The sequence below is a fragment of the Taudactylus pleione genome, unplaced genomic scaffold (genome assembly GCF_031769625.1).
Source record: "Taudactylus pleione unplaced genomic scaffold, aTauple2 ptg000041l, whole genome shotgun sequence".
In the NCBI taxonomy this organism is placed as follows: domain Eukaryota; kingdom Metazoa; phylum Chordata; class Amphibia; order Anura; family Myobatrachidae; genus Taudactylus; species Taudactylus pleione.
This window is the reverse complement of record NW_028284443.1, coordinates 50,745,772-50,889,950: the sequence shown is the minus strand read 5'-3', so window position 1 is coordinate 50,889,950 and position 144,179 is coordinate 50,745,772. Positions and strand designations below refer to the sequence as shown.

At 41.5% G+C, this 144,179-nt stretch overlaps 2 protein-coding genes across 2 annotated transcripts in view; both read right to left on the bottom strand.

Annotated features, from left to right (window-relative positions):
- LOC148538166 (cytokine receptor-like factor 2) overlaps positions 1 to 37,724 on the bottom strand; it is a 37,782-nt gene extending 58 nt beyond the window's left edge. Inside the window, exons 1-6 of the mRNA XM_088456858.1 lie at positions 37,649 to 37,724; positions 29,460 to 29,602; positions 24,961 to 25,150; positions 24,736 to 24,883; positions 2,220 to 2,304; positions 1 to 191 (exon numbers count right to left, since the gene is read on the bottom strand). The exon at positions 1 to 191 is cut by the window's left edge and continues 58 nt beyond it. Of these exons, the coding sequence (XP_088312984.1) occupies positions 1 to 191; positions 2,220 to 2,304; positions 24,736 to 24,883; positions 24,961 to 25,150; positions 29,460 to 29,602; positions 37,649 to 37,721 (830 nt within the window). The 5' untranslated portion in view covers positions 37,722 to 37,724. The remainder of the gene's footprint in view (positions 192 to 2,219; positions 2,305 to 24,735; positions 24,884 to 24,960; positions 25,151 to 29,459; positions 29,603 to 37,648) is intronic.
- A 41,766-nt stretch (positions 37,725 to 79,490) lies between these two features.
- On the bottom strand, positions 79,491 to 143,552 carry GRK1 (G protein-coupled receptor kinase 1). The gene is made up of 7 exons (XM_088456849.1): positions 142,817 to 143,552; positions 116,556 to 116,683; positions 114,270 to 114,427; positions 111,646 to 111,729; positions 90,741 to 90,865; positions 84,705 to 84,906; positions 79,491 to 79,768 (listed from the first exon to the last, which is right to left on the bottom strand). Exons 1-7 carry the CDS (start codon positions 143,516 to 143,518, stop codon positions 79,491 to 79,493), a joined length of 1,677 nt encoding a protein of 558 aa, XP_088312975.1. The 5' UTR covers positions 143,519 to 143,552.
- Between the last annotated feature and the right edge of the window lie 627 nt (positions 143,553 to 144,179).

Sequence of the window (144,179 nt, the reverse complement as noted above, 5' to 3'; positions counted from 1 at the left end):
TCAGAAACATTCTCCACAACCGGTGCAGATGCAGTGACATTTTCCGCTTCTTCTGCAATAGCTTGTTGGATATCTGGTATCAATGACTCATTGTCTTTCATATATATCGACATTTGTTCCTCATGTTGCTCATCCATGGTCCAGTCTACCTCTTCCTGCTGTATTTCATCTCCTGACGTCTTTATCCATTCCTAAATAAAAATATATTTAAAAATGCACATGTAGCAAAACATAGAATAAACATATAAAGCTAATGTAAATGATGTAAGCCAGTGTGAACTATACTTCCTAATAAATTATTAGATTCCAACTATAGTACTACTACTGTACATATACTGTATAGAGCTTACATTTCCATGCCAGACTAATGAGCATCCTTAATTTATACAGTTTTATTCTTTATAGGTTTGGTAGTGGCTGCTAAACTATGTATAAGAAGCAACCATACATTTACTCCTATATATTTTATTAAGCGCTATAAAAGCATGCAGTACCCTTTGGTGATTTTCATAGATAATTAACTAACCTCACTGAAATTATTAAGGTCAAGAATATAGAACCTACAGCAGAGGTGCACAATCTCCAGGGGAGCACAGGTGTAGCAGAGGCATTGTAGTTTCTGCATGATTTTAGTATCCCCTCAATTTAACATATGCCAAATGCATGATTTAGTTAGATGGTCTTTCAATGTGCATCACTCCTAGATTAAGTCTTAACACCTCTCATTTTTGTTCATACCGTTTGGAGATGTGAGCAGTGATCAGGGATGATAGCCCTATTCCAGAGGAGCTGCTATACATAGGACTATTTTATTGAATTGAAGGCAGCACTCATTGCGGTAAAATGATGTGCAACTCACACTCCCATATATTTCATAACAATTCCATCCAGAGCTGGATTAAGGCTTCGGGAGGCCAGGGGCACTTAAGACTGGGGGCCCAAAAAATTGCAACATTTGAGACACTGGGATCTGGTCCTCATGCGCAAGACTAGGGCACGCACACAAAGAGGTGGCATGGCCACACATCATGCCCCCATTTCATATCAATGCACATTGCTTCCTCAGCTGCTGGCTGCCCTCCCTACCTTTGCTCCAGCCTATGGGTGGGACAGTTTCTGAAAAACAGGGCTGTCCCTCCAAAATCATGATAGTTTAGGGGGTATGCATACATACATACATTTTTCAGGGCATCACCACTTAATTCACAAAGATATTTTTTATCACTTTTCTAATTGTTTGTTTATTATTCATGTCATTTTAATTCTTTCACATTTCATTAACACTTATTGATTTATCCTTACACATCTATCCTTTACACTTCACTATCACCTTTTTTCCCCTTTTCGTGTGATGCCCTGGGGATGGTCCTTGGCTGGAATTTTTTGGGGTACCTTGCTTCTCGGACATGAACCCCTTAATGTTAGGGACGCCAGTATAGAGGAGCCTTGACAATGGCCTGGCGCTTATTCATATATTTGCAAATGTATTTAACTAATACTTCAATCTCTATTATCATGTAGGATTTAAGTATTTTTTGTTGATTTTGCTACAGTGTGCTGGAGGGCAAATCCCTTTTTTCTATGTTCAGTGTAAACCCCACCCTTTACAAGCACCTGTGCTATGTCATTAAGCTGATATGAGCAACCACCATACTTTTTGTATATATACATAGTCATACACATACATACTGTCAAATACTTATACACAAATGTATATACAGTCACACACATATACACATATATACAGTCACACGCATATGAGGCTCAATTCAATTTGGTGTGAAGGGGGTGAAATGCCGTTGCACCAGCATAGAAAATCCAACAACTGGTGCCAGTAACCCAACATCGTTGTAATGCTACTTAAGGCATTCTAAATGTGTGGGCATTATAACATACTGATAAAGTGGCATGTTTAAAATTAGAATGCCCGCATGGTGAAAATGCTATAAGTAGCATTACAACCATGTCAGGATACTGGCACCGGCTTTCTTGTGTTGACATAGTAACTGTCGACATACTACCTGTAGACATCCCGTTAAAAGATTAATGCTAAAATGGAAGCTTACTTGAACAACAACATATCTTATAAATAATGACATTACACTTTATAACTAAATGTATTAAGTGTATTGGCTAATAGGTCATGTATGCTCCAATGCACTTACATATGCTACACATATTGTAGTTACTTTCTTGACTTAAATATCAATAAATGTTACCTGAAAGTAGCCACTGTGACTGTCAAATAGTTCAGAAAATACATTCTTTGGGTCAGGTATTGCTGGAAATATACATTTCTTCACTCTGTTAACAGAACACTCACATCAATAAATATATAAAAAGGACAGTTTGGAACAGACATTAGTTGTTATCTATCCCAGACACGCTAACCATCTTTTACAGGACGCTGGTTTTTCAGACTTCCTGCCTGTGTGGTGCATTAAGTACAGCTTTCTCTGAAATCACTGTAGAGAAATATAATAACGCACCATATAAGAAAAAACTGGAAAGAATATACTATACAAATTGTATATACTTATAGTAAACCTCTAAATTAGTAAGTTAACCAAATACATTCCAAGTCACTAGCTAGTGATGAATTTCTTAGGGATGGCTGGCATTAGGAATATTGGGGGGAGAGAGGAGAGAGAGAGAGATTGCTCGTTAAACCAACCAGCTTCTAGCTATCATTTGTCTAACACAATCTATGAAATAACAGTTATAAGTTGATTGGTTGCTATGGGTAACTTCTCCACTTTATCCCTCACAAATGTTTAAACCAGGGCCGGCTCCAGGGGTCTGAGCACAATGTGCCAGCCCGGTACGTAGCGCCCAGCACACAACCAAATTTGGGGACATGGCCTCATTACCATAGGCCATGCCCCCTAGGTGACGTTACTTGGGGGCGTGCCCACATGGCATGCCTCCAAATAACATCAGGCTGGGGGTAAAGCCCAGCCAACCGTCACTGGCTGGGCTTCCCCCAGCCCTCACCAGTCAGTGAATGGGTGCATCCATTCACACACTCCAGGAGTCCGACACCGCTGCACAGCTGCAGTGGTGGGTGTCCCCAACCTCCCGATTTGACCACCCGCTGAAATCGGGATGTTGGGGAGGGGTGCGCCCTCTATGGGTGGTGCCCCTGTGCGATCGCACTGGTTGAACACCCTTAGAGCAGGCCCTGGTTTAAACCAACCAGCTTCTAGCTATCATTTGTCTAACACAATCTATGAAATAACAGTTATAAGTTGATTGGTTGCTATGGGTAACTTCTCCACTTTATCCCTCACAAATGTTTGTTACATTTCAGCCCAAAGGCACTTCTCAACCCTACTGCCTCTAAATGCCCACACATTTAATTCACTATGGCGGAATCTTATATAATTTTACTGTATACACAACAGTGCTGTTATATGGTTTAAATGCTTACGTTAGACTAGAAGGGTCAGGTTTATGAAAAAATAACATTAATACATTAAAATATAGTAAATCAGGAAATAAGGAAATATAGGACATGGGGGAGTATAGCGGGTATGATAATTCACAGTGAAACATACAGTATAAATAGGGCTATGCAAATTGTAGGTGACAACAGAAGATAATGTTTTAGATTAGTGTTATCATACATAAGATTCATCCATAAAATACTATATATCATGATTCAAATAACTTCCACAACAGTTTCTAGTAGTAGCTGATTAACTGCACTGCACCACTGCTCACCTTCTGTAACACAGCTCTGTCTTCTGTATTCTGCATAAATCCAGCATGCCCAACCATACAGACAATAGTATATTGTCACCACCGATAGGAGTCTGCTCAGCATATAGTGGCTAGTGAATGCTGAACATGTCATAGCTTTCTATCCTCCTTTGAGACTTAACATGACCCCACACAATGAGATACTGTATAACTAATATTCAACAATTTGTGTGATATTGCAGTGTATGGCCCCAAACCAATGGCAAACAATACCCATGGCCGTAACTAGGGTAGTGCGAACAGTGCATAGCACAGGGCACCACAGGGCAGAAGGCGCTGTTTGGGACTGTCAATTTTCCTGTTTATTATCATTCTCACTTGGAGCTTTCTCTTATTTTATCCCAAGCATCTCCTGGCTGCCCCAGGAGTACCCCTGTCACTTCCCTGGCTCTTCCCCATGGCCCTTTATCAGGTGCACTATCTTATGTCCCAATTTAAAAAATGGGTGGAGGGCACCAATGCTCTCTCTTGCACAGGGCACCAAAAAGTCTACTTACGGGTCTGACAATACCAATAGGATCATTAACAAGCAGAGTGGAAATGTGGTCAGGAAATAACTACTATCAGCCTGTCTGTGCAGTCATCTCCAACTCTTTATTAAAATTTTTGCAATGCACTGTTTTTGTTTAGTTTTTGGGGATGTTTTTGCATTTGATAGTAAGAACAAATCCTACTATTAAGGAAGGACCCAATTAAGATCACATATGTCAAGCTAGTTAATAGCAATACGTCTTTATTTTGTACCACTCTGCAATGTAGGAGAGATGGGACTATGTATAGAAAATCCGAGTTGTAATCTTAACCTCCAAAGTTTTTATAATACAGTGTGTATTCTATTGGTTCAACTACTAGGACTAGGTTTGCCAAAATAAATCAATGTGTTTTAATAACAGTTTTACAAAGGAAGATATAATTAGATACAGATACATTACTTTGCTATATAAAAATGTATCTTAAAATATGAAAATTAAAAGTATTTAGATGACAAAGAGGGTAAGGAAGGAGAAACATGTTTATAGTTTCTCAAATGAATCTGTTTGGTCTTTCCTTTTTAATTTCTTGAGTTTTTTTAAATAATATTTTATAGATGTTTTATTTCAATTACACACACTCCAATAACTGCACACGCTTATCAGCTCTGTAGTAATTTGTATTACTGACCATACTGTCACATTATCACTTGCTTTTACCCATCATGAGATGTTTCTTGTGTGACACCTTGGTAATGAGACACCATTTTATAGGCTAAACTGGTGTAGTTGGGACTAAACCAGTTTATATTAATTTGCACTGACAAAAGGCAGGATTGCTTTCCAATTACTGATAGATTTCAGCTGGTGTCTTGGCTTTCCATGCCTTTGTGCACCTTCCTTTTTTCATGTGTTCAATATTTTTTCCCTGTGTCATTTCACATTATTACACATAACTTAATTTATGGACATCTATGGTTTGATTTTGTTGCCTGTGTGGATTACATGGGTTGTTGTTGAAATTTTGTGAAAATTTCATCACAGTAGCCCCATTACAAATATATTTACTGAGAAAAATGTTGATGTGTATATATATATATATATATATATATATATATATATAGAAATGTAAAACAGCGGCACTCACGGGGCTGGATAAAAAAGACTCAGGTACACAAGTGGTGTATGTGATTCGAATCACATACACCACTTGTGTACCTGAGTTTTTTTTATCCAGCCCCGTGAATGCCGCTGTTTTGCATTTCTACACATCAGGTCTCCCCTACCTCGGATGGCACCTGGGCAAGTATTTTTTGGTTATTGTGGAGTACCAGCTCCGGTGACTTTATATATATATATATATATATATATATATATAATATTAGCTGATGGGTCCGGTTTCACTCAGGTAGACCTTAGATATTTACTATTTCCATTTCCTTAGTCCCATTTTAACTTAATTTATATGACTGTGGTGGTATCCATTTTAAATAAATTGAGTTTTTTAAACTTTCAAATGTTATAAGACACATGTAATGTCTTTTTAAACCACATTGGTGGTTCTCTCCTCAGGTGCTAGGATCACCAGGCTGCTGGGTGAGCTCAAGCAGTGTTCCCTCAAGTCAATCTCACCATAAGTACCTGTCATTTGTTTACAAATTTTAGAACCAGTAAGTTTAGTGTGTGTGAATAACATGGTATGTGTTCAAATTCACCCAGTTGTAATGCTAGTATGTTACTTGTAATATTGGAAAAGACAAATCCCAAGGAGAGGCTTAGAGGGGTAAGCTATTTTGCTTTCACATCCCTGAGTTTTTCCAGCAGACTGATACTAGTATGCCTCTTAGTGATGCAGGTAAGAGTAGCCTGCCTGTGAATGAGCTGCTATTGTGTGCTAGATTCTGCAGCTGCTAAAGGTGATAAAGCCGCCCAGTTGGCTCTCATAGTCGGGATAAGGACAATATCCCAGCAAAGGGGATACCGGCACTTAGAATCCTGGTGCCGGCATCCCGAAGGTAAGTAGTGGGGTGAGGGGAGGGTTAGGGTTAGGCACTGGGGGGGAGGGTAAGGTTTAGGGTGCAAGGAGGGGGAGGTTAGGTTTTGGCACTAAGGCACCGGGTTAGAGGTAGAGATAGGAGAAGGGTTAGGATACCTACATGCAGGTGTTGGTATCCTAACACTGTCTGGATGCCAGTATTGGTATTTTGACCGCCAGGATCCCGAGCGCCGGCATCCCGTACCCAACCCGTCACAGTCATGTAATCTTTAGTTTGACTAGTACTGTTTGTCCACATATCTATAGTTAACTGAATAGTCAGTACAATGGCATTTCAGTGCATGAAACAGCAGTAGCAGGACCACTACTGTGTGTGGTTTATGGTATGTTGGCAATTTTACATTTTTCACCAGTATATTTTCCTTTCATAGGGCCCGATTCAAGTTGGGAATAGAGTAAGATTAAGATATAGTAAATAATTGTGCACCATGGTAAAACCATTCTGTACTGCATGTGCAGAGAGAGTTAGATTTGGGAGGGGTCTGCCCAAACTGAAATCTAAATCCCAAATCTGAATCAATCCCATAGTTAGAGGTAATGTTTTTTTTACAATTTTGAAATACTGTTTAGATTTGAAGGGCCCTTTACGCCTTTCCCCTTGACCTCCTTTAGTAGGTGATAAAGAAATACAGTACTATGACTGGCAGCAGCTGCAGCACTAGTATTGGGTTGCTCCTGCTCTTCTATCGACTGATCGATGTTTGGCTCTATTTTTTTACACCAGAACAGGAGTGAAGCTACTGTTGGCAAAGTTAATGGCCACCACACCAAGTGAACGTACAATGAGATAGGGACAGGAAGGATTGTTACCTGTACCATGCAGTTTTATTAATAGATTGGAGATTATTTTTGACAGCAAAAAAATATATTTTTTTTTCACTTGTGATTTTTACTACAGCTGATGGGGACACGAAAACACCCACCAAGTACAGTAATATATGCTGCCACTAAAAAACACACTATGCAGATTTTTAAATTTGTTTATAAAAGACTGGCACTTTGTTTTACAAACTATTACCAGAACCTAGTTTTTTTGTACACACCAGGAACAAAAAAGGTCTCCTTTTGTAATAATTGTTTTAGGGTGCAGATGATGGGGATAACACCGCACACAGTAGCTGTCACTAAAAACACAAAGTGCAAAGTTTTTAAAAAAGGAGCAGAAAAGGTCTCCTTTCCAATAATTGCTGCTGTTGGTATTTTGACCGCCGGGATCCCGAGCATCGGCATCCCATTCCCAACCCGTCTAAGTGCTGTAATGTTTAGTTTGACTAGTATTGCTTAGCCACATATCTGTAGTTAACTGAATAGTCAGTACAATGGCATTTCAGGGTATGAAACAGCAGTAGCTGGACCACTACTGTGTGTGGTTTATGGTATGTTGGCAATTTTATGTTTTTCACCAGTATATTTTCCCTTCATAGGGCCTGATTCTGAATTGGAAATAGCGAAAGAGTTATGGTGCAAATCCACTAAACGATTTTAGCCCTGTCCAACCTCTAAACGATTTTCCCTTGAATTTTCCCTTGAAATTTGATCTTTCACTCTGAACGATTTGCAAACGATTTGCAAACGATCTAAGGATAAACGATGTTGTTTCAAACTGTGATTGACAGCTTTCAGCTATAGTGGGCAGATAATATTTTAGAGGGGTGGGCGTGGCTATACTGAGGGAATAAATAGCTGGCGGCCATTTTACTCATTGCATTTATGCTCTGTGGCTGGTTTAGTTTGGTTTATACCTGCTGAACGCTGTTGCATTGCTCATTTGCTGTGGTTTGTTTTTGGCTTGTTCTTAAACAAACTGTACTTATTTCTCTTCCTCATGGATCCTTCTTATCGCTATCGTGTGATGACAGCATATGCTGGAGTCGTGCTTTTAGCTGATAGGGAGAGGTCTGAGAGACGGAGAAGGGTGCACTCATGCTGGACCAGGGAGTGGTTGCTGCAGAGGGATACTCTGACGCACATGCCACTGCTGATGGGACTTCGTGAGAACAACCCAGATGACTTCCGAAACTATCTGAGGATGGATGACGTCACCTTCCGGGAGTTATTGAGTTTGGTGACGCCCTATATCGAGAGGCAGGATACGAGGATGCGAAGGGCCATAACCCCTGAGGAGAGGCTGATTGCTACCCTGCGGTTCCTGGCGACTGGCAGATCCCTGGCTGACTTAAAGTTTGGCACCCTCATCTCTGCGCAAACTTTAGGTCGCATCATTCCGGAGACCTGTCGAGCCATATTTATGGTTTTGAAGGCTGAGTATTTTAAGGTAATCACATATTATACTGTTCATTTATTAAGTGATCCAGGAACCCATTACCCCCCTCTCCCCTCAGAAATGTTTGTATGTGCAGGACTCCTAGTATACACTTGCAGGTCCCCGCAGTCTGCCCTAATCTGTCACACATCATGTGCTGCCTCTCTACTATATGCTGCAGGACCCCACTACCGACCCCCCTGAGATGTGTATGTGCAGGACCCCACTATCCCCCCCCTGAGATGTGTATGTGCAGGACCCCACTATCCCCCCCCTTGAGATGTGTATGGGCAGGACCCCACTATCCCCCCCCCTGAGATGTGTATGTGCAGGACTCAAGAGTAATTTTATTTGCTATAACACACTTCATATACCCTGTATATGTATGAAGCCCAAAACCAGTATCAGCGCACGTTATGTGTGCTGATACTGCTTCTCCCCGATGTATGATCAGGGGGTCTGGACGGTAAATGATAGGGGCGCTGTGTGCCTCTGTCATTATTGGTGCTGCTATCTACAAGATAGCAGTGCTGAGCATAAGGGCTATATATGAACGGCCATACCGCATGACCATTCGTCTGGCTGTAGCTGGCGTTATGGACAGCTACAGCCTGGCGCTAGCCTATACCCACAACAGGGACAGCGCTGTCCCTTCTGGGGCTGCTGCCGGCTCTAGGGCTGCACGTGGGGATCTCGCGATACTGGCGAGAGCCGGCCGGGACAGAGACACAGTGCATCAGCACTAGGTTGATGCGCTGTGCTCTCCAGTGGTTAGTGCCGGAGGGGGGATTTAACGCTCCCCCTTTCCGTCCGATGAGATGTTCTTATGTCTCATTGGTAGTGCTTCTTGCTTCGCCTCGGAAAAGAGGCGAAGCATGAAGCGGTATAGGGGCACGTTAAGTGCCACTACCATACAACTACCCCAAAGTGTTTAAATATCTTTTTGCATTTTTTTATTTTTTTTATTTATATTCTTTTGTTTTAGTTTCCATCTACCGTGGAGGAATGGAAAACAATAGCTCAGCAATTTGAGGATAAGTGGAACTTTCCAAATTGCGGTGGGGCAATTGATGGGAAGCATGTGCGCATTGTCCCACCAGCTAATAGTGGATCGCTCTACTATAATTATAAAGGTTATTTTAGCCTTGTGTTGATGGCCATTGTCAACGCCAACTACGAATTTATTTTTATAGATGTGGGTAAAATTGGCCGTGCATCAGATGGTGGATCATTTAAGGACACTGAATTTTACCATCGTATGATCTCTGGAGCCCTCAATTTACCGCCTGTTTCACATTGCAAGCATCAATTGAACTTTGTGTTCGTAGCTGATGCGGCCTTTGCCTTACAGGAGAATGTAATGAAACCCTATCCCCAAAGGGGTTTAACCAAAGAGCGGCGTATCTTTAATTATCACCTTTCAAAGGCTAGGCATACTGTGGAAAATTCGTTTGGCATCATGTGCAGCAGGTTTAGAATTTTCTATACACCAATTAATCTGGATATTACAAAAATTGAATGGGTAGTAATGGCCTGCTGTGCTCTACACAACTTGTTACGGCGTAAAGCAACATCGCAAACACACTTACCTACCTCTGTTTTGGAGCGGCCCGAACAAACGGTGAACAATGAATTCTTGCCATCAGTATCCCAATCCAGAGTCCCTCAGGTTGCGTCAGGGCGTGCAAAAGCAATAAGGGAGGAATATCTCCATTTCTTCAATGGTGTGGGTGCCGTGGAATGGCAAGATAATTACATCTAATTGTTTATTTTACCCATACTTAATATTTTGAAAATGACAATAAAAGTTTTTACAAACACTGACTTTTTGGATACTTATTTGAATTAAATTTACTAAAATGTCATTAGATTATGTACCAAAATGTTCTTAATTTAAAGTTGCTTATGCTTTTAGATAAATTCATTTGTAATTATTCTGGGTTTTTTTGGAAAATATTATAAAGTGGGTTTTTTTTTAAGTGTTTCTGTTTTTTAAAGTGTTTTTTTTTTTAAGATTTTTTTTGGTTTTTGAACAACATCTGGATATAATATGGGTATAAAGCAATGATTAGGTGGGAAAATTGTGGGCATGATTCAGATACGGTCGCTCCGATTTATTTATTTTTTTAAATGGAGTGGCCTCCTGGCCGCTAGCATAGCTGTGGGTGACCACCCACAACTATTGCGAGCGGCCAGGATGATGGTCGCCATGGTCAAGACCATGGCGACCATCCGGCTTACAACAAGACCCTTGTGGTAGGGTCTCGGCCATCGCAAGCCCCAGAGATTTTTCGGCATTAGTAGAGCCGGAAGTTCACAAGTGATGTCAGTGGGGCCGCCCCCAGGCGGCAAGCGTTCCGGCAGGAACGCTTCCGTTTGGGCTTCCACTCCCCGGGCCCGCCCACCAAAGGGGGCGTGCTGTCACTCAACATCGACAGCACGACCCCTTTGGTGTGAGACCCGGAGCGATGGATTGCCCGTCGCTAGCCGGGTCTCGTGCATGTGCACAATGGAGCCAGCTCCGTCGTGCGCATGCCCAGTGGTCAACCATCGACACGGTTGCAAGCACTCAGTGCTTGCGACCGGGTCAGAATCAGGCCCTGAATTCACAAATTATTCAGGTTCAGTATACATAGGATGAATGGTACACATATTCAATTCACATACATTGGTTAATGAAAATCACACCCACAACCAAACATTTATTCTACATGAATGCACCATCAAGAAAGAAAAACACAAGCCAGAGTATTGAAGTTTAACATTTTTATAAATATCAAAATAAAAATTGACCGGATTCATTGAATATTACCAGGCCAATGAGTGCCTCCTCAGTAGGGACTACTCCAAAAATGAGAAGCTTCAGGCACTGAAATAAGTGTAATATACAGTCGGGAGCTAAACAGTGATGTCAACATAAGCAGGGTGAAGAACAAGAAATAGGGTTCAAAAACAGTGTCCATGGGAGCACAAGAAGTATGCAGAAATCAAAACGTTCGGAAAACAGGTGCAAATGAAGTACATTTGCCAAAGTTAAGGCACTATGTACATGCTCAAACTCAGCCTTGACAAAGAACCAAAGAAAAAGAAGTGTCAAATTTTTGAATCACTAAAAAAAAACGAACATTAAAAAATAACTAATAATTAAAATACACTTCATCATCGGCCTCCAGCGTGGCATGTGCACTCATCCATGATGAGCGCACTTCACTGCTGGATGTGGTGGGAATGGGAACTGGTGTCTGTGGGGCGCCCGACGAATGATAGGTGAAGGGATGTGACGGAGGAGGAATTGGCTGTAGTTGGGACACGAGTCTATGAGGTGGGATAGGGAAATTATCAGAAGACAATGGGGTGGGCTGCGCCATCATATATGACCCTACGTTACTATGCTCGTCCAATTTCCCTTCGTGAGCTAGTAACATAGCGTTATATATAGGGGTGTGCACCGGCCACTTTTCGTGTTTTGTGTTTTGGTTTTGGATCTGGATCTTTCTTCGTGTTTTGGATCTGGATTGGTTTTGCCAAAACCACCCTTCCGTGTTTTGGGTTCTGGGTTTTGTGTTTTGGATCTGTATTTTTTTTTAAAAAAGCATAAAAACAGCTAAAATCACAGAATTTGTTGGTTTCTCTGCTCCTATGCTATTATTAACCTCAATAACCTTAATTTCCACTCATTTCCAGTCTATTCTGAACACCTCACACCTCACAATAGTGTTTTCATGTCCAAAAGGTTGCACCGAGGTAGCTGGATGACTATGCTAAGCGACACGAGTGGGCGGCACAAACACGTGACCCATCTAGGAGTGACACTGCAGTGGCAGACAGGATGGCAGTTAGAAAAACTAGGCCCCAAACTGTACATAATGCAAAGAAAAAAAAGAAGTGCAAGATGGAATTGTCCTTGGGCCCTCCCACCCACCCTTATGTTGTATAAACAGGACATGCACACTTTAACAAATCAATCATTTCAGCACCAGGGTCTGCCACACAACTGTGGCTGAAATGATTGGTTCGTTTGGGCCCCCACAAAACAAGCTGGCAATTAATGTGTCCCTGCACAAACTGGCTCTACGGAGGCAAGATGTCATCCTCATCCTCCTCATCCACCGATTCCTCACCCTCTTCAGTGTGTACATCCTCATCCTCACAAAGTATTAACTCGTCCCCACTTGAATCCACCACCACAGGTCCCTCTGTACCTTCTGGAGGCTGGTCTCCCTGGAAGAGCTGATAATTCATTTTGATGAACATCATCTTCTCCACATTCTGTGGAAGCAACCTCCTACGCCTTTCGCTGACAAGGTTCCCGGCTGCACTAAACACTCTTTCGGAGTACACACTGGAGGGGGGGCAACTCAGGTAAAATAGAGCCAGCTTGTACAGGGGCCTCCAAATTGCCTCTTTTTCCTGCCAGTACAGGTATGGACTGTCTGACATGCCTACTTGGATGCTGTCACCGATGTAATCCTCCACCATTCTGTCAATGGTGACAGTATCATATGCAGTGACAGTAGACATGTCAGAAATTGTTGCCAGGTCCTTCAGTCCGGACCAGATGTCCAAACTTGGTCCTGCCTGCCCTGCATCACCGCCAGCGGGTTGCTTAGGATACCTAAGTTTTTTCCTGGCAGCCCCAGTTGCGGGAGAAAATGAAGAAGGAGCCGTTGACGTGTCACGTTCCGCTTCAGCTGACAGTGTGTTCACCAGCAGGTCTTTGCACCTCTGCAGGCTTGTGTCGGCCGGAAAGAGAGACACCACATAGGCTTTAAACCTAGGATCAAGCACGGTGGCCAAAATGTAGTGGTCTGATTTCAACAGATTGACCACCCTGGAATCCTGGCAAAGCGAATGAAGGGCTTCATCCACAAGTCCCACATGCCGAGCGGAATCGCTCCGTCTTAGCTCCTCCTTCACTTTCTCCAGCTGCTTCTGCAAAAGCCTGATGAGGGGAATGACCTGACTCAAGCTGGCTGTGTCTGAACTGACTTCACGTGTGGCAAGTTCGAAGGGCTAGAGAACCTTGCACAACACGGAAATCATTCTCCACTGCGCTTGAGTCAGGTGCATACCCCCTCCTTTGCCTATGTCATAGGTGGATGTATAGGCTTGTATGGCCTTTTGCTGCTCCTCCATCCTCTGAAGCATATAGAGGGTTGAGTTCCACCGCGTCACAACCTCTTGCTTCAGGTGATGGCGGGGCAGGTTCAAGAGTGTTTGCTGGCGCTCCAGTCTTCGGCACGCAGTCGCTGAATGGCGAAAGTGGCCAGAAATTTTTCGGGCCACCCAAAGCGTCTCCTGCACGCCCCTGTCGCTTTTCAGAAAATTCTGCACCACCAAGTTTATTGTGTGAGCAAAACATGGGACGTGCTGGAATTTGCCCAGATGTAATGCCCGCACAATATTGGTGGCGTTGTCAGATATCACAAATCCCCAGGAGAGTCTAAGTGGGGTAAGCCACTGGGCGATGATTTCCCTCAGTTTCTCTAAGAGGTTGTCGGCGGTGTGCCTCTTACTGAAACCGGTGATACACAGCGTAGCCTGCCTTGTAACGAGCTGGCGTTTCTGAGATGCTGCTACTGGTGACGCTGCTGCTGTTGCTGCGTAAGGTGATACATCTACCCAGTGGGCTGTCACAGTCATATAGTCCTTAGTCTGCCCTGTTCCACTTGTCCACATGTCCGTGGTTAAGTGGACATTGTGTACAACGGCATTTTTCAGGACACTGAGGACACTTTTTCTGACGTTTCTGTACAGTCTCGGTATCGCCTGCCTAGTGAAGTGGAATCTAGACGGGATTTGGAACCGGGGACACACTACCTCCATCAATTGTCTAAATCCCACTGCACTAATGGCGGATACCGGACGCACGTCTAACACCAACATAGCAGTCAAGGCCTCAGTTATACGTTTTGCTTCAGGATGACTGCTGTCGTACTTCATCCTCCTCGCTAAGGACTGTTGGAGGGTCAATTGTTTAGTAAAAGTAGTGGTGTTCCTACTTCCTCTCTGGGATGATGAACGACTCCCAGCAGCAGCAACAGCAGCAGCGGCAGCAGTAGGCGTAGCAATGCAGGATCCTCCAGAGGAATCCCGGATAGGAGAGTCAGTCATGCCAGTGACATGGCCTGCAGGACTACTTCCGATCCTGACTAAGGAGGAAATTGACGAGGAGGGAGTTGACGGTGTGGTTTGCAGGCGCTTGGATACAACAGGACAACGGGATTTAGGTGTCCCTGGACTGCTTACGGTCTTAGCCAAAGTTTCTGAACTTGACAGTAACTTTTTGTGAATGCGCTGCAGGTGCCGTATAAGGGAGGATGTTCCTAGGTGGTTGACGTCCCTACCCCTACTTATTTCACCTTTACATATGGTACATATGGCAAGACAGTTGTTGTCCGGATTTGGATAGAAATATTGCCAGACCAAAGAGGTGGAATGTTTGGTCTTCTGCCCAGGCATGACCGTGATGGGCTTTTTCATCCCACGGACAACAACTGTCTCCCCCGGAGCCTGATTTAAACAAACCACATCACCATCAGAATCCTCCTCGCCAACTTCCTCCTCAGCGCCAGCTACACCAGTATCCTCATCCTGTTGTACTTCAACAGTGACATCTTCAATTTGCATATCAGCAAGTGGACTGTGGGTGCTCCTTTCAGCACTTGCAGGGGGCGTGCAAATGGTGGAAAGAGCCACCTCTTCCCGTCCAGTGCTGGGAAGGTCAGGCATCGCAACCACCACCACACTTGGACTCTCCTTGGGGATTTGTGATATCTTCTTAGAAAGCACAGTTCTTCGCTGTGCTTTTGCCAGCTTAACTCTTTTGATTTTTTTAGTGGGAGGAGGGCTTCCATCGTCATGTGAAGCTGAACCACTAGTCATGAACATACTAGGGATCGACCTTAGCCGTTCCTTGCCACTCCGTGTCGTAAATGGCATATTGGCAAGTTTACGTTTCTCTTCAGCTGATTTAAATGTCTTTTTCAAGGTCATTTTCCTGAACTTTGCCATTTGGGATTGTATGTGCCCTCTACTATGACATTGGGCATCGGCCTTGGCAGACGACGTTGATGGCATGTTATCGTCTATGTCATGACTAGTGGCAGCAGCTTCAGCACTAGGAGGAAGTGGTTCTTGATCTTTCTCTATTTTATTTTTATCGGAGAAAGTTTGGTCCTCCATTTATGTTATATCGATTTGATATATACGTGCGGCTAAACACAGAAAATAATTTTTTTTTTGGTTTGGACTGGAGTGTACTTTGTGGGTTACAGCACCCTTTAACGGTCAAGCCAGCCGGCCCTTTACTTATGACACAGGCGCACTCTTGGCACTACTTTGTTGATGCACGTGCGGCTACTGCGCACACAATTCACCAACACAGAAAATAATTTTTTTTTGGTTTGGACTGGAGTGTACTTTCGGGGGTTACAGCACCCTTTAACGGTCAAGCCAGCCGGCCCTTTACTTATGACACAGGCGCACGCTTGGCACTACTTTGTTGATGCACGTGCGGCTACTGCGCACACAATTCACAAACACAGAAAATAATTTTTTTTTTGGTTTGGACTGGAGTGTACTTTGGGGGTTACAGCACCCTTTAACGGTCAAGCCAGCCGGCCCTTTACTTATGACACAGGCGCACGCTTGGCACTACTTTGTTGATGCACGTGCGGCTACTGCGCACACAATTCACAAACACAGAAAATAATTTTTTTTTGGTTTGGACTGGAGTGTACTTTCGGGGGTTACAGCACCCTTTAACGGTCAAGCCAGCTGGCCCTTTACTTATGACACAGGCGCACGCTTGGCACTACTTTGTTGATGCACGCGCGGCTACTGCGCACACAATTCACAAACACAGAAAATAATTTTTGTTTGGTTTGGACTGGAGTGTACTTTCGGGGGTTACAGCACCCTTTAACGGTCAAGCCAGCCGGCCCTTTACTTATGACACAGGCGCACGCTTGGCACTACTTTGTTGATGCACGTGCGGCTACTGCGCACACAATTCACAAACACAGAAAATAATTTTTTTTTTGGTTTGGACTGGAGTGTACTTTCGGGGGTTACAGCACCCTTAACGGTCAAGCCAGCCGGCCCTTTACTTATGACACAGGTGCACGCTTGGCACTACTTTGTTGATGCACGTGCGGCTACTGCGCACACAATTCACAAACACAGAAAATAATTTTTTTTTTGGTTTGGACTGGAGTGTACTTTCGGGGGTTACAGCACCCTTAACAGTCAAGCCAGCCGGCCCTTTACTTATGACACAGGCGCACGCTTGGCACTACTTTGTTGATGCACGTGCGGCTACTGCGCACACAATTCACAAACACAGAAAATAATTTTTTTTTTGGTTTGGACTGGAGTGTACTTTCGGGGGTTACAGCACCCTTAACGGTCAAGCCAGCCGGCCCTTTACTTATGACACAGGCGCACGCTTGGCACTACTTTGTTGATGCACGTGCGGCTACTGCGCACACAATTCACAAACACAGAAAATAATTTTTTTTTGGTTTGGACTGGAGTGTACTTTCGGGGGTTACAGCACCCTTTAACGGTCAAGCCAGCCGGCCCTTTACTTATGACACAGGCGCACGCTTGGCACTACTTTGTTGATGCACGTGCGGCTACTGCGCACACAATTCACAAACACAGAAAATATATTATTTTTTTAGCACTTGGGGGGAGCACCCCTGATGGACAGAGCACCCCCTGGACAACACTACAGCACTCCTTTAGGACTGGGACACTGCACAGGACTTTGGAGTGGACACAGCCCCTATGGAGAACTGACTGCACAACACAGTCCAGCCAGCCCCTATGGACTTTGAAGTAGTGGACACAGCCCCTATTAACAACAGCAGCACAGCACAACACAGCCAGCCCCTATGGACTTTGAAGTAGTGGACAACAGCAGCACTACACTACACTACACTACACAGCCCTAACTCCCACCCTCCCTCTTCACTGTCCACAGCCGAGTGAGAAAATGGCGCCGACGCGGGTACCTTATATAGGATCCAAAACCCGCGAGACTCGGAAGGCGGGATGATGACGTTTTGCCTCGATTTCAGATCCGAGTCAGGCGGGAAAAGTTGAGCCTGACTCGGATCGGACTCGGATCGGGGGGGCTCGGGGGGGTTCGGATTTCAGAAATCCGAACCCGCTCACCCCTAGTGTAAACGATGTGCAAATGATCTACAAGCGATATAGAAGCGATCAAGTGAAATTGACCTGCATGTTCACTCGATGGAGGAGACGATCACACGATCAGCGGGAGCGCGCATCGTGCATCATTAGAAACTATTTCTGCACGATTTGCAAACGATATATAAACGATTTTTAAACGATTGAACGATAACGATATCGTTATCGTTCAATCGCCTGCTAAAATCGTCTAGTGGATGCCCCCCATAAGATATAGCAAATAATTGTGCACCATGGTAAAACCATGCTGCACTGCAGGTGGGGCAGATGTAAAATGTGCAGAGAGATTTAGAAATTTTGAGGGGTGTGCCCAAACTGAAATCTAAATTGCAGTATAAAAATAAAGCTGTCCAGCATTTGCGTGCTTCATGCAAAAGCAGCCAGTATTTACCCCACATACAATAAATGTATGTATTTGCTCCCTTTGCATTGCAACATGGTTTGTCAAAGTACACAGTTACTTTCTTTATCTTACTGTAGTCCCAAATATGAATCAATCCCATAGTTAGAGGTAATGTTTTTTTTACAATTTTGAAATACTGTTTCGATTTGAAGTGCCCTTTATGCCATTCCCCTTGACCTCCTTTAGTAGGTGTTAAAGAAATACAGTACTATGACTGGCAGCAGCACTAGTACTGGGTTGCTCCTGCTCTTCTATCAACTGATCCATGACCGGCTCTATTTTTTTTACACCAGAACAGGAGTGAAGCTAATGTTGGCAAACTTAACAGCCACCACACCAATTGAACTTACAATGAGATAGGGACAGAAAGGATTTTACATGCAGTTTTTTTTAATAGACTGGAGATTATTTTTGACAACAGCAAAAAAATATATTTTTTTCAATTGTGATTTTTACTGCTGCTGATGGGGACACAAAAACACCCACCAAGTACAGTAATATATGCTGCCACTAAAAAACACAATATGCAGATTTTTAAATTTGTTTATAAAAGACTGGCATTTTGTTTTCCAAACCAGGAACAGAAACTATTTTTTTTTTACACACCAGGAACAAAAAAGGTCTCCTTTTGTAATAATTGTGTTAGGGTGCAGATGATGGGGATAACACCGCACAACAGTAGCTGCCACTAAAAAACACAATATGCAAAGTTTAAAAAAAGTAGCAGAAAAGGTCTCCTTTCCAATAATTGTTTTTTGGGGTGCAGTTGATGGGTATGTTACCACACACAGAACAGTAATATATGCTGTGTCTCAACACACACTTCTTGACAAATACATTTTCAATTGAATTATAAAAAACTACAGATTCTTTTATATTAAAACAAGAGGAAGAAAAATATTTTTTTCAAATGATTTTTTTTTATATAACAAGAAAAGAGGTATTCTGTTCTTTGTGGTGCAACTCAGACATAGCACAGTAGTTTTTAGACAAATAATCTTGAAATCATCATTGTCTCTGCTCTTATACACAAATGACAAACAAGTTCACCATTTAGCAAACAAACAATAGCCTATTTCAGCACCACACACCCAGTAGCCTTTGCATTTGCAATGTGTGCCTGACAAATACACATACAGTACACAGTGGCAAAGATTCCTGCAGACATCCTTCCCGCCCACTCCATTTACCTATTACTACAACTCTGTCTGCCCTATTGGCAGCCTGATGGCATCCTAATGGAGTTTTTTAAAAACACAGCCCATAGTCCCACACCCTCTCCCTCCACTCTCCTATGTGAAATGGCACCTGATCACAAGGGAGGGATTCTTACATGCAATCCAAAACATGCGAGATCCAACATTTCTGGGAAAATTACATTTTGCCTTATTTTGAGTTCCCAGCTAGCGGGAAGACCCTAGCTGGGACTCAGATTCCCTCGGAACCCTTCAGTACAGGTGTGTTCGGTTTTCTCAAAAGCTGAACCGCATATCTCTAATATATATATATATATATATATATATATATATATATATATTAGGGGTGTGCACCGGCCACTTTTCGTGTTTTGTGTTTTGGTTTTGGATCTGGATCTTTCTTCGTGTTTTGGATCTGGATTGGTTTTGCCAAAACCACCCTTCCGTGTTTTGGGTTCTGGGTTTTGTGTTTTGGATCTGTATTTTTTTTTTAAAAAGCATAAAAACAGCTAAAATCACAGAATTTGTTGGTTTCTCTGCTCCTATGCTATTATTAACCTCAATAACCTTAATTTCCACTCATTTCCAGTCTATTCTGAACACCTCACACCTCACAATAGTGTTTTCATGTCCAAAAGGTTGCACCGAGGTAGCTGGATGACTATGCTAAGCGACACGAGTGGGCGGCACAAACACGTGACCCATCTAGGAGTGACACTGCAGTGGCAGACAGGATGGCAGTTAGAAAAACTAGGCCCCAAACTGTACATAATGCAAAGAAAAAAAAGAAGTGCAAGATGGAATTGTCCTTGGGCCCTCCCACCCACCCTTATGTTGTATAAACAGGACATGCACACTTTAACAAATCAATCATTTCAGCACCAGGGTCTGCCACACAACTGTGGCTGAAATGATTGGTTCGTTTGGGCCCCCACAAAACAAGCTGGCAATTAATGTGTCCCTGCACAAACTGGCTCTACGGAGGCAAGATGTCATCCTCATCCTCCTCATCCACCGATTCCTCACCCTCTTCAGTGTGTACATCCTCATCCTCACAAAGTATTAACTCGTCCCCACTTGAATCCACCACCACAGGTCCCTCTGTACCTTCTGGAGGCTGGTCTCCCTGGAAGAGCTGATAATTCATTTTGATGAACATCATCTTCTCCACATTCTGTGGAAGCAACCTCCTACGCCTTTCGCTGACAAGGTTCCCGGCTGCACTAAACACTCTTTCGGAGTACACACTGGAGGGGGGGCAACTCAGGTAAAATAGAGCCAGCTTGTACAGGGGCCTCCAAATTGCCTCTTTTTCCTGCCAGTACAGGTATGGACTGTCTGACATGCCTACTTGGATGCTGTCACCGATGTAATCCTCCACCATTCTGTCAATGGTGACAGTATCATATGCAGTGACAGTAGACATGTCAGAAATTGTTGCCAGGTCCTTCAGTCCGGACCAGATGTCCAAACTTGGTCCTGCCTGCCCTGCATCACCGCCAGCGGGTTGCTTAGGATACCTAAGTTTTTTCCTGGCAGCCCCAGTTGCGGGAGAAAATGAAGAAGGAGCCGTTGACGTGTCACGTTCCGCTTCAGCTGACAGTGTGTTCACCAGCAGGTCTTTGCACCTCTGCAGGCTTGTGTCGGCCGGAAAGAGAGACACCACATAGGCTTTAAACCTAGGATCAAGCACGGTGGCCAAAATGTAGTGGTCTGATTTCAACAGATTGACCACCCTGGAATCCTGGCAAAGCGAATGAAGGGCTTCATCCACAAGTCCCACATGCCGAGCGGAATCGCTCCGTCTTAGCTCCTCCTTCACTTTCTCCAGCTGCTTCTGCAAAAGCCTGATGAGGGGAATGACCTGACTCAAGCTGGCTGTGTCTGAACTGACTTCACGTGTGGCAAGTTCGAAGGGCAGGAGAACCTTGCACAACACGGAAATCATTCTCCACTGCGCTTGAGTCAGGTGCATACCCCCTCCTTTGCCTATGTCATAGGTGGATGTATAGGCTTGTATGGCCTTTTGCTGCTCCTCCATCCTCTGAAGCATATAGAGGGTTGAGTTCCACCGCGTCACAACCTCTTGCTTCAGGTGATGGCGGGGCAGGTTCAAGAGTGTTTGCTGGCGCTCCAGTCTTCGGCACGCAGTCGCTGAATGGCGAAAGTGGCCAGAAATTTTTCGGGCCACCCAAAGCGTCTCCTGCACGCCCCTGTCGCTTTTCAGAAAATTCTGCACCACCAAGTTTATTGTGTGAGCAAAACATGGGACGTGCTGGAATTTGCCCAGATGTAATGCCCGCACAATATTGGTGGCGTTGTCAGATATCACAAATCCCCAGGAGAGTCTAAGTGGGGTAAGCCACTGGGCGATGATTTCCCTCAGTTTCTCTAAGAGGTTGTCGGCGGTGTGCCTCTTACTGAAACCAGTGATACACAGCGTAGCCTGCCTTGTAACGAGCTGGCGTTTCTGAGATGCTGCTACTGGTGACGCTGCTGCTGTTGCTGCGTAAGGTGATACATCTACCCAGTGGGCTGTCACAGTCATATAGTCCTTAGTCTGCCCTGTTCCACTTGTCCACATGTCCGTGGTTAAGTGGACATTGTGTACAACGGCATTTTTCAGGACACTGAGGACACTTTTTCTGACGTTTCTGTACAGTCTCGGTATCGCCTGCCTAGTGAAGTGGAATCTAGACGGGATTTGGAACCGGGGACACACTACCTCCATCAATTGTCTAAATCCCACTGCACTAATGGCGGATACCGGACGCACGTCTAACACCAACATAGCAGTCAAGGCCTCCGTTATACGTTTTGCTTCAGGATGACTGCTGTCGTACTTCATCCTCCTCGCTAAGGACTGTTGGAGGGTCAATTGTTTAGTAAAAGTAGTGGTGTTCCTACTTCCTCTCTGGGATGATGAACGACTCCCAGCAGCAGCAACAGCAGCAGCGGCAGCAGTAGGCGTAGCAATGCAGGATCCTCCAGAGGAATCCCGGATAGGAGAGTCAGTCATGCCAGTGACATGGCTTGCAGGACTACTTCCGATCCTGACTAAGGAGGAAATTGACGAGGAGGGAGTTGACGGTGTGGTTTGCAGGCGCTTGGATACAACAGGACAACGGGATTTAGGTGTCCCTGGACTGCTTACGGTCTTAGCCAAAGTTTCTGAACTTGACAGTAACTTTTTATGAACGCGCTGCAGGTGCCGTATAAGGGAGGATGTTCCTAGGTGGTTGACGTCCCTACCCCTACTTATTTCACCTTTACATATGGTACATATGGCAAGACAGTTGTTGTCCGGATTTGGATAGAAATATTGCCAGACCAAAGAGGTGGAATGTTTGGTCTTCTGCCCAGGCATGACCGTGATGGGCTTTTTCATCCCACGGACAACAACTGTCTCCCCCGGAGCCTGATTTAAACAAACCACATCACCATCAGAATCCTCCTCGCCAACTTCCTCCTCAGCGCCAGCTACACCAGTATCCTCATCCTGTTGTACTTCAACAGTGACATCTTCAATTTGCATATCAGCAAGTGGACTGTGGGTGCTCCTTTCAGCACTTGCAGGGGGCGTGCAAATGGTGGAAAGAGCCACCTCTTCCCGTCCAGTGCTGGGAAGGTCAGGCATCGCAACCACCACCACACTTGGACTCTCCTTGGGGATTTGTGATATCTTCTTAGAAAGCACAGTTCTTCGCTGTGCTTTTGCCAGCTTAACTCTTTTGATTTTTTTAGTGGGAGGAGGGCTTCCATCGTCATGTGAAGCTGAACCACTAGTCATGAACATACTAGGGATCGACCTTAGCCGTTCCTTGCCACTCCGTGTCGTAAATGGCATATTGGCAAGTTTACGTTTCTCTTCAGCTGATTTAAATGTCTTTTTCAAGGTCATTTTCCTGAACTTTGCCATTTGGGATTGTATGTGCCCTCTACTATGACATTGGGCATCGGCCTTGGCAGACGACGTTGATGGCATGTTATCGTCTATGTCATGACTAGTGGCAGCAGCTTCAGCACTAGGAGGAAGTGGTTCTTGATCTTTCTCTATTTTATTTTTATCGGAGAAAGTTTGGTCCTCCATTTATGTTATATCGATTTGATATATACGTGCGGCTAAACACAGAAAATAATTTTTTTTTTGGTTTGGACTGGAGTGTACTTTCGGGGGTTACAGCACCCTTAACGGTCAAGCCAGCCGGCCCTTTACTTATGACACAGGCGCACGCTTGGCACTACTTTGTTGATGCACGTGCGGCTACTGCGCACACAATTCACAAACACAGAAAATCATTTTTTTTTTGGTTTGGACTGGAGTGTACTTTCGGGGGTTACAGCACCCTTAACGGTCAAGCCAGCCGGCCCTTTACTTATGACACAGGCGCACGCTTGGCACTACTTTGTTGATGCACGTGCGGCTACTGCGCACACAATTCACAAACACAGAAAATATATTATTTTTTTAGCACTTGGGGGGAGCACCCCTGATGGACAGAGCACCCCCTGGACAACACTACAGCACTCCTTTAGGACTGGGACACTGCACAGGACTTTGGAGTGGACACAGCCCCTATGGAGAACTGACTGCACAACACAGTCCAGCCAGCCCCTATGGACTTTGAAGTAGTGGACACAGCCCCTATTAACAACAGCAGCACAGCACAACACAGCCAGCCCCTATGGACTTTGAAGTAGTGGACAACAGCAGCACTACACTACACTACACTACACTACACAGCCCTAACTCCCACCCTCCCTCTTCACTGTCCACAGCCGAGTGAGAAAATGGCGCCGACGCGGGTACCTTATATAGGATCCAAAACCCGCGAGACTCGGAAGGCGGGATGATGACGTTTTGCCTCGATTTCAGATCCGAGTCAGGCGGGAAAAGTCGAGCCTGACTCGGATCAGACTCGGATCGGGGGGGCTTGGGGGGGTTTGGATTTCAGAAATCCGAACCCGCTCACCCCTAATATATATATATATATATATATATATATATATATATATACACAGTCCAAGGTGCGGCACTCTTGTTATAAATAATTCATACACATCAGGTCATCAGGATGTAACGTTTCGGTTTATCACCGTCTTCAGAATATGAAAAAGACGGTGATAAACCGAAACATTACATCCTGATGACCTGATGTGTATGAATTATTTATAACAAGAGTGCCGCACCTTGGACTGTGTATTTGATTTTTATGTGATGGCACCTTGTGGAGTATAACTATCTTTGAATGGAGTGCCGGACCTCCCATATATATATATATATATATATTTTTTTTTTTTTATCTTAATGTTAGATAGATACAGTATTAGATAGATAGATAGATAGATGATAGATATTCACTCACCTTTCCATAGCACATCCAAGTGATAATGTAATAATGAGGACCAAACAAGAAATTGTTGAAAATATAATGATGAAAAAGGGTCTTAGTAGAAATGAATCTCTCTCATCACCCATTGGGGTTAGCTTGGTTTCATCTTCAGCACACGAATCTAGCAATGAACAGTCATATATAGTGTAATATAGACAAGAAGAACAACATTAATAATAAATATGAAATGGATCCTACCTAAAACACTGCCATTCTTTGTGAAGATAGTTTGACTCCATTCACTTTCCTTGGTAGAATATGTACAAACATCTTTGATTTGATATTTTAGCTGTATTTGGATGCATTTTTCTGGATCCAGATTTATGTTATAAAAATAACAATGCATCAATGCCTCCGATGTGTAGCAATCTGTATTTGTCGTAGGTTTCTAACAACCAAATACAAGAAGAAAATGCAAAATCAAGAAGCAGTAGTGTACAAGTCTCACAATAGCTAATGTGCACACGGCATCATCACTGAGACATTTTGAGGGTGTATTCAGAAATTAGATTATTGTTACCTGTTAGAAAAATAGGGCTGCTTCTGATATGGGGCCTGATTCAGACTTGGGAATAGAGTGAGATATCTCTCCCAACTGTGAACCTGAACAAACCATGTTGCAATGCAACGGGTGTAAATACATAATTTTTTTTTATATGTGGGTAAATACTGGCTGCTTTTGCATGTAGCCCACAAATACTGCACAGCTTTATTATTACTCTACAATTTAGATGTCAGTTTGGAAACACTCCTCCCAAATCTAAATCTCTCTGCACATTTTAAATCTGCCCCACCTGCAGTGCAGCATGGTTTCACCAAGATGATCAGTTGAGAGAGATATCTCACTTTATTCCCAAGTTTGAATCAAGCCCATGGTCTGATCTCAGTGCACAGATGGAAATGGTGCACAGCGCATGCACAGATTCCAATGTATGCATTTTTGCTTATGTCCATCCTATTCTAAGTCATATGGAACTGGGTGGCACCTGTTCTTCCATAATATTGGGCGTTTCGGGGGTTGCAACAATGGAGGCACACGGTACCACTCTGAATTGTGATAATGCCATGGGAGTGTCATGGTAATGTTGTGGGGTGTCTAAAGCTCCGTACAATTCCTAGTAGTGTGTATGGTGAATGGAAACCTGTTTCTGATGCATCTGTTGCACCTAGCATGGTGCTGGTGCAAGTGCACATATTAATGTTGATGTTTGTGGCAGCTGGTATAATATATGGTCAATGGGTTGCACAGGTTTCTGCATGCATGTGCACAAACACCCGCATTAGCAATAGTAAGTAAATCAGGCTTCCGTGACTACCCGCAGCTACAGCAACTTTACATGCGACTCAGAATCTGATCTGCCCCTATATCTTCATACTTTTCAGGACTTATTTCCATTATATTCGTCCTACATAGCAAGACATATGCATCTCCGGGTCAAAGTTCTGCCCAGTGTACACCAACAGGAGGTCCGTCCAGGACCTCAACTCTCTAGTATGACTTTTGGGATCCAATGTTACCACTCTGTGAAGTTTTCATCCAAATCCATCCAGTGGAAGGCTCAGAACAGGTTCTTTGGGTCAAAGTTCTGCCCAGCATACACCAACGGGAGGTCTGACCAGGACCTCAACCCCCTTGTATGTCTTCTGGGATCCAATGTTACCACTCTGAAGTTTTAGTCCAAATTATGTGATGTTGTCCAAATCCATCCAGTGGAAGGCCCAGAACAGGCTTCCCGGGTCAAAGTTCTGCCCAGCGTACACCAACGGGAGGTCTGCCCATGACCCTAATCCACCTAAATCTTGCCAGGATCCAAGTGGACCACCTCGCATTGGTTTCACCCAAATCGGTGCAGAGGTGTCCGAATGCATAACCAGAAAGACAGACAAACAAATAAATAAACAAAACAGACCAATAAATTTCATATATAAGATTTTACAAAAAGCATTACAAAATCTCTGGACACTGTACGTTTTGCCCTTATTTACCAGCATTTCATATTAGAATTGTCCTTCAAAAACAAGTGCGCATGGAAGTATTTCTTACCCCAATTTTAATACATTGAATTGATATGAAATTAGGTATTCATGTATGTGTCTAAATAGAACAGGTGCGCTAATTAGTTGAGTGCAAACTTTCATAAATCCACAGCTGCTGACTCTAAAAAAGAGGGATTCCTGCCTATGTCCCCTAAAAAACAATGTAGAGAAAAAAGTAAATAAAGTCTGCTCTGGGATTTATACTAAATATAAGAAACAGTACCAATGTGCTAATAGAAACAAATTATTATTGTGATACTATATATAAACAATTGACTGCAGTCAACAAATTGCTAATACATACATAAAATATGTGCATTTGAAAATTGGAACAATCTAGCAATATATTCCTTGTGCAAAGTGTCAATCCACCTATAAAGGAGACAATAAAGGCAGTCTCATACCAGTTATTAATATGGCTGTAGATAGCCAGTCTCACATTACTGGCCGACAAATCCTAACCATGGGATATAATATACCTCTAAACAGAGGATCCGTAAGTGCAGGTATGTAGTGTCCCATCCAAAGGGGAGAGCCAGTTTGTAAACAACTCTCACCTTAACCGTTGTCACTCGCTGGAGCCGGAAAGTCACGGCGAGTGAGAGAGCCCCCTTATCTTCTGCTGTTCCACACTTACCGCTGCCAGAGCCGCAAGTCACGGCAATGGAATGTATTGTGTGGCTGCTCGATTGTTCACTCGCCGCAGATCACTGCAAACATCAGCGAGGATCTTTAGCAGACATGCGGGAACAGTCTCCAAGATTGAAGGTAGTACCAGGTGTTTAAGCAGTCAAACTGGGAATCTTGACGCGTTTCTCCCCTCTTCCAGGGGTTTTATCAAAAGGAAGTATTCTTGAATGTGTAATGTGTAATTGAACTTTCTTAGTATAAGATTATATTGTATGCAGACCCGTATTATAACCCATATGTGGTTCCCTCTGTGTAACAAACTTGAGCTTAATTTGTTTAAATGTGATCAATTTATTAAAGGTCTTGTCAATGAAGTGCCAATATCTTTAACCCCTTCAGAAAAATGTGATTGCCCTATATAGCTATATTCTTTTATATTCTTTCTTTTAAGTTGTTTTCATTGGGGATAACTTTTCAAAGCCATTACAAACACAAAAGTTAATATAACATGATTATAACACATATAACTTACATAATTCAATAAAAATGGCTGAATATAAAAGTTAAGTGTCCACTCTGCCCTTTAAAGTTCCGATTTAGAAAAGACTCCACTTTATATAAGGTAAGTATCCTATTCAACAGGGAACCAACCACACATCAGCAAGCTCATTAGCTGGTATACATGCTCAACCTCCCCACCGTAAAGTCACCTCACCGCAGTATAGATCACAGTCCTCAGCTTTGGACCCAGAGCGCTGGCAGCGGGAGGGTGCAAACCTGGTTGAACTACACTCCCCGTGAGCAGTCAAAGGCATCCACTTGATGAAATATTGGAGCAGCATCGAGGGGAGCAACATGTCATCAGCCGGTTTTAGGGGAGGGAGATATAGCTTGATGTAGAAATATGCCGTAGTATGGTGTTAGATCCACAATGGACAAATAAATCCTGAGTCAATCTCCGGAGTCTCAGCAGTAATGGACACACCTGCAAAGGTTCCTTAACGCGTTTCTCCATTGTAAACATATAATGGTTTCAGCAGAAGGTGAGGTGACTTTATTATATATTAAATTAACTCATTACAATTGTAGTGCTCCCTTCTGTGTTTCTATTTGTTTGCTAACTAATGAGTGTCTCCAGGACTCATATTGGGAGCTGCCATATTGATCACAATTACTTTCAAATAATTTTTTTTTATATATATATATTTTTCTTAATACTAAATGTCTTATTGCACCTGATATAGATATCTTCATTATATCTGTCTGTTTATCATTGCTGAAGAAGCCTACCATATTGGGGTTCATATCCTTTTTAATTTGACAGTACATTAATAAAAGGAGATTAAATAGAAAATGAATGCACTTTTCTGTGACTCATATTTACATTTTAATTAGTGTAACAGCACAAATATATTGCTAACTTTGAGACTTCTAACGATTTATATGAACGTATTTCATGTGTAGTATCTAAAAATAATGTTCACTAACAGAAATATATACGTACTTTCCTACTGTACCTTTCTCCCAGGAGATGGGAGATGGAAGGGAAGATAAGAAAAGAGTAGGAGTTGGAGTTGATGACATGATTTGTGTAATGAAGGGTAATCCTATCAGCAAGCCTCACCCAGCTCAGTGACTTTAAAACAAAGTCCAACAAACAAAAGTCCACATTGCAGTAGGCAAGATATATCTAGTGAGGGATTAATCAAACCTTCTACAGAGGACAAGTGGAGATGTTGCCCATCAGGGGCATTTTATGAAAGAAGGGGGCCCATGTGCAATCTCTGTGCAGTCCTTTACCCCTCTTGTACTGGAGCACATGCATGTCTTGGGAAAAATTGTAAACACTGATTCCAGCAGTTCAAAGACTACTGTAGTTGCAGCTGTGATGGAAAACTATTCATTAATGCTTCATGAATGCATTCCCTACAATGACAATGATATATTTTATCCTATTAAGTCGTCGGGCAACCCATGTTACTCTTACCATGTTGTGCAACCCATCAATAGCAATAAACACCAGTACTGACCTGCCATTCCATGGCATTGCTGCTCTTCAACTGTAGAACCATCTGAAAGCAAAAATCTGAAATGTGTTTCGTATACTGTGCTTTTGTAGCTTGAACTGTTATTTCATCACTTTGCCATGTCAAAGTCACATTCTCTGGTGGACCTGCATAGATGTTGTAATCATTTTGCAGTTAGTATTTTCAATTAAAGTATTAACATATTAGCAGAGTTATCTTAATGTTCACATGAATAAAATCTTCCCCAGACTTCAGCAAACTAAATTATATTTTTTACTGACATAAAATAATTCTGTAAATTTTCTTGGATAGTCACCTTGATACAGCTACTGGGTAGTCATTAGCTTCCTGAAGAATATAGGGGTCTATTTACTAAGCTGTGTCAGGAGATAAAGTGAACGGTGATAAGGTACCTGCCAATCAGCTCCTAACTGCCATTTTTCAAACACAGCCTGACATGGCATTTAGGAGCTGATTGGCTGGTACATTATCATCATTCACTTTATCTCCTAACACAGCTTAGTAAATAGACTCCATAGTCACATATCTATAGTCAATATATGGCAGATGGCAAACTGTGGTTTATCCCTACTCCAAAGGACTAAGGAAATTCCTTTATAAAGTTTTAGACATTATTAGCTATACATGACAGATGTATAGAATCCCTAGCAGCATATACATTTCCTGCAATTCTTTTTACTCAGCTCTGGAAATATACCTGACTGTGGCAAATTAGATAGAGTATAGTGTGTATTGCTACATTTATAGCACACAATATAATTCTTCTCAAAGAAGACTGACAATAAATGACTGTAAGGGAATGGAGAAATAAAGAAATAATGGTGCTATGTGAACGATCTACTACTTATTTCTACAAAATAAAGGGCTCACTTGTTTTGTTTTGTTGTATGAGAGATTTGTAAATGTAATATGCTTAGGCTAAAAAAAATCATGAAGATCTGTAATACTAGTGGACAGCATTAATTTAGTCTCTTCCAAGTCATGGTAAACCCAGCTCTCACTGGCTAGCTGCAGCCTAAAACATGGAACATCGAGAACTTTCAAAAAGATAATTGTGTATAACTCTCTCTCTATCTCTTTACCCCTATTATGCTCTCATACTTACCTGATTCTTGGCAGCCGGTACTCGTCTTCTACTGTAGGTCTGTCCCATCTCCCTTGCAGTGGGAGCCATTGGGGCACACACATATGCTTCCACTGCACATGCAGTGAGGATTATTATTGTATAAGATATATATAAATTTCCACATATAGGAATAGCTCATAAAATATATTGCTAAGTTCCTCAGTTGTGAAAGGATAATACCCATAAATACTGTAATGTTCTTAATTACAGTTTAATAAATATTCATTTATTGTCATATAACCTAACTTGTTTCATTTCTTTTTCTTTTTTGCACTACCTCTGCAGCTTGGGGCCTGGGAGGGATGGCAACTGATGCTACATGGCTATACTATACCCTAAAGGAAAAGAAGTTTGCAGATTATAAATTCCTGTTCTTTAAGGGTATTGCCCCAAGCAACAGCTGCTGGGTAGAGAAAGACATGTGTGAAGGTTGCACTAGCGAATTGATTTTCAAATTCAGAGGGTCTCCAATACAAATGAACAAATGTACTTAACACTCTGAAGGACATCAAGTGGGAAACAGCTATTGGCAGGTAGCAAACAATGTTACCTCACTGTGCACCATAATCAACCTCCAACAGAGTATTGACAGTGTAAGGTACTTCCTAGAACATGACAAAGAGTTAGACAATGCATACATTTCCTTCATATTACAAGGAATAGAATTTATCCTCTCACCAACTACGTGTGGTTTGAAGACCAATTCTACTGTATGTGCAACGCTGGGGAACAGCTATGGGAACTAAGTTTACCTTGAGTTATGCAAATCTCTTCATGAGTTATTGGGAAGACCAGAACATTTGGACTAACTGCGAACTTGGGGCAAATTTAGTTCTCTGGAGAAGATATATAGATGACATATTGTTTATCTGACAAGGGCATGAAACATCATTATGATTTTCTGATTCATATCAACAACAATGATAGGAATCTACAGTTCACTACCAAATATAGTAAAGATTAGGTACAATAAGGTACAATTCCTAGACCTAGACATTTTTATCAAAGATTCCAAGATACAGACCAAAACCCAATACAATCAAGTTGATGTAAATAGCTATATTTTGGCAGATACTGTAGCAATCAACATCCAAGTTGCATCAGAAGTATCCCAAAAGGACAATTTACAAGACTACAGAGAAATTGCACAAATATGGAGGATTACGTTAACCAAGGGACTAGTCTCAAACAAAAATTCAAAGACAAGAAATATGACATGGAAATAGTGAAGAAGGCATATAGAACAACCAAAGAAAGACAGAGAGAGATGTTACTAAACTATTCAAACAAATAACCCACAGAAGGGGGGACAAGGCATATCTTATCACTAACTATATAGGGGCATCACAAGATAAAAAACATCTTGTAGAAACACTGGCACATTCTACATATGGATAGCAAGATAAATGTGATATTACCATATAAACCAGACTTAATCTTCTGTAAGGCACCGGATCTAAAAAAAAAACTGGTCCGTAACCATCTGAAGTCATAAAATAAAATCAAACAGAACACTTAGAAGGACAAGATGTAGTCAAGGGATGGTGCAATAATTACAGCAAGTTAGGGAACAAAAGCACAAAGCCAACAAACATAATAAAGTCAAAACAAACACACAAGTAATACAAAATCAGGGAAATACTCATCTGAGACAGTGACAATGCTATATATTTACTAGAATGCCCTTGTAGGCTGCAATACGTGGGCCACACAAGAAGAAATTTCAAAATAAGGTAAGGCGAACACCTTAGAAACATAATTAAAGAATACAAAAAATACAGTGTATCTTAACAATTCAGGACAAATCACATCTGAAACCAGATGGGCTCAAAATCGTCGCAATAGAAAAGATTAGGTACAACTGGAGGGGTGGGGACCAAGTAAAAAAGATTTATCGGGCTGAGAACAGGTGGATATACGAGTTACAGACACTACACCCGGTAGGCTTAAATATAGACCATTAACATCCAGGAACCAAACAGATTTCATAAGATTTTAGGTCCAACTCCAGAGATTTGAACGTGTGCTAAGAAAGAACAATGAGACTCTAAATTCCTCACAGCGACTTTACATCAGTAATCCCTGTACAGTTTAGTGTGATACAGTAAAGAAGAGCAAGTAAAGAAAGACAACATATTCATGGACAGGAGATAGATAATGTATATGAAACCCACACTGTATACTAAAACATTGACTAATGTAACATATTTTGAGGTTAAGAGAGATGTATCAAAGATAAGATTTACTTATAACTATCAATGTGCCACGAGTCACCATGCGCAAATTCTGCACATATCTCTCATTAAAAATAAAGAAAATATTATATAGTGACAAGGGATTAGGGTTTGGAGCAATCATGCAATATTACATTGATATTGGCATATATGACCTGTTAAATGATTACATAGATCCATACAAACTCACATAATTTCATAAACATTAAACAATATTTCAAAGCTGCACACATCCCAACAAACTGTCTATATTATTAATGCATAACACAAAGAATGAGATACAACTACCTGCAAGAATATATGGAACAAATGAATTGCCAATACTGTTGAAAAGCAGGTTAAACCACAAGAAAATGGCCGCAACCACAAGGGAAGACTTGAATACAACATTAGAGGTCCAAACCCCATCGAAAAAGTAGGAGCAGCAGTAACAAACGTGGTCAGCATCTAAACTGCATGATGTAGCAGTGTGGGCATCCCAATAGACACATGGGTACAAATGTAATAGGGTGACATTTTAAAAAACTCTGACACTTTTTAAAGTTGCCCAATGTAATGTTTTTACACCCCAAAAACTCTCACAATTTAAACTCTCATCTAGATGTTTTCCCATTTTGAAGATAAAACTCGACCAATGTGAGAGTTTACTGCTAAACTCTCACATTTTCTAAACTCTCACTTTGCCAACACATCTACCAATTTGTTTGTCCCCAAAAGCACATACAGTAATTTTAATGTGAACAAAAATAGTTGGAAGGGTCTGTTATCCCAAATGTTTAAGGCCTGTTGGTATACAGAGACTGATGTATCAGTGAAAATAGTGGAGAAGTGGACCAGTGTAGAAGTTATCCATAGCAACCAATCAGCTTTGAGGTAACATTTATCAATTACATACTAAAAAATGATAGGTAGAAGCTGATTGGTTGCTATGGGCAATTTCTCCACTGGTCCACTTCTCCACCCTTTTTCCTCAGTGATGATCATATGCCTTTAGTTAATGCTGCCATACTTATGACCTTCATTTAAAATAATTATAAAAGCATTCCTCAAAATTTAGAATTGTTCTTTGTGAAATGGGAGAGGACACAAAACTAGTCACTACATTCTGCTTTGTATTTCTCTAACAGTATCATCCATTGTACAGAATTAAGAAGCATCAAAAGTGGGTATGTCTCTTCCCATAACAAAAATCTAAAATGTATTTGGCATGTCTCTTCCCATTCTAAAAACCTAAATGTGGGTATGTCTCTTCCCATACCAAAAATCTAAAGATGGGTATGTCTCTTCCCATACCAAAAATCTAAAGATGGGTATGTCTCTTCCCATACCAAAAATCTAAAGATGGGTATGTCTCTTCCCATACCAAAAATCTAAAGATGGGTATGTCTCTTCCCATACCAAAAATATAAAGATGGATATGTCTCTTCCCATACCAAAAATATAAAGATGGATATGTCTCTTCCCATACCAAAAATATAAAGATGGGTATGTCTCTTCCCATACCAAAAATATAAAGATGGGTATGTCTCTTCCCGTACCAAAAATCTAGAATACCCCTCACAAATAGTGAGGGGTATTTTTACCATTGTCTCCTAAAAGAGTTAGTTTTTTTTTCTACTTATAGCAAAGGTCTATTTGAAAATATTGTGAAAAATCACTAAAAAAATTATATTTGAATTTAACATTGATTTAGTTACAAAATGATTATCAACTACTACAGATAAAAAAGCCCTACATTTCACATATTTCATTATATATTCTAAGTATCCCTTTGACATATTAGACTTCCACTACTTTGTCCACTCTCACACGTCTAGACATCAACCTACGCAACTACAGTCTATCCTACTTTGCTTGCTACAATATATTCTATTCCATTTTCAACTCTAAAGCTTGGTACACACTGCCGGCACTTGCCAGCATCAGCAAGTGCCGGCATCGGCAGAGCGACAGTAGGGGCCATACTGCATTCGGCAGCATGGTCTCCTCTGACAATAATGCCCATCGGACCTGCATGCAGGTCCGAAGGGCGATGTCGCTGATGATGTGCAGGAGAGCGCATCATCAGCGATATATAGCTGGTACACACTGGCTGATGTGCCCGAAATGTTGTCCGATTTGATGGATTGTCTAGTGTGTACCCAGCATAACAATCAGAGCCGGATTAAGGGGGGCGACAGGGGCGGTTGTCCCTGGGCCCCCACACACACAGGGCCCCCACACAGGGTCGGTGTGACCCTGCCGAGAACAGGTGCCGGCCGCACCTGTTCCCGGGAGGAGGGCGCTCTGCAGCTGCGGCCATTCTACTGCATGCAGCAGCACAGTCAGTGCTGCTGCATCAGCTTGGGGCAGGGCGGTAGTGTGGATGGCACATAAGTGCTGTCCGCACTACACAGCAAAAACACACAGCCGCAGGTGCCGGCAGCTGTGTGTTTGTTTTAGCAGCCGATGAGAGTCACACAGACTCTCATCGGCTGCTGCTCCCACTGCCGGAGCCTCCATCTTCCGGCTCCCGTAGTGGCTGATGGGAGAGACGCCATGACGTCTCTCCCATCATGCAGAGCGGGCCGGCCCAGGAGGACGCCGGACGGAGGAGCAGACGACAGAGCGGGGATTAAGGTAAGTGGAAGTTGTTGTTTTTTTGTGTGTGTCGGGGGAGGGCGAGGAGGGGGGTACTACTACAAGGGGCACTGCTGGAGGGGTACTACTACTAGGGACACTGCAGGGGGTACTACAAGGGGCGTACTACTACTACTATGGGCACTGCAGGGGGTACTTCAAGGGGCACTGCTGGGGGGGATTACTGGGGGGACTACTAGGGGGACACAGCATAGAGGGGGACCACTACTGGGGGACACAGCATAGAGGGGTATTACTACTAAGGGTACTCCTGGGGGGACTACTGTTGAGGGGGGACTGCTATTGGAGGCACTGCTGGGGCAGACTGCTACTGGGGGCATGGCTGTGCTGGGCTCGACTCTGTGTGACTTGAAGGGCCCCCCCACAACTTAGTTGCCCTGGGGCCCCCACAAGCCTTAATCCGGCCCTGATAACAATTATCAATCCATTTTCCAGCTCCATGAATCTCCCATCTTTTCTTACTACATTGTGTTTACTATTAGTATGTCACGTGTATTCATTGTCTGTTTTATAAATATCTCTCTTCCCATTTTATTTAATTGGACGCATAGAATAACACAACAGCACAGTATTCTATCAGAGCAGCAGAATTGGGCAAACAATATTCAAAGCATATTTCACACTTTTTACACATGCAAAATGTCTAGAAACTGGATAAATGCTACATAGGTATGACTTTTTGAATGGGTCAAGAGCATTGTTCATTAGGCCATTAAGGGCCGGATTCAATTAGAAGTGATAAATCGATAAATTTTTGCCAGGGAATTTATCGCAGTTTTTGCTGGTTTTGGTGCGATATTTTCGCCTATTCCAGCAATGCGCACTCCTGTTTTTCGCCAGCTACTATCGCAAAACAGATGAAAACACATAAGTGCAATAATTTTTCATGGTGAAACCTGCAAAAATGTCTCCATATTTTAATAAATCATTCTGTACCCCAAAAAAACTGACATGAAATCAATATAGAAGTGTATTAATGGCCAGAATAAAATAATTTTGGGTTCTTAAATTGTGTCAGTTAGCTATTTTATGTGTATTTGCATAACTGTTGAAAAATGATAAAAAGCAATATTTTTTTGAGCAAATAAATGCTGGACTAAATTGGGGGTGTATTAGAATGGGTGCAAGTATATTTTTGTGTCTATAAAGTGCACTTTTAATTGTTTTTTTAAATACACCTGCTACAACCACCTGCAATGTTTAAAACACCTGTCCCATCCATACAGCCCCCCAAAATACCAGGCCCACTACTTTAAACAAATTTTCCACTAGTTTTATTTTTTCCGACCCAAAATTGACATGTAATTTTTGACCAAATTGAGCTAATTTAAAAAAACTTTTTGGCTAATTTATTATTAGGGGGGTGTCTAAAGGGTTCTGAAACAAATCCCTAAATTTTTGCCAAAACTATGGATTTTGCATTTTTTTCACCTGCTCTGAGATGGTGAAAACTTATCGCCGGTCTCTGTCTATGCAATTATTGCACATGTGATAATTGAATTGTGCGATTTCTAAATTATCATGAAAGTGATCATTTATCTCGAAAACAGGGCTTATCGCGTCTAATCAGGAGTGTATCTATAATGGGTGCAGGGTGTGCAGGGCACACGGGCCCCCGGGTCCAGGGGGACCCACAACGCACACCCTGCAACCATAGTCAATTACACTTACCTCTCCCACGATTCCCAAAGTGCTGCGGAGCAGCGCCGGACCGGCGCTGTAGAGCAGCAATCTCTCACTGGAAAAATGGCGGCGGCCATTTTCCCAGTGATCTGCGCATGTGCAGAAAATATGTCCCCGGGAAAGTAGGCGCGGGCGCCATTTTCCCGGAATCCGGCGCATGCGCTATAGTTTCTGGCATGAAGCCAGAATCTACAACGTTCCCTGCCGCTGAGCCACTATCAGAGAGGAGGGGGCCCAAACGGAGGCTGTACACAAGCCCCCTCTTCTCTTAAAACACCCAAGGTCTAATTGAATCCGACTCTTAATTATATTTGCCGTCAATGCAAAATATTGCCCTTCCTCCACTCTATATCACTTTAACTTGATCACATAATCTTATCAGATGAAAATATATTTTTAAAAAAGTTAAACAAGTCGATAAATGTAAGATAAAGTGCCCATTACTGTGTATATGTCACTATTGTCACATTAAAAAAAGTTTAACTTACCTTTAAATGCATTGCTTTTAATCTGCCCAACTACATTCAGAAGAGTTAATAATAAAAGAAACATAATCGACATAAATCTGTGCTTTCACAAACTGTGATGTGTCAGAAGCACGGTTGTGAAGATGCTGCGGCTCACACAATGTCATAAGGAAAATTATTTTCACTGATAAATCAAAGTTTTTGAGGAAATGACAACAGGAAGGAACTAAAAGACAATGCAAAGGTTAAAAAAAAATGGCAATCTGATTGATGTCTCAAGCCAAAAAGTTTTCTGATTTCTCACGCTGCAGAATTAAATGCATCACCTTTCAATTTCCTTAAATGGTAGCACCAATCTTTATGTATTATTCAATATTTTTCATAGATAAGATTTTCAAGTAGAATACAGTTCTTAAATCGTACCACTCGCTGTACTCCTATGCTATCACCATCTCAGGATGACAATAGCATTTATGGTGACATGGAAAAATGCTTTAATATTGTATTAAATTTGTAACTTATCTATTTTTACCATTTTTTATTTATGATTTTTTAAATATTTATATTTTTCATGTTTAACAAATTTTCACCTTGAAACCTGAGACTGGGCTTCCAGATGCTGTTCTCCTATGTGAAATGGACATTTTTTTACAATATGCGCGCTGACTGGCAAGCACTGCACTCTGCTGCTGGCCATTATACAGGGGAATTGGGCATCTATTAGCTACTACAGTGATAATTTTTTGATAAATAACAATTCATAGTGGTATAAAAGTACCCTAAATCCCTTGCATGGGGTATATTCTGTAGTGCTAACTTTGTTTGATAACAAGGAGTCTGCTGCACACATACCCTACCCTGTGACTAGAATATTGAAATAGATTCATGTTTTAGATTTTTTTTCTTTAAAAATCAATGATTTCCTGCTGATTTTATCCAAGATGATTTGGCTTTCTGTATGGATCTCATGCTATATCCTCTTTTTTAAATCTGGAGGATAATTTAATGATTTTTTTCTTTATAGATTTGTTGGTCTAAGCAGTTCCTTATCAAACAGAGGAGTTACCCTTCGGGAATATTTGCTTTGGTGGATGGAGAGTGTGAGCTTGTTTTGAAAAGGCTATTGGTTGTAGTTTCTTCCCTGAAAAGTTTGGTAACTAACTTGTTTTCATGGTCATTATATATATGGAGATCCAGAAAAGACATTTGTACTGTAAATCTCTGATTTCATAGGTGAATTTAAGATTGAAATCATTGGTGTTAAGTAAGGGTGTGGATTAACAGATAGACAGTAAAAAGTAAAAAAAAATCATGTGTCCACAATTTTTGTGTCGACTATTCTCACGTTGACCTTTTGAGCCTGTCGACCTTCTTACATGTCAACCTTTAGTGTGTCTACCTTTTGTCCATGTCGACTTTGTGTCCCAGTCGACCTATTGACTAACATCTGGTGTCATTCTAGACATTGTCAACCTTTTTACTGTCTATCTATAGTCCAGTACCAGTTAAGTAGAGAGACAAAAGAGGACAGTGTTTCTCTAGCTCCATTTCAAATCATCAGAACATCATGACTCTGAGGAGCACCAACAACCTCACAATCTTGTGACTTTAAAAGTAAGAACAATCTTTATTGTTGGTAGAAATACTATCCATATGGATATTTTAGTTCTGTGCAGAAATCTCCCCATCCTTCATCCATACTTGTTAAGAAATGTCCAAGGTATTTCAGACTGTGCTTTTTCCACTAAAAGTTAAGGTTCGCTGTCAGCTGGTTTAAGATGAGGTGGCAGATTAACATCTAATACTTCATTTTTTTCAAAGCTAGTTTTGAAGTTTGAGACTTGCTTAAAGAAATGAATCTCCTACTGCAGTAATGTTGTGAAAAGGTGTAGTACAATCAGTAAGAGTGCTGGTTTGTGCTCTGAGAGGCCAAATCAGAGAAGAGAATAGTCTGTGTTAGTTCTGAGTTAGAGGTAAAGTGATCATAAGTGCAAATATTAATGGGGAAAGTGAATACCTCTGTCTTGTACTATGGCAGATGTTGAAAGTACAGTGCAGAAGTATAAAATGACATCAAACTTCAACCTCCTACCATTTTAGCACCTACTTACCAACTTGCCAGTGTGCGGGATGTCTTGATGCAATTGCTGCAAAATGTAGCAGTTTTCTGCACCATACATTGGTGCTGTAATTATTCAATTTGCTGTGAATTATGTATGTATACCTAATGATCTATGCACCTTAAATGTCGCTATTTAGCGTTATAAGTCGCCCAAGAAATAATTGCTTTTTGTTCCAAAGCACAAAAAGATATTATTCACCAAAAAGCAGATAGCTACATGCTGTGATCTAAATGCAATTAGTGCAAACAAATTATACAATCACAAGGTACAGTCAAACACATACGCATGCGCTCTGGTTCCAGATCCCCGGTATCAACTATGAAACCTCCATCAACAGAAAAGAAAGATGACTAACTACCAGATCCAGGGTGCTTGCATATAAACCCTTGCAGAGATAGGCAATACAATAGAACAAGTTGGCATAATCCCATTGGTTCTTCTTCCTGGTTCTTCTGTTACGATGCAGTTCATAGGTCAGTTTGTTTTGTAATAGTTCAGCCTCCAACAGATCTTTGTGTCCTTTTTCCCGCCGAAGAACAAATCTAAACTGGCTAATAAACATCACATTACAGAGTACATTTCAATGCGTAAATTTCTATGATCCATAATTCACAGACACATGTTACGAGCTCCCTGCCGATGGAACCGGAGATCTGCAATAAACAGTGGTTTAGAATAGCACCAAACACGGTCTGCTTATCATGTATTAAACCTGAGATCTTAAATACAGTTGCTTTATTACATACTTAATAATGAATAAAACCTTGAATATTAACCTTAATGCTTAGGGAACCTTTTTATGTAAGTGTGCAATGTGTAAGTGTAAAGATATTAAGAAAAGACGCTAGTTAGCATTGTGCGTCTACGTTTTTGTGGAGTACACATTGGTACGTGTTTTGCAGGGTTGTTCATATTATATGTTTTAGTAAATGTATGTATTTATATACTGAGGACTTTTAACATTGTTTTATTGCGTGGGAATCGCACAGTGCTAAATAATAGCATCACCGTATGTACTGATATTGTGTGGGATTCGCTAAAATGGCATGGGGCGACCATTCGCAAAATGGCGTCTTGTAGCCATTTGCAAAAATGGCGTAGTGCAGATTTTAATTTTAACAGATTCTGTTTCAGCCAATTATCCGGCTTCGACATATGTTATATCATCCCATCCTGACCTTTTTACTGGGGAAGTAGGCAGGATACAAGAGAGTGGCATCTCTCACATATTCAGAGAGAGTATGCAGATAGTCTATGCTTTGGAACTACTCTTTCATTCAGTTTCCATTTTCCTCATAAAATATTGCTTGGCTCAGCCTCATTTATGGCATCAATTAATAATCATTAATGTCTTTATTACATAGGGCTAGGGGTGAGCGGGTTCGGATATCTGAAATCTGAACCCCCCCGATCCGAGGCTGATCCGAGTCAGGCTTGACTTTTCCCGCCTAACTTGGATGTGAAATCGAGGCAAAACATCATCATCCCGCCTTCCGGGCCTCGCAGGTTTTGGATTCTATATAAGGTACCCGCGTCGGTGCCATTTTCTCACTCGGCTGTGGACAGTGAAGAGGGAGGGTGGGAGTTAGGGCTGGCTGGGCTGTGTAGTGTAGTGTAGTGCAGTGTTGTGCTGTGCTGTGCTGCTGTTGTCCATAGGGGCTGTGTCCACTCCTCCAGTCCATAGGGGCTGGCTGTGTTGTGCTGTGCTGCTGTTGTCCATAGGGGCTGTGTCCACTCCTCCAAAGTCCATAGTGGCAGGCTGTGTTGTGCTGTGCTGCTGTTGTCCATATGGGCTGTGTCGACTCCTCTGAAGTCCATAGGGGCTGGCTGGACTGTGTTGTGCAGTCAGTTGTCCATAGGGGCTGTGTCCACTCCAAAGTCCTGTGCAGTGTCCCAGTCCTAAAGGGGTGCTGTAGTGTTGTCCAGGGGGTGCTCTGTCCATCAGGGGTGCTCCCCCAAGTGCAAAAAAATAAATATTTTTTCTGTGTTTGTGAATTGTGCGCGCAGTAGCCGCACATGCATCAACAAAGTAGCAGCGCCAAGCGTGTGCCTGTGTCATAAGTAAAGGGCCGGCTGGCTTGACCATTAAAGGGTGCTGTAACCCCCAAAGTGCACTCCAAACAAAATAAAAAAATATTTTCTGTGTTTGTGAATTGTGTGCACTGTGGCTGCATGTGCATCAACAAAGGAGCAGCACCAAGCGTGCGCCTGTGTCCCATAAGTAAAGGCCGGCTGGCTTGTCCGTTAAAGGGTGCTGTAACCCCCAAAGTGCACTCCAAACAAAATAAAAAAATATTTTATGTGTTTGTGAATTGTGTGCACTGTGGCTGCATGTGCATCAACAAAGGAGCAGCGCCAAGCGTGCGCCTGTGTACCATAAGTAAAGGCCGGCTGGCTTGTCCATTAAAGGGTGCTGTAACCCCCAAAGTGCACTCCAAACAAAATAAAAAAATATTTTTTTTGTGTGTTTGTGAATTGTGCGCGCAGTAGCCGCACGTGCATCAACAAAGTAGCGCCAAGCATGCGCCTGTGTCATAAGTAAAGAGCCAGCTGGCTTGACCGTTAAAGGGTGCTGTAACCCCCAAGTGCACTCCAAACAAAATAAAAAAATATTTTCTGTGTTTGTGAATTGTGTGCACTGTGGCTGCACGTGCATCAACAAAGGAGCAGCGCCAAGCGTGCGCCTATGTCATAAGTAAAGGGCCGGCTGGCTTGTCCGTTAAAGGGTGGTGTAACCCTCAAAGTGCGCTCCACAAAAAATAAAAAATTCTCCTGTTTTTTCTGTCTTTGTGAATTGTGTGGGCTGTAGCCGCACCTGCATCCTCAAAGCAGCAGCGACAAGCGTGTGTCTGTCTGTTAAAGGGTGGTGTAACCCCCAAAGTGGGCTCCAACCAAAATAAAATAATCTTCTTTTTTTCTGTTTGTGTATGAAATGTATGCGCAGTAGCCGCACCTGCATCCTCAAAGCAGCAGCGACAAGCATGCGTCTGTCTGTTAAAGGGTGGTGTAACCCTCAAAGTGCGCTCCACAAAGAATAAAAAATTCTTCTTTTTTTTCTGTCTTTGTGAATTGTGTGGGCTATAGCCGCACCTGCATCCTCAAAGCAGCAGCGACAAGCGTGCGTCTGTCTGTTAAAGGGTGGTGTAACCCCCAAAGTGGGCTCCAATCAAAATAAAATATTCTTCTTTTTTCTGTGTTTGTGTGTGAAATGTATGCACAGTAGCCGCACCTGCATCCTCAAAGCAGCAGCGACAAGCGTGCGTCTGTCTGTTTAAGGGTGGTGTAACCCTCAAAGTCCGCTCCACAAAGAATAAAAAATTATTTTTTTTCTGTCTTTGTGAATTGTGTGGGCTATAGCCGCACCTGCATCCTCAAAGAAGCAGTGACAAGCGTGCGCCTGTGTCCCATAATTAAAGAGCCGGCTGGCTCATTTCTTAAAGGGTGGTGTAACCCACAAACTGCACTAGTCTCCAACAAAAATAAAAAATTATTTTCTGTGTTTGTGTGCGCCTTAGCCGCACGTATATATCAATATAACATAAATGGAGGACCATCTTTCTCCGATAAAAATAAAATAGGGAAAGATCAAGAACCACTTCCTCCTAGTGCTGAAGCTGCTGCCACTAGTCATGACATAGACGATAACATGCCATCAACGTCGTCTGCCAAGGCCGATGCCCAATGTCATAGTAGAGGGCACATACAATCCCAAATGACACAGTTCAGGAAAATGACCTTAAAAAAAACATTTAAATCATCTGAAGAGAAATGTAAACTTGACAATATGCCATTTACGACATGGAATGGCAAGGAACGGCTAAGGTCTTTCCCTATGTTCATGACTAGTGGTTCAGCTTCACATGAATGAGTTAAGCTGGCAAAAGCACAGCGAAGAACTGTGCGTTCTAAGAAGATATCACAAATCCCCAAGGAGAGTCCAAGTGTGGTGGCGGTTGCGATGCCTGACCTTCCCAGCACTGGATGGGAAGAGGTGGCTCTTTCCACCATTTGCACACCCCCTGCAAGTGCTGAAAGGAGCACCCACAGTCCACTTGCTGATATGCAAATTGAAGATGTCACTGTTGAAGTACAACAGGATTAGGATACTGGTGTAGCTGGCGCTGAGGAGGAAGTTGGCGAGGAGGATTCTGATGATGATGTGGTTTGTTTAAATCAGGCTCCGGGGGAGACAGTTGTTGTCCGTGGGATGAAAAAGCCCATCACGGTCATGCCTGGGCAGAAGACCAAACATTCCACCTCTTTGGTCTGGCAATATCTCTATCCAAATCCGGACAACAACTGTCTTGCCATATGTACCATATGTAAAGGTGAAATAAGTAGGGGTAGGGACGTTAACCACCTAGGAACATCCTCCCTTATACGGCACCTGCAGCACATTCATAAAAAGTTACTGTCAAGTTCAGAAACTTTGGCTAAGACCGTAAGCAGTCCAGGGACACCTAAATCCTGTTGTCCTGTTGTATCCAAGCGCCTGCAAACCACACCGTCAACTCCCTCCTCATCAATTTCCTCCTTAGTCAGGATCAGAAGTAGTCCTGCAGGCCATGTCACTGGCATGACTGACTCTCCTATACGGGATTTCTCCGGAGGATCCTGCATTGCTACGCCTACTGCTGCCGCTGCTGCTGTTGCTGGGAGTCGTTCATCATCCCAGAGAGGAAGTAGGAACACCACTACTTTTACTAAACAATTGACCCTCCAACAGTCCTTAGCGAGGAGGATGAAGTACGACAGCAGTCATCCTGAAGCAAAACATATAACTGAGGCCTTGACTGTTATGTTGGTGTTAGATGTGCATCTGGTATCTGCCATTAGTGCAGTGGGATTTAGACAATTGATGGAGGTAGTGTGTCCCCGGTTCCAAATCCCGTCTATATTCCACTTCACTAGGCAGGCGATACAGAGACTGTACAGAAACGTCAGAAAAAGTGTCCTCAGTGTCCTGAAAAATGCGGTTGTACCCAATGTCCACTTAACCACGGACATGTGGACAAGTGGAACAGGGCAGACTAAGGACTATATGACTGTGACAGCCCACTGGGTAGATGTATCACCTTACGCAGCAACAACAGCAGCGTCACCAGTAGCAGCATCTCAGAAACGCCAGCTTGTTCCAAGGCAGGCTACGCTGTGTATCACCGGTTTCAGAATGAGGCACGCCGCCAACAACCTCTTAGAGAAACTGGGGGAAATCATCGCCCAGTGGCTTACCCCACTTAGAATCTCCTGGGAATTTGTGATATCTGACAACGCCACCAATATTGTGCGGGCATTACATCTGGGCAAATTCCAGCACGTCCCATGTTTTGCTCGCAGGAGATGCTTTGGGTGGCCCGAAAAATTTCTGGCCACTTTCACCATTCAGCGACTGCGTGCCAAAGACTGCAGCGCCAGCAAACACTCTTGAGCCTGCCCCGCCATCACCTGAAGCAAGAGGTTGTGATGCAGTAGAACTCAACCCTCTATATGCTTCAGAGGATGGAGGAGCAGCAAAAGGCCATTCAAGCCTATACATCCACCTATGACATAGGCAAAGGAGGGGGTATGCACCTGACTCAAGGGCAGTGGAGAATGATTTCCGTGTTGTGCAAGGTTCTCCAGCCCTTCGTACTTGCCACACGTGAAGTCAGTTCAGACACTGCCAGCTTGAGTCAGGTCATTCCCCTCATCAGGCTTTTGTAGAAGCAACTGGAGAAAGTGAAGGAGGAGCTAAGATGGAGCGATTCCGCTCGGCATGTGGGACTTGTGGATGAAGCCCTTCATTCGCTTTGCCAGGATTCCAGGGTGGTGAATCTGTTGAAATCAGACCACTACATTTTGGCCACCGTGCTCGATCCTAGGTTTAAAGCCTATGTGGTGTCTCTCTTTCTGGCCGACACAAGTCTTCAGAGGTGCAAAGACCTGCTGGTGAAAACACTGTCAGCTGAAGCGGAACGTGACAAGTCAACAGCTCCTTCTCTCTTTTCTCCCGCAACTGGGGCTGCCAGGAAAAATCTTAGGTATCCTAAGCAACCCGCTGGCGGTGATGCAGGGCAGGCAGGACCAAGATTGGACATCTACCTGAGTTGCCCCCCCTCCAGTGTGTACTCCAAAAGAGTGTTTAGTGCAGCCGGGAACCTTGTCAGCGAAAGGCGTAGGAGGTTGCTTCCACAAAATGTGTAGAAGATGATGTTCATAAAAATGAATTATCAACTCTTCCAGGGAGACCAGCCTCCAGAACGTACAGAGGGACCTGTAGTGGTGGATTCCAGCGGGTACGAATTAATACTCTGTGAGGATGAGGATGTACACAACACTGAAGAGGGTGAGGAATCTGTGGATGAGGAGGATGAGGACGACATCTTGCCTCCGTAGAGCCAGTTTGTGCAGGGACAGATTAATTGCCAGCTTGTTTTGTGGGGGCCCAAATGAACCAATCATTTCAGCCACAGTCGTGTGGCAGATCCTGGTGCTGAAATGATTGGTTTGTTAAAGTGTGCATGTCCTGTTTATACAACATAAGGGTGGGTGGGAGGGCCCAAGGACAATTCCATCTTGCACCTCTTTTTTTTCTTTGCATTATGTACTGTTTGGGGCCTAGTTTGTCAAACTGCCATCCTGTCTGCCACTGCAGTGTCACTCCTAGATGGGCCACGTGTTTGTGCCGCCCACTTGTGTCGCTTAGCATAGTCATCCAGCTACCTCGGTGCAACCTTTTGGACATAAAAACACTATTGTGAGGTGTGAGGTGTTCAGAATAGACTGGAAATGAGTGGAAATTAAGGTTATTGAGGTTAATAATAGCATAGGAGCAGAAAAACCAACACATTCTGTGATTTTAGCTGTTTTTAAGCTTTTTTTTAAAAAAAATACAGATCCAAAACACAAAACCCAGAACCCAAAACATGGAAGGGTGGTTTTGGCAAAACCAATCCAGATCCAAAACACGAAGATAGATCCAGATCCAAAACACAAAACACGAAAAGTGGCCGGTGCACACCCCTACATAAGGCATATGGTATTTGCCTCACTTTAATGTTTTATTACTTTAGCACAGCAGAAATAAGGGTGCTAGTTTTACTGGTGACAATAATCATTTAGCTGATTATGCCCACCTTCCATAAAACCAATTAGAAAGTCCTTATGAAGCAAAGATTACCTCAAGGAAAGAAAGCACTGTTCAACTAGCAGTAATAAAAATTACTAAAATCAATTTAGTAAAAATATATACTCAATAATATTAAGAATTGTATTTAGCACATAAAATGAATCACAGTTGTGAAAACCATAGTACAAACAGCATATATTATGACATATTAATCCTAAACAGCTGAATTAGCTATTTAGCCAAGCATGTTAATATAAAATAGTAGTCCATCATCAAAGGGCATTCAATTAAACGTTTAAATGTAGCATATAGCAGCACTTTTCCAAAGTCTCATAACCATATGAAGATACTGATTAATAGGTTCCTTTTTAATCTTGTTATAGGTTGTTAATAACGAACAGTCTCACATATCATATGAGGCACTCAATATTAGGCTCATTTCATTTGCTGAGTATACAGACAGTACAGGTTATAAGTAAGCATAATTCTTCTTTTTACCACCTGCTGATGGTATTTCCGATGATATAGCCAGATGGGAGGAACAGTTGTAATAATTAGAGCTTCATATCTGGACACAGGGGTCGATTTAGACCCGGACGCTAAGCTGCGCTCTCTCGCTGCCAAAAGGGTCTGGGTATTCAAATTCCGCGATCGCACCGTCTAGTGTAAGGACACCCTCTATGTCTTAGAGAGTGACGGCAGAGTGAGCGCACGCCGGTATAAAGACGCCCACATCTCTTTCTTAGCACATGTCATCTCCAGGAAGTGTATGATTAATCAGAGCCATCAAGAACCATCAGAGCTGCTCGCAGCGCATGAGGTAGATTCTACCCCGCCGCAAGCACTGAGATCACTGCAGGCTGAAATCCAACCAAGTGATGTGTACAATGACGCTTCCATGCTAATTATGCACACCCATAAAACTCAGTTTTGACGCCCAGACATGCCTGCATTAGCAGCACCACTCCCCCATTCACAAGCACCTTCCCCTGTTACCACCCACAAACGGCACCATCTGTCACTCAAAGTAGCGCTCAGTCTTTGTGCTAAGAGCGCATGATTCCCAATCGAAATGACTGGTTCTTGCACGTGCACTGCGATGCATATGGGTGCGCAGTCAGGCAACAATCGCCCATTGCATGTGTCCGCGGTTTAACGTCCAGGTCTGATTCAGGCCCACAGTGCGCTCTCAATACTTATCAGCATATATTTGCAGCCTTTCCAGAGTGATAGGGGTAAAATATAGTGCGCTTCTCCACCTTAGAATCACCATTAGCGCGTTGTATTTTCTTTTTCGGAACTAATGGGACATTAGTGAAATGATTGAGTAAACAGGTAAGTCTTTATTTTAATGTGGAGGCCCCTCATACTGTGCTTACAGAGCCGTAACTAGACTTTTTGGTGCCCTGTGCCAGAGAGAGCATTGGAAATGCATTACCAGAAAATGGGCCATGGCCTCATGGGGAAGGGCCAGAGTAGAGATCGGGGAGGTCAGGAGATGCTGGGGAAAAAAGAAGAGGAAGCTAAAAGTGAGAATGATAATAAACAGGAAAATTGACAGGCCCAAATAGTGCCCCCTGCCCTGCGGTCCCTGTGCCATGGTTATCGCACTACCCTAGTTATGGCCCTCCATAGCATCAGTGCCACAAAGCTAAAAGCTCGACCCCCAAATGAATTAAGGGGGCTCCAGGTACTACTAATAGTCCTTCATCTACAGATAGCATACAGAAGGTTTTCAAAATAAAATCTGTTCTTGAAAATGAGAATATATTTTTTCTATATTTTTTTGTGTGTGTTTGAATGAAATGCTTAAAATGGGTAGGAATACTATGACAGTCCAACTAGGCATTCAATTTAAAAAATAGACAACTTATCACATTAAATGAGACTGATGTGTTTATAAATGCCAGGAAGAGAAGATCTGGGCATTAAGGGGCCTTTGTATCAAAGCTGAGAGAGAGTTAAAATTGTAACAAATAAATCGCCAACCAATCATCTCCTAGCTATCATTTTTTAAAAACAGCCTGCAAAATGAAAATTAGAAGTTGATTGGTTGGTACTTTATCTCTCTTCCAACTTTTATACATAGGCCTCAAAAACCCTTAATTTCTGGATTTCCTAATGCTTTTTGTAGTAAAATGTGTTATAGTCTGGTATTCACCAGGGAATAACTATTAAGGGGAATCATTATGAGTTGGGAGCAAAGCAAGAAAAGCAAGTAACTTTGCACATTGGCAAAACCAATTTGCCCTGCTGGTGGGACAGATGGAAAATGTGCAGAGAGATTTAGATTTGGGAGGGGTGTGTCTTAACTAGAGATGACTGGGTCCGGTCGGATTCTTGCGGGCTTTGGATTCTATAAAGGTACCAGTGATCGGCGTCATTTTCACTCCGGGTTTGGATGGTGAACTGAACAGACGTGTTGCTGTCACTATCTGTGTCATTGTGTTGTCCAACTTGTCCTGTCAGGGTCAGGGGCTGAAGGCTGCTGCTGTGTTGTCCATAAAGGGGCTGGGGCTGCAGTATATAAAGGGGGGCTTCAGTGGGTGCTGCAGATGCTGTGTCACTTGTCCTGTCAATCAAGGGGCTGCTACTGTGTTATACATATGGGCTGCTGCTGTGTTGTTGTCCTGTCCATCAGAGAGCTAGGGCTGCAGTCCATAAAGAGGTGCTGTGTTATCCAGGGGGGGTGCTCTGTCAATCAGGGGTGCTCTTCCCAGTCTAAAAAAAATAAAATGCTATTGTTTTTCTTTTTGTGTGTGTGCGTTAGCAATTTAGCTGCGCTATTATTGTTTAGTGACACAGCTGGGCAGACTGCAGTTTATCGTCCACGTATTTGTGTCTCTGCACTGCAGGTGGTCTGTATGCACTCAGCAGGGGTGCTTTATTGTCCATAAAGAAGGAGTGCTGTCTGCGTTGTTCATCATGGGGCTGCTGCCTCACTCAGGGGTGCTCTTCCCCAGTATAAAAAAATAAAAGTGCTTTTTTTGTAAGTGTGTGTTAGCAACTTAGCTGCACTGCTAATTATTGTTTGGTGACACTGCCAGCCAGACTGCAGTCTATCGTCCATGTATTTGTGACTCTGCAAGTGGTCTGTCTGTACTCGGCAGGGGTGCTTTGTTGTCATAAAGAAGGGGTGCTGTCTGTGTTGCTTATCAGGGGGCTGCTGCCTCATTCAGGCGTGCTCTACCCCAGTGTAAAAAAATTAAAGTGAAATAAAATTAATTTTATAAATCCACAAAAAATAAAAAGATATATTTTTTTGTATGTGTGCATTAGCAACTTAGCTGCACTGTTATTGTTTGGTGACACTGCCGTAAAGGGGTGCTGTGTTGTTCATCAAAGGGTTGCAGCCTCGTCCAGGGGTGCTCTTCACCCCAAAAAATAAAAGTTAAATAAAATTAGCATTCCACAACAAATAAAAAAAATATATTTTTTTTCAGTTTCTTGTTTGTGTGTGCTAGCTACGCTATTATTGTTTGGTGACACTGCCGGCCAGACTGCAGTTTATCGTCCACGTATTGTGACACTATAAGTCATAGTGCAGTGTGTTATTATTATTCATAAAAAATATTGTGACACTGTAAGTGGTAGCACAGTGTTTAACTCATAAAATATCTTGTGATACTGTAAATAGCGCAGTGTAATATTCAAGTTTTCTCTTCTTTCCCCTTTTCATGCCAACTACAAGACCACAACAAAGTGCTAAGTAACATGCGCTATATATAAAACATAATGAAATCATTGTAAGTGGCAGCGCAGTGTGTTATTCTTTTCTTATTCATAAAAAATCTTGTGACACTGTAAGTGATAGTGCAGTATGTTATTCCTTTCTTAGTCATAAAAAATCTTGTGACACTTATTTCGACCCAAATCTGGACAATTGTCAAGCCTTCTCGACCCTTTGTAAGGCCAGAGTAAGTAGAAGTAGGAACCTTAACCATCTAGGAATTGCCTCCCTGTTGCATCATCTGCAGCGCATCCATCCAGAAAGTTTTTCAAAAATTCAAAAATTTTGGCTAAAAAAGTACCAACAAGCAGTCCAGCATCAGTTAGCTCCCTTCTCTCTGCTAGATCCAAGCACCTACCATCTTCACCACCAACACCTTCATCAACAATATCAATCATGAAGCGATTGGTTTGTTTGGGCCCCCACAAAATAGGCTACCAATTGGCAGCTGACATTGCTGGCAATGATCTCTACATGCACAAACTGGCTTTGCAGAGGCAAGGTGTTGTTGCCATCATCATCCGATTCCTCACCCTCATCATCTACACACAATATTAATTTGTTCCCGCTTGAATCCACCATTACAAGTGCTTCTGTAGTTTTTGGATGGAATTGGCATAGCATTTGTAGTTCATTTTGATGGACATAATCTTTTCCACACTATGAGGAAGTAGCCTCCTATGCCGTTCGTCGACAAGGTTCCCGCCTGTGCTGAAAACTCTTTCTAAGTACACACTGAAAGGTGGGCAAAGCCAGTTTGTGCAAGGACCTCCAAATTGCCTTTTTTTCCTGCCAGTAGTCAAACCGACTGTCTGACATGCCTATAGCCATTGGACGCTATCATTAAAAATGTTAAAATAGTCCTCAATCATTCTTTGAACCGTATCAGAGGTCTCATTAATTGTAGGTAATTACTTTAGACCTGACCAAATGTCAAAACTTGTTTGTGTAGACTCATCTGCATCAACAGTGGGTCTTTTGGGAAAGTTTAGTTTTTTTCTTGGCAGATGCACTTTCTGGAGATACTGAAAGAGAATCCATCGCTGCATTATGTGCCACTGGAGCTGACAAGTTGCTTACCAACAGCTCTTTGCATCTCTTCAGATCTGTGTCCATTGGGAAGAAAGACACAATGTATGACTCAAACCTTAAATCTTAAATCTTGTGTTTGCTCTGTTCAACTTGTCCACATATCTGTGGTTAAGTGGACAGTGGGTACAACGGCATTCTAATTAAGTTTTTTTTAATGTCCCTGTACAGGTTGGGATTAGTTTAGTGAAGTGGAATATTGATGGGATTTGGTAGCGGGGAACCAGGACCTCAATTAACTGTCTAAAACCCACTGTATTATTGGCAGATATTGAACACACATCTAATACCAGCATAGATGATATGCCGTCAGTGATCCGCTGTGCAATTGGGTGACTGCTGTCATATTTGCTCCCCCTTGCAAAGTATTGCTTAACAGTCAATTATTATTTAAAGTGCTACTACTAGTCTTCCCGCTCCCCTTCTGGGATGAAAATCCACTCCCAGCAGCAGACATAGTGCTCAATGATTCTTCTAGGACAAGGACTGATGTGAATGATTTAAATATTTTTTGTAAATGCCTCCCCTCCTCCCTCATAAATTTGCTTCGGAATAAAAAAATTTAATTATATGTACTACCAATCAACCCTTCCTGCCCCTGCCCCTGCCATCAACTACATACATACTCCATCTTCCTCAGGCCTCTTGATTAATGAAAACATATGTTTCCTTATGTGCCATGTTGGAAGTGCCACCCACTGCTGCCTCTTAGCTTAGTCAGCCAGCTAGCTTGGTGCAAATTTTGGGCCTAAACTGGTTGAAAACAATATTGTGAGCTGTGAGGTGGTCAAAATTGCCTGGAAACAAGTGGAAATTAATGTCATTGAAGTTAATAATACTGTAGGAACAAGAAAAAGCCCAAAGTATGTGATTTTAGCTGTTTTTATGATTTTTTTTAGAAAAAAACAGATCCAAAACCAAAACACGCAAGGGGTGGTTTTGGCAAAACCAAATCCAGATCCAATACATGAGGAGATACAGATTCAAAACCAAAACACAGGGGTCGGCGCACATCCCTAGTCCTAACTCAAATCTAAATTGCAGTGTAAAAATAAAGCTGCCCAGTATTTGTGGGTAACATGAAAAGCAGACAATATTTACCCTCCATGCAAAAACAGTAAATGTACTTGCACCCTTTGCATTGCAACATAATTTGTCCAGATGCAAAGTTATTTGCTGTTGTGCTTTGCTTTCAACTCAGAATCAGCCCCTAAGTGCTCCCCCCATCCACGAGTTGTACTAGTATTTCTGCAATGCAAGTTCATAATATCTGGTAATCACAGGCGAACACCAGATAAAACCACTAAGGGGGCCGAATGATATGCAAGGTCATCAAAATTTTGGGTCCATGGCCAGGAAACTCCCCAGACCTTAATCCCATTGAGAACTTGTGGTCAATCCTCAAGATGCGGGAGGACAAACAAAAACCCATAAATTCTGACAAACTCCAAGCATTGATTAGGCAAGAATGGGCGGCCATCAGTCAGTATGTGGCCCAGAAGTTGATTGACAGCATGCCAGGGCTACTTCCAGAGGTCTTGAAAAAGAAGGGTCAACACTGCATATATTGACTCTACATAAACTTAATGTAATTGTCAATAAAAGCCTCTGACACTTATGAAATGCTTGTAATTTTATTTCAGTATACCATAGCAACATCTGACAAAAAGGTCTAAAAACACTGAAGCAGCAAACTTTGTGAAAACCAATACTTGTGTAATTCTCAAACCTTTTATATATTTGTATAGGCACCAGGTTGATGCTAGGATAAGACAGTAACATATACTCATGTTCTACACCAGGAGATGTAGCCTGATGGTGTTAATAATAGTAAATGATAAAGTGACGGTACACAATTCCTACACAATATAGTACTTTAGTGAACTGTCATACACATATGTCAGCTTGTGTATATATGGATAGTGTTATTAATAAATGTTGAAGTCACATTTGCAATGCCAGGTAATACACAATTAAATACAGATGCAGATGCAAAATAAATGTACTAATAAAGTTCAAATAAATACAAATATCCATTCCACTTTTAAAAAAATAAAAGGGAATAATTTTTCTTTCTGTGGTCCTAATGCAAATAATTAAATAATGCATAAAGACTGCAGCAGCCACACTAATAATTTATAAAGTGACAATAGCAGGGTCTGTTAGAGCACAGTGGCCTCACAGGGGTGCTACCCATCAGGGGCACAGTGCAGCTGCCACTGGGACCAATGACTGGCACAGCAGCACCTGCATCAAACTTCTGGCTGGGTAGCTCAAGCTCATCTTCCGGCTCAGACGATGCCCAGGCCATGACCCATAATCGGCACCGCGGCTGCATGACGCCATGAAGGCCATGCAGCCCAGGAGGAGCAAGCAGGAAGTTAGAGAGGGATGGCGGGTACAGACAGTGAAGGACTGCCTGAGTGTCCAATCATGTCCCACAGCAAAACACCAGGCATCTGATGCTGTGCAACTCTTTCAGACTCTGTCCACCTCCAAAGACGCTCGGAATTGAAGAGAGCTACAGGAAGCCGCATTGAAGGTGTGAAAAAACTAGAGGTGAGTGAGTCAGGCAGTGAACTAAGGGCCTGATTCAGAGCCACTCGTAAGCGGCAGCTCGTTCGCGCCGAGCGATGTTTGCCCAACTGCGCATGCATACGGATCGTTATACGCATGCGCGAACCAGTCAGTGCGGCCGAAATTCATGTGCTCGCAAAATAGCGAATGCCTGCTAATTTGAGTGACAGGATGAGGCGTATGTGGGTGGTAACAGGGGAAGGTGCTTGAAAACGGGGAGTGGAGATCCGATCGCAGGCGTGCTTAAAGGTCAAAACGGGCGTTTTATGGGTGTGCATAATTAAAACAGCAGCGTCATTGACCACGTCTCTGGGTTATTTTAGAGCCAGAACTGCTCGCAAAATTGTGGTAGCAAAAACCAACCACAAGAATAGCGAGCAGCTCATACCCTGGTCGATGTACTCGATTAATCTAATAAATAGCGGACATGACGTAGGATGCGAGCGGCCAGGGGGCGTAGTTTCCCAAAAAACGTCCGCAAGTTTTGTTCGCTCGTTCATACCTGGAGGCGTGAACAGACCACAAACAGCGAACGGTTGATTTGAATAGCCACCCCTATTTTCTGGACGAGCGAGCGCAAATAGCGTCCGGCTCTGAATCAGGCCCTATATCTATTACTCAAAATAAGGTTGCGGTTTCAACAACAGCTGTGTTGTATGGTACTTATTGAAGATTTTCCTTATCATATACCCCCTACTTTCAAAGGCTTAAGGGACTATTTAAATATATTTTTTCCATAAAATTATGTAAAAACTGTAATTTCAGAATAGTTTTATGTTACCCTGCTACATATTAATAACCTAATGCAGGAGATTTCACAGAAATCTCTTGCAAAAGGCTCATTAGCCCTGGAGACCTCAGTCCCCATTATTATCAATGGTGACTATGGTCTGACTCTGAACCTTATCTACCAAACTCTGAAAAGCAAAGCTTTTCAGAGTTTGGCCCCATAGGATTACGCCATCCTTAAATTTAAACCTTCATAGCATACACAATTATTTTCAAAACAAAAAACATGGCACTGTCACCCTTGAAGGAACCTGTGTCGCAGAGTGACTAGTTGCTACCAGTTGCTCCATAGAAATGAATGGGGAAGCGTTGATTGGCTTAGAGCGGCAGCCAATCAGCGCTTCCCCATTCATTTTTATAGAGTGACAGGGAGTAACTGGTCACTCTGCTAGGGGACCCTTCATAAGTGACAGTGCAATGTGTTTTTTGTTTTGAAAACAATTGTGGATTCTACATAGATCAAGGAAGACGTGACCCCTCCAGTTTGTAAGTAATAAAGTGGTGAAAGAGGTTTGTGGGGGGAGTGTTTTTTTATTTAATGTATACAACATGCTGTGTGTGTCTTGTGTTTACTTTTATATTTTTTTACAGGCAGACTACAAGCACCAGCAGGCCCTTAATGTCCAGGCATGCTGGCACTTGTTGTTCAGGTTTGCTTGGACATGTAATCTGCCTGTAAAGAACAATATTATTAACTATTATTTTACTATTAACCCTAAATCCACCATCACCAGGGTTTCGAGGAATAGTCAGCCCAGGGCTTGCTGTTCCCCAGAAGGGGGGACTTTATTATTTTTTGGGATCCTAACTTTCAAAGAAATTCCAGGCCTGGGATGACAAGTTTGGGGCTGGTTGCAGTTATGGCAGGGGGCCTCACTCTGTGTGTCTCCTGCTATAGAGTCAGCCCCCATGTCTGGTTCAGCTTAGTGCTGATTATTATACAATAGAGGGAACTCCATTTTCTCCCCCTATTTTCCAATACCAGGCAAGGTCCAGAGGACCAGGGCTGGAAATTGATTTGGTAGGAGAGGCACACTTTAAAAAAAAAAAAAAAAACATTCATTCATTTATTTTACACATAATTTAGCCCACACAGATCACTCCCAGGTCCAGGTCTGTTCTGTTTTCAGAAACACTGAAGTGCTTATCTCTAATCTGAGGGCAATGAAAAAATCAATTCTACATGCACAATTCAACAAGCTTGAACAGCAAAGAAATAAGACACAGTAGTATGCAAAAAAAGTGCAAGTCAAAAATTATGTCAAACACATACATGGTAAATGGCTTGCTTTTCTGCCTATTCATGTTATTTCTGTTAAGATAAGAGTTGTTTTTCTGGGTAATTCTTTCTTTCAACAAGGGCAGGTTGTACAGTCTAGTGTATCCTGAATGTCAGAAGACCTGTAAAGAACTCAGAATTGAAACACTTTCATGGTAAATGGCTTTGTCTTTCTGCTTATTCATGTTGTTTCTGCTAAGATAAGAGTTGCTTTTCTGGCTAATTCTTTAAATGCAATGCTTACGTAGAAGAGCCTTTACATGCACACAGAGATTACTGGAACATGAATTGCTACACTGGAAAAAAGATAAAAATCACTGTCAACAGTGTACAAAAACACTATAGCATCAAAATGCAGATGAAATAAAAGATTCATGAGGTAAACTCTTTTACTTGATGCATTACATTTAGTTTATTTTAATGAACATTAAAAATCATATTGTATGTTACTAAGGGCTCTATTTACTACAATCCGCATATTGAATGCAGATTGTAGTGTGATATTATCGACTGAATTTGCATTGCGAATGCAGGCAATATTACAGGGATTTACTACAAATCCCTTGCAGGGACAGAGCTTGCGATAAAGCTCTGTCCCTGCGAATTCCCTCCTCACACTTGTCACGGTATTTTCGCAAAAAATACAGTGACAAAGTGCCGACGCATGTGCCGACCGACCGTCGCAGCTACCCCCTGGTGCTAAGCCCCGCCTCCGTGATCGCGGACCCCCTCCTCGACCCCCTCTCCCTCAATAGCACTTACCTGCAGTCATCGTTGCTCCGGTGATGTCTTCCATGCCTCTGGTCACCTGACATCCCACACTGCATTGGGACATGGTCACCTGATGATTGGGCCGCAGTGCACTATGGAAGACCAGCTGACCGGAGGGAGAACATCACCGGAGCCCCGAACCACCGGTCCCTGGAGTCAGGTAAGTAAATTTTTTTTTTTACTTTTTTTTTTTTTTTTTTAACAGAGATCAGCTTGCGGTCTGTTTAGACCACACAGCTGATCACTGGGACCGGCTCCGGGCTCTGCTCCGCCCGTTACAGCAGAGTAGGAGCCCGGTAACCGGGGGAGACCCTGGATAACACCACCTCCAGGTGGCGTTATTATCAAAGGGTCTCCCTAGGTATTTTTTTCACTATTTATTTTTAGTAACTACCAGGCAGATCACATTTCCCATTACAATTATGGGAAATGCGTTCTGATTACTAAAAATAAGTGATACTTAGGGGTTGGAGTAGAATTTTACGAATTCTACTCCAATTGCATGGAAACACCTATAGGTGATACTAAAATAATGTGAAAACACACTTTTTCACTTTATTTTAGTAAAAATAATGTTAATAAATAGAGCCCTAAGGGTGAGCGAATGAACAGTTTTTGTGGCCCATGTGTGAATTGTGCTATTGGGCAGAAAGTTCTATTTTGAGTAATTTGATTTACAAATCTCTAATTACTGATTCAAACAATAATTACTTAATTAAAATTGAAGATGAAGAAATATATACAATATTTTGTCACAAGCAGCTCAAGATCATAAAATATTTCACACATTAAATGAAGCTTTGACCACTGACTTTCTAATTACGGCACTCTTATACACTCTTCCACAGATATACAAAAATAACAGGTGTCCTCTGGGTAGACCCATCATTTCTGCAAGAGGTTCTATTTATCAACCAATATCTGCATTTTCGGACAAGTTACTCCAACCGTATGTACAGTCAATGGATAGCCATCTTAAAGACACCAATACCCTCATATTGAAACTACAGGATCTGTCTACTATTCCATTTGGATGTTTGCTCTGCACTATTGATGTGAAGAGCCTGTACACCTTTATAGTATACCCCACAACTTGAGACTGGCTACTGTCAGAAGCCTTATCACACACAATCCAGCTTACTTGGGACCTGAAATCGATCTCTTTATGACTCTATTGGAACTAGGGATGTGCGCTGACCCCCGTGTTTTGGTGTTGGATCTGTATCTCCTAAAAGGTTTTTGATCTGCATTTGGTATTACAAAACAACACTTGCATGTTTTGGTTTTGATTTTGGTTTTAGATCTGTATTTTTTGCTAAAAAATCATAAAAACAGCTGAAATCACATAATTTGGGCCTGTTTTGGTTCCTACATTATTATTAACCTCAATAACATTTATTTCCAGTCATTTTGAGTCAATTTTGACCACCTAACAGCTCACAATATTGATTTCAACCAGTTTAGGCCAAAATGTTGCATCAAGCTAGCTGGCTGAATAAGCTAAGCGACAGCAGTGGGTGGCACTAACATGTTTCAGTTCAGCTTCCAACATGGCATAGAGTGGCACTGCAGTAGCAGCAGACAGGATGGCACTTTAATAAACAATAAAATTAAAAATGTCAGGCAGCAATGCCCCCAAACAGCACATAATGCAAAGAAAAGAGGTGCACAATGGAATTGCTCTTGGACCCTTCCACCCATCCTTATGTTGTATATAGTAAACAGGAAATGCACAGTTTAATAAACAAATTACTTCACTGACAGAGACTGCCAATTGTTCCTGAAGCGGTTGGTTTGTTTGGGCCCCACAAAACAAGCTACCAATGGGCAACTCACATTGCTGGCATTGATCTCTCCATGCACAACCTGGCTTTACAGTTTTCCATTTGATTCCTCACCCTTATCAGTGTGTACATCATCTTCACACAATATTAATTTGTCCCAGCTGGAATACACTATTACAGACTCAGTTGCCTCTCTAATTTTTAGATATAATTGGTGGTAAAGATCTTCCTCGTGAAATTTGTAGTTCATTTTGATGAACTTCATCTTTTCCACATTTTGAGGAAGTAGCCTCCTACGCCGATTGTTGAGAAGGTTCCCGGCTGTGCTGAAAACTCTTTTTGAATACACACTGGAGGGTGGGCAGCTCAAGTAAAGCAAAGCCAGTTTGTGCAAGGGCCTCCAAATTGCCTTTTGTTTCCTGCCAGTAGTAAAACGGATTGTGTGACATGCCTATTTGGACACTATCATTAAAATAGTCCTCAACCATTCTTTGAATGGTGACTATATCAGATGGAGTCACAGTAGAGGTCTCATTAATTGTAGGCAATTCTTTTAGACCCGGCCAGATTTCATAACTTGCTTGTGTTGACTCATCTGCATCACCAGTGGCTCTTTTTTGGAAAAGTTTAGTTTTTTCCTGGCAGCTGCACTTCCTGGAGAAACTGAAGGAGGAGCCATCACTGCATCACGTGCCGCTTGAGCTGACAATCTGCTTACCAACAGCTCTTTGCATCTCTTCAGATCTGTGTCCATTGGGAAGAAAGACACAAGATATGACTTAATTCTAGGATTGAGCACGGTTGTCAAAATGTATTGCTCCAATTGGAAGATCCTGACAACCCTTGGATCCTGGTGAAGTGAATAAAGTCCGACATACTTAGCAGAATCACTTTGTTTCAGCTCCTCCTTCAGTTTCTCAAGCTGCTTTTACAACAGTCTAATGAGGGGAATTACCTGACAGCTGGCCCTGTCTGAACTCACTTCACAGATGACTACTTTGAAGGGATTGATTCAGCACTCTGCACAACATGGAAAGTATTTCCCACTGAGTTTGAGTAAGGTATAGTCCCCCTCCTCTTCCCGTGTCATATTTTGTTGTGTAGCTTTGGGTGGTTTTTTTGCTGTTCCTCCATCCGCTCAACATATAAAGAGTGGAGATTCACCTCGTAACTACCTCTTGCTTCAGCTGGTGACAGGGAAAATTGAACATTTCTTGCAGGTGCTGCAATCTTCTACATGCACCTGCCGAATGGCAAAAATACCCAGAAATTTTGCATGCCACGGAGAGAGCATCTCCTGCATTACCCTGTCATTTAAAAAAAATTGCACCACCAAGTTAATAGTGTGAGCAAAACATGGGATGTGTTGTAATTCACCCAGCTGTAATGCTCTCACAATATTGGTGGTGTTGTCAGAAATCACAAATCCTGAGAAAAGTCCAAGCGGGGTAAGCCATTTTGCAATGACTTTCCTGAGTTTTTCTAAGAGGTTGTCAGTAGTATGCCTCTTCATGTAACCAGTCATACACCGAGTAGCCTGCCTCTGAATAAGCTGCTTTTTCTTAGATGCTGCTGCTGTTGGTGCTGCTGAAGGCAATACACCCACCCAGTGAGCCGTTACAGTCATGTAATATTGTGTTTGCCCTGTTCCACTTATCCACATATCTGTGGTTAAATGGACAGTTTGTATTCAATGTCATTTTAGAGGACACTAATTAAGTTTTTTTAATGTCCCTGTACAGGTTGGGAATTGCTTTTATAGTGAAGTGGGATTTGGTAGCAGGGACAGAGGACCTCAATTAACTGTCTAAAACCCACTGCACTAATGGTGGATATTGGATGCACATCTAACACCAGCATAGATGTTATGGTGTCAGTGATCTGCTGTGCAACTGGGTGACTGCTGTCATACTTACTCCCCATTGCAAAGGATTGTTTAACAGTCAATTGTTTTTTAGAACTACTACTAGTAATCTTCCTGGTCCCCTTCTGGGATAAAGATCCACACCCAGCAGCAGCATGCATAGTGCTCAAGGATTCTTCTAAGGAATCCAGGATAGGGGAGGACTAAGTTAGCCTTATCAAATTGGATGCAGGACTACTTCCGAACATGATTGAGGATATTGTTGATGAAGATGTTGGTGATGAAGATGCCAGGTGCTTGGATCTAGCAGATAGAAAGGAGCAAGCTGTTGCTGGACTGCTTGTTACTTTTTTAGCCAAAGTTTCTGAATTTTACAAACACTTTTGATGGATGTGCTGTAGATAATGTAACAGGGAGGATGGTTAGGGTTCCTAGATGGTTAGGATCCCTACCCCTACTTACTCTGGCATGACAACAGGTACAGGTGGCATGACAATTGTTGTCCAGATTTGGGTACACATTATTCCACACATAAGAAGTGGATTTTTTTGTTTTATGCCCAGACATAACAATGGGCTTTTCCTTATCATGGGCAACAACTATTTCCAATGGGGCCTGATTTACACAAACAACATCCTCATCATCAGCATCCTCATCATCAACATCCTTATTAGCATCAGCTACACAAATATCCTCCTCATCCTGGTGCACTTCCACAGAAGCATCCTCAATTTCTATGGGAGCATGTTGACCTGTGCTGCTCATCCCCACGTTTGGAGAGGATGCACAAGTGGTGGAAGGATGCCTCTCTTTGAGTACAGTATTGGAAAGGTCAGGCTCACACATCGCACCCACCAACACACCTAGGGGTAAATTTACTAAAGTGAGAGTTTTTAGAAGTGAGTTTTAGAAGAGATGTTGCCCATAGCAACCAATCAGATTCTAGTTATTATCATCTAGAAGGTGCTAGTTAAATGTTAAGTAGAATCTGATTGGTTGCTATGGGCAACATCTCTTTCTCACTTCTAAAAACTTACCCCTTAGACTCTCCTCAGTAATTTGTGAGATTTCTGAGCACACAGTTGGTTCCTGTGCCTTAATGATTTAAAATTGTTTGAAACATCTACAGGGAGAAGGGCTTACAGCATCATAAGAGGCAGAACAACCAGTCATAAATAAAGGCCAGGTGAAAGGCATATTGCCAATTTTGTGTCTTTTTGCAGCTAACTTTTCCTTTGATGTTTTTTTCTTTGCCACTGTAAAAAATTGGTTCTTTGATTTTAGATGCCCTGACTTAAGCCCTGTATGCCCTATCGGCTTTAGTAGATGATGTAGACGGACTAGTATCGTCATGACTGGTGGCACTGAAAGCAGCTCCAGCACTAGTGTGTGGTTCCTGCCCTCCTATCAACTGATTGTTCTCCATATCAACAAACACGAATGAAGTGGAGTACAACACACACGTCAATTTGTACCAATTTTAAATGTTATACTGCGGTATCAATGACCTATAGTGTCAAAATATTTTTTATGAATAAGAAAAGAATAACACACTGCACTACCACTTACAGTGTCAAAATATTTTTTATGAATAATAAGAAAAGACTAACACACTTCACTACCACTTACAGTGTCACAATATATTTTATGAATAAGAAAATAATAACACACTGCGCTACCACTTACAGTCATAATATTTTGTATGAATAAGAAAAGAATAACACATTTTGCTACCACTTACAGTGTCACAATATTTTTTATGAGTAAAACACTGTGCTACCACTTAGTGTCACAATATTTTTTATGAATAAGAAAAGAATAACACACTGCGCTACTACTTACAGTGTCACAATATTTTTTATGAGTAAGAACAACACACTGTGCTATGACTTACAGTGTCACAATACAGTACGTGGATGATAAACTGCGGTCTGGTCAGCAGTGTCACTGAACAATAATAGCATAGCTAGCACATGCAAAAAAAGCTGAAAAAAATATACATTATATTTTTTTATTTTTAGTGGAATGATCATTTTAATTTTTTTTCACACTGAGGAAAAGCACCCTTGGATTGACAAAGCACCCCTGGATATCACAGCACCCCTTTATGTACTGCAGCCCTAGCCCCTTGATGGACAGGATAACACAACAGCACCCCTTTATATACTGCAGCCCCCTTTATGTACTGCAGCCCCAGCCCTTTTATGGGCAACACAGCAGCCCCCCTTTTATGAACTGCAGCCCCGGCCCTTTTATGGACAACACAGCAGCACCCCTTTATGTACTCCAACCCCTTGATGGTACTGCAGCCCCAGCCCCTTGATGGACAACACAGCAGCAGCCCTTTATGTACTGCAGCCCCTTGATGGCACTGCAGCCCCAGCCCCTTGATTAACAGGACAACAGTGACAACAGCCCCAGCCCGGTAACACTGTACCCTTGAGAAGTTGAGAACACGTGCACAGACAGAGCAACATAGATACACTCTTCACAGCCGGAGTGAAAATGGCGCCGATCACCGGGACCTTTATAGAATACAAAACCCACAAGATCTGACAGCGGGATGATGACGTTTTGCCTTGTTTTGAATTCTGAGTTAGGTTGGGAAACACGAGTCAGACTCGGATAAGTTGCATAGCTGAAGGCTGCTATAGTCAGTGTTTGATTCAAAGTGTTAGATTATAAGTGTCAGAGCTGGCCCTAGCCAATTTGGTGCCCTATGCAATATTTTGGCTGCTGCCCACTAGCAGATAATCCCACCAATGTATACTGTATATATATATATATATATATACACATACAGGGCTCTAAGTGAGGTGGTATACAGCGGTATACCATACCGCCACTTCAGCCTCTGATCCAACTCACGTTTGGCAGTTTCTCATAGCCGAGCTGGCTTGACCGAGCAGCAGGAGACTGGTCCCGACTCCCGAAGCCAGGACAGATGCAGCCACAGTACTGCACAAACCTGGCGCAGGTCGTGAACAAATCACAGACCAGCAGCAAATAAAAAAAAAATCTTTCAATTTATTGCCAGCCGCTAGCCAATCGCAGCTTACGGATCAGCAGCCAATCAGAAGCAGCCACGTGGCTGCATCTGATTGGCTGCTGGACCATGCTGTGATTGCTTCACAGCCAACACCAAGTCCAAAAGCCTGGAGGGAGGATGAGTGGATGCTTAGCCACCCGCGGAGCCCCACTGCCAGCTGCGGGGACAGGAGGAGGACTCAGAGAAGCCGGACTCTGCCAGCGCCGACTCCACACATGGAATGAGAGGTACTGTGGGTGAGAGAGGTAGTATCAGGTAGGTAGTGTGAGGGTGGGTGGACTGAATTGGGTAGTGTGAGGTGCAGGGCTCTGGGAGAGGGAAGCTGGTAGTGTGAGGTGCTGGGGTGGGTGGAGGGAAGCAGGCAGTGTGAGGTGCAGGGCTTTGGAGAGGGAAGATGGTAGTGTGTGTGGTGCAGGAGGTAGGTGGAGGTAAGTAGGCAGTGTGAGGTGCAGGGCTTTGGAGAGGGAAGATGGAAGTGTGAGGTGCAGGAGGTAGGTGGAGGTAAGTAGGCAGTGTTAGCTAAGCAGGTAGTGTGAGGTGCAGGGGATGGGAGAGGGAAGCAGCCTGCAGGTAGTTCGTACTACCTGCAGGCTGCAGGGGGGGGGAAGGTTTCAACAAAAATTTCCATACCCCCACATCAAAATTCCCACTTCGAGCACAGTGTATATATATATATATGGCGACACTTACGTTTTGTTTTTTTAAAGAAATCAGGACAGCAGTCCACTTAGTTCATTCAAAGTTTTGGTACTTTAAGCCTTCGTCGGGAATACAGAATACATAGAAATCTTACCTTAAATACATAAGCATACACCGTGTCTGTGCTGGCTGGACCCTGGACCTGTCTGATGTCATCAACTCGCACGGCAGGGCGGAAGTGACGCACGCGGCCGGGGTACGTTGCTATAGTGACAAAAAATAAACCTTCACCAAAAATTACAATCAATTACAAGCACAATATCAAAATACAGGTACTGGATGTAAATACAGACAGTACAGCCAAACATCTTAAGATTAGTCAGTATAGGAAAAAGTCATAGTGTAATAAACTATGCGCAACACTGCACAACCGGTGCATATAATGCAGAGGACAATTCTATATTTACAAAAAGCATGTGAGCGACAAGGTCTCATTTCGACCATAGGGATGTACAGTGTTAAGTCTGTATATCCAATGAGCCTCAGCTTTCAACAAGGCCTGGGTTTGATCCCCACCCCTGGGGTCATCTGGAATAAAATCAATAATTTTATAACGGATGGTAGCAAGAGTGTATTTATGCTCACGAAAATGACGAGCCACTGGCTGCTCGTTGTCCTTCACCTCCAGCGCCTGTCTAATCGCAGAGCGGTGGAGGGCCATACGTTCCTTGAATTGGCGTATGGTTTTCCCTATATAAAGGAGGCCACAGGGACAACGAATGTAGTATACAACAAATTTGCTCGTACATGAGAGCCAAGGCATTTAAAAATGCCTGGTCTTTTCGAAAGAAAGTGAAATATCGATGTTTTAGGATATTTAGAAAAATGAACTAATCTATCTCTTAAATTTTTACCTTGTTTATAACAGGGAATCAGTTTAGAATTGTGAAGTAGTGGTAACTCATTATCTGTATTGATTAAGGGCCAACATTTTTTTGGTGAAGGTTTATTATTTGTCACTATAGCAACGGACCCCGGCCGCCTGCGTAACTTCCGCCCTGCCGTGCGAGTCGATGACGTCAGACAGGTCCCGGATCCAGCCAGCACAGACACGGTCTATGCTTATGTATTTAAGGTAAGATTTCTATGTGTTCTGTATTCCTGACGAAGGTTTAAAGTACCGAAAAGTTGAATGAACTAAGTGGACTGCTGTCCTGATTTCTTAAAAAACCGTGAGTGCCGCCATCCTCCCATACTTTATTTCTACTTATCCATGTGGAAGGCACCCGGTAAGATAACATTGTGAGAGCAGGAGTGCCGAAATGAAGTTTCTATACATGTAATATATATATATATATATATATATTTGTATTTTTGTTTTTTTATTTATTTCAACCAATCATGTCTGGTGTTGCCCAGAACCTGCCACAAAGAAATATAGCAATGCCCTGCCCAGGCCACCAATGCCTCTCCATTCCAGAAGTAGTACAGTCAGTACCCAGACATTTCAACAACTCAGCACCCCTGGTCAGGCTGGCTGTGGCCTCTATGCACAGTGGGTACACACCGTTCCCACGCCTATCACTGCCTTTTCATATGCGTACAATGTCGCTTACCTGCGTAAATATCAGTAGCATCAACGCACATTGAGCAGCCATCTTGCCCTTGCGGAAGGTCTGACCAGCTGCAAACACTGCAGCTCTCATGACATGCAGAGGGCTCTCATGTTGCGTATGTAATCACAATGGCTAATTTATGCATGAAAATGTAACAGTGTTTAAACAGTAAGAACACCTGCGTTTTTCTGAACCTCCCCCCCCTTAGTCATTTATTTCCCTCTAGCACAGTCGCTCTCTCCTGTGCCCTCTGGAATGCCAGATCTGTCTGTAAAAAAATGGTACCCCACCCATGACCTCTTCATCTTGAACTCTCTGAACCTCCTTGCCATCACTGAAACCTGGATCTCACCTTTAGACATCACTTCTTTGGCTCTCTCTCTACTGGGGCCTCATGTTCTCTCACACCCTACGACTAGGGGCAGTCATGGTGGTGATGTAGGGGTCCTTCTATCCTCCTGGTGCTTCTACCAAATCTTATTCTCAGTACCATCTTTTTCATTCTCTACATCCGAAGTACATGCTATTCGCCTCTTCCAACCTGTTCACCTTCATGTAGCTGTCATCTATCGTCCTCCTGGCCCATCCTCCTAGACAACTTTGCTTCTCGGCTCCCCCACTACCTCTCTTCAGACCTTCCCTCCATCATTTTAGGTGACTTCAATATCCCTATTGATGTCCCTATTGACCACTCTGCCTCTAAACTGATTTCACCAAATCCTAATTCCCTCTCTCTGACCATCATCTTCTCTATTTCAACTTATCCCTCATCCCTTCTCCACCTCTGCCTCCCAAGGTTTCCCTATATAATAAATCAAATGTATGGACCCACTACAAAGTACAACCTTAGCTGCCAATTTCAACAAGGATTCTGGTGTCCACCGAACACTTTATATATACACAACACAGAAAAAATGGAAGTCCTCAGATAAAGGTGCTACAATATTACAGACCATGCACATAACTTGTAAATTCTGTAGATGGGATGTATAAATGTTTCCGTCTGTTCCTTTATCTTTACTCCTCAATGATTCAGAGGTACATGTAAACAAAAGGAGAAAAGGGTCTGAGATGGTCACAATCAGAAAAAAGGACTGATTCTATAACGCACCCTACTCACATGGACAAGTGGGTGGGTAAGCGTATAAAGGTATCTTTAATATTCCAGTGTCAAACACCATATGTATTGGATAAGGATATTTATCTGCTTCTTTAAGACTAGATCAGTAAAATCTGAAATTGGATTCTTGGTTGGTGAGCTTACCATACTCACATGCAATAATACCTGTTCTCTCCTGTAAAGGTATCTTTTCACAATTCTTTAAAAATGGATCCGAGATGAATAAGATATCTTCCAATCTTTATATATTTATTCACGATGATAATTAAAAAAAGGATAGACAGTAAAATAGATGGACGACTTTAAAACGGCTATTCCGGATAAGCCATAGAATGGTATAAAGTCAATCCTTATAGTCACAGATAAAATCCAGATGGTAAGTCCAGGTAAATTGTATATATATATATCGCCAATGCATTTCTACCCGCAGGTCTTTATCAAGGCATCATATACCTATATAATGTCTCTCTTACTTCTCATTTCAAGTCTTTCTCCCCAGCAATCACTACTCACCCTTGCAGATCCAAACTATACATCTTTTTTAGGTGAGCTTGCCAGCTCTTTTAGCCTCCAATATCATCTCTAAGCTGATGACATTCAGATCTACCTCTTCCCTGCTGACCTTTCTACCTCTCTCCTCACTTGTATCTCCAAATGTTTCTCTGTTATATCCTCTTTGATGTCCCAACACTTTCTTAAACTTAACATGTTCAACACTGAGATGATAATCTTCCCACCCTTCTGAATACCCTCACCTCCCACAATTTCTTTATCTATTGACACTGCCACCATCACCTCTAGCCCACAAGTTCACTGTCTTGGAGTCACCCTTGACTACTCCCTCTCCTTCAAACCACAATCCAGCACCTCTCACAGTCCTGCCATTTAAAACTCAATAATATTGCCAGGATTAGACCCTTTCTCACCCTGGAGGCTGCCAAGACCCTCATTCACTCACTGATCATCATCATTGGACTACTGCAACCTCTTCTTATCTGGCCTCCCTGACTCCCACCTGCCTCCGCTACAATTTGTCCTTAATGCAGCTGCATAGCTTATCTTCCTCTCTAAATACACTACATCTGCCTCCCCTCTCCTACAAGACCTTTACTCTTCCCGTTCAGAACTCATTTCAGACTTCTCACATTAATTTAAACCTCTCCTATTTACATTGCTGACCTTATCTCCCTCCACACTCATGCCCACCCACTTCACCCCACCCATGAATGCCATCTCTCCTTCCAGGTGATTACTTTCTTTCACTCTCACCTACAAGATTTTGCCTGAGCTGCTCCTCACCTCTGGAAGTCTCTCCCTTTTCCTGTCAGACTCTACAACTCTCTACAAAATTTCCAATGAGCTCTCAAGACTCACTTCTTCATCAAAACCATCCAGCTCTCATCCTAATTCACTGTGCCATGCTACTTGCTCACTGTCTCTCCACTCTGTGTCACCCTGTCTGTCTGTCCCCTTACTTTAGACTGTAAGCTCTCACAAGCAGGACCCTCTTCCATTATATGCTTTTCCTACCTTTGGGTTCTGCCACCCTGCTACCTATATAAGTTTTATGTGTACTGATGCAGAAATGTTATAAACAATGTCAATGTTCTACAATGGTCTGTATTGTATGTCAATTTTGTTCCTGTGTTTTCTGTTAATACGGTTTGTGTTCTTGTACTTCGTAAGGCACTGCAGATCTCTTGTGGCGGCATCTAAATAAAATGTATAATAATAATAATAATAATAATAATATTTTTTGCAAATAAAGAGCTATGCAATAGGTCCTAATTGTAAAGCGCAACGGAATATGCTGCGCTATATAAGAAACTGTTAATAAATAAATAATCTATCCCCTTCATTTGTGAACAGCTTTATGCTTGAAATAGAAATGGCCTTATTTTTCCAACAAGAATCCATTTGTAAAAACTGCAATACTGTACCTGCCGGTGTACGGTTACCGGGGATTCCTTCTTTCATCCATTTGCTGGAAAGAAATACAATATTAAACATTGTGTAACATGTACATCCAAGGTTGTAATTTATTTGATCAGCTGTCCTTGTGACCAACACTATATGGATAAAACTAAATGTGCATTCAAAGAGAGGATGGCTATCCACTGTTCCACCATTAGACAGCCATTTAACCTGGCCAAAGTGAACATCTGATGGTGAGGCATTTCTGTGAGGCTCAACACAATCTAGCCACCCTCTGCTACCATATTATTAATCACATCCTGGCACTTTAGAGAGGTGGCAGATGTTCGTTGCTATTACTATAAGCCGAAAGTCGTTGGATCAATCGTGTAGAAACATTATCACCTAAAAGTCTTATCAAATCCTTGGGACTATCGTATTTTATCTAAATATGTATTTTTTAGTTGTAGTAGTTGTATTTCTGTTTTTTCTTTTATTGTTCTTACATCTTGACATCTTAATATGTCTCTATCTGCATTTTTTAGATTTGCACTGTTGCAATTTATCTTTCAGTGAGGATTCCACCAGGTTTCTATATGCAATTTGTATCTGTCCCTGTGCTGATTTCATATATCCTACAGTATATGGCTCTCAGTGATTTTTATAGCTTTACCATCATTATGCCTGTTTTGGGCTTTTTATTTCATTACATACTTTTGCCCACATTCTCTTTTCTATATATTCAGCCTCTATATGTACTGTTTTTAGCAGCCCATTTTTTTAGATTGTACGGTGTGCAGTTTTGCTCTTATGTATTTATTAACAGTTTCTTATATAGTGCAGCAAATCCTGTTGCGCTTTACAATTTGAATCAACCTTAACATTTTACTGGGTTGTAAAAGACATACATACGTAAAAGACATACATAAGGGTAAGAGGGCCCTGCTCACAAGCTTACAATCTATAGGGAAATAGGTGTTGATACACAAGGATAGGTGCTACATATTGCAAATTGGTCCAGCCCGTTTGGATTATACAGCCCACCAAGAACATCTGCAATCACACTGGAAAGTTGGATATCAAAGATAAAAAAGGGGATGGTGCGCAAATATGTTCAACCTAGGAACAAATGGGTCTACAGTAAGCTGCTACAATGTCAGGAACCCGCAGCCCAACAAAAACAACATGTATATAAAAAGAAACAAATGTAGCGCTTGTAGAACAAAAATACAAACAATTTAATAACAATATCACAATCAATAAAAGCAATACATATGTAGCAACGATAAAAGTACACTGCAGTTCCTCAGGTATAGTGGAAAAAAGAGAGGAAAAGCCTCTTTTGATTGTGACATTGTTATTAAATTGTTTGTATTTTTGTTCTACAAGCGCTACATTTGTTTCTTTTTCTACACTGGAAAGTTGGCCTAGGGTTAGAATGATGTTACATTGGAAACAGAGAAGATGTGATAGGTGTTTACTATAAGAAGAGAATTAGATAGGGAGCTATAAAAGGTTAGGTGGGCGGTCCTGGAATCTGATAAGCTTGTCTAAAGAGGTGAGTTTTCAGAGACCGCTTGAATGTTTGGAAACTAGTGGAAAGTCTTATTGTGCGTGGGAGCGCATTCCACAGGGTGGGTGCAGCCCAAAAAAAGTCCTGAAACCATGCATGGGAACAAGTAATGCGCGGGGATGAGAGACGCAGATCTTGTGCAGAGTGGAGATGTCAGTTGGAAGATATTTTGAGATAAATGAAGAGATGTATGTTGGTGTGGTTTGGTTAATAGCTTTATGTGTGAATGTAAGTATTTAAAATTGAATACGGTAGAAGACCGACAGCCAATGGAGGGACTGACAGAGTGGAGCAGCAGACACCGAACATTTGGTGAGAAACATCAACCTCGCAGCTGCATTCAAAATGGATTGTGGTGGGGGAGCCTGTTTTTGGGAAGACCCATAAGGAGACTATTGCAATAGTCAATGCGGGAAATAATAAGTGCATGTATTAGAATTTTTGCAGTGTCTTGCGTAAGATATGGTCGAATTTTGGCTATGTTTTTTAGATGTATGTAACAGGATTTAGAGACAGATTGAATATGGGGAACAAAAGACAGTTCAGAGTCAAGGATGACACCTAGGCTTGTGGGGTGGAGTTGATTGTCGAGTTATCAACAGTAATAGAGATATCAGGTTGGTAACTACTATTGGCCGGTGGAAATATAATTAATTCTGTTTTTGGATATATTAAGTTTGAGGTGGCAAGATGACATCCATGATTAAATGGCAGAGAGACATTCAGTGACACGGACCAGCACAGATGGTGACAAATCTGGGGAGGATAGGTAAATTTGAGTATCATCCACGTACAGATGATACTGAAAACCAAAAGAGCTGATTAGTTTGCAAAGAGAGGAGGCATAGATAGAGAAAAGCAGATGACCTAATACTGAACCTTGTGGTACTCCAACTGATAGAGGTAGCGAAGTGGAGGTAGAATCAGAAAAGCGAACAATGAAAGAGCGATTAGATAGGTAGGATGAGAACCAAGAAAGGGCTGTGTCTTGAAGACCTAGGGATTGTAGTGTTTGTATGAGAAGAGAGTGGTCAACAGTATCAAAAGCAGGTGAGCGATCTAGAAGAAATAGAAGTTAATAATGGCCTTTAGCCTTGGCAGTGACCAGATCATTTACTACCTTAGTCATTGCTATCTCAGTGGAGCGTTGGGAACGAAAGCCTGACTGAAGTGGGTCCAATAAGTTGTGGGTGTTAAGAAAGTGTGTGAGGCGAGTGTAGGCAAGTCTCTCCAGTAGGCGAGTGTAGGCAAGTTTCTCCAGTAGGCGAGTGTAGGAAAGTCTCTTCAGTAGGCAAGTCTCTCCAGTAGCAAGGTAGCTGGGAGATAGGATGGTAATTTGAGAGAGAGTTAGGGTCAGAATTTAGTTTTTTCAAAATGGGAGTGATCACTGCATGCTTGAACAGTGATGGAAAGATACCAGTAGAGAAAGAGAGATTACAGATTTTAGTTAAGTGTAGAAGGAGCACAGGAGACAGAGCTTTACTGATTTGTGAGGGTATAGGATCAAGAGAAGAGGTAATAGAGTAGGCGGATGCTATATATGATGGCAGCTTTCAGCCTCTGTTTACATTTGACTTGCCTTACATCCTTGATTTTGCATCCTCGGTCATCCCCATCCTATCACACTAACGCATTTGATCACATAGTGTGACCTCTGTGATGTCACACCCTACATGAACAATAATGTAACCCAGAGGCATTTCAAGAGAGGATGGGGCCCATGTGCTGGCTTTGATCAGGCCCCTTCCTCTCCGGTGGTGCAGTAGATTCTAGCATTGCGCCGTATTCCCGAGACATCTCTACTGTGCATGCCACAGTGGCCATTTTCCCAGTGATTTCTGCAGCACTGCAGCCAGCGCTGGGCCCACAGAGAGGTGAGTATATTTAGTTTTGTGCAGAGTGTGCGGTGTGTGAGCCACCTTGCACCCATTATAGAAACGCCCCTGATGTCACCTAGTCTTCCAGGATCTCTGCAGTGGGATGGCGCCATGAAGAGTACTTAAATGGTGACTTGTATGTTGCATGTATGCCCTGATGAAAATGTTATCTGAAACATTGGTAACGATCTGCTGTCTGACTTTTTTTGCATTGAATGCTGCCATCTGCTTCATTCTTCATATAAATATACTTGTATATCCAACCATGTGGGGACTGTTAGATTGTGAGATCACTTGGCTCTGATAAATAAAACCATCTTTAGTTGGCAATAGTGTTATGAATGTACCTGCACTATTTGCATGAGACCCCTAGAGCTCGCAGATGGGGCTCATGCAACAGGCAGGGATCCACAGAAAATAATTTACCTGGAGTAAAGCAGCAAGCAAGGTAGGGGTTAATAGCTGATGCAAGTGTGTGCTGGAGACTGTTGCTGGAAGTAATCAACTGGCAAAGGTAGATATGCACAAAATTCAGTTAGGATGCAGATCTGGACTTGTAGTAGGCCAACTTTGCAAGATGCAGGCTGGAACAATGTCAAAGCAGCAATGCTGGATTTGGGCTTGGTTGTGGCAGGCCAGCTACTCAGAATGCAGGTAGGAATAATGTTGTATGGATTTGTGGTATCTTGCGCTTCCAATATTTGTGTGAGCAGCTGTCTATTAGTTTAGTCAGTAACACTGACTACATTACATGTTGAATGCAATTTAATAGACACGCTTGTATTTAACTAAATAGAATCTATACGGTGCTTGGCTGATCAATGCATCTAAGATGAAGATCATGTACAATAACTATAGATATGGGTATGGAAATGTCAGAACTGATATCAAAAGAAATATATAAACATAAATAAATAAATTAAAATAATTAAAATGTATTAAAAAATGTGTCTAGGACCGGCAATGTCTGAATATACAGTGGACTTAATATACAACATTAAATAAGGGTGTTTATAGCTCTTTTTGTGAAAATATGTGTGTTAGTCCAGGTCTCCCGTAACTGACAATGGGGCTGTGTCCAGAGCACCAGCTGGTTTACTCACCCTACCTTTCCCTAGTGGCGGTATAAGCTGATGGTTGCTGGAGTCTTGCAGCAGTCGGAAAGGGCTCAGACTGCTGTGTAAATGGCCTTTCTGACTTCCGCTTTCACTCGTCCAGACTGTGTCCTCTCCCAGGCTCTAAGCAGAGAGCCACTGGGGGGTAAGACTGGTCCGGTAACAGCCGTCCGCTGTGTAGCGTCTCCTAACCAGGCGAAAATCAGCAATCCGGCTCCTGGTCCAGCTGTAGATATGAATCACAGGAGCCACAAAGGATAGTGCCACACACCTTGTACTGAGGTCCGCTGTGCTGTGATATTCAAAGCAGGAACACAATCCATCCAGATGGAAACAGTGTTGTAGTCAAGCAGTAGATGGGTAATAATAAAAAGGGAATCGGTATGAAATACCCGGCAGCGCCTGGCCGACAAAAGCAGAGTTCCAGGCAGTGGAAGCCCGACAGCACTGGAAATCCAGATCGTTGCTAAGGTAAGTATAAACTAACCTAACCCCCTAACCCTCCTTAGGGGTACCTAACCCTAACCTCCCTACCAAATGCCTAACCCTAATCCCCTCTTTATGTGCCTAACCCTAGCCCCCCCCTTCCCTGCTGCCTAAACCTAAGTCCCCAGGGGGGTGCCCAACCCTAAGTCCCCCCCGGGGGTGCCTAACCCTAACCCTCCCTCCCCCTAGCCTAACCGTGCCGGTGGGGTGCCTAGCCCTAAGTCCCCCCCGAGTGCCCTAAACTTACCCCCCCCCCCTGCGGCTGTCAGTATTAAGGCAGCCGGTTTTCCCGATTGTATACCATAAAAAGTCCTCTGACTAGTTTCTCCATCATGGTTCTTGGAGCATGGAGCGGTATTTAAGACACCTCTGTATGAGACTCTGCTATATTAACCCTTTGAAAAAACCGTCAAATGATGGAGAAACTAGGCAGGGACTTTTTATTATTACCCATCTACTGCTTGACTACAACACTGTTTCCATCTGGAGGGATTGCGTTCCTGCTTTGAATATCACAGCACAGCGGACCTCAGTACAAGGTGTGTGGCACTATCCTTTGTGGCTCCTGTGCTTCATATCTGCAGCTGGACCAGGAGCCGGATTGCTGATTTTCGCCTGGTTAGGAGACGCTATACAGCAGACGGCTGTTAACGGACCAGTCTTACCCCCCAGCGGCTCTCTGCTTAGAGCCTGGGAGAGGACACAGTCTGGACGAGTGAAAGTGGAAGTCAGAAAGGCCATTTACACAGCAGTCTGAGCCCGTTCCGACTGCTGCAAGACTATAGCAACCATCAGCTCATACCGCCACTAGGGAAAGGTAGGGTGAGTAAACCAGCTGGTGCTCTGGATACAGCCCCATTGTCAGTTACAGGAGACCTGGACTAACACACATATTTTCACAAAAAGAGCTATAAACACCCTTATTTAATGTTATATATTGAGTCCACTGCATATTCAGACATTGCCGGTCCTAGACACATTTTTTAATTATTTTCATTTATTTATTTGTGTTTATATATTAATTCTTTTGATATCAGTTCTGACATTTCCATACCCATATCTATAGTTATTGTACATGATCTTCATCTTAGATGCATTGATCAGCCAAGCACCGTATAGATTTTATTTAGTTAAATACAAGCGCGTCTATCAAATTGCATTCAGGAATAATGTTGTACCTGTAATGCTGTATATGAACCTGGTTGTGGCAGGCCAGCTACTCAGGATGCAGGTGGGAATACTGTGGAACCTGCAACGCTGGAAATGGATTAGTGTGTCAGGCCAGCTACTCAGGATGCAGGTGGGAATACTGTTGAACCTGCAATGCTGGAAATGGATTTGATTGTGGCAGACCAGTTACTCAGGATGCAGGTGGGATTTTGTAACAGAACCAGTAGTTGATATGGTTAAACTGACAGGTGAATGCAAGTTGGAGTTTGTAGCAGAATCTGTACTTGAAATGGTTGAACTGGCAGGCAGATGCAGGTTGGCGGTTGTAGCAGAACCAGTACTTGATGGAGTTGAACAGGCAGGATTAATCCACGCTGGACTAGACACAAACCAGAGGGGACACAAAAGGTAACCTGGAGAGTCTTGGTAAGGCACAAACACGTAGCAGGAATGGACACAGGAGTAGGACTGGCAGGGACAGGACACCGAGGATAGAGTCTATGAGTAAGGGTATTCAATAGCAGGATACTGGACACAGGAACAATGGTTAAGGAGCAAGGAACTGCACAGCATGCAGCGACCACGTGAGCCTCCACTAGGTGCAGGAACTAGTACTATCACCGGCCGGCAGGAACTGACTTAAATCCCTAATGAAGGGAGAGGTCTCCTGTGATTGGTCCATCAGGCTGAGGTCAGGTAACGAGACTACCAACAGGTGAGTAGTTGCACATAACAGCCAGAGTCCAGGCAGCTAGGATAGCAACTGAGAGCCAATCAGGTAGAGAGCCACAGTGGCACATGCAAGAAATAGCTGTTTAGCTTATTGACTACATTTCCTAAATGTTTTGGTAGAAGGATCCCTCCCCTGTAATGTCCAATGGCACTTGTCACTACTTCTTACTGGCAACTATACTTTAATAAATTCAACCAAAAAAAATATTCCTTTAGCCAATTTGTGGCGATAACAAATCGTCATTTTGGGGGCACACTCTGACAGTGGAATATCTATAATGGGTGCAGGAGGGGGCCCCTATAGTACTGGCTCTGGCTCCTTCCTGGCTGCTGTGTGTTTGCATCAGGGGCATCCTATACTCGTTGGAGGCTATCTCTGGGAATCAGAAAGCCTCAGTGATACCTCCCCTCTCTAGGTTGCTGCTAGGTAACCAGACACATTGCTAGCTCTGATTGGCTCACTGACACGGTGATAACCAATCAGAGCACAGCCTGCCCCTCTCCCCTGCACTGCTGTAGCTTCTACTAGCACAGTCACAGCATGATGAGCAGGGAAGCAGCAGGCAATTGGCAAGTCTTCCATCCCACCGAGTCAGGAGACAGGCTGGACAACAACAACACAGTATACAACACTATACCTCTATCAGCGCTGCCAGACCGCTTTGCGGGGGTGTTCTGCAGGCATACCTATAGGGCTTAAATACAAAATCTTTAAGCACCGGTTGGCCGAAAATCATCTTCTAGAGTGGTCCGACAATTTTTTTTTGTCTTTCGCAATTGATTAGGAAAAAATTTCCTTTTTGATCCACTTTTCAACCCGCCCTACCCTACAGGCTGCACATGGGCCTCCTCCTCTTTTAAGCTGTCGCTGCCCTATGACAACATGGATAAGCAGGATACAAGACCAAATTTTACCATGAAATAGTTCAGAGCCACATCACTGAGCTAAGTTGGGTACATATCTGGATGTCGTGCAAAGCATACAGCAGAATAGAATATTGTCATGTTCTGTCCAATAAATGTAAATGGGAGGAATTGAGATGTTACAGTGGATCCATAGCTAAATCAGTCATTTAGATGAATTATCAGGGGGAACATTTTCACCCACCTTGTCTCCCAGTGCAGCTATGATAACACAGGTATCCCTGAGTCCACTGCACAGGATTCTGCTCCATTTATTTACCACAACTTTATTAGCAGTTTATACCGAAGCAGTTTTTTCTCTATTAATTGTCTGCAAAACTCCAGTTTTTATGTTTCTTTCTCAGACTCTTCGCTTTGTAGACTGTATCACATTTTTTCTGTCAAAGTTCATTTTAAAAACCACATAACCCATCATGCTCCATTTGTAACCACTTCCTATTCTTACATAAGATTATATTTAAACACTTTCAATATAGCATTTGGCCTTACCTCATTTTTCCTGCAGTATGGCTGCAGCTCACCCACGTGTAGTGTGATTTACATAGCTTACTTCAGTAGAGCTAGAGAGTACTATTGAAGAGAACTAGATGGAGTGATTATCCAGCTGTATCCTTCATTTACTATACAATAAAATAAATGAATTGCCATGTCTATAAATAAACAACTCCTTATAATGAAACCTGATAAAAGGTAAGTTTAGCGTTGACAACCAATTATTTAAGAAAAACAACGATTTTTCTCATTTTTATTTTAGAGTTTGAATTGTGTTCTTTTCTAATAGTAACAAAGTCATGTTATACATTATCCTCAGCAGTATACAAAGCAGATATTATCAGATCATGTTACAAATTTACATGTATAACAGAAACATTATATGCAAAGCAGCTATGTGTGATAAAAACCAGTATAGCATTAACTTCTGTAGTCGTTATAATTGATTTGATGAAATGCATAAGAAATATAATAGGAAAATATAATATTTCTAGAAATCAAGAAGAAAATAAAAACTTTTTTTTAAATCTAACTAAAATTGCATATTCTTTTTGAAAATACATTTTAAAGTTCAAATTATTCACCTATTCTAAATATTCATAATAAGCATAACTTTCCTAAAAACAACCTAACAGAAAAGGGATGTAGTTACCGGTCGGAATTCTGCCTCCAGAATCCCGACAGCCGGTAAGTATTATGGTTAGGGGAGGGTTAGGTTTAGGATTAGGGGTTAGGATTAGGCACTAGGGGTAGGGTTAGGGTTAGACTGTGGGAAAGGTGTGTTAGGGTTAGGGGTGAGGGTTAGCATACTTAACTTCAGGCTTCGGGATTCGGACTGTCGAGATGCCGCTGTCGGTATTCTGACCACCGGGATCCCGTACCCAAACCATAGAAAACTTACTGTAGCAATAATATTTTGTAAAAAGGCAGTCCATCTCATTAAGACGAATGTTGCCATTCTCTACTAATTTTTTACTTCACATCACTAAATTCTAGCAATAAAGTGACATTATTTAAAAAGCCAGGTTTTAATACTAAATACAGACATTCTCAATTAATTCAGATAAGATTACAAGATCTTGAATATGCACAGTATCATTTTCATACTCTACTGTTCTGATGTTACTGCATGCTAAATGTATCTAGTGAAGATTGTTTTTGAGACACAAACTGTTTAGAATTGTCGGGCATTAATTATTTTATATCACAATCATAAGCTGGATTCAATATACCTCTATTGGCAGTGACAAGAATGTAAATTATTTAATCATTGTTGCTGTAAAAATAAATACTGGTAAAAAGAATGACTTTCCTTTGACAATCAACATTTTAATGAGCTGTACTAAACTGCTATTTCTTCCCCTTTTTTAAAAGGTGCTATTATATATGAAATAATTATTTAAATATATGCCTTAACCTGGTCAGGTTTAAGCATGGTAAATATGGTATTTGCTCTGTGGTTTATGAATGCAATTTAGGAAGCATAATACTTTAGTTTTGAAATTCCCAAATAATCAAGCTGATTGTTTGGAGTCCCAATTTGTTTTCACCGTAGCCTCTTTTCCTGGCACTGATGTCCAGGAGTCTTCACTAAAGTAGGACTGGAGAGCCGGTAGACAATTAAAAGATAGCTTTTTATGATAATAATTGGTTTCAAATGTTATAACAAATAAATATTTTTTAAATCCCCTCAAGAAAACAGTTTTGAACTAATAAGTAACCAAATAGAAGAATTGCATTTATACATTCAGATATATAATGTCTACAAGTTATTGCAGTTTTGTATTTTGTCCGCTGTTGAAACTTTGACTGTCTTCTGTGGTCCATATTGTAGTTCTTATTCAATGACACTTTCCATTTGTATTTAGTTCTTATTTGGGGATAGAAGACAATATAGCCATTATTTGCCAAAACCTAATGTCTTGAATGAAGTGCTTCATACGTTTAAATCTTTCAAACAAAATATGAAGTTCTCAAGGAACAGACAAAAAATTAACAGTTAACTTTTCTTTTACAGCATTCCAAAACATTCATGTTGTTTTCTATGCAATTTGACATACTCCAGACTTAGCTGTGTTGTCATTAGCTGTGGAATTTCTGCTCATATCATTTGACTCCCCGTTTAGTTCATCAAAAATACCAGTTTCAATCATTTCCTCTTGCCATGGTATAGGGATATTGCCTGAGGCAAATTCGTCAAAGAATTGCTTGTCATTGTCCTCAATTATGACCCCTTTCACAGTTGAAAAAGCTCCTACATCCTGAATATCCTTAGCATAAACAGTTTTGGAATCAGGGGCAAAAGGTGGCGGAAGAATGCCTATCAGAAAGAAGAAACAGAAAGAGACTTAAAATGTCACTAGTAGGAAAAGTCATAGTTACTTCTTACAATATGAAGGTGCGACATATCCCCAGTTACTGTGTGTGATACTTTGTTTCCAATTGCATCATAGAGCCACCCTCTTATCTCCTTAACAACACTGTGCCCCCAAACTTTAAATTTGTTTGCGTGTAGTTTGAAAGTTGTTTTTGAGAATATTAAAGGAATAAAAGAATTAGATTAGGTTGCCCACGGTCAGCAACACTTTTGTAGAACTTAGTAAAGACTTGCAACAGGGGTGTAGCCAAAATGTTGTGGGCCCCATAACAACATTTTGAAGGGGCACATTCCCCAATGTTTCTAGAGAGACATCTCTCCACAGCAGTTCATGTTATGTCCCATAGTAGTACCCTGGTTCATTTTATGTACCATAATAGAGCCCTAGTTAAAGTAGTGCCCTAGTTCATGTTATGTCCCATAGTAATGCTTTAGTTCATTTTATGCCTCATGGTCGTGCCCTAGTCCACAATATGCCACATTGTAGTGCCGCCAGTTAACAATATGCCACATTACACCGCCACCAATTCTCAATATGGCACATTGTAGTACCCCCAGTTAACAATATGCAGCATTGTATTGCTGCTAGTTTGCATTATGCAACACAATGTCCCCAGTGCACATTATACTACAGAGTGCTAGTTTCATTATGGCACAGTGTCCCCAGTTCATAGTATGCCACATTATAGTGCCCTTGATCAAATTATGCACCACAGTGTCCCCAGTACATATTATACCAAATTGTAGTGCCCACAGTGCATATTATGCCACATTGTAGTAACCCCAGCTCTTATTATGCCACACTGTGTAGTGCCCCTAGTTCATATTATGCCACACTATAGTGCCTTCAGTTCATACTGTGCCACATTACAAAGCCGTAGTTCATATTATGCCACATTGAAATGCCCTAGTTCATATTATGAGACATTACAGTGCTCCCAGTTCAGATTATGCATATTACTGTGTCCACAGTACAGTATAAATTTTACTACACACCCTCCCCTTACCAATACAACATGCACTATACACATCATTCACTGAAAATGGAATGTCAAGCTTTTGGGCAGCTTTAGAAAATATAGATGTCTAGTAATACATTATATCCCATTAACCTTTTATCTTATCTCCCTTTATTTGCTGATTGGGACACTTCAAGTGCTCCATTCCTATTGGTAGCTTTTAAATTATACACAGCAACTCCATGTCTGCAGGTCCTTCAGGGCTGAGAAGATTGCAGTTTACAGTGAGTGTAAAAACATGGGGGGAGGGGGTGGGTAACAACCAGCTCCTGTCTGAAGAGAATAATTCCTAATGCAAGAAATTCCACATTGAGTAAGGATCTTAATTTGAGCACACTGCCCTTTCCTAATCTCGGAGCTCAATGTCTGCCCCCCACCCCAGCTCTCTTCACAAATGCTGTAATTAAGGAGGAACATACTAAAGTGCAGGGCTCACTGATTAGCAGACTTGTGCCATACTTGCCTACTTTTTTTTTCCTCCTCGGGAGAAGCCGGGGAGGAGGAGCAATGGGGGCAGCAATGGGGGCAGGGCCTGGGAGAAATGCCTACTCTACCAGGGGTGCGGGGGTTACCTGAAAAATCGTGAGCCTCCCACAACTTCCGGTAGAATAGACATGTACGAGTTGTGTCTGTGAGGATGAAACAGGAGTGCAGGAAATAGATCATACCAATGTGGAGCTTTATTGGAGGGTAAGAAAGAGACCACCACCTATATGAGTGCCGACAAGTCTCCCTTTTCAGGCCAGGCAACAGGCCAGACCTAATTGCTTAGAGGCAATTCTGGGAACTTGGTAGACAATTATATTACCTAAGTGCAAAGGAGCCAGGCCAAAGAGATAGGCTCCTAAGCCTCTGGATCCCATAGCAATGGCACCACTATAGCTACATCCATGACTTGCAATAAAATACCATTATTTATTCCTCTCTTGATATTTCTATGGTACAAATGCAAAATAAAACAAAAAGCTAGTGTGCATTTAAGCTTTTGGCTTTACTTCGTTTGGAATTATTAGATATATCCAAACCCAAAATTATTTTTTTTCATCAATTTACTGTAAATATCCCTGATCTCTAAACTGCAACTACAACTTTTTAATATATTTGTTCCTACTGAACATATCTGTTATGTGTGAAGTCAATTAACTTTGACAGCACTTGAAAGAAAAATTATTTTGTAAAGTAAGGATCAGCATTTTGTGTTTGCTTTTGTGCATAACGTGGCTGATCCTGAATTGGGAGCACAGCAAAAAAAATTAGCAACTTGAGTTACATATATTGCAATGCAAGGGGTGCAAATGCATTTATTTATTTGCATGCAGGGTAAATACTGACTGCTTTTGCATGTAACCCACAAATACTAGACAGCTTTACTCTAATACTAGGTTTTGCCCGCGACTTCACCCACATTTAAATCGCTTTATGCCAACATTTTTTTTAATTTGAGGTGTTATAGTTGTATTGCTTTCCATATGGACCTTGTCGTGGGGGTGGCCCATGTGACCAGCAGCGCCTTCACTCACACCAATGTCACTGTGTACCCTGTACACAGACTGCTATGTAGTCTATCCTATACAACCTGGAACAAACAGACAAAGTTCCCAAATGTCCCAACTCTAAATCGATCTGCACATTTTAAACCACCTCTCCTGCCCTGCAGTTCATTTTGGTTTTCCCAAAGTACAAATTTCTGTCCAAATCTCCCACAGCATGGAACACCCTGGACCACACACCTCCTACCATTAGAGGGAGTAACACTTTTCGCACTTGACATGATGGACACAACAGCTAAAAAAGTTGCACGTCATTACAAAACAGCATTTGTTTGCAGGACTACACTTCTGTTACGTTGTGATGCTTTCTAGAAATATTATCTCCACCTGAAGGATCCTTCTGATGAAATCCTTGTTAGAGGAAGAAACGCGTTAAGGGTGTCCTGATTTGCTTCATCTCTGGAGAGATTTCGTCAGAGCTTCGCCGCTTTTGGAGACCAGTTCTAATTCAGCTAAAGAACTTTTGCTAGAGCCGCACAGATCTCCGGAGTTGAGATACCCCCCTGGGTGCCTCCATTGAGTTCCAGCGACTGATTGCGGCTGGAGCCAAACATTGCCAGCAGCAGCATCGGCTGCACTCCAGCAGGTGCACGGCCTCATACAAGCACAGACGCGGGACTCTGCATCTGCCTCTGTTCGCCCACTGACGGCTGAAGCTCCTGTGACCTAAACGGCATCACTGATTCAATAGGAGACGGAGAGAGAGAATGTGTAAGCAGAGATCTGCAAATGATCTCGATGCAGATAAGCGCTGTAGGATTGTGGGGATAGTGTGTAAGAGTTGTTCAGCTATCTGTAGTACACATGAAAGGAAATAACGATTAGTGTATCAGGGGACAGTATCTGCAGGAAAATGCAGGGTTAAAGGTGGAATTTCAAGACAAGGGAGGCCCAAGGGGCATGGAAGGGCAGGCAGCTTGGAAGGACAAAAGGCTGATGCACGGATCCAGCATTCTTTTTTACAAGAAATCTTTCCGGAAGCAGGATCACGTGGGACAGGATAAGTACAAATCACTGGGGCTTTGTTTGGGCTGATTGTTTAAATATCCCCTGTGGGTTTACACTGTGAAGGCTCCTCCCAAAACGAAGCGGTGCATGAGTCTAGATACGGACTTCACACTGCGTAGCGAGGGAGGAGTTTTGGCTGACTTCACGATCAGTGGGATTGGAAGAACCCAATCCGTGGGTAGGATTACCCACTTGGTTGACCAAATTTTGAGTAGTACAGTTTGCAATTGCTTATCCTAGGCCACCAACTTTATGGAAGTGATAAAATTTGGACCTTCTTCCTGCCAGCTATGGTGTGTAGCATCTTTATTTTATTAGGTATTAAGAGGTAATGATGAAGAAATCTATAGGTGGCTAACAAATTATGCAAACACATGGAAGCCATCATACTTAAGCGGCTTATAGGTGAGCTATTTACCTACACTATTCTCAGCCCTTACATCCTAGGTGGGCAACAGAAGGGTTAACCACATTTATTCTCACCACATCTCCTCTCCCTCCTCCCTCTCCCCCCCCTCCATCACTAATGAGGGGTTTATCGACTTTGTTCTGCAATTTTTACACACAAAGACTTTATGCCTATACGTATAGCAACTATTGGAAACATTGTTGCCACGAATTGCTATTGTATTTAGAGCTTAAATGGACATCATCTTATCCTCCAGGAGGAGTCAATTACCCTATATCTGTGCATTCATTTGAATGGATTTTTAGCTGCATTTACAAAAGATCAGAGCATACAACTGATGCTCTGTTTTAAGTTTTTTTTCACATGCATGTTTTATAGTTTTATGATTACATGAATTTTGCAAATGAATACATTGCTTATTTAATACTTGGTGTTCTGTTAGAACTCATCCTTATATCTGTTTATTATTTACGTTCAGAGAACAGCAGATTTTGCAATTAAGGGTCAATTTCTTTTGTACCTAACACAGGTGCGCTTATAAATAAATCTTATTTGATTAAACACAGTGTGTCTCTTGGGTCGGGTCAGACTTTTATGCACCGTCCTTACATTCTATATTGCTTCTTTTTCCTTTCTTGGAATTGGGGGACTAGAGGACCCTTGGGACGGCTTATGGTCGTGATTTTATTACAGAGAGGTGGGCGCCCCACAATTTCCATATCTGAGAAAGGGAGTAATAATTGGAACTGGAGTAATAATTGGAACTAAATTATTAGCTACTCTATCCTTCACTTTTATCACTACTAAAAGAATTACAATGTTTACACAGTAAACCTTCATGTCTCTAAGTATAAATGCTCATTTTCATGTATACGTTCATGCAGTGGACATACCAGCTTCAAGTTTCCTCCAGTTTATTTCTTTGAAAAAAGGAACAACTCGCAGATCATCACAATTCCCATTCTTAAATCCGATCCTTTTCGTCACGTCTTTCTCCAGTAAGCTTTCACAGAAGGATTTGCAGTCCTTGCTGAACTTTTCTGTGTATGTCACTGGGTCATTAAGAATTCGGTTCTTTAAGTCCTTATTTTCAACCTACAAAAAAAAACCATAATAGTACATAAAATAATCGAATTATTTTACATGATAATTACATTCTAAATAAGTAATGTTTTCAATATTGTAAAGAAATGAGAGTAGACTAGAGAATAGGACAGTCCAATATGCTGCAGCTCTTTTGGAAATCTGTCTGAAGTCTACTGTCAATATAAACTACAGATGAGTGGTTCCATTTTGTATCGGATTTCCCCCTCAAGTTCAGATCTCAGAATGAGGCAAAATATCATCTTTCACAGATAAAACATAATTTTATTTTGCCATGTTTTGAGATTCGAACTTGACCTACCAGTATGTTTTTGGATTGTGGAAGGAAACCAGAGTACTTGGCGGACACCCATGCAAACACATGGAGAACATACAAACGCCACACAGTGAGGGCCATGGCTGGAATCAAACTCACAACCTCAGTGCTACACTACAAAATTCCTTTAGTTCAGTTAAGCATGAAAACGTTATTCCAGTGTATACTGAGCATTGCATGTATGTGAATATCATTCAACAAGTTTTGCTGTGCTGCACTTGGAGTTTTTGGGTTGCTACACAGAACAACTCTGATCTTGTAAAGGTCTTACTTCTGTATATATTAATCTTATAATATTTTCAAGCTCAGTATACAGAAAAAGTCAGAATTGTTCCTGATTGTGAGGGTCCAAAGTAAGTAAACTGGTATTGACTAGAATAAAATTCTAATCACTTTCTGTTTGTGTTGAAATGTAATAATGTTTAACATTTTCTTCCTCACAGACGTTTCTTCAGCTGCCACAAGAGGGCAGAGTAATCTTCTGTAATTCATTTTCACAAAGACCAGAAACTTTTGTGATATTGCACTATTTTTCCAAGTGTTATCTCTTTAAATATCAGGAATATATTTTTATGTATGACATGTTCTAAATAAAAACTAATATCTGGATTAAAAAAAATACATAAAAGGCTGAAATACATAACTTTTGTAACAGAAAAATACATAAAAGGCTGAAATACACAACTTTTGTAACAGATGTTATAACAGTTTACAGTAGTATAAGCCAAAATTATTTTACAAATATCTGTGATATTTATATGATATTTATCTGATATGATATTTATCTGTGATATAAATATCTGTGATACCTTTTATAACCTTTTAAAAACAAATTTCATGCACGGACATTTATTGTACATTTTCCACAGAATAACTATGAAAGTGAACTACATGTTCTAATAGTTAGAGCATAATAATAATAATAATATTATAATTATTATAATCTTTATTATTGTTAATATTATTATACTTACAGTACAAAACATTGCAGGACATGTACATGGTTATAAACATTGCTGCAAGAGCATTCATAATACTTAAATAAGCAGCATGGTGACCGAAACCAAGGGTTAGGTTCCGTTGTAGGGAGTATGGAGTAGATGATTGTATAAGCAGTGGCGTAACTAGGGGGATCAAGCGGGGCACATGCCCTGGGCGCCATGGCAGGCCCAGTAGAGGGGGGTGCCGCCAGCCAGGGCATCGTACCCACACCGCTTCCCCACCACCCCCCGCTGCCACCTTTGCACCCGTCCACTTTAAAGAGCAGGCAAGTGTGCCTGCTGGAGCTGGCTGGTCTGATTGTAGAGGGAGCTACAGCAGAAATGCGCAGCCCCTCAAAGGCAGTCTTGCCATATTCTAGCCAGACAGCTGCCACCGGGTGACAGATTCCTCCTTCCCCGATTGTCCGGAACAGGTATGTATTAGTTTCTATTGCCCCGCGGGAGGGGGGGTGGACTGCCGCGGGGGGCCCGAACTGCCGCAGGGGGAAAGGGCGATCTGCCTTGTGGGGGAGGGGGGAGCTGGTCTCTGTGTAGGCTGTCAGTGTGTGTGTGTGTCAGTGAGTGTGTGTATGTGCCAGTGTGTGTATCTGTGTCAGTGTGTGTGTGTGTGTATCTGTGTCAGTGTGTGTGTATCTGTGTCAGTGTGTGTGTATGTATATGTCAGTGTGTGTGTATATCTGTGTCACTGTGTGTGTATATCTGTGTCAGTGTGTGTGTGTGTATATATCTGTGTCAGTGTGTGTGTATATCTGTGGCAGTGTGTGTGTATCTGTGTCAGTGTGTGTGTATATCTGTGTCAGTGTGTGTGTATATCTGTGTCAGTGTGTGTGTATATCTGTGTCAGTGTGTGTGTGTGTACATGTGTCAGTGTGTGATGGTGTGGCTGAGAGACAAAGCAGGGGGGAGGTGATGGGTGGCTGAGAGATGACACAGTGGGGAGGAGATAGTATGCTGAGAGATGATGCAGCGGGGGAGGTGATAGTGTGCTGAGAGACAATGCAGGGGGGGAAGTAATGGTGTACTGAGACACGACGTGGTGGGGAGGTTATGATGTGGCTGAGAGACAATACAGGGGGGAGGAAATAGTGTGCTGAGAGACGAGGTGGTGGGGAGGAGATAGTGTGCTGAGAGATGACTCAGGAGGGGAGGTAATGGTGTACTGAGAGATGATGTGGTAGGGAGGTGATGGTGTGTTGAGAGACAATGCAGGGGGGGGAGGTAATGGTGTACTGAGAGATGACTCAGGAGGGGAGGTAATGGTGTACTGAGAGATGACGTGGTGGGGAGGTGATGATGTGGCTGAGAGACAATACAGGGGAAAGGAGATAGTGTGCTGAGAGACAACGTGGTGGAGAGGATATAGGGTCTCATTCAGACCTGGTCATTAGATGCAAGCGGTCGCTCTGATTGAGGGTGGCCGCTTGCATCTTGAAGAGCAGCCACCTGGTTGCTACCTAAGCTGTGGGTTACCACCCACAGCTTAGCATCTTGACCATCGCGACCATCGGGGCTTGCGACGAGACCCTAAGGTTGGGTCTTGGCACTCGCAAGCCCCAGGGAGCTTCCTGCTCTGATCGAGCAGGAGGCTCTCCACTGACATCATTGCTGATGTCAATGGGGCTGCCCCCTAATGGCAAGCGTTCAGTCGGAAGCGAACACCTCCGTTTGGCCGGACACCCCCCCAGCCTGCCTTCCAAATGGGGCGAGCTGTCAATCAACATCGACAGCTCACCCCCTTTGGTGCGAGACCTGGAGCGACAGAGCGGCCATCGCTAGCCGGGTCTCGCGCATGCGCACGTCAGAGCCGGCTCTGACGTGTGCATTCCCAGTGGGCAAACATTGACCTGGTTGCGAGCGCTCAGCGCTTGCAACCGGGTCTTAATGAGGCCCATAGTATGCTGAGAGATGACTCAGGAGTGGACGTAATGGTGTACTGAGAGATGACGTGGTAGGGAGGTGATGGTGTGGTTGAGAGACAATGCCAGGGGGGAGGTTATGGTGTTGCTAAGAATTGATGCAGGGGGGAGGTGATCATGTGGCTGAGAGACAACGCGGCAGGGAGGTGATGGTATTCTGAGAGATGACACGGGGGGAGGGGAGGAGATGGTGTGGCTGAGAGACAATGTGGAGGGGAAGTGAAGGTGTGCTGAGAGATGATGCAGGGGGGAGGTGATTGTGTGCTGAAAGATGATGCAGGGGGAGATTGTGTGGCTAAGAGATGCAGGGGGAGGGAAGTTACACAGTTAGAACGAGTCTGGTTGAACCGCTGCTGTATGATGATGACCTAATCAAACAGGCATCTTCCGGACGATGTGACCTACATGAATAGTGAATACCGACTGAATACGCCGTCTTCCCAGGGAGTATACATTTCTTCAGAGGTTCCACATTGTGAGAAACACCGTATAGGTAAGGTACATATGGAACATATGGAATGGAAAGTAATGTTCCCAGAGTGAAGAGAAATGGGTGGTGTGTCATGTTGCCATGCCCCATTCTCTGTGGCCATGCCCCTTTGCTTTCTTATTGTAAGGGGGGCGCCGTTCTTCAACTTGCCCTGGGCTCCAAATACCCTAGTTACGCCTCTGAGTATAAGTAAGGGAAGGAAAAGCACATGAGAGAAGAGGTCCCCACTCATGAGAGTTTACATTTTTAGTGGAGGGGAACACATACAGGGGTGACACGGACGGAGCAGACAGTGAGCAAGAGGCATTGTGTAGTCGGTTAGGATGAAAGTTGGATGGCTTTGATGAAAAAGTGGGTCTTGAGAGCCTGTTTAAAGTTTTGTAGAGAAGTGGAAAGTCTGATAGGGAGATTGAGAGAGTTCTAGAGGAAGGGAGCAGCACAAGCAAAATCTTGGAGGCAGGATTGGGAATTATTCCGAATGTCTCTAATAATGATGTGCTGTATTGAAAAATGTATTTCAAAATACCATTGTAAGATGCTCACAGCACCACTTTTTATAACTTTTAAATGTGTATTGTATATAAAATGGCTCATATACCGTATAAGTTCCCTGTCCAATAAAGCTTATCATTAAATTTTGGTTTCTAGAACACAGATATGAGAAAAAGTGTCCAAGTTAGCTGACAATGAGTTTCTATGTGGTCTTCATCAAATCTTTTGCTTTCCTGCAAGTCAGTACATTTCTTCAGAACACCACTAACTTTAAGAACTTAAGTGGCAGCTTGTGTATTTGTTATTTATGATATTACCAAAGATACAGTAAAGTTATACTGTACACTGTAACCTAATCCTTTCCCTGCCAGACATGTGTGTTAATTTTCCACAACATGATGCCTTGTTATCTTTGCAATTTGTAGGTTTCAATAAGTATATATTTTTTAGTATTTTTTTTTTCATCCCATGATTTTTGTATTTGTTGTTTTAAGAGCATTTTTAGTACAAATTTGAGTAGATGCGATTTTAAGTTATTACATATAGGGAAAAAAACAAGCAAAAATTACACCTTTCATTGGGTTTTATTTTAGCTACATTAACTCAAATATGTGATGTCATAATATGTTATTCTGCCACATATAATGGTTATACTGTAGATACAACAAATAAGTGAATGTAATATGAATGTTACAATAAAGTTTGTGCAAGAGAATTTCTTTTTTTCTTTTCATTTTTTCCCATGTATTTCCCTTTTTATTTTCTCTTCCTGTGATTATATTTATCCAAAGGAAGACAAATTCTAGCATCTCCTACCAACTCAGGACCTGATTCAGACCCACTCACAAGCGGCTGTCCGCTCGCAAGTGGGTCGATGTTGTGCACTGCGCATGCGCACGACGGCGGGAGCTCCGTCGTGCGCATGCGCCAGACGCGACGAGCGAAGGACTTTCCTTCGCTCGTTGTGTCTGATCAAAGGGGGCGTGCTGTCGATGTTGATTGACAGCACGCCCCCTTTGGTGGGCGTGCTGGGGGCGTGCCTCCCTGACGCCTACCGTCAGAAGCCGGCCCACTGACATCACTATTGATGTCAGTGGGGGTGATTTTGGCTCTGATAGAGCCAAAATCACTCCGGGCCTTGCGGTTGAAAAACTCAACCGCAGGCTCCGGCTCGCAGTGGCGATGGTCGCGATGGTCAAGACCATCGCGGCCATCAAACTGCACGCTCGTATAGGCTGTGGGTACTGACCCACAGCTATACGAGCGTCCAGGAGGACGCTCCATAATTATGGAGGGCGGCCCTCATTCAGAGCGTGCGCTCTGCTCAGAGCGTACGGCTCTGAATGAGGGCCTCAGTTTGTAGAAATGAAGCAAAGCTAATGTTCCCATCCTCAATGTTATGTCTTTTATTGTAAAAGAGGGGAGAAAGGAGCCATTATATTCCCCTGCTCCCTGTGAATCTTTATTCCGAAGACATAAAACAGCTTATGCATAGTAGCTGCATTTACATATGTGCAATTTGAAGTTCCATTGGTTATGTCACAGGGTGTGCTATTGGAGATAACATATAATACTTATACCACTTAGATTAATGACAAATATATTATTACCTTTTCCCCTCGACATCGGAATGGGCCACGTGCAGCAATCATTTCATATATAGTTACACCCAAAGAGAAATAATCCACAGAATAATCATATTCTTCTCCATTCAATAGTTCTGGGGCCATAAATCCTGTAAAATACATTTATGTAATCAGTATGTGTGTGATAATGTTGAGAATTTACAAACTGTGTTTAGCTGATGTTATTACATTGCATGACTGCCATTAATCACTTCATGGTTGTACAATGCACACTGATCAGCATGACAAGGAGTTGTATATAGCGAGGCAGAGACTGCTTTGTACTGGATGCTGGGCAGATCAGGTGATATTGCAGAGTTCCAATGATTTAATATTCTGGGAATGTGCTAGGAAGTGTCACAAAGGTGTTTTATTACACAAAAAGTCCTGATTGTATCACCACCCTGAAGGTGAGGACTTTCATGCTTCTTTTTACACAGTTTTTATTGAATATTTGGTATTACAAAGTGAAAGAAGTAGTGTGAAAAATTGCATAGACAAATATTTTAAATGTGCAAAAAGACCAATAGGAAATTATAAAGAGTTTCTAATCATTAAAAGCACAAGTCAGTAAATGAAAACCAATGGAAGGGATGGAAAGGGAAAGGTTTATATAGGGTTTTTCCTACACACAAATCTTAGCATTGTTTGGAATGTAAAGATCAGTCTATATTTATTTTTACCAAAGATGTGTTATATAGAAGGGAAACCCATGGATTCCTAATGCCTAAATTTATCTTTGAAAAGTTCACCTGACGAAACTCACACATAGGGCGTCATGCAGGGGTGGACGCAATGCTGATGTTTGGGTAGTTCAGCTATTTTTTTGCTAATGCTCATGCACAAAACGTCCTGAAAACCCCTACGGCATATGCATTTCGCTGAATGTACGTGAAGTTCGCTGTTGTATTCAGAGGCTCTGGCATTAGAACCGGTGAGACAAATACATGGGCGTCCTGGGGGAGACTGGGAGATGGCTTGAAGCGCTCGCAAGAGAAGGCAGGCTCAGGGGCGTGTTATGGGAGTGTCGCAAGCTTGTCAATGAATGACACTGAGTTCTCAAACGTAGAGCCACAGCCACAGAGGCCATGTTTAGCCAGAGTTAAAAAGGAAACACTGCTCCAGCCATAGGCTGGTGCAAGTGTTGATGATGAAAGCAATGATGTGCCAATGGCGGAGTGTTCAGAACCACTGGCGGATTTGCACTGTCCAGGGCCATTGAAAGTGGAATTCACAGGGCTCGCCTCCATCCTCGCTCTGGTCTCCGTAACATCCAGGATTCTTGGCAAAATAACATGATGGAAGTGTATAAACGTAGGAGGTCCTATTGGAACACTCACGGCGCAGATTCCAAAAAAGACAGCAGCTCTAAAACCTTATCTGATCTTGCCCAATACAAGAAAGAATTTACATAAAATAGAGTGTAGATAAAGTCATAAGAGCACTAATGAACCACAATATACTTAAGCTGCAAGGTAGTCCTTAAATTGCTTGTCACTTTTTTTCGGGAAGATCCTCTTCAAACATTCAGTATATAAAACGAACAAGAGGACAAGAAAAAACATGTGTAGAATAGTTTTCTGAAGAATTGTACACAGTACAGAGATGATAACTGCAAGAAATTCGTAGTGAAATTTCAGTCGGATAGTGGAATAAAGTACCACACTCACTTCTAATTAGTGTGGCATGAAGCCTATAGCAGTTTCTTTTCAATACAAATTCTCAAAGAAAATGTATATGACACATTAGGGATACACAGGAAAACGTACCCTACTCACATGAAACAGAGCGGGATGACTCATAAAACGGTATCTTTACAGGATGAACACGTACCAAAACTTGAAATGACTGGCGCTATAATACTATATAGTGATTATGAAAGCTGGAGTAAGCAGCGGAAGTCTATTAAACAAAATAAAACACATTTAATAACAATGAAACATACACATGTCATACACAGTATATATGAAATAAAAATTACATCTATAAATGTAATAGTATATTGATAAAAAAGCACTGATAATAAAACATCGATGGTGAGTCAAACGATTATTCTCTATCTATGGATATCCTGGATGTAGATGTAAATTATAAGTCCAGATGGTGGAGTCAGGAGACAATGGCCCTGATTCAGACCCACTCGCAAGTGGGCGTACGCACGTTCGGCATACGTAAAAAAATATTTAAATTCAAGCACTCGCTCGTATTTTCGTACGCAGCTAAAAATCCGCCCCAAACTCAGGCGACCCCTCCTCTAACTAACGAGCGTGCCAAATAGCGAGCGTACATCCCCGAAATGGCTTGAAGGGAACGCACGCACAAGTACAAACCGGAAGTGGGACTGTCAGATTCCGATTACCTGCTCGTTTTTTCGGCCTACCTCCCTCAATCGTATCATGGCAATCAATGTATCAATTAGCTTAATTGTTTTTTTTTTTTCAACACAATGCAATAAACTTTAATCTTGTCCGTGTTTGTATTTCCTCGCAGAATACGTACGGCTGAAACCTTCGCTTTTATTGTTCAAAAGACATGTTAGCCCCAATTAAACAATTGTTCTATTTGTTTGTCTCCCCACAATTTTTCTGTGGTTCATTTCTTTATTTAAATTTGCTTACGTATGTCACTGCATCAAGCCTATCATAACTCTCAAGAGATTTGTGGCCCTGTCGAACACATGACTCATACACTAACCAATAGAATTTGTCCTGTTAATTTCCCAAATACATTAGCCAATCAAATTTTTTTGGGGTGCTTTATTAAAATTATTTTGTCAAAAAAACACCATTGCCATCATGAGATCCGCCGCATTCACCAGGCGCGAACTGCTGGTGCTGACGGAGGTGATGGACAGGAGGATCACCAGTCAGCCTCCACCCATCTCCAATAGGCGCAAGCGTTCCGCATATGCTGAGGTACGTCGACGCCTGCGCTCCTTCGGCTCACGCAGACATATTGGCCAGCTGGAGCGCAGGTGGTCGGACCTGCACCGGCGGACGCCCCGCTTGCTGGCATGCTTTCGCATGCAGATTGCGGAAAGTAAGTGTTCTGGACTGTGGTTTTCAAGTTTATCGTGTGGGCCCTAACTGCATGTGCATGTTTTCATGTCTGTCCTATTGAGTCATTGTAGTCGTATCTGCATGTTTTCATGTCTGTCCTATTGATTCATTGTAGTCATATCTGCATGTGCATGTTTTCATGTCTGTCCTATTGAGTCATTGTAGTCATATCTGCATGTGCATGTTTTCATGTCTGTCCTATTGAGTCATTGTAGTCATATCTGCATGTGCATGTTTTCATGTCTGTCCTATTGTGTTTTTTTTTTTTTTTTTGGTTTCCTGTTGAAACTAACCACAATATTTTTGTCATTTTTTAGGGGCACAGCAAACACTACGGCGGCATCGCCACACAAGACGCCGGTCCCGGCCCCTCTCTCCAACCCCCAATTCCTCTATTACCCCCTCCTCCCCAGACCCTGTGGCCGAAATTTCAGGCCTACTTCCCCTCCAGCCCAATTCCCCCTCTCCTCCATCCGTCCCTCCTCCAAATACCCCCTCCCAGGATTCCGAAAACACCTTGCCCCTAGGGTTGGGGAATGTAGCCACCTCCGAGGTGGTCCAGGGAGTGGCTTCTGGCTCTGTCGTTTTGGAGAACAGTATGTTTTTAAAGTTTATTTTGGACACCACAAACTGTTTGTATGTAATCATGTGTCGTCCCCATTTTTTTGGACTTTTTGTCGCCTTAGGGTATTTTTGGGGGTTGTCTTTACCTGTTCCTGCTGATGTCACCATACACATATCACACCTGTGTGCCTTTTTTTAGGCCCCTTGTATTTTTGCCCTTAGACATTTTGGGGTGCTGGGTTTTATCCGTGTAATGTTTTTTTGGCCCACAAGCTTGTAAGTTTTGGTTTGCTTGTTTTGTGTTTTTTTAGAATGTTGCTTCATTATCGATTTATTAATCCCCAAACTTTTGTCACCCACAGAGGAACAGAGGCGTCGGGAAGAGATAGTGAATTGTGTGGGCCATATGCGGGAGCAGGTCACCGGGCTTATGCAGGGCCTTGACCATCTGTTGGTCCTCCTTAGGAATTTTTTTTTTTTTTTTTTTTTTTTTAAATTGTTTCTTAATAAATCAGTTTTAAATCAAGCTCTGTCTCATGCGTTTGGAGTAAATCCAAGATTCTTTACACTGACATAAGTAGACTCTTCAAGCAAGGTTTGCCACAGAATCTCACTACAGATTGTGTGTTGTATTTTGAATGCAAACAGGCTCAAGAAACACCTCCCAGTACCAATGTCATTTTCCTTTTTTGTGGTGGTCAACATGATAGTTTACACCATTTTTCAGGTTCCTATTTGGTGGCCAAACTGCTTCGGACAATCTTACGAAGGCAACTGATTGTACACGATTCCTTGTTGTGTTGGTTAGTACCCCGAAAACATATTAAATTTTAGCTCCACTTGCTTCATTACTGGGTTACCCCTTAGGTAAAATTAACGTTTGGGAGTTTGTTTACACTTGCTTCTAACGTGCCCAAAAAGGAAACAAATTACACTCTCCAAATATTTATTCACAACAGAAATCAAAATACAAAGTGGTCACTCACAAACAAAACACACAGTGATAATCAGAAAAACACCACATACCAAAAACACTAAACAAACACACAACAAATCAAGAACTGGTTGACGAAGGTCCATGCCCACATGATTTCAAAAATATGGCGTTGCAATATTGGTGTCAGAATATATTCCCGAAGTTTCAACATAAAGGTTTTTGAAGGGTAGCAGGAAGTAGTCATCGTGGGAGTGCCAAAGATTATGCAAACAAACAGAAGATGGTGCAAGAATTAATATAAAAAAAGATGAACGTTAAAAAACCGTAACACATTGGGTATACACACTGTTGTTTGGTCAATAATTACCTAAAATATCGGGCCACCACATCATCGCGTATGGCCCCCCCACATACTGACCTCCGACCAACCTCGGGAGGGCCATCCTCAGGTAAGGTATCCTCTGGCTGCATTGGAACACCACTCCTTATGGCGATGTTGTGAAAGATCCCACACAGGACCACAATTTTCGAAACCATATCCGGCAAATACATGAGCTCGCCACCAGAGCGGTGGAGGCATCTGAATCGGCCTTTTAAAAGGCCGATACAGCGCTCCACCACTTGCCTGGTGGCTGTAAGTGCGGTATTAAACTCACTTTGTGGACCTGGTGTGGGAGCCAAATAAGGAGTGAGCAGCCAGGGCATGCAAGGGTATCCACTGTCTCCTGTGAAAAAGAATAGACAACATCAGGATCACTGTGTATCAAGCTTAACATTGTTATGTACTAAAGGTCTACACTTACCCAGAAGCCACGCATCACCAGCTTGTAGGTTGGTTAATTTGTGCCATATCCCTGATTGCCGGATGACGAAGGAGTCATGTGCACTTCCTGGTAATTTAGCATTCAGGGACAGGATCTGGAGGGAGGCATCACATACCACCATTACATTCATGGAGTGATAGTGTTTCCTGTTTCGAAATATGGCCTCCAGCCGTGCTGGAGGCTGAAGTGGTATGTGAGTACCATCCACAACCCCTATGATGTGTGGGAAGCCAGCTATTTGGTAAAAATTGGCCTTGGCCACACTAAGGGCACCCATATCCAAAGGCATTTGAATAAAATGATGGAGGTGTTTGAAAAGTGCCTCCATCACTGCCCTCAGGATCCGGGAAAAGGAGGATTGGGAGATGCCCGCCACTATTCCCACCGTTGTTTGAAACGATCCTGAGGCACAGAAATGTAACACCGCCATAATTTGCGTAAGTGGTGGTATTGCTGTTGGACTGTCAATTTGCCGCTCAAGATCACTCTCTATTAATGAGAGAGTGTCTATGATGATTTTGGGAGGAAGACGGTAGCGTCTTAAAACCTCATCATCCGGCATTCCAAAAAGGGTGACACGTGTTCGAAATATCTGGGGCCTTGCACGCCTACGATGCCTACGCCTGGGACGAGATTGAGGTTGGTCGGCTTCCGGGAGCATGGCCAGAACAATCCGCCCAAGATCAACCTGAAATGGCAAGATTGGAATGTAAGGCTTTGGACCCACCCCAAAAGAAAATTAAAAACAACTTAGCTTGATGATACCATCCATTGCTGCTTACATGCCGGGGTATTGTCATGATACATCCAAACTGAAATTAATCACAAAAATAATTTGACAAATTTCACTCTGTGCATTTATGTTTCTAAATTTTGTGCTAGACAAAACTTAAAATATGCGAAACACACATTTGGCAAAAAGAGCAAAACAACATTGCACACAGTACATCAAAATGGGTTGAAATATTTGCCAAAAAAGCGAAAGGGCAAGCACAAAAAAATTTACAGGATTAATAAGCATTTAAAAATGCGCGAATTAGTTCGCAAATACAAGTTAATAAACAAACTGAGAAAAATGCGCTAATTAGTTCGCAAATACAAGTCACAATAGTAAGTAGTAAAAATGCGCTAATTAGTTCGCAAATACAAGTCACAATAGTAAGTAGTAAAAATGCGCTAATTAGTTCGCAAAAACAAGTCACTATACAAACTGAGAAAAATGCGCTAATTAGTTCACAAATACAAGATAAAAAATGGACTTACCAAGAGCAAATATATAAGAGTCCAAATCAAAAGGTCTTTGGGTCCGAAATTAATAAAAAGCTAAAATATATGAAATTATGGATCCAAAAATTAAAAACAAGAAGAAACACAATGAGACAACAATTGAACAAAAGTTAGACTTCACAAAACTTACCAAATCAAGAAACGAGGCCAAAAAAAAAAAAACCAAAAAAGAGAACGGAAAATAAAAACGCAAATCTAGCAAACAAAATAAACTCCAAACGCCAACTCCTTTATCCGCAAACAAGAAACTCCAACCAAGGTAACCTCCAACAATCCAAAAACGCCACCTCGACTCGAGACACACCAAGCCATAAATAGTGTTTTGTTTCCCGCACAAATTAAGGAGGGATCATAGGAACGCACAATCAATGATGCGGCCGCAAAATAAGGACGCATGTATAAATACGTCACGAAAACACATTAAAATTCTGGTGTATTTCTTGTTTGGACCTCAGACATGGCGACAGACCAGGGAAACAATGCCCAAGAGTCAGGGGGTAAGTCTTTCATGCATTTTGTAGCAATGATTAATTTGAAACATAAGATTGGGCAAGTTGTGAATTTGTGAAATCTGAATATTTACACAAATAGGTGAGGAGGATGACATGGAAGAGGCTGCTGGGCCCAGTATTCCGGCCAAAGCTGCTAAAAAAAAAAGGCAGCCACATTTCACAAGAAAGGAGATGGAGGTTTTGATACAGAAGTGTGTGGACATCCTGCCACAGGCAGACAGGAATATGAGTCTAAGCCAGAAGGGGAAAATGTGGGAAGAGGTAGCCGTTGCTGTCAATAGGGTGGGTGATTATGTCCGTCTAGCCCGGGATGTCAAACGGCGGTAAGTAAACACTTGCCCCCCCTAAAAACAAACACCATTTTAAACAAAAGGATAATGGCTTCCATTTTTTCCCACAGATGGGGCGACTTCAAATATCGCCTAAAGCAAAAACTCGCGGACAGGGCTAGTCATGCAAGGGGGACAGGTGGGGGTCCCACCCCTGTGTCATTGGAGTTGACGGATTTAGAAGAGCTGGCACAGGGGTGTGTGCAGCCTGTGGAGGTGTTTGGCGTGTCCAACATGGATACGGACATGCCAGACTTTGCGGCTCCTCATGTTGTCCCAGGTAAATCTTTTGATGTCACCAACTCTGAAATGTTATTGTGCCAATATGTAGATTCTAATGTGAGTCTTTTCTCTTTTTTCCTAACAGAGACACAGGCGGATGAGTCTGCTCCAGAGGGGAGCCTTGGCCGCCGAATTTCTGCTGGCTCGGCAGGGGAGGAACCAGTACATCCGGCTGAGGACCCTGCAGAAGCCAGTCCAGGGCAATCCCCCTCGCAGGCAGTGGCCCTCCTCACAGAACTCAATTTCAAATCGGATTTCCATACGGAGATTCTGCAGAGGATGGACGCCAGTCTGCTACGGGTGGCTGAGGCCCTGGAGCAAAATGCTGCGGCCAACGTGACCATTGGTCAGGCCCTGGCGGAAAATACCAGGGCCAACATCCGCATCGCCAATGCCCTGGAGCAGCTCGTTCGCCAGCACATGGTGGAGCCGACCTCCCTTCCTGCCGGAACATCAGGATCCTCCACCTCTGGCACAACATCAGCCAATCCTCCAAATGTGCCTAGCCCTGTGCCTAGTCCAGAGGCCCAACATCTGCCTCTGGACAGGCCAGCCCGATGACATCCCGGACCCGGTCTGGCGCCCTCCCTCTCCCATCCAAACGGGTGAAAAAACGGTGACAGCAATGGCGACTTTTCCCACAATCCTTCTGTGCTTGGCTCATATTCCTTTCTGGTCAAAACTTCCCTCTCCTTTCTTGTGAAATGTTTTTAATTTTTTGTTGTATGTTTATGTCAACAGTTATGTTGGGCCAATTTGTTTGATTTTGGGACTGATCTTTGCCAAAAAAAGATGTCCCCAAATTTTTCATGAATTTTTTTTTTGTTTGACCAATAAATTGACACCAAAAATCTGACATTGTATTGTGAAATTATTGTACAAATGGGTTACATTTAATCATGGATCAAAAGGCAAAAACTTGCCAAAAAAAAAATAAAAATTTTTTAAAATAAAGGGCTCTTTAAGGAACGTTTAAAAATTCATATAAAGAGGCAAATTCAAGAGGCAAAAATAAAATGGTGAGAAAATGAAAACATGATGACATTATTGTTACAATAGGCCCTAACCACCAAATTGAGGCCAAAATAAACCCCAACAAATGTACGCAAATTGATTGTATCATCCTGACATTAGCAGCTCTGATTTCCACCTGCGTACGGTTTTGTGCTATCCCAAAAAACTGATTACAAAACACATACCAAGCCGGTTTTCAATCCAACACTAATTGCTTTTCAGACCTCCCGCAATTAATCGCAACATCATCGTGGAGTCCCGGGACGGAGGAGAAGGCCATCGCCAATGTGGTCGAATAATCCAGACCCTACGCTGTGCGAGCATTTTGAAGGGAAAGAGGATCATCCAGTGACGTATGAGTCGGTCCGAACACATTTTACGCTCGCATCTGCTAATGTATGTACGCCCCAAAAACGCCTCGCCACGCCTGCGTTTTTCCATCTCCACCCCCCGTCAACACCCAAAAACGCCCTGTTCTGTCAATCACATTTGACATGTCACTTCCTGTACGCTATTTGACGAACGAGACCAAAAAAGCTTGCAATCTGCCGTACGCACATGCGCAGTGTTACACCGACGCATGCGCGGTTATTCAACATCGGAACGCAACGAGCGTACTGCTGTTTGCCAGTGGCTCTGAATGAGGGCCAATGTTATTAGGGTTCAATACCCACAGATATTTACCAGTTGATGGTCCTTCGGGCTAGCAGTCCAATTAGCAGATAACTGCAAGATTGAGATCGATGGTGATATGGTGAGACTGGTATGTATTCTTCAGTCCACAGGAAGAACCCTCAGGATTGAGTCCACTGTGCAGATCACTGCAATGCTGGTGGTAGGTAAAGATGTCTCCACGATAGTCTCCTTATGCATGAAGTGGAACCTGGTGATTTCACAGGGTTCTCTGGATCCACAGTGAGATAAGATCAAAGTCCATAGAGAGCATATATATAGGCTTAACGCGTTTCGCTGGATGACAAGACTCCAGCTTCATCAGAAGCATAACTGAATTGACTCTAAAGAGATCCATATATACCCCTTTGAAGGGTGTGACTAGAAACACCTGTGTGTATAATTAATAGACTTCCGCAACATTAACACCTTCAAAGGGGTATATATGGAGCTCTTTAGAGTCAATTCAGTTATGCTTCTGATGAAGCTGGAGTCTTGTCATCCAGCGAAACGCGTTAAGCCTATATATATGCTCTCTATGGACTTTGATCTTATCCCACTGTGGATCCAGAGAACCCTGTGAAATCACCAGGTTCCACTTTCATGCATAAGGAGACTATCATGGAGACATCTTTACCTACCACCAGCATTGCAGTGATCTGCACAGTGGACTCAATCCTGAGGGTTCTTCCTGTGGACTGAAGAATACATACCAGTCTCACCATATCACCATCAATCTCAATCTTGCAGTTATCTGCAAATTGGACTGCTAGCCCGAAGGACCATCAACTGGTAAATATCTGTGGGTATTGAACCCTAATAACATTGTCTCCTGACTCCACCATCTGGACTTATAATTTACATCTACATCCAGGATATCCATAGATAGAGAATAATCGTTTGACTCACCATCGATGTTTCATTATCAGTGCTTTTTTATCGATATACTATTACATTTATAGATGTAATTTTTATTTCATATATACTGTGTATGACATGTGTATGTTTCATTGTTATTAAATGTGTTTTATTTTGTTTAATAGACTTCCGCTGCTTACTCCAACTTTCATAATCACTATATAATAGTTTTATAGCGCCAGTCATTTCATTTTTTTTATATATATTGGTTCAGAGGCTGACTACCTCTGTCTGGCCGCAATAGTGACAGCGCACCAAAATATTTTGACGTACCAAAACTTACTTCAAATGCATATGGTTGAAAACATATCAAGGTTTCTTTAGATAGATAAATCCCCAAAAAATTCCAAAAAAACTGTCCAATGAACACTTTATAATCTTTAATAAATTTGTGTAAAATAACACCATTTAAAAGTATAAATAACTTTGACTGGAAAACTTCAGGGATGGGAAAAATTACAAAATATCCAGGTATGGTTGTTAAACAGGTATGTTAACTTAGAGACACTCCGGAATAGTCTCCAAGAAACACACCTGATACCTTAATAAAGATGGAAAAGATTTCTGGACTGCATAACCTGACTATATATACAATGGGAGGTGCTACCTGATGAGACTAATTGCAGGCACAGCAACAGACAAAATATCAGGTGCACAACTCCAAATCATCAATAATATATATAAATGCAATAAAATTTTGCAATCAGTAGAGGTTTTTAGCATAATCATGGCCAAGCTTATGGGCCTACCCACAATATCCAGGTAACCTCTTTCGGGTAGGTCCCTAACATACTAAGGTTCAAATCCAGAGCGCAGGACCCCCCAAAACCGGCCAGGCTAAGCCGCCCCAGGGCACCACCATAGTAAGAAAAGTGCAGTGTAAAGAGATAGTTAGGAGCAGCTGCTGCTGCATATAAAGAATGAAAATAAAAAAGTGAAGTACATATATATTAGACACACAGTGAAGGGTTAAAATGTGTTATAAAGGAAAATGTGTTATACAATTATATATGCAATTTTGGTTCATTTTTGGGGTGTGGGTCCCCCTGGATTGCGTTGGTTGGTCTGTCTCAGGGCACTGCAGTATAACACATTTTCCTTCCGGAAGTTACATCACAATCACATACAATATATAATACAGTCGGATAACCCACAATAGAAACCTTCAATTAATAAAATTAGCCTCTCATAGTTATGTCTTGGCTCCTTGATCCAGAAATAATGCTCTGGCAACTAAAAGGACTCAGCGTGTCTTACCCGCTAGCCGGAAGTGCGTCACAGCACATGTCAACCGGCTTTGCGTTCCACGTCTGGCTAGTTAGAAGGTAACCTGATTGTCTCACCTCACTTGCTGGAAATGCGTCACTGCCGAAACTTCCGGTTATGCGTTCCACATACGTGGAACGCAAACTTGAAAATCCGGAAGTGCAAGTGTACTATGCTTTCACACCTTAATGGCACGCAAACCGGAAATACATACACTTATATAACATAAAATACCTCTTTTTGTTGTCTTCATTTTTATCTTTATCGTATCGGACGGCAGTTTGACAAACGTCTCCTTCCTAAAAAAGGTGACTGGTTTAAATCATTGTCTAAATATTGTTCTTCTCTCAATACGTTAAATCTATTGGGATGATACATCGATGGTCTAGGTTCTCTTTCATACCATCTTCTGTCTCTCCTAAATGATCTTTTAGGGTGCATCCATTCTGATTTGTCATTATTATAATGTTGATGTTTTTGGTATCTGGGGTATGTCCTCTCATTATTTGGGTTACGATAACCCCCTGCATATTGTTTAAAAGATTTTTGCTTGGAGTTCATTCTTTTATCTAAATTAGGTATTCTACTCATGTCCTCAATATTATCCGGAGTGGAGAATCCTACATGTCTTACTTCTTTATCCTTCCTAATTTTCTTATTTTTCTGTTTTGTCTTTATTTTTCTCTCAATTTCCCTAATTCTCTCTGATTCTTGTCCTCCTTTCCTGTAAAAATCATAATCCCTTTTTAATTTACGTTGTTTCTTTTTAATTAATTCAGCAGTATTTTTTTCCATACAAATTTCTATTTCTTGAATCCTATACGCACAAAAGGGTTCCACAGATGCGGAGTTTGTGTGGCATGTAAAACCATTCCTTCTCCAGAAAGTAAAATTGTTAATTTTACAGTAAAAGGAAAAGAATATAGAATAGAGGGATTTATTACTTGTCACACAACTAATGTGATATATTTAATTGAATGCAGATGTGGTCTCTGTTATATAGGACGAACCTTGAGGGCATTAAAGACAAGATTGTCCGAGCATCTGCAAATATTAGGAATGGTCTAGAGACACATACTTTATCCCACCATTTTAAAACTGTTCACAAGTGTTCTAATAAAGATATAGGCCCTCATTCAGAGCCGTACGCTCTGAGCAGAGCGCACGCTCTGAATGAGGGCCGGGCTCCATGAAAATGGAGCATCCTCCTGGACGCTCGTATAGCTGTGGGTCACCACCCACAGGCTATACGAGCGTGCATTGTGATGGCCGCGATGGTCGTGACCATCGCGACCATCGAAATTGCGAGCCGGAGCCTGCGGTTGAGGTTTTCAACCGTAAGCTCCGGAGTGATTTTGGCTCTATCAGAGCCAAAATCACTCCCACTGACATCACTAGTGATGTCAGTGGGCCGGCTTTTGACGGGAGGCGTTCCCGTGGGAACGCCCCGTCAGGGAGGCACGCCCCCGGCACGCCCACCAAAGGGGGCATGCTGTCAATCAACATTGACAGCACGCCCCCTTTGATCGGACACAACGAGCGAAGGACTTTCCTTCGCTCATCGCGTCTGGCGCATGCGCATGACGGAGCTCCCTCCGTCGTGCGCATGCTCAGTCCATAACATCGACCCACTTGCAGCGGACAGCCGCTCGCGAGTGGGTCTGAATCAGGCCCATAGTTATATTTTTGAGTTTTTCAAATTATAAAGAGCAATTGGAGAGACAGGGATTTAGATGGAAACCTTGCTAGGGCTGAGATGAGGTGGATTTTTAAACTAGACACATTAACACCTGGTGGCCTTAATGCCGATTTCGAGTTGAAATGGTTTTTATAGTAGTTTTTTTTATGTATTTCTTTATTCATGTATGTTTTAGTATTTTAAGCTGAGTATTTTTTATGTTATATAAGTGTATGTATTTCCGGTTTGCGTGCCATTAGGGTGTGAACGCATAGTACACTTGCACTTCCGGTTTTTCAAGTTTGCGTTCCACGTATGTGGAACGCATAACCGGAAGTTTCGGCAGTGAAGCATTTCCAGCAAGTGAGGTGAGACAATCAGGTTACCTTCTAACTAGCCAGACGTGGAACGCAAAGCCGGATGACATGTGCTGTGACGCACTTCCGGCTAGCGGGTAAGACACGCTGAGTCCTTTTAGTTGCCAGAGCATTATTTCTGGATCAAGGAGCCAAGACATAACTATGAGAGGCTAATTTTATTAATTGAAGGTTTCTATTGTGGGTTATCCGACTGGATTATATATTGTATGTGATTGTGATGCAACTTCCGGTCACGATCACATGATCGGCTATTTTGGGTATATAAGAGGCATGGGATGCATCATTAAGGAGACCTTGAGAAAGACATTGGATCGAATTGCATTGGTCAGAAGCCTTTTTGTGCATCAATCTGGAGAACATTTGGACTGTGGACATTGCATCTTTATTAAGGTATCAGGTGTGTTTCTTGGAGACTATTCCGGAGTGTCTCTAAGTTAACATACCTGTTTAACAACCATACCTGGATATTTTGTAATTTTTCCCATCCCTGAAGTTTTCCAGTGAAAGTTATTTATACTTTTAAATGGTGTTATTTTACACAAATTTATTAAAGATTATAAAGTGTTCATTGGACAGTTTTTTTTGGATTTTTTTTGGGATTTATCTATCTAAAGAAACCTTGATATGTTTTCAACCATATGCATTTGAAGTAAGTTTTGGTACGTGTTCACCCTGTAAAGATACCGTTTTATGAGTCATCCCTCTCTGTTTCATGTGAGTAGGGTACGTTTTCCTGTGTATCCCTGATGTGTCATATACATTTTCTTTGAGAATTTGTGTTGAAAAGAAACTGCTATAGGCTTCATGCCACACTAATTAGAAGTGAGTGTGGTACGTTATTCCACTATCCGACTGAAATTTCACTACAAATTTCTTGCAGTTATCTCTGTACTGTGTACAATTCTTCAGAAAACTATTCTTCACATGTTTTTCTTGTCCTCTTGTTCGTTTTATATACTGAATGTTTGAAGAGGATCTTCCCGAAAAAAAGTGACAAGCAATTTAAGGACTACCTTGCAGCTTAAGCATATTGTGGTTCATTAGCGCTCTTATGACTTTATCTACACTCTATTTTATGTAAACATGATGGAAGTGGGCCGCGCTTCTAGTAGTGGTGATGCAATATGGTCCTATATGTTAGGGAAATGGTTGGGGTGTGGTAGGTGCTGCAACGCAAGGCAAGAGTAGCAATTCTTGCTGGGTTGATGCGACAAAGGGAGATGGGTATACGTGCGCTCCTAGGTATGGGAGAATGTGGTCGTGGGTGGAGGATGTAAGATGGAGGGGTGTGGGGGGGTTAGAGGGGAGTGTGGAGAGGATGTGGTGATGTGTAGGTGGGTGGATGGAAGAAAGACTGACAAATGGTGTGGGATCCAAACCTATTTATTGGGTAGACACATTGCTCCCTAGGTGGTTCTGTAAGTGGACACACATACAGTGAATAGCGGTTAAAGTCTTGATGTAGCCCATGGTTGGGGGGGTGGGTGGACCCTTTTAGGGGGCTCCTTTGGTGTGCAGTCCTCACTCCTGCACGTCCCCCTGCTGGACCTTTGGTTGACAGACTTAGGGCAACTGGGGTGTGGTACAGGCTGTGAAGCAGGGTGTCTTAAAAGTTGGCGGCGTCCCACTCTGCTTGGGGGTGGACTTACCTAACGGGTAGGTGGGGAAAGGTCCACGGTGGGTAGTGGTTGTTGTGGAGGTCCCGATGCCAAACTTGGTGGTGTTACTGGCCTCTGCGGTCCCGCGGGGTTGTCAGGTGGACAGGCGGCCACGAGGGTCAATGGATGCAGCCACTTGGTGGTGGTGGATTTATGCGGAGGTCCAGCACCACCAGCACCACCACCACGCCCACACAGACACGCCATTGTCCCACTGATCTCACGTGATCGGGCTTACACCCAGTAGTCCCCTATAAGACACGAGACTTTCAAGTATTCAGTAACTCCTTGATAAAGGCACAGAAGCCGAAATGCGTTAGAGACCACAACGCTTTTGCACCAAGTAATACTACCATTTGAACTACCACTATGCCACACCTGTCCCTCCCGGGACACCTACGCCGATCCCATGGGCTCGTGGGATTGCCCTAAGCACGCAGATCTCTGCATCACTCTACCACCACCAAGTGGCTGCATCCATTGACCCTCGTGGCTGCCCGTCCACCTGACAACCCCGTGGGACCGCAGAGGCCAGGAACACCACTAAGCTTGGCATCGGGACCTCCACAACAACTGCTACCCACCGTGGACCTTACCCCACCTACCGGTAGGTAAGTCCACCCCCAAGGAGAGCGGGATGCCGCCAACTTTTTAGACACCCTGGGGACTTCCGGGTGTAAGCCCGATCACGTGAGATCAGTGGGCCAATGGCGTGTCTGTGTGGGCGTGGTGGTGGTGCCGGACCTCCACATAACTCCACTACCACCAAGTGGCTGCATCCATTGACCCTCGTGGCCGCCCATCCACCTGACAACCCCGCGGGACCGCAGAGGCCAGGAACACCACCAAGCTTGGCATCGGGACCTCCACAACAACCACTACCCACCGTGGACCTTTCCCCACCTACCGGTAGGTAAGTCCACCCCCAAGCAGAGCGGGACGCCGCCAACTTTTAAGACACCCTGGTTCACAGCCTGTACCACACCCCAGTTGCCCTAAGTCTGTCGACCAAAGGTCCAGCAGGGGGACATGCAGGAGTGAGGACCGTACGCCAAAGGAGCCCCCTAAAAGGGTCCACCCACCCCCCCAACCGTGGGCTACATCGAGACGTTTACTGCTATTCACTGTATGTGTGTCCACTTACGGAACCACCTAGGGAGCAATGTGTCTACCCAATAAATAGGTTTGGATCCCACACCATTTGTCAGTCTTTCTTCCATCCACCCACCTACACATCACCACATCCTCTCCACACTCCCCTCTAACCCCCCACACACACACACACACCCCTCCATCTTACATCCTCCACCCACAACCACATTCTCCCATACCTAGGAGCGCACGTATACCCATCTCCCTTTGGCAAAATAACAACCCGAAACACCTAAAGCCATACGGACAAGTATTGCTAAGTGTGTTGTCACACACACCAATACTTCGCGAATGACAGCTGGCGGGCCTGCACAGGAAATCCCACAGGCCGCCAGCCAATCAGAGGCCGCTTTACATGTAGCAGCCGCTCATTAGCTGGTTGCACGTGGGTCCCGTATATTATTATAGTGTATAATTAGTATGTTGCCATGTAAATATCTAGGTTATTCAGGAGTGCCACCTACAACTGTAATAGATCTGAACAAAAAGGTAAGGAAGAAAGAGAGTTGGTAAATTGGTGCACTGATATCTCTGTAATAAAGGTAATAGTTATCTGCTACATGGGTATAGGATACAGTGGTGCTTGAAAGTTTGTGAACCCCTTTAGAAGTTTCTATTTCTTCTGAAATTTGGCCTAAAACTACCTCAGATTTTCACACAAGTCCTAAAAGTAGATAAAGAGAACCAAATCAAAGAAATGAGACAAAAACATTAGACTTGCTCATTTATTTATTTTTTAGGAAAATGAGCCAATATCACATATCTGTGAGTGGCAAAAGTATGTGAACCTTTGGGCTTAGCAGATATATTGAAGGTGAAATTAGAGTTGGGTATTTTAAATCTATGGGATGACAATCAGGTGTGAGTAGATAACCTGTCTTTTTAAAAGAACAAGGATATATAAACATCTGATGTTTACAACACATGTTTGTGGAAGTGTATCATGCCACGAACAAAGGAGATTTCTGAGGACCTCAGAAGAAGAGTTGTTAATGCTCATCAAGCTGGAAAATGTTACAAAACCATCTCAGATTGGACTCAGACAGATTTTGTACAAATTGAGGAACATTATTACCCTTCCCAGGAGTGGTCGACCAACAAGATAACGCCAAGAGCAAGGCATCTAATAGTTTGCAAGATCACAAAGGAACCAACTGTAACCTCTAAGCAACTGAAGGCCTTTCTTACATTAGCTAATGTTAATGTTCATGAGTCTACCATCAGGAGGACACTGAACAACAATGGTGTGCATGGCAGGATTGCAAGGAGAAAACCGCTGCTCTCCAAAAAGAACATTGCTGCCCATCTGCAGTTTGCTAAAGATCACCTGGACAAGCCAGAAGACTATTGGAACAATGTTTTGTCGACAGATGAGTCCAAATTAGAGCTTTTTGATTTAAATGAGAAGCATTATGTTTGGAGAAAGGAGAACACTGCAATCCAGCATAAAAACTTCATACTGGGCCAGATAAACCACCAGACAATCAGGTTCTAACTGTCATTTTTCAAACACAGCCTGTAACATGATAGTAGGGAGCTGAGTGACTGGTGGTTTATATGTCTCCAATTTATCACTTTCCAGGGCTTAGTACATCTCCCCTTCTGTCTGTGAAACACAGTGGTGGTGGTATCATGGTTTGAATGTTTTGCTGCATCTGGCCCAGGATGACTTGCCATTATTGATGGGACACTGAATTCTGAATTATACCAGAATATTCTAAAGTCAGGACATCTGTCCATGAGAGAATGTGGGTCATCCAGCAAGACAACAACCCAAAGCACACAAGTCATTCAACCACAGAATGGTTAAAGAAGAATACATTTAAAGTTTTGGAATGGCCAAGTCAAAGTTCTGACCTTAATCCAATTGAAATGTTGTGCAAGGACCTGCAGCGAGCAGTTCATGGGAGGAAACCCACCTCTCATGAAACCCACCAACATAACAGAGTTGAAGCTGTTTTGTATGGAGGAATGGGGTAAAATTTCTCCAAGCCGATGTTCAGGACTAATCAACAATTACCGGAAACATTTAGAAGCATTTATTGCTGCACAAGGGGGTCATACCAGATACTGAAAGAAAACGTTCACATACTCTTGCCACTCACAGATATGTGATATTGGATCATTTTCCTCAAAAAAATGAGCACGTCTAACTTTTTTTTCTCATTTGTTTGATTCTTTTCTCTTTATTTACTTTTAGAATCTGAGGTAGTTTAAGCCAAATTTCAGAAGAAATATAGAAAATTCTGAAGGGTTTATAAACTTTCAAGCACCACTGTATATCCTATGACCTTGAAACTTAACACATGTATATATACTATACCAATGTACCTACCTTCTCACTTACTATTTACATTGCCACAGGTGCTTTCAGGTGATTCCTGACACTATACTGCAAGAACGTCACTGAAACTTACAGGTAACCACGCTGTTTTTTATTCTATTATACATTAGAATGTATTTTGTGTTTGCTGTGTTATTGCAATAAATATGTTTTATACAATACTATTTGGCACTATGTAGTATTTCTGTTATGTCCGCATTCCATTTGGAAGCATATGTATATGTGAAGATAGAAGTCGTATAGAAAGCATAACACAGATAAGCATTAAAGTTTTACTTTCTGGTACGCAGATTTTACTGCTAGCACAGTCCAAAGCACTTTATTCCCACTCCTTAACCCATTGCTGTGCAAAATCACACTATTTAGAATTTTATTTCTTGTATGCTGCTATACTGGGGTCCTGATATTGTGACGATATAATTTACTTATGTTTGAAAGTCACACCGGACCAAGTACTGAGGCAGCAGCTATATATGACAGATAACATCGAAAAGCCTTAAACAATGGTACGCAGACTTGTCTTCTATAATGACACCAAGTACTTAATTATTGGCACTTTATCCCACTACTTGAGCCACTATCTTTGATTTTATTATACTATTGTGAGTTTTTTCTTACATATGTATTGTTATACTGGAACAGTGATGACATCATCCATGTCCAAAGGAGAGACAGATCATTAATGGTTTATACTAAAACAGGAATCCCTTGATAGATAAGCATCACTTTTTCTTTTTGGTAGGCGCAAAATCATATACATATGGACAAATCCAATTGGAGGCGAAATAATAGGAAAGCCCTATTTCCTAATCAACTGAAGGAGAGAAAATGAGCCATGGTGATTTCTATAGAAATCACTGCATCTTTTTTTTCTTGCAGCCCCAGAGTAAGTCTGATTTTTTTCCTTTAATTGTTATTTTAAGGAAAAATTGTAGGGGCTTGATCTGGAACCCCTAACACCCCCCCCCCCCTTACCCAAACTAACTAAGCAATGGGAAATTTCCAATTAGCTTAATTAGACCAATAAATATATAACTTTACGGCAGCCCTGACCTCTTCATCCACCGCTGAAGGTGTCCTCTCCTCCCGAGGGTCATGGGCAGTAGGGCAGCTTCTTCTTCCTATGGCTGCAGCTTCTCTAGACTGTTTCTTCTCCTCAATGAGGATGGAAGAGCTGGGACTGAAGGGACAGACATTGGGCTGGGCTGCATCCCCTGGAACTCTCGCTGGTCCAGGTTTGGCCATTACCTTCATGATCTCCTACTCCTGCATGATCTCTTACTCCTGCACGATCTCCTACTCCTGCAAGTTGGCAGGCTGCAGTGAGCAGGTATTGGGCGGTGGGGAGCAGGGGGATATTACCCAGTGCTCCCAGAAGAGCGAACCTTACCCATTTCTGATTTTACTGTATATTTAAGATGGGAGGTGAAACCACTAAGGTGAAAGCTTCTCCTACTTATTTTGCGCAGTGGATTTCTGTATTTTTGAACTCTTTAAATTGCATGGGGCTAGTAAGGTGGTACATTAGAATGGTGTGGTAAAATACTGGTCATCAGTGACAGTATCTCTTATTGGGTTCATTAGGCAGTTTTAACTAGAGATGTGCGCCGACTGCGTGTTTTGGTCTTGGATCTGGATTTTTTTTTTAAATGATAAAAAGTTTTTAAAATCAGCTAACATCATGTCATTTTTGCAATCCAAAACCTGAAATTATGAACCGCTGAAAATTCAGAACCGTGACTTGGATTCATATGGATCTCCTCAGGAGATTAGAACCACAACTCCGAACTGTTCCGTTTAATGAAAATTGGATGGATTCGGATTTCTGGAGAACCAAACCGCACCAGTTTTTTAACTATGCATATAATGTCAGCATTTGCACTGAAGAAAAAAAAAACTATAGAACCTGATATCAGATTAACAGAACCTTTGATTTATTATGGAAATGTTGCCCTCTAGCTTAGCTTGTGTGGAGCCAGACCTCATGCATTCCTGACATGCATAGTCCTCTTACCTGGAGTCCCGGCATATCCCTTGGTTTTGTTTTTCTTCTCCTTCAATTGAACAGCCAGCCCAAGGTCAGAAATACGGACATTCCCTGCAAGGCAAACATACACTTTGTTCTACCAATCATGTAACACATGTTTCTTTTCAACCTGAAAGGTTACAACAGTTGTCTTTATATAAATAAAAAACATGCATGTGCCAAAATACTGAAAGAGAGAATGTTGTCTATATGCTGCCTGGGTGTAAGGTACACACAATAGTGATCTGAGGGCCTGAATCTGAGATGGACGGAATGATACTGCTGCTGTGAATGTGTACGCAGCGCAGCAGCTGTGCGAAATTATGCAAATGTTGCAACCACCTAGAATAGTATTGAGACACCCACCTGCACCGTCACAAATCCAAGTGACTGCGTACAAACCCCGCTCCGAACTCTAGTCACGCCGCAGGGCTCAACCCTGTATTGGAATCTCATCGCCTTACAGGGCTTAACCCTGTTCTGACTTCACTACACCATAAGGCTCAAGTTTGTGTCATCTCTCACTGCACCGCAGGACTTGGCCCTGTCACATAACTATATTATTCTGCAGGGCTCGCTCTGCTCTGGATTTCCATTACTACAGGGTTCAACCCTGGCAAAGGTCCTCAATGCCATCCTGAGGTGTTAGGCTCATACTGGACTCGGGGTTCCCTACCACATTAGTTCTTATATGTTAAAGACTTCATATATATTTGGGGATTTTCTCCTATACTTATTATTGCATATGTGAACCTCTGTGCTGTTTGAGACTTTATATGAGACCTTGCTGATTATCATTCTTTTGTGAATAAATTCTATTTTACTTTTATCCTGTGCTACTGAGTTTCATGAAAAGGTCATTCCTAAGACTACCCCAGGTTATTGTGCCTAGTAGGTCTGTCTCCCTCCAGGAGTCTCAAGTGTCGGCAGCCGTGACACCAGCATGTTCATGCAATTATTGACGTCGGAAACGACTAGTGGGAGCGCACATCGCTTGTTGTTTTCGACATTTTAATGCACAATTTGTGAACGATTAATGAGCGTTTGAACGATAACGATGTTGTTATCATTCATTCGTTCATTTTAATCGCCTAGTGGATACGCACCATAAGACCAAGGAATCATGTGAATTCAGATATGTATAATATGACATATGCAACTTAAGTGTCGGCATGTCTTATAATAGCCCGCTCATCTCCTGCAATAATTATTATTGTTACACCTCTTTTTATACTTTACAGTTATTCCTCTTCAATTGTACTCAATTTCCAACCCTAAATAAATAATGCCCTACAGAGCTAGCACATTACATTGGCTTCATCTTTGTTTTCCACATACAACTATTATCCTAACTCAAACACATTAACCACATCTCGATACCCAATTAGCTGAGAAATAGGGTCTGAATTTATTTTATTTTTAAATTACCACTTGTAGCTGATATGCCTATTAACAGGACACTGTGGGAATTCATTTATGAAGGCAAATTGAAATTATATTATTTAAAGTACCTAAAAGCACCATACCTTTAAACATACTTGTCTACTCTTCCAGAACAGCCGGGAGGCTCCCGAAAATTAGGTGGTACTCCCGGCCGCTCGGAGGAGTAGTCAAGTCTCCCAGACCAAAGCAGAACCTTCCTGCACCCCACCCTCGTGGCCACCCACTTACTGAGAAAAAGTGGGCAGTCCAGGGGAGGGGATGATGCGATATGCATCAAATTGCATCATCGTAGTCCCGCCCCCCTCTTTACAGTGCCTGTAATATTGGCACTGTATACTGGGGAACGGAGCCACAATGACGCGATTGAGCCAACACACCGCCCACCTATAGCGATGCCACGTCCCCTGTTGTGAAGAGGAAGCCGCCCTGGCTGCCCCCTATCGGAGGGGATAGCCAGGAAGTTGGTAAGCATGCCTTTAAAGCAGTTTATATGAGTAATATTTTTATTACCTGAGCGCCTTATAACTTGGTGAGACAAAGGATAGGGATTTGCAAAAGAACAGGCTGGGTATAGTATATAGTATAAATATGTATAATCATATAAACAGTACATAGATAGGGAGAGATGTATCAAACTTTAGAGAGAGATATAGAGGAGAAGTTGCCCATAGCAACCAATCAGCTTTAGCACAGTCTGTAAAATGATAGACAGAAGCTGATTGGTTGCTATGGGCAACTTCTTCACTGTATCTTCCTCTCACATTTGATACATCTCCCCCTTTGTATATACAGTTTATATGATTATGCATATTATGACTATATACACTATAACACTTTGGAGTCAAGTCATCTAAACTGATCTAATCAGCATTTATCCCACTGGTCCTCTGGTCAATTGGTATATCACTTAGGGGTCTATTTACTAAACAGTGTTAGGAGACAGAGTGAAAAGTAATAAGGTGCCAGCCAACCAGCTCTCAACTGTCATTTTTCAAATACAGCCTGTGAGATGACAGTTGGGAGCTGATTGGCTGGCACCTTATCACTTTCTTATCACTTTTCACTCTGTCTCCTAACACTGCTTAGTAAATAGACCCCTTATTGTCTTAAACATCACAATCTTGCAGTAAACAATAAAGAATCAACACAACCACCAAAAATTAGCATACCATCATTATCTAGCAATACATTTTCTGGTTTCAGATCCCGGTAGATGATCCTGTTTTGGTGCAAATGTTCCATCCCACATATAATCTGTGCAGTATAAAAACACGTTCTGGGCTCATCAAGACCTGGATTTTCCTCATCTACATTGTAAATATGGAACCTAAACACAAAACAGTTATGAATGTAAGTAATTTGTCTCTAATTATATTGCAAACAAGATTATAAAAGAATAACAGTTTTATAAAACTACCAGAGCTAAGTGTACTTACCTTGTGTGTTCCTATACTGTACTTTTGTAAATTATAGACGAATGTCAAAATACAAAAATCCTACTGCTTCATTTAAAATGTCTCAGAAAGTAAAATATTGTATATGTATCCCTGGCTCATCCTATATGCCAGCTGGTTACATGTAGCCCAGATTACCTTTTCTTTCTTTCACTACTTTAATAATTGCCTCCATCCAAGCCTCTACAATGGATTCTGTCCACCAGGGAAACCCCAGTGCGCAGGGGTATCTCCTCTTATACTAGGATTCTGTTGCTCTCCCTAAAAGATGCTCAATATTAAATCCCTTTTTATAGCACAATAACACAAGAATAAAGGAAACAAAATAATAATTTTCAGGAACTTATAAAACTATAGCACATATATGAAGCATTGCCACACAACAGTGGCAGACAGGATAGCAATTTAATAAACTATACAACCCCAAAGGAACCAATCAAGAACTAGATCAGAGATCCGAAGGCAGTACAGGGTAAAGGAGGGGGAGTATGTATGTAATGGAAGGCAGGTAAAGGAAGGAAGAATTGATTAGTTAGTTAATTTAATTTAATTGTTTGATTGACAAAGAAAATGTATGAGGGAAGAGGGGTATATTATGGCCAGCAGGTCAACCTCCTAATATTTATTTTTGTTCTCTAACCCTTGTCTGGAATCCTTGGCTATTAACATTGTATTATTATTATTTTCTTTTTTAAAATGTATAGTAATGTATTAGAGCAATTACCAATAAATATGTTTCTCTATGCAAAAAAGACCATCCCCAATGCCACCCAAAAAAACAACCCATTATGAAAAGATGCTGCAAGATGAAATATTCCTCTCCCACCCACCCTTATGGTGTATATTAAAAAGGATGTGCACAGTTTAACAAACCAAACACTTCAGCGACAGGGATTGCCACTTTTGACTACCTTTGATCATTAATGAGGAGGTTGATAATGAGGGTGTTGGTGGCGGAGATTGCATCTGCTAGTCCAAACTGCTGGAAACTGATATTGGACAATTTATCCTTATGTTAAATAAGTTGCATGTTCTTTTTTAACAACTTAAATAAATTCACAAATGAATAATATATTTGTGTGCCCTCTTGTTGGTTCTTAGGGAATGTTAATTTAGACATTGCTAAGAGGGGTCTCACAGAAAAGAGCAGCAGATTTTATATGTAAATCTGGATGTGAATACCTAAGGAGGTAAAAAGGTTATTCTTATATTCTTACTTAGTTATATAGTCATGGTTATAAAGTAACCACAGTCATTAATGGTCATCTCTGATATTTGTCCACAATGACAAGCAGCTGGACCATTATTTTACATTGAATTATATGTTTTACGTAACTACTATAAACTATTTACTTTGGTAATACCTTGATATTTTGTATATATTGTGTTTAATGAGCCCGTTACAAAGAATGTAGCATACATAAACCAGCTGTTGCCCATGGCTTCGCTCTTGATGAAATTGCTCCTGGCAACAAATTTTTTGTTATTTGCGGTGTTCTACTTGTATTGTTTTGCATAGGGGCCCTGTCGCGGAAGTGGCCCATGTGAACAGCAACACTATACAGACTTGTGGCAGCAGCACCTTCACCCACCACACACCAATGCCCTGTGCATAGGCTGCTATATAGCCTATTCTATTCAAGTGGAAGTGGGCTCAAAACCACCTCTACCCCCACCCCTTCCTGGTTGTGTGCATGGTGCCACATTTATCTCTTGCATTTTGTTTTTGTTATTGCTCAGCTTTAACTTGACAGATCGAGAAAAAACAAAGTGCAGGTTATTTCTACAAGTATCCACTACAAAATGATGTAGTTTTCAAGAAAACCGGTTCAGTAGTTTTTGCACCAACTTAGAACAAACAGACAGACACATTGTGGTTGTTATATTAATATATATATATATATATTATATACAGTATATGCATACATATATATATATGCGCATATATATTATCCACATAGAACATATATTTTTCCAAGTCATAGGATTATTATAACTCACCTCAAGTCACCTCCATTCATTATAGTCATTACCAAACAGGCTTCATTTTTTGTTTGGTATGCATATGCCAGAGAGACAATAAATCTACTGTGAACCTTGGCAAGAATCCTTTTTTCCACAATGGCACCCTATAAAATCAGACAAGAATATTGTGAACAAAGCTCAGTTATTTAATAAAACATAAACCTAATTAGTAGATACCATTAATATTTAGTTGGACATCTATCTTAGTTTCGTTATTCACCGTTCTGATTTAGACACAGTAGTTACGCAAAAAACATATCTGTATCAAGGTCAAAAGCAGATAAACATTGTCTAAAACAGGTGAGAAACTCAAGTGCTTGGTCTTGTCCAAGACAAGGGAATCCATGGGCAATAACAAAGACAATAGAAATACAATGTAGGATTGCAAATGCAAAGTAGTACATACATTTAAATATTTCCACATTGCTTCTGATTCTCAATGGGTCACAACAGGCATCCATGTGCACAAACAGCTATTGACAAATATATGTAAAACTCATGAATAAGATACATAATTACATAGCAAGGCTGAAAAGCACATGTCCTCCAAGCTCAACCTTTCATGTAGGTTTCTGTTGATAAAAAGGAGGAAAAGGTCAGAACCTGTTGCGTGACATTATAGCTGGGCTATGTGGTTGTGTTGTTGGTTTAGCTGTATGAAGAATACATAAACGTACATGGAACCAACTATAATGGACAAATGTACGCATATGTGGGCTTTGTGAGCAATGCAAAAAAAGCCAGTAACTTAAATCTAAATACAGTGTAAAAATTAAGCTGTCCAGCATTTGTGGGCTTAATACAAAAGCAGCCAGTATTTATCAGCCCCATGCTATAGAGAAGGTCATCGGGACAGAGGAACCACCAGTTCCTAATGTTTTATGATATTTTCTATAACTGAAGAGCATCCCTGCAGATGGGAGTAAATCGAAAGGCAGGAGAGGGAAGTGGAGACAGGAGAGGAGGTGGTCATTGGCATAGCCAAGTGATTGGGAGGGTGTGGAAATGAGTTTGGAGATGTGTGAGAAGAATAGTTAAGGGCTTAGTAGGTGAGTGAGAAGAGTTTGAACTTGATCCTGTATAGGACCAGGAGCATGTTCTATATATGGTGGGTGGAAAGAACAAAATAAAGCAGGTAGTGGTGTTGAGGAAGGGTAAGAGAGGATCAAGGAGGTAGAACAGAGAGGAATAGATTTATGTAGTAGGATTAGAAACACATGGGTGAGAGTTTTAGTAGCTATCATGGTGAGCAATGGCCTGGTGTTGGAAATATTAGAGGTGTACGCATCAGGATTGGGAGAGGGACTGAATATGGTGGGGAAGGTGAGGGCACAGTCATGGATGACACCCAGACAGTAGACTTGGTTGACAGAGGAGAAAGATGTATTGTCAAAAGTGGGGAAGAGGGGTGTAGGAGAGGGGGCCTAATAGGGGGAAAACTGTGATTTCAGTTTTAGAGATATTAAGTTTAATGAAGCATTGGGTCATACAAGAGAAGATGGCTGGGAGACAGTTGCTAATACATGAGAGGACAGTCAGGGAGATATCAGGGGTAAGTAGGTAAAAGTGGGTGTCAACAACATTAACAACAGCAGCTGATGTGCACTTTGAGAGAAGAAGTATAGAGGAAGAAGAGTAAGGAACCAAACACAGATCCTTGTGGGACACTGACAGGAAGAGGGAAAGGAAGAGAGGTAGATGTAGATGTAGATATAGAGACAGAGAGGAAACAGTTGGAAAAATAAGAAGTGAACCAAGATGGCACAGTGCCAAATGCAGGTGGAGAGATAGGTTGGTGCTGTAAAGGCTGCAGCAAGGTTGAAGAGGATAAGGGCAGAGTAGTAACCCTTAGACTTAGCAGTGAGACTGTTGTTGGTGACCTCGGTGAGGGCATTTTCAGTAGAGGGTGAAAAGAGTTTTTTGATTTTAGGGTTATCATACATCCACATTTGTGATTTTAGGATTAGACTGTATTACAGATGTGTCCTCATCCACCTAACATTAATACACCATACGGTGTGACTGAGACACTCCAAGAGGTATGGCATTCAGTAGCATCTTGTTCTTTAAACTTTGTCTTATTTGCATTACAGATGCAGCGAAACACCACTCATAGTGTACTGCAGATGCTGGCCTGCGACTCCCAGCACACAGGAATTACATCTAGAAACTTTTAAAGTCACTGATGCCACAGACGGGAACTTGACATGAGAAAAAGCCACGGTCCCTGAGTCATAGCACTTTGTACACAGATTCAGACTCATTCACACACCTGTGGAAATGTCGCACATCAAATTTATCAGTGCAATCTAGCAAAGCAGTTATGTCGATTCCAGTTGTTTTTGTCATAACCCATGCAATACTGTACCACTTCCCACCTGTGGTGTAGCTTTTCTTTCTGGTGCTTCTAGTACACTCTGGTCTGTATCCTTGCAATCTATGGTGATCAGCTGATGCAGCAGCTAGGGGCAGCACCTGTAAATTCCTAATTTATACCTGCTTCATAAGCCTTCCTGTGCCAGACCTTCAAGTCTACCCCATGGCTGTTACTTTGCAGCAGTTCCCCTGCACTAGACCCTGGCTCCTTGTGTCCTGCTCTCCATGTGCCTTCCACCAGTGAGTTATCGGGACATTATCTACATAGCACCCCAGTGCTTACCTGTATTATGGGACATAGGGCCTGATTCAGAGCCGTTCGCTATTTGCGGTCGTTCGTTCAAAAACAAGGGGTGGCTATTCAAATGATCCGTTCGCAAATTGCAGTCTGTTCACACCTCTAAGTCTGAACGAGCGAGCAAAACATACGCTCGGTTATTTGTTAAAAACGCCCCCTGGCCGCTCGCACCATACGTCATGTCCGCTATTTATTAGATTAATCGAGTACATCGACCAGCGTATGAACTGCTCGCTATTCTTGTGGTTGGTTTTTGCTACCACAATCTTGCGAGCAGTTCTGGCTATAAAATAACCCAGTGACGTGGTCAATGACGCTGCTGTATTAATTATGCACACCCATAAAACGCCCGTTTTGACCTTTAAGCACGCCAGCGTTCGGATCTCCACTCCCCATTTTCAAGCACCTTCCCCTGTTACCACCCACATACGCCTCATTCTGTCACTCAAAATAGCAGGCATTCGCTATATTGCGAGCACATGAATTTCGGCCGCACTGACTGGTTCGCGCATGCGTATAACGATCCGTACGCATGCGCAGATGTGCGAACATCGCTCGGAACGAGCGTACTGCCGCTAGCGAGTGGCTCTGAATGAGGGCCATTATCTGCATTGCACCCCAGTGCTTCTGTGCTTATCTGTGTTACAAGACATGCTATGGGCCAAATGTAATAGAGTGAGAGTTTAGAAAATGTGAGAGTTTAGCATTAAACTCTCACACTTTTTAAACTTGGCCAATGTAATAGAGTCCAAGAACATGCAGAATCTCATGTTTTTAGACTCAAAAACTCTCACCATTTAAACTCTCATCCAGATGTTTTCCCATTTTACAGATAACACTCGACCAATGTGAGAGTTTACTGCTAAACTCTCATATTTTCTAAGTTCTCACCATATTATATTTGGTCCTATATCTGCATTGCACCCTACTGCTTCAGTATTTTCCATATTATCTGGAACTTTACCTTCATTGCATTCCGGACATTTTGCATCAGTGCTTCAATATTTACCATTATTATCTGTAAGTTTACCTTCATTGCATGTCAGTGCTTCAGTATTTACCAGTGTTATTCAGGAGCTTATTTTATTGCATTACAGTACTTTGGTATTCACCTGTTTATTACTATTTACCAGTGGAATCCATGCCTTGTCTTTTACTGAATTCCTACTATTCTGTAGGCGAAGTCATCTATGTAACCTGTGCGCTACCCTTGTTTCTGATTAACCATCGGTGTGTGAATAAATCAGCTATTATTAATATAGATTTGTGCCTTGCTTCTCCAGAGTCACATACACACCTACACATTTTTCTCAGCGTCACATGCAACATAAGCGCATCATAAGTGCCTCCATCTTAGATTTTCTTTCTTCTCCAGCCAGTAAATCCACAATCAGGAATCTGTACCTCATGGGAGCCTCTAACCAACTAGTTACCACCTACTATTAAGAGACCTATTTAATCACTTCCTGTTCAGTATATACAGGTAGTTGCCTGAATATCTTCTTTCCCAGAGAGGACTGTAGTAGATGGCTCCTTTTGTTTCTACTGCCTTGCCAGCTGGATTCAGTGCTCAATTTTAGAATCACAATTGCTGTAGTCTCTATCTACATAGATGCAATACCTCTCCAGTTATATTCAATGCAGTGTTTCTCCAAATTACCAAATGCCATAACAGGACTCTATGCCATCCTGTGCCGGCCTTGCCCACTAAACCCTAGCTCTATGGTGCTAAGTGGAACACATCTGTGTCCCACCGTGGTGCTCTTGGGTATTTTGAGACTTGCATAATGTAATATTTGCAAACTTCTCAGAATTTCTCATTGGTGGCTTTGCACTGTTTGACCTTGCAGAGGTTCTATTCTGTTGGTGTATGTCAACGTTGGTAGCCTCTGGTTTAGGTATGTCTCCAGCTGCTTTATTATCCAGTAACACATACTTGTTCTGCAAATCCCATTCCAGATGTTCTCTAAGTGGTGCTGTCTCATTGAATATAACATCCGTTGACTGGACAAGCTTTTTGGTCTTTAGATTCCAGAGTCTGTAACCTTTACTCTCTTGCCAATATCCAAATGCATCTTGCTTGACAATATTTAAGCATGATGCATTTCATGGACTTTGGATCAAGCTTATATCTTCTCTCTTTGGTTATGTGTACTTAGGCAGTATACCCAAAAACTTTGAGATGTCTGACACATGTTTCCTACCAGACCATGGGCTAAATGTAATAGACTGGGAGCCTGTGCCACTGTGGAAATACATATGAGTATGCCCATATTTTTAAAGCAGCAAGCATGTTAAAGCAAAGCTTGCTGCTTGACATGCTTAAACATACTTGCTACTTTAAAAATATGTGCATACTCGCCTCTATTGGTGTCTTGCCCTCAAGGCAACCGTGGGAGCATAATATTTTAGACAGACTGCCATCGATACTGCTTCCCAAAAAAAACTTGCTTAGGCAGACATCTTCCTGCATACACTGGGCTCACTCCACTAAAGTACAATTTGCACACTCACAACATTCTGCTCTGGTGTGTAGGCAATGGTCAGTTCTTGCTCAATACCATGCTATTTCAGGAAGATTTTCATATCTTTGTTAAGATATTCTCTTTCATTATCAGACCTCAAGACTTTTAATTTGTGTCTCTACTAATTTCTTATCTGCAACCTTGTTCATCACTTCACTCTTTCATTTGATGAAGTTGATGTGTGTTATTCTTGTGAAATTATCAATGAATGTAATGAAGTATCTATATTCACTTATTGACTCCATCGGACCACACACATCCATATTCACCAGTTCCAGGAGTGCTTCATCTCTGCTAGCTGATTTTGGAAATGGACAATGGCTTTGCTTTCCAGTAATACAGTTTTCACACATGGACTTTTCTGCATATTTCAATGATATTCCTGTAACCATCCAATCCAGGAGTTTCTAGACACTGTCATATCCAAGATAACCGAACCTTCTGTGCCAGAGTTCCATAGACTGTAGGTCAGATGTCATGATCGCATAACACTGTTGTGTGTCAAGGACATGTAATTGATGGCACTGGGTACCTGTAAGTATCATAGTCCCTCTTTTGTTCCATACAATCTTTTTCCTTTTGTGGACTGGACTGTGTAGCCTCCTTTTTCTAGAATACTTATGGCTATGAGGTTAGTCCCCATATCTGGTACATAAAGCACATATTGGATTTCTGTAACTTTAGTTCTAGTCCCTATTTTCAAGTGTTTAGGCACCAAGAGGAGGGTTAGGATGAAGATTTGGGTTAGTAAACAAAAAAACATGCATCAACTGTTCATATGTTGACCATTTCTGTCGACCTTTTGACCATCTTGACCATTTGTTCCTGTCGACCTTCTTCCATGCCAAGATGGCACTGCACATGCGAAGACCAAATAGGTAGAATGCTTCAACTAAGGAGCATTCACGGAGGTAGCGCACTCCATATTTCAACATCCATGATGTCATAATGTCACGCCCAGGGGGCGGGGTTGGTGGCTTTGGTAAATAGATCACTGCCCGGAGTGTCCTAAAGATGCTCTAAGGAGCTCCACAGGCTGAAGGGTGCCTGTCCCTTGGACGATCTGGATGGCTATGCAGCACCCTGCAACCCACATGAATGTGCAGCGGGGCAGTGACAGTGCTACCCACAGGGTCCTGCACAGTGTCACTGCTCCCATACCCCTAGTTATGGTTTTGTGCTGCATATTCAACTCAGCAGTATTTCTCAAGCTACATACACAGCTCCTGCAGTATTTCCCCAAACTGCTGCATGTTAATCACAGCAGTATACCTCCGGCCATATATGCTGCTCCTGCAGTGCCTCCAAATAATTGCATATTAATATCAGAGGTATTTCCCTGACTTTTCTAGTTCCTGCATGATTTCTGGACTATAGATAGACAGTAGACAAGCAATAGGTTGAGAGGGACACAATGTCGACATGGAAAAAGGTCAACAAAGTCAAATGGTCGACACAAAACTGATCAACACACAAATGGTCGACGCATGTTTTTTTTTAGGGTTAGCAACTTACTGGAGGGTTAGTGTTAGGTACTTACCCCGACGGTTAGAGCTAGACACTTACCCCAGTGGTTAGGGTTAGATACCAGGATAGAGGGTTAGGTTTATGCAATTACCAGAAGGTAAGAGTTACACACTAGAAGGGATGGTTAGGGTCAGGCACCTACTCCGACATTTTGGATTAGGTAGTAGGAGGGAGGGTTAGGCACCAAGGGGAGGGTTAGGGTGAAGATTTGGGTTAGGAAACAATAAAAACATGGGTCAACAGTTCATATGTCGACCTTTTGACCATGTCAACCAGTTGTTCCTGTCGACCTTCTTCCATGTCATCCTTTACTGTTTCGACCTTTTGTCCCCATCAATGTTTTGCCTGTCTAACATCGGGTGTCTATCTTTTTACTGTATCTTTTATACCATAACCTTCCTGCATAATCACCACAGTATCTAATTCGACAGTATCTCTCCAGCCTCTGTGAGCAGTTATCCTACCATTCCAGTGCATTTCTTGCTACAGTCAACTTTTCTACTAAGTGCAAGTTCCTACAGTGCCTACTCCATCTGTGCCAGACTTACACTATCTTCAATAATTCATATCATCATATACTAGGGGACTGAAACCTGCTAGTCCTCTGAAGCCTTGTCCATCCTGCCTTATGGCTGTTTTTGGTGGACATCAGAGGGATAGAGAGACTCTGCACAGAGAAGGTAGGGTCAGAGTTCACAAGACATCCTAGTGCTCTGATAGGAATTGTGTTTTCTTGTAATACTGCTATCAGTGTGCAATTCTGTATTCTTCAAAATTTGCTTCCATTGTGCAATCCTGTGTTCCTTCAACTTTGTTACTAGTGAATTAAATTGAATTCCTGTATGACCAGTGTGTTATCTTGAGTTTGGGAAAATCTGCCACTTGGTAGTTTTCAGGACATATATACTGTATCTCACGTAAGGACTCCCAAACTATTGTGAATTAGTTTGTTTCATTTTATGTAATAAGGAATTCTTTCACATATCTCTGTCAGAATGATCTGGAGAGTTACCAGCTCCTGCCACTATGTTCTAAATTTTCCAAAATTCAAAGAAAGCTTTTTGCTGTAGGTGAAATGTTCACTAATTTCATGCAAATCTGATACACTAGTGAAGATTGCAGAGTGCTTTTTATTTTCACCCAGATAAAAATCTTATTAATGAACTATGCTCTCTATTTAAAAGTGCAGGCTTAATTTAGGAAATGTTGACCTTCTGTACTTCTTTACCCAGTATTCTCCATCCCAGTGAAGTAATTTATTTCAGCTACCATTCCAAACCAATCTGCATGTACCAACAAGAGAAAGAGGTCCCTGTAGTTGAACCTATTGTGAACTATGTAAATGCTTCCATTCCTTAGAGTCTAGTAAATGTATTTTTTTCCCTTCCAGCCACTGACTCCATTCCTAAAAGTTCAGTAACTGCACCCAATACTAAGATTCCAGGTGCTGCCTTCTTTCCTAGCTCCATTTACTGCCCTGCCCAAGGTCTATAAAATAACAACCATGCTATGGTCTCTGAAATGCCTGCTCTGCCAAGGATTCTGAGACAACTGACTTGCAGAGGTCTCTAAAAGACTGTTTTGTTGGTTTCTCTATGACCAAGATGTCTCTGGGATGACTGCCTTTCCCAAGGTTTCTGATACAAATTCCCTATCTAAGGTATGATGGACTACTATCTTGCCAGAGTTCTCTGATATCACTGTCTTGTCTGAGATCTCTAAGATGACTGCTTTGCCCTTTGGTCTCTGATATGGCTTCATTGCCTTAGGATAAACCTGTTGCTCTGGACACTGGATCTGAGGTCAAACCTGCTGCCCAATACTCTGGGGCATGAAGACAAGTCTTCTGCCCTGACCTATGGTCCTGGGGCCATGTCTGCTGCTCTGGCTTCTGCGCCTGAGGATGTCTTCTGGCTTGGTCTCTGGACATTAGTCATAATTTTGCTATTTTTCCTTACTTTTGGGCCTAATCCAGCAGAACTATTCATTCATTAATGCATCTTGAAATGTACACACAAGGTAGCAGTAATGTCAGGGCTTGAAGCTCTGGTCCCTGCTGACGCTGAACTTGTTTCATGTAATACTGTACTTCAAGCAGAAGTGCTTCTGTATTCTGGATTCCTGCTGTTTGAGCAATGTAGTAGTTTATCAACACTGCTGTATTCCCCAGCAGTCAATAAACCACACATGTTGCTTAACATTTAAAACTCTGAAATTCTCAAAATCAGGGTGTGCTCTCAAAAATCAGTTTTTGTGTTTTCCCAGCACAATGTTGTACCAATGTGTAAACCTGAATCCTATGCTGGATTCTGTGTGCTCCTGACTGCACTACACATGATATTCTGTGTTCCTGATATCTGTCATGAAATCAAGGTGTTATTTGCAGTGTTGTTTCGGTTACAGCTACACACAACACAGGTGTCACCAAGCACCACCAAACAATATAGATATAAAAGAGTGTTACATACAGTGCAGGGAAGAAATGGTAAATGCTTAATGTTTTATTGATATTTTTATCCTTTGTAGTATAAACATGTAAACAAGAAAAAACATAGTGTGTACTGTATATATCATATTATAAAATGGCCCAAAGTGATGAAGTAGGAATGATATGGTGTTATTTTTAAAATGTCCAGTTAGGCCCATAGGATAGATGGAAGATCCAGAGTTTAGAAGTAAAGTAAGTGATTGTGCTTATAAAATCACCACTTTTCCCAGACTAGAAAAATGATCCAATAACTAACAGATGTAGATTGTACTAACAAGATCATGACTTGTTTAAATCACATATCAATTAGTGAGTGTATCAAATCCCCATCTGGTCAACAATCCAATAATATGCAGTTGTCTATTTGTTTACAGGATTAAAGCTTGTTTGATAGTATATCACAGTCTTTCACTCTGCATTGTTCCATTAAAGAGGATTAGCATGTAAATATAAATTCATAAATAAAGTCTAGTGTGATACCTTGTTAAATATGACTGTTTACATAAGAAGCATGTGTACAAAGTGTAAAAGAAAATTGCCAAAAGGTTAAAAAACACCCATTTACAAGTAAAGTGTTCTCATACAGAATCTGCTCAAGATGGACATCAAAGGAATTCTCTGGACATCAACCAGAAAAGTGTTTATCACAATGGCAATATCCCAATGAAGCACAGTCCCGCAAGTCAGGAAGTTCCAAATCCTTTATGACACTTCTCCCTGACACGTTTCAATACCTCACAATGGAAATGTCAAGTAAAAGCCTAGGTCCATATTTAAAACACATCCACACCCAGTCACTATAAACCTTCAGATGAAATAATTAACTACTGTTGTGTGGTCAGACTTGGATGTCTCTATGCTCCAGAAATCCTAAAATAATGCATTCCACAAGCTGGAAGTTAATATGTCATGTGTACTATAAACCGGAACGTAATGCATGTCATCGCATCTATGCTTTATTTCTTTATGCTGGTAGTTAGATATACTGTAGGCATATCCTAATTTTATTTGTGTTGACAATTACAATTATACAATCACTATATAAAAACTATTAAAAATAGGGATCCCTATTAAAAATAGGGAAATAAAACAGATACAAAAACACTTGATGGCAAACCCTTTTGTTGAGACCACAATTTATGATGGTTTTCTAACAGTGTATCCATTGCATTTATTTGTTAGCTAATTGAGTATCTATGTCTCTACATCTCTCGTGTTGAAGGACATGATAAATAGCTAAAAAGTTTATAATTCTAGTCTCATTGCAGTTATGTACACTTTTATAGTGAAGGAACAATGGGGGCAATTCAATTAAATGGGATGTTGAATAGCCAGGGAATGAGTTCCCAAAGTTTTTCAACTGGCCATGCTGATAACCCACGAGTAGAGGATTTCTGCTCGCACGCTTCCCTAGTGCGAGCAGAAATCTGACTAATCTAGTGCTGTGATGTTTGTAGTGGGCTTAGGACCTGCGTAACAGCATCGCAGCTAGCACTTTAGATGTGGTAAACAGCTTTCTCTGTCTTAACACCTGGCATTAGGTGCCGTAAACTACATCTCCTGACTTAGATGCAGGGTGCGATGGGGACAATTGAATAGGTCTGAGCACTCATTGAATAACGCATTCAACATCGCATTTAATTGAATTGCCACCAATGTTTGGGTCTCCAGGCCTTTCATAATGTTAAATATATGTTCCACTAGACAGACTTTGTGGTCTAATAGTGTGGCCGACATAAGACAAACAACGTTTTTTGTATCTCATATCAAAAAATTATTTTCTTATTAGTACCTTTTTATTGCTCTGCATATATTACAATTTCCACAGGAAAAATCCATTTGTTTTATTTAAAGTTTTAATATATGGATTGTCTAGATAACTAAAGTCCCTTTTAAACTCTGTGCTTTGTAATACTGTAAATACATTTATCGTGGTCAGGTAAAGTTTTATGAAGAATTGGGTTTTTCATTATTATTGGCCAATATTTGTACATAATTTTTTTACTTTTTTATGTTGGATATGAATGCCCATTGCAGATTTTTTTTTTTCTTCTTTATTACAGTGTATCTATTTCTGATTTTTAGTAAACAATTTTTCTCTAGGAATCTTATCAATTGCAGCAATCGCTTAACTAATATTCACTCTCTATGCCTATATAATTATTTACAGCAGTTTTTTTTTTTTTTTAAATAGATGTGCATTAACTGCAATTTCTAAAAAAAATTAGTTCTGTTTATATTGAATTTTAATCATATATTATAGGAATTAATATTTAATTCAAAGCAAAAAGAGTTGAAGTTCTGATTCTTCTCCATCCCAGATAAAAAATAAATTGCCTTTAAATTGCAGCCAATGCCTCAGGTTTGCCCCATCAACATTTTGAGTTAAATGGTATTTTCTTCCCAATTGGCCATTATAGGTTAGCATAATGGGGAGGGGAGGAGGAGTGTCATTCCATGTGATTCATTTAACATTTCATGTTAATTTTTAGAAGTTTAAATGCCCCACACACAAAAATGAAGCTGAAAATCAACATTTTAAAAATATTACAATAATATATATGATAGGTAGTCATAATTAATGCTTAGAAGCTGAAAAAAATGTACACTCTTAATAGATACATTTTATTATTTATATGCATGACTCATGTTACATCAGAATGGACTTAGAAATTGATACAAACAAAAAAATTAATGTTAACCAAACTATACTAAAGATCAATTTTGATATGCGAGTCATGTTACATATGAATGTGACTCGCATTACATTTCTATCCCCAGTCAAAGGGCTCTAATACAAATTACTCAAACCTGTAGAATCCACATGAATTAATCAATGTAGGCCTGTTTATCTTCCTTATTAACTGTGAAGATATATAAAATATTTAATCTGGTGATTATGGCTAATTCCAGTTGCTGTCTGCTTTCTCCATTGTGCTCACTAAGTATTCACCATCTCTGATGTCCTTGATATCACCTGGGTAACTCTTTGCATCATATTCAACATAGAGATAGATATCAACATTCACTACATCATCTGAAGTCACTGTGACAGTTACATTACGTACTACGATCTTTTGGCAGCATAAATATACTAAAATGTTAGTGTTATGTGAAATTTAATTTTCATGTAGTATAACCTGATCAAATGTGATGCTCATTGCTGTGCCTCTACACTGCAAGAAAAAATTGCCATCAAAGAAAAAATAATCAATTTTAAGGAAAGTTAATTAAGTAACACCTTGCTAGCAGATTGGTAGCCTGTGTTCCTGTTAGCTTGCTACCAGAGTGATTTTCTGTGTTCCTGTCACTTTGCCATACAGTACTACCCAGTGTTCCTACAATCATGCTACCAAGGTTGTGCTATCCTATGTCCCCGCTACCTTGCTACAAGAATGCAACAATGTGTCTTGCAACTTTGCTACTAGCATGCAAAATTTTGTGAATTATTGTGTGTTTTAAAGTGCAATAAATAACTGTACATAGATTGCAGTCTCGATGTGTGACAATTTCAGACAGTCATTACAGCATCCTAAAGTTCATTATGAGGGAAATGTTCTAAAGGGTGGCGTATTGAATCCACCAGTTTTTGCAAATACATGAGTAATTTTAAATAGATTTACTGAAATCCTAAGTCCTAAAAAATTCCTGTGATCTAGCTGTGCCACTGCTATTCACTATGAATGGTCCCTCCATCAAGAAATAATAAGTGATTCCCCATTCTAAATACATTATTATTACCTCTGTTAGCAATTAAGTAGTATTACTGCAGAATATAGTTCTAAAATAATATTTCCCTTTTAATACAATCATACATTAATTTTGTCCCCATAATATATACATAAAATAGTTTAGTCTTCATAAGATAAATATTAAATTATTTTTCCCCCTTAATCAATAAAATAAATGATTGCCCTCGTAATTAATTCATTATATTGTTCTCTTTAAATGGTCCAAATGGCTATTTAGCTCAAACTGCATTTGGTTATAGCTATCTCGCCTATCAGAATATTGTATAATAAAAATACTGTTATCAAGTTGATGCTGTAGCATGGAAACAATATCTCTTAATGTGTCTTTGTTAAACAATTATACATCGTGGTATGGATGAAAAGGGAGCAATGCATCTAATATCTTGATAGAGATTATGTTGTTTACCCCTATATAACATTTTTTTGGGTAACTAATTCTAGGCATTACAACTATACTATACAATTTGATCTGAACTGAAATTATTCTTCACCTCATTTTTATCAACAGACTTATTTTTAATGAATTAATTATTTTAATTTTAAATCTGCTTATTGTTACAGGGGCAAACACAGGTCTTGAAATATGTTATTATTATTACCACCCTCATGCCTCTCACTCCCCACATACTGGCAATTCAATTGCCAGTGTGACTCACCACTGCCCGCCACTCATGGATGAGAAGAAGAGGAGACTGGATGGCAGTGGATGCTCTGTAATATGTCATGGAATAGGTGGAGCTGCTGCCACTGGGCATTCAACCATTCCCCCTCTGCCATCTTCTTGTATCCAGTGCACAGAGAGCTCGGCTGCATGCAAGAGTCAAGATGGATACAAAGCTACCTCCAACTGAAAAAAATATTTGGTCCATGGGGGGTTCCAAGTACACAGAACCCCCCCCCCACACACACACACACACATTTTCCACTGGGATAGACAATGTTTTCTGCAAAGTTACAGAAGATAAATTACTACTGCTAAATACTAGTGTACAACTTTTAGTTAGCCTCCTCAATCAATCATAGCAATTCCTCAGCAAATACCATATACCATTGCTTGAATATTGATTACTTGGAGATGTGAAGCTGGCACCAAACACAGCAGGGCAAGCACTCAGCAATCTGGTCACCCAGTGTGACAGCACATTAATAGAGACCATAACCATGTTACCTACTTTAATGTAAAATTTATATTTCTCTGATAACTAGGAGTTTCATAAATCATAGAAATATACCTGATATTAGTGTGCTGGTTAGACGTGGTTTGGGAATCACTAGGATGCATGATGTGGAAGAAATTATGTATTTACCCAATCATACCTCACAGTAATGTTGTATTGACATTCATTTGATCGCTTAAATAATAGAGGTAATTTGAGCATGCCATACTGCATGTAGCTATCACACCGCAGAAATTATGGGCCTGATCCAGAGATGTACTCAAACCTGATGGCTTAGGCTTATTCAAATGACTGATGGCTGCCCAATGGTGATCTGATGCTGCATCTTCAGTTATAGCCTTCGTATTTGCCAACAGTGGGCATCTTTTGCCTTTAGATGCCGCCTGTGGCATTAGCATTTTTTCACATCACTGATGCATCCAAAGATGCAGCAGCGATGTGAACAGTGTACAACCCTGAATCTGGCCCAATGTGTAGTTTTTTGTACTTATCAGATAATTGGTTATGACCTCACAGGGGTGAGAGGGAGGTGATAAAAGGTATGTGAGTCTTTTGTTCTATGTCAGACTTTGGGGATGAATCTAATTCAGAGACTCCACTTCATTTTCCAGCTGTGCCCCCAGCACAGAATAGGCTGAGTGTTGTATTCTATAAGGTTTTTTTATTTGAAATTGCAACACATTTGTCTATGTAATCTTCAAACTTTTTTCTTTATTATTTCTGTAACTAAGCATTGTATTTCTTGTGTAAATAAAGTTTTCCATTATTAGTCAATTTTATATATGCTCCAGAAACCAGTTTTTGAGGAAGCTATTAGATCACTAAGGTTATGCTATAACTGTTATTGTTTGCTAGAAGACGACCAGCTAACTTAATGGTAGTCTGTTTTGTGAAGTCTGCGCAATTGGGATAGAGTGTTTGGGAACCTGTGACCATGCCCTCATTACATCAGGATTTGGGGATCTGCATGATCGCCGTCCTGACACTAGTGTAATACCAGTCAGGGTGATTCAAAATATTGGCACTCACCATAGTCGGTGCAAACTCAGGGATACCTATTGGTGCAGATTTTGCACCTAAATACAATGTTATTAGATGAGCCATTCTTTCCACACAATTGTTTTACTTTACTCCCAAAATATTTCTGGAACTTGTGCTTTTGCTTTTTTTTTAATAAGTTTATGTTACATAGAAAACTTTTTACATTTCAGGTTTATCATTTGTTAAAACCTAATGGCATTTTTCTGGTACTTTTTCTGGATAGTACTTTTTGACCCTTTACAAAGATTATTTAGATTACATAAATAAATAATGCATAATGTATGCAATATTAGAGTACATATAGCATCATGTAAATATAATTGTTGTTCTCTTACAGTGGCATTGGCCTCAGTGACCTTAGTACAGCTATGCTTCTTTCAAGTGAAGCCATTGTGTTTTATAAATGTTATTTCACCACAATGAGGCTTGCACACATATATTTATTTTTAATAGTAAAGTACTTTAGTTTTGTTTTAATTAAGTTCACAAGTCAAACTACAAAAAGTAGAAAAACTATATTACAAATAGTACAAAATGCAAGTTAAGCTACATATTGCTACCATCAATCGAAATTCAACAGGGCTATAAGAACAATAAAACACTCTGCACTTTTTATTTGTATTAATACTATTTTAGCAATTGTTCAGATTGTTTTTCTTATAAATCATAACATACAAACTTCAGTTCATACCGTGCAAAGTTTCTAATAATATATATAAATATTTCTACTACATAAAATTGTTCTTACACTCTAAAGTAAGAATTACATGATTTACTCACTAAATGGCATGTGTTATCTATAGAAAAAAAAATCTGGCCATTTTGATTTTGTACAACCATTGTTTAGTAAATAAACTATGGGGGAGATTTATCGAACCTTCTAAAAAGGATAAGCTGAGATGTAGCCCATATCGATCAATCATATACTAGAGGAAGAGTGGGAGGTGGATTTGAGATGTAACAAGAGCTGAGAAAAGTAAAGTCTGTGATATTAGATATAATTAATCCTTAGGGTCGGAACAGGGCTCTATGCAGCCCTGCTCCACTTCACTCCCTAAACCAGTGACGGAATGATGTCACGCCTAGGTGGCGGGGAGCCTACCTAGATTCTCCTTCAGATGCTCCTGGCAGCTCTGCAGCAGTGCTATTGGTTGCAGGGTGCTGTTCCAAGCACTCTGCAAACCAGATGCAGGTGTATTGGGGCAGCGATGGTGTACCACGAGGGCCCTGGATCCTCGGTAATGGCATCACTCGCACACTCCTAATTAGGGCCCTGCTTGATCCTCTCTCTAATTTGATCTTTTGCAGTCTCTCTCCTTCCTTCTGCCTGTACCCATTTCTCTTTCCTTCTGTCTGTACCAGTTCCTGTCCCTTTCTATCTTTGCCAGTCCCTCCACCCTTTTGTCCCTGCCAGTCTCTCTTTCTTTCTGCTTATGCCTGCCTCTGTCCCCTACCTCTATCTGTGCAAGTCTCCCCTTACCCTGTTTATGCCAGCATTTTTCCATCTCCCCTCTTTGTGGCAGTCTTTCTTTGTATCTGTACAATTCTCTCACCCATTACTGTGTATGCAAATCTCTCTCTCTCCCGACTCTTTCTCGCTCTACATAACCATGTGTGCCTATGGGCAAGATGTACTAAAGGGGAAAATGTGGTAAAACAACCAAAAATTCTAATTTTGGGGGTTTACTGCATTTATCATATGCACTAAGCCCCAGAATATGCTGCATTCCAGGGATTGGATGCGCTGGGTAATGCCATCTTCAGATGACGTTACCCTATTGAAGCCTATGTGTTTCTATTCGGAGAGTGCTGTGACAGTGATCCAATCGGATCCCTCCCATCACCACCCGTGGTCTTATGTGCATGCACAGAAGGACACCAGAGGGACTTTGGGGTGTTAAACCCGGAAGTCCCTATAAGCTAGAGCATCACAAAGGACAGCTCTTCCTTTGTGATTTTCATTGCATTTCTAGGTTCATGCCGCAGTATGTACCCAATGAGAGGTGGGATGTACCACATCACGGATGCAATGCTTAGTACATCTTGCCCTATGTGTATACATCTGTCTCCTCTTTGTGTGTGTGTCTGTCTCTCTTTGCTCCCCCATCCCCTTTGTATTTCTGTGTTTCTCCGTTATGTTGTCTGTCCTTTCTTTGTCACCATTTGAGTGTTTGTCTGTCTCCTTTTACCCCTCTTACTACATGTTTCTAGAGCCAAATTTTTACTAGGGGACCTAGGCAACATATTATTGAAAGACAACATGAATTGCAATGTTTGCCCTTTACTTCATTGTGTGTTTGGTCCGAGTTTCTGAATGCTCTGCTGGGGAAATAATTACTTGATCTGTGTTGCCCACCAACAACAGGATCCACAGAAAATTCAGGGTTAAAAAAATATAGAGGTATAGGGTGCTGGAAGTGACTAACCATTGAATAGGGTGCATACTAATAAAAGGAAATAGCTATTTTTCTTTTTAAGTGGCCTAACATTTTAGGTGCAGCTGGTGGCAGGAATGTTATTAAATCATCTAAAATGAACTTTAAATGTATTACCTGTAATTTGCCACTTTATTCACTTTTTATCATAATCACAATGATCCCACCTCACATTTATATGTCTGTAGGTGTAAGTGTCCGAAAGAATGAAATTGTGCTGCAGAGAAGAGCTACAGCACAAAGGGACATATTTAGCAATTATTGAAATTCAGATGCCATAATTGTCATTTCCCATTCACTATTCGCGGCAATAATAAATGAAATACCGCCCAAATATATTAACATTGACAAGCAGGGACAGGGGCTCCAAAAGGAGACCATGCCTGTGATGCGTTAGGAATGAAGAGACCGTATCACTGGTCCCTTCATTCCTCTATAGGGTCTCCTGTGCAAGTGCAGTCTGCTGACCACACATGTCCAGCAGCCATTGCCAACGAAGGTTCTGAAGGAACCGTTTCCCAGTTTTTTTTTTTTAAATGTAGCCTATAGGTTACAACGGACTAATGTTTGTAAAAAATGCACTAAGAGATAACAAGTGCTGCAGGAAAGGTTTGATATTTACTGTATATGGCCAGAAATTAGGTAAGACAAAGTCATCCAGTTTTGGGAAACAAAACCAAATTTAGACAGTAGATCACAATTATAATTTTTTGTAAATTTAATAAGTACATAATATAATGGAACAATGTATCAATACAATACATAAAAATGGTATGACAATAATATAATATAATTCGCTGCTATTCTGATCGGACAAGAATAACACCCCAATGTGTCATGAGTATCCCGCTGGGATATGTCTTTCCAGATGGTATATGGAAATAATAACAAGATAGCTGATCAAAAAAAGTTGTGACCTTTTTATACTTGAAGATACAGTATGGAGAGCAATCTTATGCAGACTCAGAACAAGTTGGAATTTACTTTGGGAAAAATTACACAGCTGGAAGAAAAGCTCTTTGCAACTGAGAAAAAGTGCCATTTGGTAGTGGGAAAAGCAAAATAGGAAAAAAACGTTGGCCTACACTCAGTGGCGTCTCTCCACGCGGTGACACCCGGTGCTGGGAGAGACGCTATGCGCGCGGCACCTGACAAAAGGGGGCGTGGCGTGACAATAGGCGAGGGGCGTGACATCACGGCCCTGGTCTTCAAGGAAGGGGCGTGACACTGAGCGAGGGACGTGGTCCCGCGGCCCGGGCCCGGCCCGTGGCCGTGGTAACCAAAATCAATGAATCGCGTGGTGCCGGTGGGGGATGCAGGAGGCGCGGGCATGTGCGGTGCTGGCTCCCTCACTGACAGGAACCGAGTGCTGCACTTAATACTAAAGTGCAGCACCCGGCTCCTGTCACTGAGGGGGAGCCTGCACCTTGGTGTCACCCCTCGGCGGGTGACACCCGGGTGCGGGCCGCACCCCCCTTGTGACGCCACTGCCTACACTCAGGAATTTGATTCTGGCCATGTTAATACCATTGACCCATTTGCAGTGAAGAGCTCCTGAAGAAAGAAGACGCTGGAGTCCTAGTTGGTGGCAGCCATGCAAAAGAGTTTACAGACTGCTGTCCACTAGGTGAAGAGGACACCAGAAGCCCTGGGTAGGTGGCAGCTGCGCAAAAAAGCTAATTGGCTGCCACCCCCCCAGGTGAAGACACCGGATTCCTGGTGGGTTGGCACCCTCCAGGCGAAGATTTCGAAGCCACGCAAAGGAACTTAAAAGCCGCCATCCCCCAGGCGAAGATGCAGTAAAATAAAATACAAAAATAAACTGTTTTCTACCCATCTGAAACACTTTGGTTACCCCCCATCTCTACTGCTTAATCTTCCCTCTCTCCATGCCTTAAGCTGGGCTTCCACTATACAATTTTCTGTCAGATACCTGTCCAATCTGGCTGGTTGAAATGAAAACCTGGTAATGTATGAGAGCAAATGACAGTGGATCATATGGTTTTAAACACTGAAAAAAAAATATTTTCAAATTGGTTAAATTTGTGTGTTTTAACCAATTTGTCTGAACAACCATTTTGCCTATTTTCCAGTGTTTGTGAGCAAATGGACGATTTTCATTTGCTCCCATACATTACCAGGTTTTCATTCCAACTAGCCAGATTGGACAGATATCTGACAGAATATTATATAGTGGATGCCCAGCTTTAGTCTGGAAAATAATTTTCACACTAATGATTGCTGTGTAAAAAGCTCCATATACAAATTGAGTCTCCCATATCCAAATATTCTGAAATACAGAATATTACATAATATGGATTTTTTTTAGTATGACTGAGACAGTCTTTTTGCTTTTTGATAGTTCCAATGTACACAAACTTTGTTTAAGGTACAAAATTATTAAAAATATTGTATAAAATTACCTTCAGGCTCTGTGTATAAGGTGTATATGAAAAATAAATGCATTCTGTGTTTAAACTTGGGTCCTATCCCCAAGATAGCTGTTTATGTTATGCAAATATTTCAAAATAATGAATATTTTGATATCCAAAATGTCACTGGTTCCAAGAATTTTGGATATGGAAAACTCAAACTGTACTAGTAAATTTAATCTAAACTATTCTTACCCTGTGATAAGGGATAAAAATATATTTTGTTATTTTGACTTTGTTTTGGGTCTTTTGACTTAAGACTGTCTCCCATACTATATAATAAAACCTATTTTGTGTTTAAGCTCATAGAGACATATGTATGAAAGCTGATTTTTCTCTAAAATGCTGTTTAAAGGCTTTTCCGCGTTTGTCACATTTTTAGATTTTTCCAGATGCATTATATGCGTTCACATTTTTGTAGCATTTTGTTGTAGCATTATTTATCTGCATTAGTAATAACGCAGAACAGTTCCAGAACCATATAAATTAATTGAATTGCATTAATTCTAATATTGTTAAATATTTTTTATATTGATTAAACTTGCATTTAAAAAACTTTTTTGTTATTATTGAAATTTCTATATTTTATTTTTTTATTTTTTTGAGAGAGAAAGATTAAACCCACTGCCAAGCATAGTACATGTGCAAAAATCACACTGTTAAGGCATTTGTCTAACGTCAGATAAAAATGAAACAAATTAACAACAAAATCACAAAGCTATATTTTGTCATATTTTCATTTAAGCCATCTCAACATTGATACATATGGAGAAAAAAATCAAATTCAGAGACGCAGTAACAGGCATTAAGAGACTGAAAATTACAGAGGTTTTTGCGAATAACGCCAATTTATAATTATTTAAGAATGCCATCACCTAAAAGAAGATGTCAATTAACTGACAACCTGCAAGATTACTTTCCTTTTATTTGAAATTTAAGAGAACACCAATGAAACTGTGTCATCCTCAATGTGCAGTGCTGTGTTTTCAATTGGCCATGGTGGGAGGTCTGACATTACAGACCATATTTAATAAAAAAAAAACACTAACTTGCACCTCAGGCACTTTTGGGGAGATGACCACTTTACACCTGTTAAAAGGGATAATAAGTGATATAAATAGGCTGCATATGAGGGAACTATGGCTTTCAATATGGGGTAAACATAATTATAGTTTAGATTCAATAAGCTGCACATCAGAAATTGTAAGGGAATTCTTTGTAAATAAAGAAATTTACGTGTACATGGCAAAAACAAAATAAATATTGTTAATGTACTGGCACTGTAGGTGATGCATTAAGTTTTTCATGAACTGGAAGATTCACAATTTGTAACAGTTAAAGTTTAAGTTAGTTCCTGTTCTTGTGGAAAATTATTCACTTTACTAAAAACAAAAAGAGACATATAAAGAAAACATTGGTAAAAAGCAGTAGTTATAAATGAGGTAGCTGTAAATGTATAAATAGTCTAAAAACAAGTTCATGCTAATCTGATAAGGAGATCCCCTTGAAGAAGTCTATCAGTGACAAAACATGTTGGGAACCCACACCCCATTGACATTATGATCCTCTACTTCTATATGAGATAGGCATGAACTTGTTTTTAGATCATTTATGCATTTACATCTACCTCATTTAGAACTACTGCTTTTTACCGATGTTTTTTAATATATATATATATATATATATATATATATATATATATATTGTCTCTCAATAAACGTGTACCTTTTTACATATATGTGTATATTTTATCGATTATGGGGCCAAGAAATTATAGTTGCATAATCACCTATGATACGTTTTAACCACTTATGGATTTTTTGCAGTGCTGGCACACAGGCACTTTAATTATATTTGTGACACTTTAGGTCACTCTGATCTGATTTTACTGTCTGTATTTTATTTTAAGTTGTTGACTACTTATAATATATCAGATTGAGCTGACACCACATATACAGTGTATATATATATATATATATATATATATTTTGTTCGTGTAGCAAGTCAACAGGTTTATTATGATTTTGCTGATGTAAAGTACAAAGATATTTTACAACTTTCAAAAACAAGGTGGTTGTGCTTGTCTCCAACAACTGACAGGATAGTATCTATGTTTAATGCTATGAAATCTGACTTTGTTTCCCAAGCAACATGTCCCAATATCCTGAAAATTGTATTTGCAACCAACACTCTATGTTGTGGCTTACGTTACTACTAGAGATGTGCGGGTTCAGTTTTACTCGGATATGTTCGGATCTCAAGAACTGCATTTTATTGGCTATCGGCTATCACGTGTTTTGGATAGCCAATAAAATAAATCCGAACTAATCCGAACTTGCAATAATTTTGTCGAGAAGAACCGAGTAAATCCAAGTAAAACCGAACCTGCACATCTCTAGTTACTACAGTGCCAGTTCAAAGTGCATTAAACAAATAGAGAACAAGAAAATGACTATAATGGCTATATAACTATTAGCCAGTCTCAACAACATTGTTGAGAAATTAATGACAGAAAAGAAGAGCATTTTCTTCCCACAGAAGCTCACTCTCTATTATAATAATTGCACAATGAGGGGGACTTAACCAAACTATTTTGTCTTACCCAGTGTGACAAGTTTTACGATGTCTGCAAACTATATTGAAAAGTGGGTAGCTTAAAAAGAGGAGTTAGGCCATTTTTCATGGCTTAGGCTAATCTTTAAGGAAAATATAAGTTGGTCCGTCGTTAGATCATCTTTAGTAGTTCAGCAAATTTCTTCCATTACTATTGATGGAGAGCAACATTTATAACATTATAAAATAGTTGAAAGGAATATTACATTAAATTGTGAGTTTTAATTCAGAAGCCAGTCTATCCTTAGAAGACAAATGGGTTCAGATTATAGATTGATACAGTAGGTTAATTTTGTACAACTATCCTGTGCGCAGTTTGACCACAAGATTCTTAAGAACAACAAATTGCTGCATCAAATGAATGGTTCACGCATACACTTGGAAGTGAGGGAACATCATCATCTACATCATAATGTGAGCTTTTAAAATATTTCTGTATTTGTTCAGGGTGGGGTCTCTACATTATAATACCATCAGAGATCTGTAGTATAGATTATCTAGATTATAATGCAACCAGAGATCTGCAGTGTGGTATATTATAACTACACAAAATAAAGTGGGAGAGGAGATCTATTTGATTTTTCTTATCACTATAGTTGTTATAGTGGTTATAGTATACATTGTAAAGCCTCCCATGATCAGGGGTCAGCTTTCTTCCCTAATGTTTGCTCTCTCTGAGGTCATAAAAATGTAGACAGTACACAAGTGTTATCATCTATACATTATTACTTGTGTATAAACTATAATCCTGTGTATGCAGACCTAACCAAGACAGCACTATGCATCTAATCATTAAGCAGCATAACAACCCCCAAAACAAAATAAGTATCAGTTGCACCAGTTGCATCTTGTATTTCACAAGATAAACTTTATAAACAAATTTAAGGTAAAATACAGCGGTTCTACCTACAGTAAACTTTAATCATCGTGTTTTTAAATACAAATGTCTCCATAAATGGTTAATGTGATTATTAGGACATCACACTAGTATGCACTGTGTATTTAAAATGCCCACTGTATTGTACATCAGTCACTAGAATGTTATCTGTATTGTATGGCGGTCACTACAATAGTCTCTGTCAAATGTGACTAGCAGGTGTTGTATTTTATTATAGCTCTTTGACATAATTTTTCATATATTTTATTGGATATATACAGTAAAGTACACTCATTTTAGACAAACAACCCCTGCACAGTTTTGTCTCTTGTGGTCCACTGGTAGAGAAGCAGGGATGTATTTATAATGGGTGCAGGGTGTGCAGTGCACAAAGGCTCCTGGGTCCAGGGGGGGCACGCACCACACACCCTGCACCCCTATTATACTTACCTCTCCAGAGTCCCACGTCTGCGCCGGTGCCTGCACTGGAAAAAATGGCTTGGAAATGGCCACCGCGCCCATTTTCCCATAGATTGCTCATGCGGAGTACAGGGAAAATGACCGCCGTAGCCATATTCCCAGTGACCTGTGCATGCGCTATAGACTCTGAGCTCACTCTAGTGCCCAGAGTCTATAAGTGCAGCTCTGGCCGCGCACCGCTCAGTGCACTGCCGGACGGAGAGGAGGGGGCCCCCTCCTTTCTAGAAACGCCCCTGAAGAGAAGTATGGGGTACTTGCTAGTGTTTGCCCCTCAAGCTAAAAGTTTCCAAGCAGCCCCTGCACAGAAGACTGTTGGGCTGATGCAGTTAAGTACAAATAGCATTTAAGCAACAAATGTGCAGGTGGGAGAAATGCATTTATTTATTTATTTATTTATTTTTGGGGGGGGGGGTACCAAGCAGGAAAATTACTGCATGTACATGCATTCTACCCGCACACATTGGTCAGCTCTGTTCAAACAGCATATTAGTGTTTGGCTATGCTGCTCCCCTCACACAACTCTAAATCAGACTTTTCTGTTTTACATTTTTCAGGTACCATATTTTGTACCCAGTTATTGAATTTGTTGCTAACGCTAAATCAGCCTCTGTATGAACAGTATGCAGGAAATACTAGAGGATGAGACTTATTCATAGTAACAATTAACAAAAAGTAAGGGCCACACACTTAGATTACATTCCAGATTTCAGCTCAATGCAGAAAGAAAACTAGCTATTTTTCTGGAAGAAAAATAATCCACTGTGCAATTATCTGAACAGCATGTCACCATCTGCCACAGGCTTGCACAGCATAAACTACAATATTGAATTGTTTTATAAATAGGGCCCAAATCTAAACACAGAATGCATTTATGTATAATATATACCTTATACACTCAGCCTGAAGGTAATTTTATACAATATTTTCAATAATTTTGTGGCTCAAACTAAGTTTGTGTACATACATGAAATTAATTTATGTTTCATATACACATTATACACACAGCCTATAGGTCATTTTATACTTTATTTTTAATAATGTTGTGCCTTAAACAAAGTTTGTGTACATTGAACCATCAAAAATCAAAAGTTTCACTAACTCAGTAATGCTAAAAATAATCCGTATTTCAGAATATTTGGATACGGGAGACTCAACCAGTATAAGTTTAGATCCCATATACTGTAACATTTTACTTACTTTATTTTACTTACATATATATATATATATATATATATATATATATATATATATATATATATATATATATATATACACACACACACACACAATGCATTGGTCCGGTACTCGGTATGATGCTGATTACTTAGCTGGTTGCCCCCACAATGTTCAATAACATAGACTACGTCAGGTGCGGCACTCCACGCAGATAAGGTAAACTTCATACACAGCTTCAAGCTGCGTGTGAAGTTTACCTTATTTTACGTGGAGTGCCGCACCTGACGTAATCTCTCTCTCTCTCTCTCTCTATATATATATATATATATATATATATATATATATATATATATATAATCTCTGTCTCTATATATATATACATGTGTGTGTGTATGTATATATATATATATATATATATATTGTTTTATTTTTATTTATTTATTTAGATTTATTTCAAACAATTAAGTTTCAGGCTTCTTGCAATCATCGTAAAATTTTCTTGTAATCATGTCTATCAAGTAAAACAAATATTGCTTAATGCATAGTATATATAATATGTGTGCACTTTATCTGATGTATTTCTATATTTTCATCTCTAAGGTCAGAGCCCCCAACACAGATCAAAATGTTTCCTTAAAAAGTACCAACAGAAAACACAAGTAAAAAACAAAAAAAGTATATCCTGTTCTTAAATATGCCAATGTTCAGAAATAAGTAGCTTTTGTACCTCCTCACTTTCCAAACACAAAGGTTTTTACAATAGGGATACTGTATGTGTTGTAGTACGAGTTACTATATACTGTATTAGTAGTTGGTATTATCTGTACATATTTAAGAAACCGATTTTGTAGTAAGAAGCCATAAATATCCTGTTAACTGTGATTAAACCTGACCTTCAAATGTCTAAGCCTATCAAGCAAGCAGATCATATGAACTTCAGCCAATCATAATGCTTCAAAACGCATGCCCACAAATCTGTTCTAGTTTAAATTAAACTGGATCATTTGACTTTTTCAGGTATGCAGAATCAAAGGCTTACTTCAAATCCCTTCCTCTTCTTCAAGCGCTTCTTGTTGAGTTTCTTACAGGCATACATTTTACCTGTTGCTCTCATTTGGGTAGCAGACACTTCCCCAAATCCACCTTTTCCAAGAACTCTAAAGTCCATAAACCAGTCTTCTCCAACAGGCTGAGCTTCTAGCCATTTCCACTGAAGGAATTTTGAAAAATATTTGCCATCCTTATACTGCTGAAATGCATTTTCCTTTAAATAATCCAAGGTAGACTCAAGTAGATGTTTAAAGAGTCCATCTGGGACCTTGTTACATTCCTCTATTACTTGTGCAACTAGTTTTTGCTCTAAATAGTTACAATAAGACTTTGAATGAGTATCAAGATATTTGCTGTTGATTCTTGTAGCCTTTTGCAAGCGATCCTCATCCTCAGCAACATCATAATCCTCAATATCGCCCCAGATCTCCACTGCAGGAGTGAACTGACCAACAGTTCCCAAAAATTCCTGAAATAACTTCTTGCCAATGGGTTGCTTTACACAAATACTGTCAAATTCCAGATCAATCTGATCCTTCAGATGTTCGCATTTCGAGAGGGGAGACAGGTTTAGCCTGGCACGAAACTTCTTGTTCCGAGTAATTTGAGGATTGAAGCCCCCATCAAAGCTACCACGTGCTGTAATATATGCAGAATTGGCTACCACTGTTTCCAGTGCCCCAAAATCCATCTTTGATTGTTTAGTCTCCTGAACCAAACATGAACCACTTGGTAGCTTGAGAAAGCAAATCTTGACTGAAAGGAAGTTCTGCCCACTACAGTCAGTGCTGCCAGGCTTAGCAAAATCCCTTTGATCAAGCTAGAATTATAGACTAAGGTCTTCAGTTGGGTATAGGCAGTCCATGATATTATGCACTTAGAGATAGTAGACAAAATACCTTCTGGTTAAAATAAAATCCTCGCATAACAAAAGAAAACCCAAAAGAATTGAAAGTAAATAAAGGATTCAATCTACAGCGTAAATGATCTGAGATGTAAAATAGTAATCCATATCCTGTGTCATATAATACCAGGATGACTTATTAGAAGAGATAGCTAAATGACAGGTGAGTGACGAATACCCCTGAGTCAACACCTCTGTAAACTCTTTATCCACTTAGGCAGATAATGCGACTCTCATTCTGTCTCTCTCTCTCTATCATTAGCTCCTGCTGTAGTGTGAGAACAACATGGTAATATATACTATGGAGATCTCTGCAGGGCTGGCTCATATTTGCAAGATCATTGTTTAAATGTATTCTTTCTTTTGGTTAGTAAAAAGTTAAAGCTAAACTTTTACTTTCAAATCCATATATAATATTTAAGTGATGTCGACGCTTTTCATTAAGATG

What these genes read in the sequence shown, in the direction of transcription:
- GRK1 (XM_088456849.1), bottom strand. Translation starts at nt 143,518, where the DNA reads ATGGATTTTGGGGCACTGGAAACAGTGGTAGCCAATTCTGCATATATT. An exon ending in ATGAATGGAGGTGACTTGAG is followed by an intron (nt 114,428 to 116,555) that starts GTGAGTTATAAT and finishes TTTTGTGTTTAG; the next exon opens with GTTCCATATTTACAATGTAG. An exon ending in CTGGAGGAAACTTGAAGCTG is followed by an intron (nt 79,769 to 84,704) that starts GTATGTCCACTG and finishes TCTTTCTGATAG; the next exon opens with GCATTCTTCCGCCACCTTTT.